The 135880-nt window shown below is 40.4% G+C and overlaps 6 protein-coding genes, 2 long non-coding RNA genes and 1 pseudogene across 31 annotated transcripts; 7 read left to right on the top strand and 2 right to left on the bottom strand.

Moving 5' to 3' along the window:
* Positions 1–9219: 9219 nt before the first annotated feature.
* On the top strand, positions 9220–10011 carry LOC146758662 (uncharacterized). The gene is made up of 2 exons (XR_014933739.1): positions 9220–9311; positions 9432–10011. It is a non-coding gene; the product is annotated as an uncharacterized LOC146758662 (long non-coding RNA).
* A 4265-nt stretch (positions 10012–14276) lies between these two features.
* On the top strand, positions 14277–37508 carry GSPT1 (G1 to S phase transition 1). 3 transcript variants are annotated; one of them, XM_015876435.2, is made up of 15 exons: positions 14277–14677; positions 24289–24336; positions 24706–24747; positions 25496–25723; positions 26423–26456; positions 27902–27979; positions 30040–30220; positions 30571–30725; positions 31310–31450; positions 32129–32222; positions 32541–32621; positions 34100–34273; positions 34678–34767; positions 34977–35145; positions 35766–37508. In XM_015876435.2, the coding sequence occupies exons 1-15, from the start codon at positions 14389–14391 to the stop codon at positions 35816–35818; spliced, it is 1857 nt and encodes a 618-aa protein (XP_015731921.2). In that variant the 5' UTR covers positions 14277–14388; the 3' UTR covers positions 35819–37508. The 3 variants fall into 3 exon arrangements, with proteins under 3 accessions (XP_015731921.2, XP_085369863.1, XP_085369864.1); XM_085513737.1 differs by lacking the exon at positions 27902–27979; XM_085513738.1 differs by lacking the exon at positions 34678–34767.
* Positions 27568–48168, bottom strand: LOC107320512 (uncharacterized). The gene is made up of 2 exons (XR_014933740.1): positions 48050–48168; positions 27568–27810 (listed from the first exon to the last, which is right to left on the bottom strand). It is a non-coding gene; the product is annotated as an uncharacterized LOC107320512 (long non-coding RNA).
* On the top strand, positions 40708–42835 carry LOC146758661 (uncharacterized; annotated as a pseudogene). The gene has a single exon (XR_014933738.1). The product of XR_014933738.1 is annotated as an uncharacterized LOC146758661 (transcript).
* An 84-nt stretch (positions 48169–48252) lies between the features above and the next one.
* Positions 48253–54168, top strand: RSL1D1 (ribosomal L1 domain containing 1). The gene is made up of 9 exons (XM_015876431.3): positions 48253–48317; positions 48398–48537; positions 48747–48885; positions 49427–49575; positions 49730–49831; positions 50764–50857; positions 50947–51075; positions 51824–52021; positions 53610–54168. The coding sequence occupies exons 1-9, from the start codon at positions 48282–48284 to the stop codon at positions 53946–53948; spliced, it is 1326 nt and encodes a 441-aa protein (XP_015731917.1). The 5' UTR covers positions 48253–48281; the 3' UTR covers positions 53949–54168.
* Positions 54169–56200: 2032 nt separating this feature from the next.
* LOC107320511 (transmembrane protein 238) lies at positions 56201–60502 on the top strand. Of its 2 annotated transcripts, none has more exons than XM_085513743.1 (2): positions 56201–56996; positions 59623–60502. In XM_085513743.1, the coding sequence occupies exon 1, from the start codon at positions 56474–56476 to the stop codon at positions 56990–56992; it is 519 nt and encodes a 172-aa protein (XP_085369869.1). In that variant the 5' UTR covers positions 56201–56473; the 3' UTR covers positions 56993–56996; positions 59623–60502. The 2 variants fall into 2 exon arrangements, with proteins under 2 accessions (XP_085369869.1, XP_015731920.1); XM_015876434.3 differs by having other exon boundaries at positions 56335–56868.
* A 2612-nt stretch (positions 60503–63114) lies between these two features.
* Positions 63115–77835, top strand: RRN3 (RNA polymerase I transcription factor RRN3). 2 transcript variants are annotated; one of them, XM_015876429.3, is made up of 17 exons: positions 63115–63370; positions 63760–63816; positions 64924–65013; positions 65099–65228; positions 65696–65755; positions 67254–67317; positions 67823–67892; positions 69414–69512; positions 69878–69967; positions 70422–70557; positions 71435–71565; positions 72571–72701; positions 73412–73596; positions 74135–74243; positions 74690–74842; positions 75274–75361; positions 76418–77835. In XM_015876429.3, exons 1-17 carry the CDS (start codon positions 63164–63166, stop codon positions 76574–76576), a joined length of 1959 nt encoding a protein of 652 aa, XP_015731915.1. In that variant the 5' UTR covers positions 63115–63163; the 3' UTR covers positions 76577–77835. The 2 variants fall into 2 exon arrangements, with proteins under 2 accessions (XP_015731915.1, XP_015731916.1); XM_015876430.3 differs by lacking the exon at positions 64924–65013.
* An 803-nt stretch (positions 77836–78638) lies between these two features.
* On the top strand, positions 78639–86583 carry NTAN1 (N-terminal asparagine amidase). Of its 6 annotated transcripts, none has more exons than XR_014933737.1 (10): positions 78639–78807; positions 80110–80212; positions 80297–80362; positions 80963–81071; positions 82154–82227; positions 83530–83583; positions 84991–85044; positions 85343–85440; positions 85967–86111; positions 86272–86583. XR_014933737.1 is itself a non-coding variant. In XM_015876432.3 (10 exons), the coding sequence occupies exons 1-10, from the start codon at positions 78727–78729 to the stop codon at positions 86449–86451; spliced, it is 933 nt and encodes a 310-aa protein (XP_015731918.1). In that variant the 5' UTR covers positions 78639–78726; the 3' UTR covers positions 86452–86583. The 6 variants fall into 6 exon arrangements, 5 of the variants coding, with proteins under 5 accessions (XP_015731918.1, XP_085369866.1, XP_085369867.1 ...); XM_015876432.3 differs by having other exon boundaries at positions 85998–86111; XM_015876433.3 differs by lacking the exon at positions 78639–78807 and adding an exon at positions 78824–79139 and having other exon boundaries at positions 85998–86111.
* A 238-nt stretch (positions 86584–86821) lies between these two features.
* On the bottom strand, positions 86822–128809 carry PDXDC1 (pyridoxal dependent decarboxylase domain containing 1). Of its 14 annotated transcripts, none has more exons than XR_014933734.1 (24): positions 128693–128809; positions 108524–108600; positions 107800–107865; positions 107052–107135; positions 106008–106154; positions 104749–104938; positions 102243–102311; positions 101698–101776; positions 100832–100916; positions 99773–99821; positions 99564–99665; positions 99318–99443; positions 97603–97653; positions 96413–96476; positions 95142–95227; positions 94337–94442; positions 93978–94173; positions 93098–93269; positions 92387–92505; positions 91423–91544; positions 90622–90714; positions 90443–90539; positions 89577–89681; positions 86822–88710 (listed from the first exon to the last, which is right to left on the bottom strand). XR_014933734.1 is itself a non-coding variant. In XM_085513732.1 (24 exons), the coding sequence occupies exons 3-24, from the start codon at positions 108595–108597 to the stop codon at positions 88448–88450; spliced, it is 2349 nt and encodes a 782-aa protein (XP_085369858.1). In that variant the 5' UTR covers positions 109941–110077; positions 128693–128809; the 3' UTR covers positions 86822–88447. The 14 variants fall into 14 exon arrangements, 7 of the variants coding, with proteins under 7 accessions (XP_085369858.1, XP_085369860.1, XP_085369859.1 ...); XR_014933735.1 differs by having other exon boundaries at positions 108524–108597; XM_085513732.1 differs by lacking the exon at positions 93978–94173 and adding an exon at positions 109941–110077 and having other exon boundaries at positions 108524–108597.
* Between the last annotated feature and the right edge of the window lie 7071 nt (positions 128810–135880).

Genomic DNA, 135880 nt, shown 5'->3' with positions numbered 1-135880 from the left:
CACTGCTTGTGCAGTGCATTTACCACATTGCAGCAGATGATAATCTTTTTGTCGAGAGCTCCTAGGTACAATAATAATGAGCACTGTAATAGTGCTGTAGGCCTATTTCAGAGGTGTTGGCTGTGTAGCCAGGCCTACACAGCTACAGCTTTTTTTTCATAGAACACAGTCTGAAAAATGGCCAGCAGTTAAATGAAGTTCTCCACCGTCAGGAAATACATGGTGATTACATGCATGGTACTCCACAGCACCAGAGCCTGCTTTAGTGTGACCCAGAGATACTATCTGAACTGGGAGTAAAGGCGTACGCCATCAGAGCATTCTTATTTCAAGCATCACAGATTTGAAACTACACTTTACAAGAGTGGGGATACTGTGTAGACTTCATGTCTGTCTCAATTTTCAGCATAAGATCTGATTTTTGTCATGAAACATAATTTCAAATTTATTTCTATATCTCGCATAAATAGGTGGAATCTCAATACACTGGAAGAGCCATTGTACACAGAGACTTCCAGAAATCAAAAATTCCAATAGATTGGTATTTTTAAATAACATAGAAATACTTGACCAAAGATACATTAGAATTAGAAATAATATAACAACAAATGTTCAAGGCAGAGTATAACAGAATGATGTGCTAGCCATCCCCACTGACTGTAAGTATTAATAGCTACACTGGAATAATTGATTTAATATTATGCAGTAAAAATATACTACTGTCATGTGGGAATACAAGAAGGACTGTAAGGAACAGCAGCTGTGGAGGAAGATAAACGGCATGAGGACCAAGGACACCTCTAGAAGAAGAAAGAATGGCTCGTGGCTGTGATTGGATAAGTGCCAGCATGAACGGTTGAAGATGCGTTTGTGGAATGTTCTGTTGACATGTAGGGGCAAATGGGAAAGCTATGAAAAGAAAACTTGTGAAGGTGTATAAGTGATGGGAAAACTTCTAGTGAACAATTTGGATCATTCACATCTGAGTCTGTGCCATCAGACACAGCACTATCATAGGCACCCAGCACCCAGAATATAGTTGCAGTAATCAAAAGATTTTGCAGTAACTAGAGCAGTAGCTCCTTCTTCTGTAACCGGTAAGGGAAATGAAGTTTCACAGCCGGACTGAGGTTTTAGTAAGCTACAGTCACAACAAGTACATTCTTTCACTGAGCACATTAATTTTTCACTTTGAAGTGAGTGTGTAGTTCCATCTGTATGCACACTGCTTACAGCATTAGCTGTGAGAATATCATTCCAATCCATGGAAAGAGTTTGTAATTATAAAAAAGTTAATCTAGTACCTATGTCACATTGTATCAGACATACAGTTTCTATGGATCCAAGTTTCATTATGTTCCAACTATATTCCTAGCCTTAGTGAAAGTTTTAAGATGCAGACAATCTTGTAAGACAGAATTATATACAATAATATTTTGTTATGATAAGACCTAGAGTTACATGTCTCTTTGGCAGAATGTAGGCATACCAAGCAATGAACATCCAGCTAGAGCACTTCCTGCCATGAACTCAAATTTGCCAGCTGGTTTGTTTTGACATCTGGAGAAGCCTAATACTCCCAGAAATCCCCATCAGTGCCAATTTTACTTCATTACATGTGCTCAAATAGTAATACTTAGGTGAGAGGAATTAGATGCCGGGGGGGGGGGGGGGGGGGGGGGGAAGTGAGGAGGATTTTGTCTTTCACAATTAAGTTTGGAATAAATGCATAAATAAATAAAATAAAAGCACTAAATTTTAGATTTCAACATTGAAATAACAAATGAAATCTCTGGACAGAATACTCGTATTATTATGTCAATATTTAAGTATATAAGGACTGAAATTCATCCCTCAGACCATTACCTAAAGTCTATGTAATCACAAATAACTTCAACAAAGCTTTGTTTAGAGACTGCTTTGGGATTTTGCTGCTAATGCTTCTGCCAGTTTTTTTGCCTGACTGTACTTCAGAAATTCTGTTGGAGCAATTACATAGTACTTAACAAGAGTTTTCTGCAAAGGCTGTTGCATTCCCTTCACAAACAACATTAGCTAAGACACACAAAGGAATTCTTCCAGCTGTAGAGTTGCTCCTACATTGGTCATGTTGTGCTGACAGATCTTCTGGGTAGTATATGTAATTTCCCCCCCCCCACCCACCCACGCTCCTAAGGCAGCTAGCTGAATGACTTAAGAGTTTTCGGTCTTTTAGTAGAGGCAGTGTAGGATTTGTCTCAGTCCTCCTTAATTCTCTAAAGCTATTTACTGAAAAAGCCCAAAGAAAAAAGTCCTTTGTAAGTGGCCTCAGTACAACAGTCCTGAAGATATTTGAGATGAATTTACCTACAATAAAAAACACTAGTTTTTCTTAAAACAACAACAACAAAACAAAACTGAACTTCAAGGAACAGCAGTCTTATAGACAATTAACTTCTAAAAAAAATCATTAAAATTATCTGAAACATGTATTTCAGAAATTACATTATGTTAACTGCATGCTTTAACTCTATGGCTGGAAGCAGGTAAGCTGTTCTAGGAGTTGGGTGTGGGAATACAAGAAAAGCTGTTCAGAGCAGCAGCTGTGGAGCAAGATAAACAGCATGAGAACCAAGGACACCTCTGCAAGGAGAAGAAGAGTCTCACAGCTCTGACTGGATACGTCCCTGCATGGACAGTTGAAAAGTGTTTTGTAGAATGCTTTGTTGACATGTAAAGGTGGTTGGGAAAGTTGTAAGGGCGGACGGGAAAGTTAGAAAATAACTTGTGAAGGTATATAAAGGGATGTGAGAACTTGTAATAAACGATTTGGATCGTTCACATCTGAGTCCGTGCCTCAAACGCTGCAAATGGCGCCCACTGCGTGGAGCAAATCGAGCCGCGGCTGAGCGAGCCCGGTCCGGCAGCGCCGCCCGACTGAACTTCGGAGACTGTTTGGCGCGCGCCCGCCCCGTTCTGCAGGACAGGAGGTGAGCAGTAGGAACTATGGGGAGCTCACTAACGAGGGAGCAACGAGTACATCTCGAAGTGTTACGGTCAGTGTTACTGTATCAGGATGAGACTGTGTCTACTTCAGCATTAGCTACTCTTCTTAAATGGATAAGCAAAAATGTCCCTGAATTCCCGAAAACTGAGTTCTCTCTCGATGGAGAACTTTGGGACAAAATCGGCTCAAAACTCTACGAGGCTTCTCTCGCTAAAGACAGAACGGCTGCTAAGCTGTTGCCCGTTTGGAGCCGGATAATGGAAGGGCTTAAGCAATTACGACGGGAAAGAATTTCTTCCGACCATTTCCTGCCGCCCTCCAGTCCACCCCCGCCGCTGCCTCTCGCTGCGGGAAGCGGCCCGTGCCCGGATCCGACTGGCGGCTCCGAACCCCCCCCCCCCCGATTTCGGGGAGTCGAAAATCAGCAGCCCCCCCACCCTCGCGCTCCCGCCATTCGTTCCTGCTCCGACGTTCGCCGCGTTGCCGCCCTTCGCCCCGCCTACGACGTTCGTCGCACCGCTTCCGCCCTCTGCTCCGCCCACGACGTTCTCCGCGCCTCCGCCTTCGCCCCCCGCACGTCGTGCGCTGCTGCGTCTGTGCAGCCCGGGTGTAACGTGGCTAATAAAACGGACGGATCGAAACCAGGGGATCGTTGTGACCCTGGTCCAGTATATCCGGAATGCGAATCGGGCGCATTTCCTCCTGATGATAATTTGAAGGGAGCAGGAACGACAAATTTCTCTACAGCGAACTGTGATGTCTTAGAGCAGTGCAGAAAAGAAGCAATATTAAGGGGTGATGCTGACACGTTGCAAGCCTTTCCTGTGTTGTATCAGCCGAATCAGGTCCCCCGTTGGGAATCCCTGCCTTATGAGGCAGTGAAAGAGCTAAGGAAGTCAGTGAGAACATACGGAGTTCAGTCAGCCTTTACATACAATCTTTTGGTTGCAATCAGTGATAGTTATGTTATGACCCCTCATGACTGGAAAAGTGTGTTACGAATGATCCGCTCTCCCATGCAATATACAGTGTTCATGACTGAATACTGGGAACAGGCTGCTGTCCAGGCCTTGAATTTGAACAATCTAAATCACATTGGCCTAGAGGAACTCATGGGGGAGGGGGTCCGGGCAACACCTCAGGCACAGGCACAGCTGGACAGGCAATGCCTGGAACAAGTTAAGACTTTGGTGTTGCATGCTGTCCGTCGGGTTCCTGATTCACCTGATTCACCCAATGCTTCATTTACTTCAATTAGGCAAGGGGCTACTGAGCCTTACATTAAATTTCTTGACTGTTTACAAAATTCACTAGAGAGACAAGTAGAAAATGAAGCTGCCCAAAATGTCTCGCTTAAGCAATTAGCAGTAGAAAACGCAAATGCAGACTGTCGAAAGGTTTTACAGTCCATAAAGAATGCAGACCCATCAATTACTGACTTGATTAAAGCCTGTTGATGTAGATTAAAGTTGATGCAAGATTAAACCCATCTTGATGTAGGCACAGAAAGTCATAAAATGGCCCTGCTAGCAGATTCACTGGCAACCCGACTTGATGCAGGGACAGCTCAAAAAGTGAAGTGTTACAATTGTGGGGAACCAGGTCATGTACAAAGGGACTGTAAAAAGCCCAAGCGAGCAAGTAAAAATGCTTCTGCTGTTTCAACTCGACCCTGTCCACGGTGCAGGAAGGGACTACACTGGGCAAGAGACTGCCGATCCAAACTCCCTGTTGCTGCGCAGCCCTGCGATCTGCCGGGAAACGGCAAGAAGAGTGCGAGACCGCGCGCTATGACAGCAAATACGGTTCCGACTCAGCCAGATGCTGCTTGGCCAGCTCACTCAGACCAGCCACCGTTGGCAGCACAGGAGTGGATTTGTCCACTGCCCAGTCAGTGACGCTGACTGATAGCACTGTGACTCTCATTCCAACAGGGGTAATGGGTCCCCTTGGGGACGGGCGTAGTGCCCTCTTGTTAGGATGTTCTTCTGTTACAAGGATGGGACTTTTTGTTTTACCTGGAGTTATAGATGCTGACCATACCAGGGAAATTAAGATAATGGCATGGACACCCTCCCCCCCCCTGTTTTATTCCAAAAGGCCAAAAAATAGCACAATTAGTCCCTTTTCATTCTATGACCGAACCTGGTATTAGAGATCGAACCGGTGGATTTGGGAGCACAGATAAACCTGTTGTGCTATGGACCACACAACTGTCAAAAGACAAACCTAAATACTAAGCATTTACCATGCTTAGTAAATGGCAGACAGTTATTAGGACTAGTGGATATTGGAGCTGATGTTACCATCATCAAGTCCAGTGATTGGCCCTCTGAATGGCCACTAAGAGATCCTAATTCTGCTACTGTGGGGGTTGGGGGCCTACAGAGCCAAAACAAAGTGCCTGAATTTTATCTTTTGAAGGGCCTGATGGTCGCATTGCTTGTGCTGCTCCTTACATTTTGCCAATTCCCTGAACTTTGATCTCTTAAAAGGGTTGATCTCTGAAGTCAGTGGGGTATGATTTTGCAGACAAATTTTCAGTAAGGGCCATTGATCGGCAGCAACCTATACCCTTAGCTTGGAAAACAGAACAACCTATTTGGGTAGATCAGTGGCCCTTAAAAAGAGAGAAGTTGCTGCACTTACATGAGTTAGTTCAAGAACAGCTAGGTGCTGGTCACATAGTGCCTACTACCAGCCCTTGGAATACTCTGGTTTTTGTTATCCTCAAGAAGAGTGGAGAGTGGAAAATGGAGACTTTTACAGGACTTGTGTGCTGTCAATGCAGTAATTGAGCCTATGAGAGCGTTGCAGCCTGGCCTTCCTTCACCCTCAGTGTTACCTTTGGATTGGCCTATAGCAGTCATTGATTTGAAAGACTGTTTTTTTACCATTCGGCTTCATCCAAAAGATGTGCCACGATTCGCTTTCTCAGTGCCCTCCATCAACCTACAAAGCCCTGCTCAGCGGTATCTGGACAGTGTTACCACAAGGAATGCTTAATAGTCCAACGATATGTCAATTGACTGTAGCAAATGCATTACAACCAGTACGAAAGGCTAGACCTCATGTCCTTATTTATCATTACATGGATGATATTTTAATAGCAGCAGAGCAAGAAGAGGGTCTAAAGGACGCTTTACTGCTCGTCCAGGAGGCAGTCCAATCTATTGGCTTACAAACACCAGAAGAAAAAGTTCAACTTATTTCTCCATGGAAATATTTAGGATGGAAAATTGCATCTCACACTATCCAGCCACAAATCCTCAAAATAGTACCTCACGTATGGACATTAAACGATCTGCAAAAGTTATTAGGAACCATCAATTGGTTGCGGCCACTTTTGGGAATCACTACTCAAGAGCTGCATCCTTTATTCAAACTACTGAAAGGAGACCCAGATCTAACTTCTAAAAGACAGTTAACACCAGAAGCACAACAATGCTTAGACTCTGTAATAACATCAGTGCAAAATCGATATAGCCATCGTGTTTGTTTATCACTTCCAATACATCTCATAATAATATCCAACTTCTATCAACCATATGGCTTGTTATGTCAATGGGATACCTCAAGAAAGGATCCTCTCATTATCCTTGAATGGGTATTTTTACCTCATACATTTTCAAAAACTATTACATCATGAGTGGAAATGTTTGCTATGCTAATACAGCAAAGTTGACATCGTCTACAGATTCTACGAGCTCTTGACCCTGATTGCATATACGTACCCGCTACTAAAAAAGATTTAGATTGGATGCTTGCGCAGTCACTTGCTTTTCAGACTGCTATGGCAGACTATACCGGACAATTGTCCACCCATCCTCCCAAACATCAGTTACTACATAATTTGGCTGATATCCCCCTTGCTACTAATACTTTACTTTCACATGTTCCAATACCTAATGCTGTTACTGCATTTACAGATGGCTCCGGCAAGACACACCAAGCAGTGGTTCTCTGGCATGTGATTGCTACACGATGGCAGTCAGACGTACATGTTGTTGATGGATCACCTCAAGTTGTAGAACTTGCTGCAGTAGCTCGAGCTTTCCAAATTTTTTCAGACCAAAAGCTTAATATAATAACTGACTCTTTGTATGTTACAGGTAACATTCAGCGGATAGAAGCTCAAGCGAGTCTTGCATTATGTTTTTCACTGTACTCTTCCTTATTTTATTATGCACATTCGATCGCATACTACATTGCCTGGTCCTTTAACTGAGGGCAACCGTAAGGCTGATCAAGCCACAGTCGCTTTTGCTACTCCTCAATTATTTGAGCAAGCATGACTCTCCCATCAATTTTTCCATCAGAACAGGAGAGCCTTACAAAAACAATTCCAACTGACAGTGGATCAAGCCCGTAACATTATTCTAACATGCCCAGACTGCCAGGCAATTGCCCCTTTGCCTCAAACTGGGACAAATCCAGATGGAACAGCCCCTCTTCAACTTTGGCAGACAGATGTCACTCACGTTCCTGAATTCAGCCGTCTAAAATACGTACATGTAACGATAGATACTCATTCTTCTTACATATTTGCCACAGCACATACAGGTGAATGCAGTCGCGATGCCCGTAAACACTGGTTATCTGCTTATGCTGCTATGGGAATCCCACATACTATAAAAACAGATAATGGGCCCGCCTATACCTCTAAGGCCACTCGAACTTTCCTTCAAGAATGGGGGGTTTGACATATTACAGGCATCCCTCATTCTCCCACTGGACAAGCTATCATTGAGCGTAATCATCAAACATTGAAATCTGTTCTTAATAAACAAAAAAGGGGGAATACGGGAGACACACCACAAGAAAGATTATGTAAGGCTTTGTTTGTGCTGAATTTTTTGAATCGTGATCATACAAATACAACTCGTGTGGATCGTCATTTTAGGGCCTCCCCAGTGCTCAAGGAACGGCCAATGGTTAACATTCTAAATATGTCCACAGGGCACTGGGAAGGTCCCTTACCACTGATAACCTGGGGTCGTGGATGTGCCTGTGTTTCTACAAGGACTGGCCCTACATGGGTTCCGGCAAGATATGTTCAGCCTCATCTCAAGGCAGAAAATAACATCCAGCCTTAATAATGATTGTGATTATACACTTTTTACTTCATTGGTATTGCTTTGTAATTTGTTGTATTGCAAATAATAATTTTAGGAATAGTAGGACATAGTGGGTAACTCTTCCACATTACTGGTACAAATTTAAGAATTAGAATTATTAAGCATTATTTAGATTATTGTGTGCCTTTTCTATTTTGGCAGTAGATCGAATATAAGTTAAATAGGATTTGATGTTACTAATGCTGGAAACTATGGGAAAAGCTCTTTTAATGTATTAGTAATGTTCAGTTATGATTTTATTAGCCTATCAACTAGCCTCTTCTTAGTTTGTAAATACAAAACCCTGGAAAAGAATCCTGGACAAAGGGATGATTCTTAAATATAAAATGATTAACTCTTTTTCATCTCACTAATTGTGATTTTCAAAATACGACCATGCATCAATTGAACCAAAGGTGCTTGCTAAAAGAGCTGACCTCGGCAATTTATTCTGTTTTGCAAGCAGGTGTTCCACTTGGGCTCTGTACCACGCACTGGCCATGCGGATGCAGTGTACAAATGGAAAATACCATTCAGACCCTGAGTAGGATAAGAGCAAGAGAGAATCCGTGGTGGGTGAGAAAGGGAAAGTGCACCTTGAAGCAGGGGATGCCCTGCTGGTGCTGCCTATCGCATCCACAGCCAACCTGATCCTTCTCTCTCCTTTTCTGCAGTTTTCTGCCTCTCCAGGGACAATAAGTAATAATGTGCTAGCTTAGGGAGTATTCGCTTCATGCTAACGGGATGGTCTAAAATGGATAACACGAAATTGAAGTCTTTTTCTAACCCATTTCAGATTTACACAGAATTGGATTCTCAGGGATTCTTTTCCAGGTTGTAGGAACTTAGGCCGCAGGCAAAATGCATCTGATATTTTAGTGGATTTAACCATATATTTTGCAATTTGCCTTATCTCCTTTTTCATTTTTAAAGTATTGTCAATTGAGGCCTTGATTGAGTTATAATGATTATGTTATTAATATAATTATGTTATGGTTTTGTAATTTGGTTGGTGTTGGTATTCCACATCAGAACACCATGCCTAATAATGGGAGTAAAGGGGACAAGTTTTTTTTCTGTGGACTGCCTTAAATGGGCATGTGGGGAGGGGCACCGGAGGGGAAGTGGGGAAGGGGACGGGGTTGCTGGCCCGGCTCCCTGCGAGATGACAACGCAGTTGGAGCTTCCGGCCTCCCACAGCTCCATCGGTGAGATTGGGGACTTGGTATTCTCTTTGTTGAAACTCTCTTGTTGTTGTTTAGCGTTATTAGGTTATTAAACTGCCGTTCATTCTCAGATCACCTTTTTCCTCCTTCATTTTTTTTTAGACCCAATCGCAATGTCCCTTCCCTTCCTCTCTCCCGAAACGCATGTGGCGGGGCCGCGCCGCGCCGTGCCGTGCCGTACAGTGCCGCTAGAGAAAGGGGGGCACTTTTGTTCCTGCTCCCCCAGGTTTGTTCCCACTGTCCCGGAGTGAGCTCTAGAGAGAACTCCGTGACAAATTAGTGTTATTATTTTATAGTATGGTAGTAGCTTGTCAATAAACAAAAAAGGGGGAATTGTGGGAATACAAGAAAAGCTGTTCAGCAGCTGTGGAGCAAGATAAACAGCGTGAGAACCAAGGACACCTCTGCAAGGAGAAGAAGGGTTTCACAGCTCTGATTGGATACGTCCCTGCATGGACAGTTGAAAAGTGTTTTGTAGAATGCTTTGTTGACATGTAAAGGTGGTTGGGAAAGTTGTGAGGGCGGACAGGAAAGTTAGAAAATAACAACTTGTGAGGGTATATAAGAGTTGTGAGAACTTGTAATAAACGATTTGGATCGTTCACATCTGAGTCCGTGCCTCAAACGCTGCAGTTGGGTACACACAGTTAATAAAAAATAAATAAAGAGGTTATTAAAACTATTTTTGTGTTCATTAACTTTTACATTCAGCAAAGAACAGTGCTATTTTTAGGCACAGTATTTTTTTAACTTTCTTCAAGCACAGTGAAAATCAAGAACACTGTAGATATTTCCTGTTTGGTACAGCACACTTTAATTAGGCCACTGCTTTGAAGGGTGATGATGCTGTTGCTACATCTGATATCTCTAAAGAAGATTAAAAAAACAAAACAACTAAAGGTAGAAATATTCTCTAAAAAACAGTATCTAAAATAGCTTGGAGTAATTCTATGACTGGACTGTGGAAGTGAATTTCTAGTGCTACAGTGCCACATTAGGAAAATCAAAGAATTTTATTTATAGCTCTTCCAGTCTAACAGCTTAAAATAACAACTTCATCTAACAGCTTAAAATAACAACTTCATCTAAGACAAAACAAATACCGCCATCACATGAGTGTCCAGCAGGGGGAGAGTAATAGGTCTGGAACCGCATTTGTTAAATAGCAGAGTTACAACAAACTAATCAATGAAAATACATTTCCAGGTCAAGATATCTCAGTCTGGATTATACATGCTCTTGTACAAACATAAAAGCTCTTTGTAACTCATTTAACCCTTTCAAGACCACTAGCAAAACTTAGGACAGACTCAGATCTTGAAAAAGTCATAATGTCAGAACATAACATGGCTATATTTTCTCCAGTTCCCAGCTACATCTCTTGGGACTACCTGGAAAGATAATTTGGTAGAGTTTTAAAGTATTGTTTTCTGGTACCTAAGCAAACCGCAAATAGTTCAGTAGTTTCAGTTCTGTGCCAGAACTGGGGAATATATTAAAGTTACTTAAAGGGGGAAAAAAAAAAAAAAGAAAAAAAGAAAAAAAAAATCTTATGCCATTTTCCCTCAAGAGGGGTGTATCGCTTGAATCTAAATTCAAGATACATCCTTAATCCACATCTTCCACAAAAACTTTGACGTGTCTGACTCCTCTTGCTTCTTTTAAATATTGCTCAATTTAATTTACAGAATACCTTTTGAGGTCATCTCTTCACATATGCTTCATATAAACAGCTATGTTTCTATAATGGCAATTCCAAAGCCAAACACTGCGCCTTATGTTCTTCCTCTTAATATCAGTAATTTAGCTTGCAAATTTTGTCTTTTCTTCCTCTTAGGTAAATAACTTGTTCTTTTGGCATTATTTTTAAAGATTCGAGATGACTTCAAAGCAATTCTAAATAGCAGGCTGCACATTTAGGTGCATAACTAATGTACATATTTAAATACCTTTTAAGTTTCAGGACATGACATCACAGTGCGTCAGTCGCATTTCAGCTCGCTGCCACACCAGAGAGGGACGTCTTATTCCTTTCATACTCCTCCCAATCTCAGCCAAATGAGATTCCCCATTTTACAACAGCTCAGGAGTTGATCTGATCTTAAGGTAAACTGAATCAATTTAGCCAGTACCCTAAAACCACTCCCCTTCCCTCTCTGACTGCTGCTGTGTTATGGCCTTACATAGTGGTGAGCAATTAACTCTTGGAAGCTGTTATCTTATGTGACGTTTTCTAGCAAAAAGAATATTTTTTCTTTTCTCCTTCAGTGTATCTGCTGGGGTGTAAAGTGTTTGTAAAAGCCTTGGGTGAGCAGCACTTTCATAATGTTAGTAAGTTACATTGTGATGATGAATGCACATATATATAGCTGATTCTGATAAAAGTTTTTAGTGTTTATTAAACAAAGAGCTAGGATATTTACTCAAAACATTTTAACACAGAGAGATTTAATCAAGGAAAGATTTTATAGTGCTTTACATGCTTTACAACCTTAAGAGAATATCACTATTCCAGTATATATTTTTCCACTAGAATTTTCATGATTCCATTAGGTTCTCTTTTGCTTATCAGCTGTTCCTTAGTGGAAAAACAAACTACTAGCTCTGTTAAAAATGTAATGTTTGAGTTTACATAATTCCTACGAGTGACACAGCCTGCAAAACAGGTTTGTACACTCTGAAGGATGTCTGATGTCTTTGTAGACAAATTGCTCATATCCTACCTAGCAAGTACCTAGGGAGTTAGTATCAGGCAAGGAAGGAAGGAATGTTGGACATCATTAGTAATTCTTTTCCTCTGAAGGAATAGCACAACTTGGTACTTTGGGAGCTGTCATTCAGAGTCTTCTTATTAAAAGCCAAAGCATTCATAAAAATTGCTGCCTACATGTTCTGTGTGCTACTAATTAATTCCTCCGGAAATGTTGTACCTGCCTCCAGTTAAGCTTTGCCTGACTTGCAGGTTTTATCAAGGCTCAAACAGAAAACACAAGCTTGCAGTGCAGCACTGTAGTCACTATAAACTTGACTTATTAAACACTCGCAACAATGGGAAAAGCATACACTGGATCAGCTGAATTCACGTAGCTTGGTTTCTGCTATTTTTTTTCTCTTATTCAGCTCTAGTAACCAATAAGCTCCTGTTTTTTGCTACAAATGTTGTTACCACTAGGGCAGATGATTTTATTTCCATCTCAGCTTCAGTGAAATTACAAATGTAAATCTTGTTCCTTTATCCATCTGTTTCTTTCCACAAAAACCGAAGGAACTTACTTAACTTTCACCTCTTGTGAAATTTGCTAAAGCTGGACAATGCTTTCAAAAGTTAATGAAAGCCTTGCAAGCTGGAAAGAAATAAAATCAAATTGTACAATGTATTTCTTACTTTTCTGGCTTTCCTTTTAACTGCTTCTTCTAATTTCCTGAGAAAATCATACAATTCCTGCTTCTTGGTCCACCCTTGGTAGAACTGCATGTTGTTCATCCTTTACGAGATACTGTCATGGCTCTTCCCCAGTTTGAACTCTTCCAAAACAAGAGCTCAGAAACTTGTTTGTAGGTTTATTAAACTCTCACCTATGTTACTGCAGTACCATTTAGAATCTTCCTTATTCCTAATAAACAATGAATAACAGAAACCATGGCAATGTATGCCTGAAAACTACAATTGAGCTCTGCACCACGGAGTAATTAGACCACCTTTCACATGGTCTTTAGTCCTGGTGATGGCATGCTAGTGGTGCTTGAAGACTTCCACTGGGCAGAAGTGTAGTCTCTAATTGTGAATGATGTTATTTATTTATTTTATAGTGAACTATCTGCAGCATTCGTGGGGAATTTTTAGCTTTTCTAAGTGCTGTCCTGCACAGCAGCATTGTTCCTATATATGACCTGCCAGAAGCACGGCCATGAATCAACGTCTACGTTACCAGTGGGTAAAAGTTTTTATTCCCAGACACTCATGCTGCTGCCAGAAATCACCTCACTCTGCAGTCAGGACTAAGTTACATAATTGCCACTCAGGAGAATTTGTGCCATTCTGCAACCAAACCTTCAGTGGATTTTGCACTGAAATTATCACACTTCAAACCTCAGTACTTTATCAGTCTGCTGTTTGCCCTTGTACCTTTCCTTCACTTTCAAAAATACTTCCTTCTAGGTGACTTTTTTTCTTGTTGGTTGTGTTTTCTTTTTGTTTTGTGTAAGAGCAATTCTTATCAGACCCTTATCAGTCCCAGTCCCAGTACCTGGCACATCCCAGCTAACCCAGATTAACTGGAGTTTTCTTATGACAGGTAACCGAGTCAGTCTGCTGTAGGAATGTCAGAGTCACAACTTTTAGTGCAGCCTGTCGTTGAAGTGTGCCATGTGCCCCAACAACGCAGCGTCACGCGTGACTGCTGCCCGTGCCTTTCCTCACCGCCCCCACGCGGCATAAGCGAAAGCAGAGCAGCCCGCTACCTGCTACCTATCTGCTACCTGCTACCTACCTGCTACCTGCTCCCTGCCACCCTTCGCCCCTCACACTATTTCCGAACCCCCTTTCCCAGAGTTCCGCAGCGCTCCACCAGCACCTCCTGGCAGAGCCCTGCCGCAAGGGCTGCCGGGACACGCACAGCTCTCCCCGCTGAGGCCTTGGCGCCAACTGCCCCCTCCATCTCTCCAGAAACTGCGGGCGGAATCCGCGTGAGCGACAGGCGAGCGCAAAGGCTGATGGGAAGTGTGGTTTCTAAGAGCACGGGAGACGCAGATAACTATCTCTTCCGGGGAGGTGGTGCTGGCGCAATGCAAGACGGGCATTGTAGTTCCCGCTCTCCTACTGGTCCGTACTGTGGGACGAGGCCCCGAGCAGCTAAAAACTACTAAAATGGCGGCAGGGAAGGGCGGAAGAAGGAGGTACGGCAACTCCGGGAGGCCATACTAAGCTGCGCGTCGGGGCGGTCGAGTACACGCGGAATCGGCGGAGCGAGTGCTGAGTCGGTGCCGCTGCCGGCTTTCCTCTTACCCCGGACGCTGGGAGACGCTTTAGGGCCGCAGAGGCTTGTGGGGCAGCCACGAAATGGAGGCGAACGGCAGCGGCAGCAGCAGTGACTCTGCTCCTGACTGCTGGGATCAGGCGGACGTCGAGACGGGCAGCGGCGCCAGCCCAGGTTCCGCCCTGCCAGCTGCGGAGGCCGAGGCCCAGCAGGAGCTGCTCGGGGCGGCGTTCAGCCGGCAACTGAACGTCAACGCCAAACCCTTCGTGCCCAACGTCCACGCCGCCGAATTCGTGCCGTCCTTCCTGAGAGGGGCTCCGGCGCCCGGCCTGCCGCCACCATCGCCCCCGCCCGGCTTGCCGCCGCCCCACGGTAAGAGGGACGGGGTGGGCGCCGGGGAGAGCCACGTTGAAAGGGTGCGGGGCAACGGCTGAGGGCCCGGCGCGGGGGAAGAGGAGAAGGGTTACGTGGGGCCTCCGGAATGTGAGGGAGCCGGGCTGGGCTGGTCTGCGTTGGCCTGGAAGGTAGCTCGCAGCCCGACGGGGGTCAGCAGGGAGTGCTAGGCCCGGAGAACACGGGGGTTTGAAGCCTCGCCCGTGAGAGAGCCTTCGCACAGCAGAGGGGCTTCGCATGGGGCGTCACGTGGTTCTGTCTGGCCGAAGGGGCAGGTGCTGCCACTCGCCTTTTCCCCGAAGTCTGGGGCCCTGGGGAGGATTTTCCCAGGGCGCGGTGGTTCAGCGGAGGGGACCTCGCGGGAGGCCGAGCCGCGGTGCGGGTGCTGTGCTCTGTATGTGGGGGCCTGTGCCTTGTCCTGCCTGCCCTCACTTGGAAAGGGTCGCTCACGGTGAGAATGAACCACAGTGGTCATTTTTCTCAACCTCTAGAGACACTGGCTGATGATTTTGGTGGTGATATGTGTAGTGTTACTGGGAAAATAGCACTGCTTCTGCCACCAGTTTTTCAAGCATGTTTTAAATGTCTTTCTGAAGATCACATCAAGTAGCTAACTATTCTAACATGAAGCTGGTAAGCAACTTGGAAGGAATGGAGTTTTGTCCATCTGGCTTCTGACAGTGGAAGGAATTGTAGTTTGCCCAGTTCTTAATTTTGAAGAGATATGCAGATAATGTTAATACTAAGTTTACTTTGCATGTGGGAAATTTAAGGAGAGCTTCTTCTCAATTTCCAGCTTTAAACTGAAGGTTCTCCCAGACATCAGATGTGCTGATTAGTTTTGTGACAATATTTCAGTGTCATACTTGCAGCTAAGGAGTTTGTGACCTGGTCAAGTATGGCAGTTTAACACTTTCCTGTGTTTTCTTTTCCTGGAATACAGGAATTGCCCTTCCTGATGCAGTTTGAAATAAACTTGCTGTGATTTTGTGTCTATGATTTTTATGATTTTGTGTTCATCAAGGCCTGTCATTTATTGCATACTAATTTAATACATGAGTTAGTCTGGCACTCCCCAAGATGTGTACTTGGCTGATGTTGGTAGCTGAAATTTGTAAGTTTCACATATGATCCTGTGAAATTTTCATTAGCCACCATTGAGTGTTGTGGTGTTGTTGTTTTTTTTTTTGTTTGTTTTGTTTGTTTTGTTTTTTAACAGCTATTAAGTATTCCTTAGCTTTATTGAGAAATGTAGCTTTTGTTCCATGTGAGCAGGCAATGTGTCAGTGCATTAAAATGTACTTTGAAGAAGCCTTGGACAGACTATTGGATTTTTTTCAGAATAAATGTGTGTGTTAAGTTTTACTGGTGTGTAAGGTTCACTGTAAGGTAGAGCAGGAAGTTTGAGGCTGTTCTAAACGTGTGATTCAGCTTTAAGAAATATTTAAGTCTTGTGTGTTTTTTAGCCAACCTTGCATCTACATCTTTTTAGCTTTGTAATCTGTGCTTTGACTGAAAAGTTTTTTGTAGTTTTGAATGTTAGAACTTTTTTTTTCCTTCACCCACACTGTAAAAGTTTTTTTTTTCCCCTAAGACTTCCAGCATTTTCATAGAATTTGAACTACTTTTCCTCACCTGATCATTGTATTTATTTGTTTATGCTTTTCTCCCCTCTTTTGCTACTAAAAAGGCTTATGGTAAGTTTCTGTTTTTCCAGAGGCTGAGGATGACTTTACCAAAAGCTTGTTGGTCATCTGGGGTGATTAGGATAGCTTTTCTTTTGATCTTAGTTCAGAGTGCCTTTCCTGTATAGTGCAGTGATCCACCTGATTTGAATTTAACTTGTTTCTGTATCTTTGAGATTTAGAATTTAATTTTCCGTACTTAGACTGGAGTGTCTCTGAAGTTAAATAGGTCTGCTGTTCTTCTCTACTCACTACTCTCATTAATAAGATAAATCAGTTTTTCTTAACCCATGTACTCTATTTGCTATGTATTTTTTCAGGTTTGATGTTCTCAGTTAAAGTAATTAAAAGTCTTGTCCTGACAGGTGTTTTTATAAAGTGACAGCTGCTTCCTGGCTGGGAAGACTAGGTGGAGCTGGCGCTGGAAAGAAGTCAGAACAACATATTCAGCACCATTGTATAATCATAGGTCACTTTTCAGCAATCCAGTTTGCTTTTGTTTCTGTAGGCAGTTACATTCTCTATTACTTTGTGGGGAAAAAAGTGTTTATTACCTGTACTGAGGACTGTAGAAATACTTCTTTGAATTAAGAACTCATATCTGAACTCTTAAGAAGAATCTACATAACTATTGGCCAGTTTAAGTGGCCTGAACTTAAAGTGGCCTAAACTAAAAGTTTTAGTAATGCTTTTCTCCTTAGAACTTTCTGTTGCTGTGATTTTGAGTTGTGTTGTGTTTCTTTTGTAATTCAGAGTGTATTGTGGATCAAGATCAACGTGCAGTAATAGCATTGGATGTAGAAAAATTCCACAGAACTGATTTCATTTATCTGGCTGTCATATGTCATAATGTCTCCTTTTACACACAGTAACTTCATATTTTTGGTAATTTATCTAAAAATCCTGATACTTCTGTTTAGAGCATGGAAATAACATTCAGAGAAAAAACATTCAGGGAATGAGATAATGCTTTAGAAAAGTTAGGAAGCTTCTGATACCTACATTCCAAATTAGATGTTTTTCACTGTGCTTTCTTTTGATAGCAAATTGTGTGCTAGGGAGAAAATCTGAGCAGCACTTACTGCTAATGTGGCTTTTGCTTGCAGACATTTTCAGAATCAGTTTAGAAGCAAGTTACTGTTGGATTATAAGCAAAAAGAGTATAGGGCTTAAATTTCTGAACGTAAGGAATGTATCTTTAAAAATGTGTTCAGATGTGTTTGTGAGGACTTGCTTTTATCAAATTATGTTAAAACTCATATGCTTAAAATCTTTTTGGGGGTTCCATCAGAAATGTGAAATAGAGGCTTCCAAATTTTGTTTGTAACAGATAGAGATAGCACAGAGTGCCTTCCAATGAATCACACCGAGAACATCTTGGACAAATTATACTCATAGGGAAGGTTCTTTTAGAAAGCTTTTGCTGGACTAGCAAGCTCAACTAAATTAAGCCAAGGTATGATAGTTAATAACATGATTCTGTTAATGCCTCTAAACATTCTTCATCATTGCTGCACCTTGCAGCTTTGCTATTCTGTGACTTATTCTTACTATGTTAATGTTGCAGATCAATGTAAGATGCTGTTGTTTTTGTTTGTTTCTGTATTAAGGCACAAAGGAACAGTTGCAATTTTTTTTTTCTCACTTGAATTATTAATGCTTTCATTTTCTCATACCTGAAATCCAAACAGAATTTATCCAAAATGAAACATCTCTGACAGTGCAGCATCAACTTATATTACTGTGCTTATGTTTTTGTCGTAGTACTTGAATGTGTGTGGGATTTCTGGTTTAAAAAAAAAAAAAAAAAGTTGCAGCTCCCTTGCATGGGCTTTATTTACTCTGTTAGTTTTTACATGTCATTTTTCTGCTCTTTGCTGCTGGTTTTGCTTGAACCAGAAAACTGAACTAGAAGATGTGTCCCATAGTTGCTTCCAGCCTAAATTGATCAGTGTTGTATGCAATGCTTGTGCAAAGGAAAAAGTGTCAGTAATAAAACAGTAAGGGGAGAAAAAAGGGAATATAATCTAACAGCTGGTGTAGGGAAGGATAACACTTAGCCTTTTGGTAGCATTAGTGCTACTGCTTCTTCTAATGTTTATGTTATATTGACCGCTTCAAGCAGATTTCTGAATGCATTCAGCAATGACTAGTTTAGATCACTTGCACCTTGTTTTGAGCAAAGCAGACACCTTGTTAAAGATTCAATGCCCCTTAGAATGTTTCATGCCCTAAATCTTCTCAGGCCTGTAAATATTGATTTGTAAAGGTTACTCTTGAAATAGTTATATTCAAGCAGCCGAGTATCCTTAGTCTGTGCATATGTAGTGGCATCTGTCTTTGGTTTTCCCTGCTCTCATTTTTCTTTACTTTGTAGCTAGCTGGAACATTCAATAGAAAATAGAAAATTCAAAATAGAAGTTCAGTTTTACTAAATCATGTCGTTTTCCTCCAGTTTTGTGATGTAACATATAAGAAAGAGATGCAGGTAGTCGTCTGAAGCTAAGACAGAAATGTTGTTTTGTTGTGAAGGAATAGAAGTGACAGTGTTTGATCAGAGACGTGTATGGCAAAGAGACTTGTATGAAAGTGAAGCTGATACAATTTCAGTACAAAAGTTAGCTAGGACAGGTGACTCAATACTGAAACATGCAACTTGTACGCATATATCTTAAGACCTGAGTTTAATTTGCTAAAAATGCATGGATTCTACAGGGTTTTGGCTCTATTCCTCAAGGTTTTGAGATGCATTCATGAAAGGGTAGGAACATTAAATACTTTAATTGAGAGCTATGTTTTTTTTCTGACTATCTGTCTGAGAAATCAGTATGTCTGTTCAGCACAGATACTTTTCTGTAAAGAAATTTTCTTATTTTTCACTGTATTTCTTGAAAATCACCACGAGCTTTCTTAGACTCAGTTGTAAACAAGCATGTTGGTTTTGTGTAAGATAAACTTAAGGTGTTTGTCCTCACTGAGGAAGGCAGAAGGTGGGTCTCTTACTAAGTTAGCGTGTCAGAAAATCCTGTGAATACAAAGCAAGTGGTATTTTTAAATGACTATTACTAAATCATGTTAAAACTATTAAAACTTCTCTTATATTTATTCATTTTAAAAGCTAGATGCAGCTGTCTTCTGTTTGTGCTGGGTCTTACCGTGTGAAGCAAGTCAGAGAAGAGAGAAAGTAACTTTGGATGTAAATGAACTTAAGAGAACAACTTCCTGAATTACAGTGAACTCCTGAAAGTGTTTTCTTTCTGTGTATTTTAGAATATTGAATGTGAAATATTTAATTTAGCTCTAGAACTTGTGCTTAGAATTTTTTATTTTTTTTTAGAACTAACAGTCTCTTTCATTCTGATTCTTTTGCTCTGTAGGTTTGATTTGAAACTTTAAGTTTTACTGTGGTGAAGTTTCCTTTTTTTTTTTTTTTAAGTGGGGAACAAACATCTGTACTGTAATTCATGACAGTTTCTGTGAATATATTACTATTTAGTAAATATGTACTGAGCTCAGGTATTCAAATCACAAGTAGAAAAGGTGGTGGGATTCATAATGTGGGTGCATTTCTTATCTCTTGCCTTCCAGGAATTCCTGGGAAGGAACTTGTTGCCTGTATTGGAACAACAAAATTGCTGTATAGTCTCAGATAAGACTTCTTTCTAACTGAATTTGTCTCTTTCTAGTTTTTCCTCCCCCCTGTATTTTCTTTGTTATTCCACTCTCTTTGTTCTGTTGTACAAACCATTTAATTAAACCTATATTGAAGGTACCAGCCTGGATTCTTAGCTCTCCTGCAACAGAGAAGTCTGAGAGCTGAGTTCTGCTATGCACAGAAGCAAATTACAGCTTCTCTTCAAGCCATAACAGCAGATTCTATGAAAGTGTTTGCATTGTGGTTCAGGCAACTGCTTCTGAGGAGTTATCAGTTATCACAGAACAGTATCTGCTTATGAGGAGATAGCTATCTGCTTATTCTGTGCTTCTGGTGAATGTTTCAGTTCAGATAAAGATGGAGATGTCTTTACAAGACTGAACTGTTATGAACTTGATGTTATAATTGTGGAAGCATTTGTGTTGGAAAAGATCTTCCAAGTAAATCCTGTCATCAACTGGACCTGCCACATCTCATCTTTAAACCTTGCCTTTTAGTGCCAGATATCCTTCCAGACCAATTAATTAATCTTTGAGCCCTGGCAAATAGGAAGCATAAATTCTCAATGTTGTTAACTCCCTGGTTTAGATAGAGCTTTGAAAAATATTTTCATAGGTTGAATGATGATGTTATTGGGTTTTATTGGATCTACTTGGGTAATTTAAACTGTTGTATAACAAAATGCTTGCAAGTAAGCCACCTGATATAGCACCTAACAAATGCTTCAGCTGTAGTAGGATACAGTATAAATTAAATAGACAAAGTGAAATCTTGCAGGTTTTTTTTAGTCATCAACGGTATTTTAAAGAGACATACCCTGTTTTAAAAATAATGCAATTTTTAACTCGCTTCTGGGATCATATGTACTGCTTCAGTGAATATTGTTAAAAGAAAAAAAAGAGTTTTATTCTGACTAGACTCTGCATTACATGAAGTCTAATGGTTTACCTGTAGATAAATGCAACTTTGGTCTACCAGTAGATAATTACAATGCTTTTACTTTCAGCACTGATGTAATCAGAACCCTGAGTTCTGATGAGGAGTTTGTCAAGGCCTAAAGATAAACTGCTCAGTTCCTGTGATGTGCTGAACAAGAAATGCAAAAATGCAGCAGTCATTCTTGAGTTATAGTTTGAGGAAGGATGGAGTACGAGAGGTGCTGCATGAAGTTTAAGTGGTGTTAGCCGCACCTAAACCCCAAACTTGAAACACTACTGAACACAGTTTCATATCATTTTAGTCATGTAATGACTTTGAAGGCACAATTCATGCGAACTGCATTGTAAATCTAATCAATGTGATGACAATACTATCTGAGTTATGCTCCCAGGTGAGAATCCAGAACTGTTAAGCTTTGTTAGGTGTCTGTTTGGTTTGTTTTTTTTTTTTTTTGTTTGCGTTCCATTTACTGTATAGAATATTTTTATAACGTAGTAAGCCTTAAAAGTTCTTACTTCAGTGACTTCCAGAAAATGTAAAAATCTGAAACTTTGAACATCTACTTGAGTGTATTGAGAAGGTTGGGGTAAGTTCAAAGAGCTGTTTGGAACCTTCCTCAATTTCCCTTGTCTTTAAAGGTACTGTTACAATGTCTTTTACTGACCAGGGGAAATGAACAAGGTTACTTAAGTCCTCTGAATTTGTTAAAAAGCATTTTGCTGCAGGGACTGTGTGGGATTTGGTTGTTTTCTCAAGCTGTAAACTGGCATTGGCTGCTAGGAAGTAAGTCTGCTTCCAAATTATTATCTGTGCCTTCCCTCCCCTATGATCCAAATGTTCCTTAGACTGTTTCAGAGCTTAATGGTCAAGTATTTTTCCTTAAATTATTGAGAGAGCTATTCTGTGTTCTCTAGTGGCAACAGCAGTGCTCATTTATAGCAGCTGATAAATGGTTTGAAGAGCTGATAGACCCAAAAGGTCTGGGAGTAGTTCAATTTTTGATCAACCCAGATTCCTGTGCAGTAGGGCTGATGCAGAGATGAAGAATGCAGCGGACCCAGCTGTTTAAGGAGTAGAACTGCATCCCTTTGTTTTTTTGGTTGTGGGGTGTGTGTGTGTGATTTGTCTTAAAGCATACTTCAGGATATTTGGTCGTTTCCACACAGAGAAAATGACAAATCTGGAACTTTGAATTCAGATTTTTTTTTTCCTAAAGTAATTTGCAGTGTCCTAGTGCCTGGAATAATCTGCCTTAGCCTGAAATTCTTTATCAGAAGTAAGAAATTACTGAAGGGCATTTCTTTTCATCATTTAATGCCTGTTCTTTTTGAAATTGATTAGTCCTATTTTACTTCACAATGACCTTTTCAAGAGTAGCTTGTATTCCCTTCCTGCTATGAAGGAGCAGTATGTGTCTTATGTAAGTCCGAGTCCTCTTGTAAAATATGTGTTACTTTGTGATTCAGTGACCAGAATTTAATCACTGGCTTTGGCAATGAAGAGTGGGTCTTGCCCTTGGATTCTGTGTGGTATTAGTACTGTGTGGCATCCATACACAAAAATATATTCATTTTTCTAGTTTGGTTAGATTATGACAATTAACAGATGGTTGTGCTTTCAGGAATGCTACTCTTCAAGAGAAAGAACTGTTCCCATCCTTTTTATGTTAACAATTTCCTGTCTCAGTTTCTTATGAGCAAGTGTTCCCCCTCTACACTGAATGCCTGTTGGATTACCAACCAGAAAGTAAGAACTGAAACTTTTAGGAATGCTGCTGTTGACTGATGCTATAATCCAATGAAACTACTTGTAGAACTTTTCTTTGAGAACAAGTACACAGAATTGTCATGTGACAAGTTTTTCACTGTGGAGAAACATTGGGAGTAAAATCAGGGGCTCGCTGAAGTGACACTGTAATGAAAGTAGTTCTACATGTGTGAAACCAAGTGATGGTTTCAAGTGTTGCAAAACATAGGCCTTATGTTCATACTTAAATTCTGTGCAACCTGCTTACCATGCTCAAGTGGACATTTTCCCAGTTCTCAAATGGGAATAATAATTCTTGCAAAGAATCTCAAGGTAAACCTCTCAAGATCTCTCTTCTGCTTTTACTTATCATGCCAAATCATTCTTTTAAAGCTTTGATCCTGTGGCACTGGAACTGTGGCATGCGGGTCATAAGTGATATGATACGGGAGTATAGGGAACCTTGATCTGAACAGTTTTCTTTTATGTTGTTGTGCCCTCTCTGCTGCTGCTGTTCACTGGTTGTTATGCTCTGACCCACATTCACCCTGCCTGCCAGCTTTGTCATCTGGATCTCTTCCAGCTTTTTAGCATTGCTCCGGTTTATAGAAGTATGCAGCAAATACACAAGCAATGCTAAAGCAAAGAGGCTTAGAATCAGGTCCTTTTCTGCATGTTTTTGTTTTATTAAGGGGTTTTTAATAGATAAGGTTATAGAATGATAGAATACCTCTTGATGGTATGGAATGATGCCCCAGAACATCAGGTGGTAACACTGTTAATGTGAGCATATCTCTCTTAGTAGGTTTAATAGTTAGCTGTACCTCAGCATATGGTTTAGTGGCATGATTGAGTGTGTCAGAAGGTGGAATGCTCTATCCAGTAAATGTACCTATGTCTTTGATACATACAACTAGTGGGAAGTCCTTCCAGGTAATGTGGCTATATTAGAGTATTTAAGAAGACTGCCAAACTTAGTAGGTGTGTGAATGTGTCATCCAATGGCTCTAACGAAGGCCTTAATAATTTATTCTACTTTGTTTCAGTCTTATACTCGGTGCTTATATGAGATTTAGGAGGCAGAACAGTGTTGTAGGTATGCTTATCAGGTGAAGCTCACAGAACTTTTCCCTACGCTGTGACACAGTTAACATGTTTATTTGGGTACAGTCAAGCTGGTTTTCGTGTTTATAAACATCAGTTAGATTTTAACAGTTAAGCAAGTGTGCCCAAAAGTGATGGATGGGGTATGATACTGTGAATAGAGAAATAGCTCCCTTTAAAATGAAGTTTAATTTTAGTGTATCTTTGAGGGATAAGGAACTATTTTCTGATGTATTATTTTTACCACTTAGAAGGAGCACTCTTTGGAAGTATTTGTGCCTGGAAACTATATCTGGTGTGTGGCATGGGGGAAGTGGTCTTTAAATACTCTTCTTGAAGGAATGCTCATCTATATCTATATCTATCTATCTATATATGAGCATATATATATATATATGTGTGTGTGTGTGTGTGGACAGTGATTATAACAGTGTACTTTAACTTTTTTTTTTTCTATGTAGGTTTACCAGTAGAGACTTCTCCAGAGGAGCAGGCAGCCTCTTATGAAGGTGATTTTTATGTTCTGACAATACAGTGCAGCTCCATTAAACACAACTTAACATAAATATTACAAAGAATCTCACTTTTGGAAACATGTATCATCTTTTTCTGAAATTCATTCTTTTTTTCATCATACTGCTGTTATCAGTGACTATTTACAGCATTAATGCAGGCTCTGCATGGTGCATAAGAACCAACTGGTTTGTTGGAGGCCATTAAAGGTTGCATGAAGCAGAAATTTTAAAACTGAATAAGGGTGTGTTAAATAGCATGGGGAAGTGTCTGAGCATCTGAACTATACATTTATTAGTTTAACTCTCCTGATATTGTTGTGATAAATATATATACTTAATGATTCCTTTTTTTTTTTTCCCTAGGTTCAAATGCTGCTGTTAACATGGAAATTTCAGAATCTGTTGGTAAGATGACAGTTGTTCTATTTCACTATATTAGGTTTATAAAGTAGCCACAACTGTGTTATCATATGTGTTATCATTATAAGCAAGGTTTGAAGAGTACTTTACTGAGCCTTTGTGTCTTGGTCCTTACTAATTTTCATCAGGTCATTATGCTTGGATTAGCAAAGAGAACTGACCACAAGTATGCATTGACAGATGCAGTTGGATTACATTGAGAAAGCAGCAGTGTTTTATTCAGAAGTAATTTTTGCATTAGAAAATAGTTTTACTAACTTATGAAATGGCAATTAATGAAAGATGTTAGCACTATGAATAATTAGAATGTGAAAATAATATCTTTCTACTTGTATTTGTATGGCTTCTGGGAAAACTTAAACCATTGTCCGTCCCTTTTTCTTTCTAAACGTATTTATCTATGGATTCAGACCAGCATGAATATCTGTGTTGATTTTCAGATAATTTTTTTCCTCCATAAAATTTTTGCTTTGTTAAAACAGAAGTCTCCTAATGCCTATGAAACAGTTTTCTGTTGTCAGCACACAGGATTGTGTGGAAGCTCCTAGTAATAACTGTTTCAGAAACGAGCATCTGCCTTATGGGCAACATAAAAAAAAAAAAAAAAAAAAAAAAGACGTCAGACTTGATAATAGATACTGTTTGATTGCATCTGGAGGATGGGGTTGTTCTCAGTAGTCATTCCTTTTAGTTTGTTGATCTGGTTGAGTGTATCTATTTGGTTAATTTTTAGTGGAAAATGGAGAGACAGAGATGTCCCCGGAAGAGTCGTGGGAACATAAAGAAGAAACAAGCGAAGCAGAACTAGGAAGTGGTCCAGTAGTGGATGCAGGACCTTCAGAAGAAAGCACTCAGGAAATGATGGAAGAGGAGGAGGAAATACCAAAACTGAAATCTGTGGTAGCACCACCAGGTGCTCCTAAAAAAGAGCATGTAAATGTAGTATTCATTGGTCATGTTGGTAAGTTATAAGGATAGTAAGTAATGTATTGTATTTTGTACTATCTGGAAAGATTAGAAATTAATCCTGCTTTTTCTTTGGATGCTGCTATTCATCCTTCCTTGAGGTTAATTTGAACATTTGTCCTAATAAACGTGTTTTGGGGAAAAAAATACACGTCTTTCAGGGTTAGAGTGGCAAGGATGAACTTGTTTGTGTTCCCTTGGGCACAGTAGTGTCTGTGTTAATGATTTTTTTTCGACTACCTGCTCTTCTGAGTGCTGAAGTTACGAACCTGTGATAGTGATTCAAAGGACAGAATCAAAAAACAATGCTTAACATATCTAATGTACAAAAGAACTATTGAATCATGGGATCTCTTACCAGTTTGAGTGCTTAGTGTTCTAACTTAGTCTTCAGGTAAATTCAGAGCAGAGTTGCACAAAAGTGAGGCAATAGTCAGAGGTACATCTTTATTTTATAAGGAGCAGCCTGTAGAAGCTAGTACAAGGGTGAGAGGTAGTGGTTTCGTGAGAGTTTTATGCATGTATTGACCCCATGCTTTTGCTGGATCCCAACTTGTTGAGTTTTCTTTGGTTACAAGAGCTGCTATGTTGATATGTACTAAAGCATTATTATTATTATTATTAGTTTCCCTGGAATTTTATTTTAAATTGTGAATGACTTAACACTTTTGTTTATTTTGTTTGGTTTTTTTAGATGCTGGCAAGTCAACTATTGGAGGACAAATAATGTAAGGAAACTCAAATGAAATGTTTAGATTTGCTGTTTTGTTTTGCGAATTAAAATGCATTAAGTAAAATAAGTTATTTTCTTTCTGAATTGACTCATCATACTAATATTTTTGTGATAAAGTATCACTGTGTTTGTTGTCTTTGAAGGTTTTTTTAATTTCAGCAGATCTAACCTTAGGAGTTTCTATTCATGGAAACAACTGCAAAAGCACGTGTTATTAAATGGGGGAAAAGACCTTCAATTGTTTTTTTTTCTATTTGTGACTATTTTTCATTATGCTTTTATATTATTTGTGCTTGCACTTTGTCCTTTTCTTGAGAATTAAAAGTGCATATCCTGTATTAACATTGGCATGCTTAATTTGGTTTTAATCAGATTTAATTGGAATTAAAATGAACAATTAAAATGATAATTTTAAGTGTATTTTAGAAATAGTACCTAGAAAATGCAGTATTCTGTGTGGCATAAGTAAATAAATGCAGCTCTTATGGTTCTTCAAAAGAAGGAGTGGAATGTGGTACATGAAGAAATAGATGTTGTCCTGCTGATGCAAAGTATTCCTAGGATTTTAAAATAATATTGTCAGCAAAAGAGGGAGGTCTTTGTCTTGGCACTTTCATCTTGGTTTGTTTTGACAAAACTGGAATGTTGGAACTGTCATGCTGCATTTAACCTTGTAGTTCATACAAGAGCAAATTAATATTTTATTATCTGTCTGTTCTCCATGTACAAGGATTTTTCTGTTCTTCACCCTCCTACCAACGTATTAGGTTACTGAACGGTTGGGTTTTGCTTTGTTTGGGTTTTTTTGTAGGAATTTTTCTGTGGTCTTTTGTTTTTGCCGAACATCACTTCATTGTAGGGGGCTGTGAAGGAAGAGGGTGCATTGTTGTTAATGTTCTATTTACTGTTGCTGACTTTTCAATTGTAAACTAAGCAGATTACTGTTATCAGAAGATAAATTGAAAATATGTGAGTGAAAAACCTGAATGTTGTGATGTGCGCTCCTCATCTGTATGCTCCTCATCAACCTGTTTGGTTAACTGAAAGATCTCTGTTAAAAATAATAGATTACTTGCTATAAGTAGAAAGAAGGAGACAAAAAATACTTTTCTCTAGATTTAGAGATGTTTCATTTAATTCTTTTTCTTAGTTTTTCATATCTCCAGTATGTAGATATGAGATGTTCCTTTTGAAACTTGTTACTGCAGGATGTTTTACAAGTAGGCTTACAGGAGATATTTATCTGCCATTAAGCAGTGATGGTGTACTTACAAATAATTGTGTGGCCTCTTGTGGAGAGAGAAATCCACTGCTATTCACATTGGATTGATCCAATTCTTCAAAATTATCTGTAGGAGTAGTATCACTATTTAACTATTTGGAAATACATTCCTACTTATGTAAAATTACTTTCCCCCCCCCCCCCCCCCCCTTTCTTAGGTATTTGACGGGGATGGTGGATAAAAGAACGCTTGAAAAATATGAAAGAGAAGCTAAAGAAAAAAACAGAGAAACCTGGTATGAAACTTTTTGAAGATAATAGCATACTTTGCATTGTGATGAAAATGAGAGTTTTTTTAATCTCTGTTCCTGTAGGACATGCTTCTTGCTGGAATGGGTTTGGATTGGGAGAGGAGGAACCACTAGTTTTCCTCCAGTGCTGCTTTGTCTGGGACTATATTGAGCAGTGTGATTCATATTGAAACAGGTTTTACTGTTTTTTTTTGGTTGGTTTTTTCCCCTTTTTCTTTTCTTTTTAATCTTACAATAGCACCCAGTTGTCTGGAAAAAAATGTATAAGGCAGATGCTTTTCTTAAACATTTCTTGGATTTATTCAGTCTGTGTCTTTCACCTGTAAACAGCAGAGAGATAAAAAAGATGAAGGTTTGTCAGTGTAGGAGGCACAAGAAGAGCTAGTGGATAGTTTTGGCACTAACATTTATTTGCATGAAAAATGAGAGAGCACATGGGGGTCTCGTGTTCTTTAGTTTCATGCTAGGCAATATGATGCTGTCAAGTATAAATGTTGGGTCTTGTTTGTGGTGTTTTTTTTCTTCATTTCTTTGTTGTACATGCGCACACACATGGAGCACATACAGCAGCCTGCGTTCTCTGTCAAACAGGTCCTGGAAAACTGATTTTGCTTCAGGAAGCTTTTCATTTTTGGCTGTCATAGGGAACATAGGGAGTTGGAACAGCAGCAGTCAAAAACTTCCTTAGCAAGAGAGCAGCAATGGAACTCTCCAGGAGTGAATTAACTGTATTATATGTAAGAGGTAGAGGGGTAGAAAAGTTGACGTGTTATTTTTTTATAAGGCAAGCATGATTTCCCCTGTTGAAAGTTGGCCATAATAATGAATGTTTAGGAACATTCCTAAATAATGATGGGCAATTTAGAAACAGATTTTCTCGTTTTTTAGAGAGTAGCAAGGAGTGCCTCCCTGGATGCTATTTTTATTCTTTAAAGTACATCCTGATATACAACAGAAAATATTACACATCTGTCATTATCAAAGATCTTGTTTTGTATGTTGAGAGTCTTGAAATTTGAACAATTTTACTTTATGATTTAAAAATATACCTTAGTTCAGTTAAAATTTCAAAGACGTATTTCCTTTCTTAAAAGTGCAAAAGAAGCTTTGTTATCCAGCTACCATGCATTCTGTAAGCTGAGAAACATTTGACTTGTAGCTTGGCTGAAATCTCCCAGAAACATAGGCTATGGTTTACAACAACATGTGTATTGTTACAAGCAAAATGCTATCTAGCTCACTATCTAGACTACAGTGAATAACAAAAAACTAGCTTGTACCTAGGGAAGAGTTTGATTGTATGACTGTAATTCTCAATATTTAGCGCAGCCTCTGACTCCGGAATCTCTTGAACTGGCCATGATGTCTATCAGTTACATAGTCCCTGATGTTCCATCTCTCGATGACTGCTCAGCTGAGTTAGCATTGTCTCTTCAGAAATCATCCAGACAATAGAAAAGTCAAAAAGTCAAAAGATCTTTATAAGCTGCAGTTAATGCTTGAAAATAATGGTGTTTCAAATCCAGTTCAATTATTACTACTTATTGAGTATTACTTTGATTCTCTCTTTTCTGTTCATCAGTTTTCACAAAGCCTGAAATAAAAATCTTTTTCAGAAAGTTTATTCTTCAGTTCATTTGTCTGACCTTAACCCCAGCATCTATTTCAGCCAACTTCCGCTTAATTTTGCGGCAGAAAAATTCTTGCAAATCAGAACAGTTAATTATGTTAAAAAGAGGAATTGTTTTGTGTTTGTCCCAGAAGTGTTCTTCAAACTTTCCTCAAGTTCAGTGCTGTAGTATTTGAGGTTAGGTCATACCTAGAGAATGTGTTCAGAATTGCACGGGTTTATGTGCAGGACAGCTGGCGCTGGCCAGTAAAACTCGAATAACGTTCAATAAATGTCACTGCTGGTGTTGAAAATTTAGTTTGGTAGTGTTTATATGACTAAGAATTGTTAAGGAAAAATTAAATTTTATGGCAACCAAATGTTCATAATTAAGTTTAGTAAAAATGAATATAAAAGCAATGTTTGTTCTTTGTAGGTACCTTTCATGGGCTCTGGACACAAACCAAGAAGAACGTGACAAGGGTAAAACAGTAGAAGTAGGTCGTGCCTATTTTGAAACTGAGAAAAAACACTTCACTATTCTAGATGCTCCTGGGCATAAGAGCTTTGTTCCAAATATGATTGGTGGAGCTTCTCAAGCTGATCTTGCAGTGCTGGTAAGGGCGAATTAGATTCTTCTGTTTTGGATGTATTGTGGCATTAAGCTTTTGACTTATTTTGTTTACTAATTTAATTGGCTAAAGTAGCCAAAATTTTAGAATCTTAAATCTTAGTCTTTTGGAGTAACTGAAGAACTTCTTTAAAACAGTTTAAAGTTGTTGTGTGGTTTTTATATACATCAGTGCAGAAACTGATGTATAATATTAAGGTTATACTAGTATATTTTCCAAGCTTTTATCAATTTTTTTTTTTGACTACCCAAAGTTATTTTGGATTAAGGTAATTGTCAGTTGTTGTACTGAGAAAACTATTGAGCCTCATTATTAAAATATGTACTCTTAATTAGGTTATTTCTGCAAGAAAAGGAGAGTTTGAAACTGGATTTGAAAAAGGTGGACAAACAAGAGAACATGCCATGTTAGCAAAAACAGCGGGTGTAAAACATTTAATAGTTCTTATTAATAAAATGGATGATCCAACTGTAAACTGGAGTAATGAAAGGTGAGTTTAACATAAAAATAAAAAATTCATTAAAAGATATCAAAGTAAGCTAATTTCTACTTATTTTGTCTTTTTTTTCTTTCTGGTAACTTTGAAACTTTATACTGAGCCTGAGAGGAGATTATTTTGCTTTCTGTAGTTTAATTTGTTAGTTCTTGATTGCTTGGCCATGTGTCTCTTAAGCTCTTCGTAAGAATAGAATTATTCTGTTCACATTCTATTCATGTACCCTCAGGACTCTGGATATTTTGTTTTATAAGCTAATCTGACTGAGCAAATAATATATTAAGTTATTTATGGTCTTGGCCTGTACCCCTTGCTTAAAAGTATACCTAGCATATGTTGCTGTTTATCCATCCATTAATTGGTCAATGGTAGAAATCTAATTATGTTTTATGAAGCAGAAGAATAAGGGAAATAGGCACTACTAAGTTGTACTGAAAGATTAAGGAGAAAATGCAATTTGGCCACTGAGCTTTATTAGTTTTGCTTCTTAAAAAATAAGGCTATTTTGTTGTTAAGCACAGTATTATGTCATGTTTGAAAAATTGAAGTTTATCTTGGTCTGCTGCTCATTTCAATAGATACGAGGAATGTAAAGAGAAATTGGTGCCATTTTTGAAGAAAGTTGGCTTTAATCCCAAAAAAGATATTCATTTCATGCCCTGCTCAGGACTCACTGGAGCAAACCTTAAAGAACAGTCCGAATTTTGTCCTTGGTACATGTATGTATCTTAAATTCAATAGCTTGCACATTAGTTATGTTTCAATGGAAGTAAATGCTACAATGGAAGTTGGAAGTATGGCTTGGTATATTTCAGCTGTGTTCTAGAATTACTGGTTGAAATAATTGAGGAATTATGATTGTAGTAGGAAGAACACAGAGCATGTGTAATTAATTGAATTTAAAATCCATAGAAGTTTGAAGATGACAGATTCTGTGTGTTAATTAATTTTTGGTTTTGTGGAATTAAGTGCCTTTCTACCATTTCAATTTCACTGATGCTGTATTGATCACATTGCTAGGATTGGTAATTGTTTTGATGTGAAGTTCGCTTGTAACTGTTATAATTAGTGATGAGCCACATCTCCTACTGGATGTCATATTTTCCACTATTCTTCACAGCAGTTAAAACATCAACAAAAATAATATTTGGAACTAGCTGATGTATTTAGTGTATCTAGCAAGACTGTCAAGGAATGATGTGTAAAATATGCTTAAGATATAACTACTTGCACTTCCTAGGTGTTAATGTGTTAGCTTGGGTAATGTTAACACTAGTGGGATGTTATGATGGATACAGCAATCTGTTAGAGGGTACAGTGATTAACAATAACGTATGAAAACATTTCCCTTTGTGAGACTGCATTTATTCACTCTAGTATTTTTTAAATGCTTTTAGTGGATTACCATTTATTCCATATCTGGATAACTTGCCAAACTTCAACCGTTCAGCTGATGGACCAATCAGGCTGCCAATTGTGGATAAATATAAGGTACAAATTAAAATGATAGTATTGATAAGTGGTTTATTTTCAGAAAGCAGTAAACTGCCTGCTGTTTTTCTAAAGGGCATTGTTTTGTCTTTGATATGCTTCAGTTTCCAACTGTGGAATACTGAAAGAGGGGAATTAAATCACTAGCATTAAGGCTCTTAATCTGTAATGTTTCATGAGAACGGTTTCCAAAGCATCAAGTATTGCTGTGCTTTATAACTGCATAGGGTTAAGTAATTGTCCTTTTCTAGGTATGATAAAGCAGGCTCTTCAGAAAAAATGTTTTTAGTTATTATGTAATAATTTGTTTTCATGAAGGACATGGGCACTGTGGTCCTTGGAAAGCTGGAATCGGGCTCAATTTGCAAAGGACAACAGCTTGTGATGATGCCAAATAAGGTATGGTAAAGTTTAGATATTTGGAAAATGTTTCTATTCTGAAAACATCTTGATTCTTAAATATATTTATTTACTACAAAACATTTTTAATTTAATTAAGAACTAAGCACTCAAGTAAAAACTGACATTCCTAGGTGTATATATGCATGCATGTATGCATGTCATTTATTTCCTTAGCATTCGTAACTCACATTATATCTTCTTTGTAGACTAAATCACTGCGCTATAAACCAACACAGTTTATTTGAACTGTTTCATGTTGCATTTATTAGAGGGCTCACAAAAAGACATGGGGATGGCTTTAGTTAAGAGTAGGTTGTTCAGTAGGTTGTTACTGTTACTTAATGTAAAATAGCTATTTGGAATGATTGTTTTGCTTTGAAAAAAATGTAAAAATGAAGAATTTGAAGATACAGCTTGAGAGATAGAGAAGGCAAGTATAGCGTACTAAACTAATGATTGTGTTTGTTTCCCTTGGTTTCTTACAAAAAAAAGGAAATTTTGCTCTTAACTATTTGTCATGAATTATCCTGATGCTTCTTCCAGTTTCATACACTGAGGTAGTTTGCTAGAAAATGTACTGTATATTTGAGAATCAAGACATTTATAGCTAATTGAAAGCTGGTATTTCTTAAGCAAAATGTCAGTTTCCATAAGATTACTTGAGATCACTTCAGCTTTCTTAAGGTCACTTAACAGGCAACAGCTTTTTATAAAACTACTGCTTGTTATTTTGGGGTTGAGTAGGAGAAAATAAGAAATTATAAATGCATTTAACCAAACTATTACAGAATTCTTATTCAGCAAATATCCAGTGTTCTTAATGACATTCTTCTTTTACTAATTGCTTTGGCAGTTAATGATTATTTAACCTAAGTTTCAGGAACATTTTTCTGAAAAAGCTCCTATATTTTATGTTGGCTAGTAACATATAAAGATGCACTGTAATGTTTCTTCTGATTTTGATCTGAAAGATCAAGAAAATATATTTTAATCACTTCTTAGAGTGTGTTCACGCATCTGTTTTTTGGAGAAGATGGTAAAAGTAAAATGTTGTAGAATTCTGAGATTTGAAGGATTTCATGGATCACATTATTCTTCAAACTATTTCATTTGGAATGTAATGACTGTACAGCAGTGTAGATGCATTCTCCTTAGTTGACAGTATGCATCTATTGTCCCTCTTATCTTACTAAAATTTAAGCTAATTTTACTTTGAGACATAGTGGATATTTTTTGAAATCTGCTTTCTATTTATTGAAGATGCGATATAGAACTACATGAAATAAAACTTTTTTCAATAAATACACTGCTTTGAATTCTAGTAACTCACCACTCAGATATTGTTTTCTGAAGCTTACAGAACTGATAACAAATTTAAATTATAATGATTTCATTTATTGGAATTCCATTATGTTGAAGTGATTTTGTACCAGTCTAAAACATTGATAATAGAAAACTGCATTTTTTGCCTAAAGCACAACGTGGAAGTTCTTGGAATCCTTTCTGATGATGTAGAAACTGATTCAGTAGCCCCAGGTGAAAATCTAAAGATCAGACTGAAGGGAATTGAAGAGGAAGAGATTCTGCCAGGATTTATTCTCTGTGATTCCAACAACCTGTGTCATTCTGGACGCACGTTTGATGCCCAGGTAGAATAATTAACATTTGATTGCCATGTAAGTGGGTAAACAGCATCAAAATATTTTTCCTGTTCCACCAAACGTAATTTTTATCAGTTTTAAGTATCTTCTGAGACTTCTCATTTGTTATCGTATCTCTAAACTGACAATAATGTGCATGCTTATTCTGTTATCATCAGTCTGAGTTTAAAAAATGTTGTTTTGAATGTAAATTCTCAGTTAAGTTCTATAACTTAAAAAACAAGATCTTGTCAAAATGATTCTTCAGTTTCATACCTTCCTTTTTAGAAACAACTTAGTCATCTCAAAATCTTTATCTTACAAAGATGTTATGCTTGTTTGTTGAATTACATTTAATATCGTTCTCTGCTCTCTTGAGTTGAAGAAAAGGAGAAATTAATTTTTTCTTACAGATAGTGATAATAGAGCACAAATCCATTATCTGCCCGGGTTACAACGCTGTGCTGCACATCCACACCTGTATTGAAGAAGTTGAGATAACAGTAAGTTATGATATGAATCTAGTCAGTGTACTTGCTGGGGTGAAGAGTAATCTGAAATAACTAATAAAGTTATAAAAATGGCTGTAGCTGTTAGCATAGATCTTCTGAAAAGTGTGGTCAGTAATGATTATTTTATGCAGTAAGTCTTAAAAGAAATAACCACGGTGTTAGCATTCACAGCTATTTTATTATTATTTCCTCTTTTACAGGCCTTAATCTGCTTGGTGGACAAAAAAACAGGAGAAAAAAGTAAGACACGGCCCCGTTTTGTGAAACAAGATCAAGTATGCATTGCCCGTTTAAGGACGGCAGGAACTATCTGTCTTGAGACATTCAAAGACTTCCCTCAGATGGGTCGCTTTACCTTAAGAGATGAGGGTAAGGGTGCCACAAAAATACAGTCGTTTCAAATAGATTGTGGATGACAATGACGCATTAGAATGCAGACATACAGTTGTAATTACTGTATCTGTGTAATGGCAGAAAGTAAATAAATTTTTGTTGGTTGAAGTTATTGCTAGAATCAAGTAATGTGTTTTATGTTAGAGGAGTAATTTACAAAAAGGTGCACTATTGAGACAAAAGGCAGGATTTGAAAAATTATGAGCAGAGTTTTCCTAACACATCCTGGAATGTCCACCCAGGATACAAATACAGTAACATCTCTACTGAGAAACCAAAAAGATACAGGTGTTACCTTTAAAAGCAATAAACAGATCTAGCTTTGCATTCTGCTTAACTGAATACAGAGCACACTTCCCACAATCTGTAATGTATTCCCTAATATGAAAACAGCAGGTTTTACTATTTCTACTTACTATTTTATTGTGCTTTTAAAATATACTGGTGCTTTCATCATACAGTACAAATTTATTATGTGCATTATTCCTGGTACACTGGACAGCGTTTGTTTCTGGAGAAACTTTTCTCTTCTTAAGAGATTACGCATATTTTTTTCCACAATATATGTAACTGCAGTGTTTGTCTCCTTGCTTTAGGTAAGACCATTGCAATTGGAAAAGTTCTGAAACTGGTTCCAGAGAAGGACTAAGCATTTTTCTCAATGACCCCCACATAATACTGTGAGGAAAATCGACTCTACAAAAGCCTACTTCACACCGCCTTCTTCTTTTCTGCCCATTTATAAACTTCTCCCCATATTTTGCAAAGACAAATTTCACAGCAAAGGTCCACATTATGTCAGCTTTCTCATATTGAGAGCTCTGCTATGCCACTGAATTTCCCCCCAAATTTTTTTTCTCCCAAATTCTGCTTCCTTGGAAAGATTCGGCAATAGCTTTGTAGTCATGTGGACTTAATTGCCTATAATTATGAAATTCAAATGGATTTTTAATGTTTAATTTCCCCTGACATATAGAGACCTTTTTTTTTTTTTTTTCCCAGGCAGATAATTCAGAGTATGCGAGTGTGTGTGCACATGTTACAAAGATGACTACCATGTTAATAAAAACTATTCAATTTGAAATCTTTTTCAGTATTTGAATTGCTTTTGAATAATGTTTTTTATCCAGACAGTTGCATTAGCTTTTTAACCATTGAGTAACGTAGATATTTGGTTACTTGGATTTTTCTAAACTTCTCAGCCTCCCACATGCACAGTTTTAAATGAGGCAATTAGGCACTTGACCAAGTTTGTAATTATAAAGAATTCATTTTTCCCCTTTCCTTTGCTCGGTGCACCCTTAAAATTAAAAACATTTGAGCTAATGTGGCACTTCCTTTAGTTTTACATTTATGTTTTCAGCGAACTTAAGTTGACTTAACATCACTATTAGATACAGTCAGTTTTGCAGACTAGAACTACATATTGTCTTTATAAAAAAAATCAGCATTTTAAGATTCGTATCTGCAGAGAGTTTCAACAGCCAGTAAATCAGTGAAACTGCAGAAATGAAAATTGGTGGCAATAGTGCCTGCTGTTATTTGCAAGAGCTGCATTCTTGTGGGAAAACTGGGCCAATTAAAATGTGCCAGTTATGTAAGTTATTCAGTTTGTCCGGCCTTTAATTTACAGGGTTGGGTAATCCTTGCTGTTTTACAATTCAGTTGGAAGGAGAAAGACTATTTAAGTTGCCAGGAGTTTGCACGTACTGAAATATGGGAGAATCAGAATCAATCTTGGTCTGTAATTTTTTTGCATATAAAAAAGCAGTGTAAGCTCATGAGGACCAGTGACAGTTTTTCTTGGGAAATTAGAAGTGAGACTGGTTCAGTGTAAATCTTACTCAGTGAAACGTGAAGGAACTGCAGAATTAAACCCTATTTAGCTGCACTTTTAAAATGGACTGTCTACAATTGCTATCCTGTTTCTAACGATCAGGATGAAGGCTGATTTCCTTTTTTAATTTCCCAGAATATTAGTAGGAAGTAGTAAAAAGGTATATTCAGAGCTTCTTCAGAAGGCCTTGAACACTTTCAGTTGTGTAATTGTGGCGAGCCCACCCCATTTCCCAAAAGTTCACAGTTAAGGAACTGTATTTGAATTTATAGAACTCAGAACTGAAACAGATTTACCCTTTTTGGGTTTTTTTGGTTTGTGGTTTTTTGTTTTTAATTTTTTTTGTTTGTTTGTTTTTGTTTCTTTGTAACTGAGGAATTCTCACTCATTTCACTTAGAGTTACATTGTATGGACAGAAGTTATTGTCCTTCAGTTTCATATGAGTACCCTTGTAGCTGCCGTAATGCATGGAATTGAAATAAATTTTATTATGTCTGCAAATCTCTGGGCGCTTTTTTTTTTGTTGTTGTTAGATCAGAGTTTAAAAGTACTTTATTTTTCCCCCCTACTAAATGCACAGAAGCTGTAATTCCTTCTCTCTTAAACTAATGAAGAAATTAAAAGCCAATGAAAATGACTCTTGTTCTTATTTTGGATTAACTTAAGAGTTCTACGAGTCTTGTATTCCTTTCTTGAAGGAAACTTGTGAATTTAAAATTTGCTGCTGTTAGTGGAGAACATGTAATTCCTAAATTGCTGGAACTCTGACTTTATTTGTTGTTAAGATGCTGAAATGCATTTCAAGACTATGTGATGCTCCAGTGGAATTTTTCTCTTTACTATAAACTTAATGAGGATTTCTAAAACTTCGTTATATTGGGGCTGGAGTTTGTATTTATTATCAAAATGAAAAATGATCTGGTGGTTGAAATGCCAGCAGGTAGCATCTCTTAGCATTTCCATAGCTCATCTAGTGCATTTGGTTACCACTTCCATAAATGCAGTTAACATCACTGCACCTGGAAAAGGAAATTAAATTATTTCAAGTTCATTAACAGAATCTACACTTTGCAGTTTGATTTACTGTGCTGTGTTAGGTTTATATTTGAGTATAAAATACGCTGTATAACATATTGATATGGAAATGTATAGATCTACAAAAATTGCCTGCATCTTAAATAGAGGATCTAAGAATACATTATATACTGTATATATATACAGTATATGTATGTATATACAGTATATTATATTGAATAATTACGGATTCAGATTTGTTTCATTACACCTCCATTCTACACTTTATAGATTCATCTTTTACAGTGGTTGAGTTGAGCGGGATCCAGATGAAAGGTGCAGCTTTGTTTGAAATATTTGCTGGCTACTGATTCTCTGATGTGATTTTTTTTGTTTTGGTTTGTAATTACCATTCTGGACACTTCCTTGTATCACAATGTGATGCTCTGCTTTTAAGGTGGAAAAGGAGAAAAAAAAAAATAAAAAATGTTGGACTGAAGCTACAGGGAACCCTGGGACTGCTACCATTGCAGCTGTGCTATTATCTGTGATACCAGCAGAGTATTTCTGGGTCCTGGGCTGTGACTTATACCAGCAAAACTGTGAAGAAGTTTCTGCAGGAAGGAATGACTTGAGGTTTTTCCCCCAGTATAATTGCATTTGTATACAATATTTGTGCCTTTGTATGCAGTGTAGTACTCATCAGGATTGCAGCTATTTTCCCTCATCATTGGCCGAAGTGTATAGTATAGATATGGCTTCAGTGTACAGCCATGATGTAAATTACAAAAGCAAACAGTGACAATGTAAATTAAGTCCCTGTATGTCATTTAAATGGAAGTCTTGATATATGTAACAATTACTCAATTTTGAAGTGTGCAGCTGTACTAATCTATAACATGAAAATTACTTGTTTCTACAACTTGCAAGAAGTGAGGGACACTAAATGGAGCGATGAGTGCAGCAATCAGTTGACTAGCACGGCCATTGCCCATCCGCCTGAAATCATTCCAAATACCTGGTCATCTTTGCAAACAATTGGGAACTAACATACAAATGTATAATGGTACTGGTTTCCTGGGACACTTGTTCTGGTAGTAAACTGTATTCTTAAACAGTATGCTATTGATGATGGTATAATAGTGTTGTAAGAAATATGGCTGCTCTAAAGAGGTTTATCCATGGAGATATTTGTTGATTGTGAACTTCATGCCCCTATACAAATGTTTTTCATGGCATAAAGGCCCAGCAGATTGCTCAATGAAGAACCTCTGGTTTAACCTAATTACGGTACTAGTCCATACGAACTTTTAATTATGTGAAATGTGTTTTTATGAGTGTTTATTAATGAATATTATTTAAGAAAAAAAATTGTTTCCATTGTCCCAAGTATTTGATTCTGTATTACTCTGGCCTTTCTGTTCTTAATGCAGAGTGTTCAAATGATGATGTTAAAGCAGATGAAATGTACTCCAGAAAAGACTGTCTTCTTCCTGAACTAAAACTTAAAGGCTCTTAGTTATTCTGCTGTTTTTGTATGCCCTGCAGAGGATTTGCTAAAGAAAAATATACCAACAAAACTGGAGTTACTACTGAAGATTTTATATTGTGGACCTGTTTATTTCCTTGTGTTTATTTTAACACACTGTAGCTGTAACAAAATGTTTCTTTTCCTCTGAAGAAAAGCTAGAAAGTAGTCTAGTCTTAATATAAAATGGAAATTTATGTTAACAGAAGTGAAATCTGTTATGCATATATGTGTCTTCTAATAAATAACACTTAGGCTTTCATCAGCTTTCCTTCCCAGAAAGTCTCAGCTTCCACTCAAAGCTGGATTCTTCTACATCTCACTTCACTTAACTATACATCCACCCAAAAAACAATTAGAAAAGTAATAGATGATTCTTGTCATTTGTTAGGCCTGTAGAACTGATGATGGGCAAAGGATTTTAACAAAACAAAACAAAACAAAAAAAAAAGCTTGTGTTACAAAGGTAGGTGCCTCTGTTCTCCTGAAACAGTAGTTCTTTAATAACTGTTATCCATGGCATCCATCCAGCTGGCGGTTAATTAAACTATAACTAGATGCTTACACTAGGATTGCAAAGAAACACAATCTAAAGAACACTGAACTCCAGAAGGAGCAGGGGGGGATCCTCTTTTTAAGTCTCTATAAAGTGTACTTGTTCTTGGGTTTGTTTGGTGGTTGTTTTTTGTTTTGTTTTATTATTTTTTTAATCTCAGTATTCTTTGTACTGCTTATGATGCAAAAAGTTTATAAAGTGAGATCTGGGATTTTTACATCTGCCATCTGATGAGCTGGAGGAACATAAGCCTGGTATTGGAAACCTTGGAATGCACAGTAGAAGAATAATCTTAGACCTCAGAGATCTTACAGCAGAAATAATTGCTGCTTATACGTCCCCTTTGCCAGGACAAGAGAAAATGGTCCTACTAAGTTGGTGTTTGGGAGATTGGTAATCACAGCCTGAACCACTGATTAATCATCTGAGGCAAGTGTTGGATCAGCTGCGGGAGCACTGGTGAGAGTAATGTAGCTTTGCTCCCGGAAGGGGTGGAGCTCGACTCCACCTCCTCTTAGACCTCATTGAAGGGCTGACCCTCACTGAGGCAGCATCTCTTGGAGATCGCTCTTCAGTGAAGACCGCCCCAGCTTCCTCAGCGAAGGCATCACCACTGGTGAGTTTCCCTCTTGCTTATAACCTCTGTACATTTATTACCATCTTTGCTACCATCTGTATATTTACCACCTATACATTTGGCGAGCCAGCCAGGAGCCTGCAAATATCAGAGAAAAAAATGTCCTTTGTATGGAATATGTTTAGTTGGTTCAAGGGGGAGAAGATCACCCCCTTAGGAAAGACCCTCCCTGGACAAATCCCAGGGTTTGAGGCATCCCCATATTTCCAGCTGGCAACAATTATTGAACAATGGGGTCCTTTATGAGTAACAAACAATATGTCCCCCTTCCATCTGACTGAATATTTTCAGGGACTGCAAAAAGATATTTTGACCACAAAGGAAAGATAAATGGCTGCATCTATGGCAGCCTGGCCACTACTAAATGCTTTAAATCAGGCAGAATTAAAATCAATATTGAACATGAAAATCAATTATTAAAGGTTCGCATTGAAAAACTGGAGGGCGAGATCAGTCTGTTAGCAGGGAAGAATCCATCATTTTTTTTCATCCAACCCCCAAATTAGATACATTTCAATGAATGACTATCAGGATCCTGAAAGAACAAATCAAAACAAGATTACTAAAACTGACCTAGAGGAGCCACCTAAGTTCGTCCGGTAGTAACTCAAAAAACAAAGAAAATTCAAGATTGACCAGCAGGGGTGCCCCCTGAACAATGGCCCCCTGCTGAGTCTTATTTACATGTAACGGCCAGTCCATACACGCCCACCGAACTCATGGACCTAGTACAATGGTTCAGGCAAAGGCCGAGGGAAAGTGTTCCGGCCTGGTTATTACGGTTATGGGATTCGGGGGCAGAAAGTGTACTGGTTAGTGGCCCCGAAGTATCTAAATTGGCAACGATAACAGTCCATCCTGCCCTTAGGAAGAGATTGTATGCCGGGACTCAGTTCCCTGAGGAAAACCATTCAATTGTAGACTGGTTAATGGCTGCCTGCTGCATGGTGTGGCCAAATAAAACTGACATGCCAGTAAATACGGGAATGTGGTCTTCCATGGAATACCTTCAAAACTATATACGAGAATTAGGCATGCGAGAGGCTATCTATGAAGATACATTTGATAGCCCTGATATGGTAAGATTCTCCGCAGGAATGAGGGACCTAATTTTACAACAGGCTCCCTCGCATATGTATGGAATGCTGGTTTCCATATTAAAACCATTAGTGGCCGCAGAAGCAGCAGTCCAACAAGATGCCCAGTTGGTAGCGGACCTTGGGGAAACTGAGATTTAATATTTGGGTGATTGAGGATGCCAAGGCTTTTCCAATAGTTCGAGCCAGAAGATCGGCTCCACAAACCCCTCGGGCGGGACCCGTTAGAGTGTCCCGAAAGCAAATGATTAATGATCTACTCTGGGCAGGTGTTCAATTTTCAAAAATTGACGGTCAACCTAACCACATTCTCCTTCAGCTGTGGAAGCAGCTAAAGGATGAACAAAAATTTCAGAACCACCCCAAAAGACCGCAGATAAGACTTATAGAGCGGCGACCAACAACAACATGGAACTCGGAAGACTTTCTAGTTCCAAGTAGGAAAAAGAAGCTGCCTCAGGTGCCTCATGTCATGATACCAGATGCATCAGAGGTAAAAGACTTGAACCTGACTCAGTTCATGGCGTGACGAGAGACATCAGTCCCCCTAGGGCCTCTAGACGGGACTGGAGGCCCTATGTAGAATTAATGATATACTGGTCCCGGAAAAATGTACAGAAGGTTATGGCCCTAGTTGATACTGGGGCAGAGACATCTATAATATATGGAGACCCAACAAAATTCAAAGGTAATAGAGTGATGATTGGAGGTTTTGGGGGACAGAACATTCCAGTCACTCAAACCTGGGTAAAACTGGGGGTCGGGTGCCTCCCACCACGGGAGTACAAGGTATCCATTGCTCCAATACCAGAGTATATATTAGGAATTGATATCTTGTGGGGTCTGGCTCTCCATACAACAGTGGGAGAGTTCCGGCTGCGGCAGAGATGCATTAGTATCCAGGCAATTCAGACAATATTGAGAGGCCATGCAAAACATGAGCCTATTTGTCTGCTGAAGCCATGACGGATTACTAATGTAAAACAGTACAGACTCCCGGGTGGGCAGGATGAAATAACAAAAACGGTGCAGGAATTAGAGAAAGTGGGTATTGTAAGACCTGCACATAACCTGTACAACTCCCCAGTATGGCCAGTGTGAAAGCTGGACGGAACATGGAGGATGACAGTAGACTACAGGGAATTGAATAAGGTCACACCACCCATTCATGCGGCTGTACCCAATATTGCCTCCCTAATGGACACACTAAGCAGGGAAATTAAAACATATCACTGTGTCCTGGATTTAGCGAATGCATTCTTCAGTATTCCAATCAGTGAAGAATTGCAAGATCAGTTTGCATTCACATGGGAAGGTAGGCAGTGGACTTTTCAGGTCCTACCACAAGGGTACATGCACTCGCCCACCTTTTGTCATAATTTAGTGGCGTGTGATCTGGCTAAGTGGGAAAAGCCAAATAATGTCAATTTATATAATTATATTGATGACCTCCTGTTAACGTCTGCTTCATTAGAGGCGGTGAGACAAGCAGCAGATTTGTTGACAGCTTATCTGCAAAAAAGAGGGTGGGCTATAAACCCACAGAAGGTGCAAGGTCCAGGGTTATCTGTAAAATTCCTGGGAGTAATTTGGTCCGGGAAAACCAAAGTACTACCCAGAGCAGTAGTAGATAAAGTCCAAGCGTTTCCAGTTCCTACAACACCAAAACAGTTGCAAGAATTCTTGGGTGTATTGGGGTATTGGCGCTCCTTTATACCTCATTTAGCTCAGCTATTGAGGCCACTGTATAAACTTATGAAGAAGGGTCAATCATGGAACTGGGGGAAGGTAGAACAGGATGCTCTCCAACAGGCAAAACTGGCAGTTAAACAAGCTCAGGCATTGGGTATATTTGATCCAAATCTCCCAGCTGAACTAGATGTTCACGTTACCCCAGACAGTTTTGGCTGGGACCTGTGGCAACGCCAGAGTTCTGTTCGAACCCCTATTGGATTCTGGTCTCAGGTTTGTTATGGAGCAGAAGAAAGATATAGCATGATTGAGAAACAGTTATTGGCTGCCTATTCAGCGTTACAAGCGGTAGAGCCAATAACACAAACAGCAGAGGTCATAGTTAAAACTACATTACCAATCCAGGGGTGGGTAAGAGATTTGACTCACCTTCCTAAAACAGGGGTGGCCCAAGCACAAATGGTAGCACGATGAGTCGCCTATCTAAGCCAGAAAAGCAGCCTGTCTTCATCTCCACTTAAAGAATTACAGAAGATCCTAGGCCCAGTGACATATCACACTGATACACCAAAAGAACCAATGGTTGCTCCACCAGAGAAGAGTCCTGTTCAGGAAGGAAGATATCCTATTCCTGAAGATGCCTGGTATACGGATGGGTCCAGCAGAGGCAACCCGAGAAAGTGGTGAGCAATAGCATACCATCCCTCTACTGAGACCATCTGGTTTGATGAGGGGGATGGTCAGAGCAGCCAATGGGCAGAATTGCGAGCCGTGTGGATGGTCATAACTAAAGAACCTGGTGACAGCATCCTGAACATCTGTACAGATAGTTGGGCTGTGTACCAGGGGCTTACTCTGTGGATTACGCAGTGGGCTACCCAGGAATGGACTATCCACACCCGACCGATTTGGGGTAAAAACATGAGGGTAGACATTTGGAATACAGTCAAACACAGGACAGTATGTGTCTACCATGTCTCTGGTCATCAACCCCTGCAGTCACCAGGAAACGATGAAGCTGACACACTGGCCCGAATCCGATGGATTGAGAATTCACAATCCGAAAATGTTGCCCATTGGTTACATCAGAAGCTACGGCATGCTGGACAGAAGATAATGTGGGCGGCCGCTAAAGCATGGGGACTCCCTGTACAACTATCTGATATCGTCCAAGCATGTCAGGATTGCGACGCTTGCTCAAAGATGATACCGAGACCATTGCCTGAAACAACATCCCACATTGCTAGAGGATATAGTCCTCTTCAGAGATGGCAGGTTGATTACATTGGGCCCCTCCCTCGGTCTGAGGGGGCGAGATATGCCCTGACCTGTGTTGACACTGTAAGTGGACTGCTGCAAGCCTATCCCGTACCAAAGGCAAATCAAGCGTACACAATTAAGGCGCTTACTAAACTGATGTCTGCATGCGGGACACCTCAAGTTATCGAGAGTGACCGAGGGACTCACTTTACTGGAGCGATGATACAGCGCTGGGCAGAAGAAAACAACATTGAATGGTGATTCCACCTGCCATATAACCCATCAGGGGCAGGCCTTATTGAATGCTACAGTGGTATCCTTAAGGCTGCCCTGAAAACAGACTCTCAGTCCCTGCAGGGGTGGACAAGAAGATTATATGAAACCCTGCAGGACCTGAATGAAAGACCTTGGGATGGCAGACCCAGTGTCCTGAAAATGTTACAAACTATATGGGCCTCCAATTTGGGATCCAATTTGGGATCCAAATTACAGGTACTGATAATGAAGTAAAACCGCAGGTTGGTAATGAAAATAATCTTCTGCTCCCTGCCCCTGAGAATTTAAAACCATTTTTTTATCCATAAGATAAAGTGGCCCTGGAAGGTGCAGGTAGGACCCAAGTGGTGTGGCCTACTTGCACCTTGGGGGAGATTATTGGAGGTGGGAGGTTCAGTCACCCCCTCGGTGATAGGTACATGGCCTACTGACATCGTGGTCAATACTCTGGTCTTTATTGCTAAAGGGTCACCTATCATGTCCCTATGGCAGATCAAGACTCCTCCTCTGGTGCCAGATATAGTTATACAGCCACAGATATCTGGCCAGAGGGTATGGTATTGGGGGCCGGGACATAACCCAGTACAAGCAGAAGTATTGACCCAAGATAAGAATACGGCCTGTATCTTGCCCTGGAGGGCGGATCTTCCTCTCCTGGTACCTTTGAAGCATTTCTATTACTCTCCCTAAGATTCTAAGCCTCTAGGATCATCAGAGAACAATTCCTTTGGACTGATAAAATGCAGATGGACTTGCACCTTAAGATGGCTTGTCTCCAGTAACATCTATCAAGCACTGGCCCATGGAAGATTGTGAATACCCATCCAATCATCATCATCTGAATAACATCAACATTCAGTGCGACAGGAGATTGTATCAGCGTCGTGTTGGGTTTCTGTAATAAGGGAAAACTCACCTAATCATTGGTTCATGCTGTGAAGGGGTGGGGTGTATGGGAGATTGGTAATCACAGCCTGAACCACTGATTAATCAGCTGAGGCAAGTGTGGGGTCAGCTGTGGGAGCACAGGTGAGAGTAATTTAGCTGTGCTCCCAGAAGGGTTGGAGCTTGACTCCACCTCCTCTTAGACCTCATTGAAGGGCTGACCCTCACTGAGGCAGCATCTCTTGGAGATCTATCTTCAGTGAAGACCGCCCCAGCTTCCTCAGTGAAGGCATCACCACTGGTGAGTTTCTCTCTTGCTTATAACCTCTGTACATTTATTACCATCTTTGCTACCATCTGTATATTTACCACCTATACTGTTGGTTAAGCCATGTCTCCTGACGTTTAGTCACACCAGACTTAAAAAGTTGTGGAAAAAAAGTGTTTGGATGAGATATGTGAGAAATGTTCATTTGAGTCATTAATAATAGTAACTCAAAATAACAGTGACTAATAATAGTCCCTTTAATTCATCTTAATAATGCTATGTTGACTCAGTACAGTCAAGCTTCAAACACAATACATTCACCTCTTATGACAGTAGTCCAGCTTATTTTCAGAGATTTCCGAGGCATCTTTTCTGTTTATTTTAACATCACACAAAAAATACGTTGATGTTTTATTAAAACATCAGCTAAAATATTCACAAGGCCTGTGCAGAGATAGGAGAAAGGGTAATATAATCATCAGATTATAAAGCACCACTGCCAGCATCTTAATATGCATCAATCCCAGCAACGCTGAAAAGAATTTCTGCCTGATTACATACTTTTCAATAACTTCCCTAATCGATACTTCATACAACAACTACACAGCAGCAAAGGACAGATTTTATTTTTCCTGACCATTTATGTTACTTGTCCAAAAATCACACAATGGAAAGGTTAAAATTTCCATTTTCCAGGATTTTTTTTCCAGTAGTATCAATCAATATATGACTTATCTACAGCAATTTACACTGAGTCAAATATTGTGCAATCTTCTACTTCCTGTATGCTTGTGACATTACAAACAGTGAAGGTGCAACTGAGCAATGCTGAAGCTGCTACCAAAGGCTGTCACCAAGGCTCGGGGAGCCTTGAAGCCACAGTGAATGCTACCAGCAGAGTGAAAACACTGTTACATAAAGGAGCTTTTCCTGACAAGAGTATTTTAATTCCTTTCACTGTGTACCAGCACGCTGAACATGTAGAAAATTATTCTGGATGATACATGAAGGAATAAAGCCATAACCAAAAAGGCAAAAAACTGGCAAAAATGTAGAGAAGAGTGACTAACGCTTGTTATTTCATATATGTATAACCAGTGGCTACACATTAGCCAGGTGGCAGCTGCCAGAGCACAATGCTGCCAGAGCACACAGCACCTTGAGAACAAGGTGAAAACAGCTCCAGGTTAGACTTGGTGTCAGCGTAGTGTACTTGAAAAGGGTGGAACTAGGTGGTGTGAGCATTCCACAGCTAAGCTGTTTCCACATAGTCAGTCAATACATTTTTAAACTGGAACAGAGATGCAGCAGTTCTGCCTTTACTGTTCACAAATAAGTGGTTTTGTGTGTGATAGTCAATGGTGGCCTCAGCAGTGACCAGAAAATAGTGGAATTTGAGATGCTAAGAGGTGTGAGGAAGATGTGTAACACAGAACAGACCCTGGACTTCATTTTGGCAGCCAGGATGTGGGGTCCCATTGGAAGCAGCTCTGAAAAGCAAAGGAGCTCAGAGAAGCTGACAGTCGAGCTGTGAAAACAATCTCTTCAAACTGTAATGGAGGCACCTACTGACACTGGGAAACAAGCAAATCCATCAAGAGATTGAGTCGGCTAAACAGGGATAGCAGCACTGCAGTGCGGAAGGTCCGTAACACAGGAGGTGAAGCCGAGGACAGGCTGCAGTGAAGGCATCCAGAAACGCTGCTCAGGCATTTAGGCGTTACCACAGGAGGAAAGCTGACCTGGAGTTAAAGGGAACGGCTTCCAATGCTGTGAAAGGAAACTGAGGAAGGATCCAAGGACTAGAGAGCAGCGAGTTTCCCACCCACCTTCAGATATACGCCAAGAGGGCAATCCAGGAGTAACAACAGTAGGTTCTGAAATCAAGATAATGACCGCTGACAAGCAGCATCTCACCGACCCTGCACTTCGGAACAGCAGCGGAACTAACACCCCCACACCCGCCCCGCCACTGCCGGCGGAAGGGGCGGGTGGGACACAGTGGTGACCCGGAAGGCCGCAGTGCGCAGTTGCGGCGGTCGCACGCGTGGTCGCGGAGCCATGGCGAAGGGGCAGCCGAAGTTGGCGCGTGGGCAGGTGCGGGCGCACCGGGCTCTGTTCTGCTCCGTTCCGTTCTGTTTTGTTCTGCTCTATCGCGGCTGTTACTGTCGTTGCAGGTGAGGAAGGCGGTGGAGGCCCTCTTGGCTTTCGCGAGAAGCAAGTCTAAGGGAAACGCGCTGCTTCTTAACGAGAACGAGAGCGTGCACCTTCTGGTGACGGTCTGGAAGATCCCACGCGTGGCTCAAGTAATCAAAATGTAAGAAACGCGCCTTGCCCGGAGGCTGGGGAGCGTTCGTGTCCTGTGGCTCGGGAAGGAGCGCGGTGCGGGCTGTGGGCTTGGAGGAGCTGAGCATCGCGGCCCCGTCCCGACACCCCGGGCCGACTCCGAGCGCTGCCTGACCGCAGAGTGTGTCCTGGTCCTGCAAAACGCTTTTGCCTCCTTCCTGTCTCATGTTTTTATTGCAGACCGCTGCCCCACGGCATACGAGCAGAGACAGCCGAGGTGTGTCTGTTCACAAAGGACGAACCGGACCTGACTGCAGAGCAGACGGAAAGTCTTTACAGGAAACTTCTAACCCAGAACGGGATCACAAGTGTTAGCCAGGTCAGAGATGATGCAGCGCAGTATCGCTGTGCTCTTCTTGTACCAGCCAAAAGGGAATTTTTTCCTGCTATTTAATATTCCAAAATCAATGGTTTCATGTTAATCTCACAGAAGATTTTTCTGAGTATTCAAACTGTTCATTTTTCAAACTACTGAATTTATTCAGAATAACTTATATCCATAGCAGTCAGGTGTAATTGTGATATAAATGCTCAGTATTGGATTAGAACTTTTTCAGTTTTACTTACCATGCCAGATATTCATGTTCTTTGCAGCTGGACTGAATCACTTGCGCAACTCACAGTAAAGTGGGAAAATATTTTCTATCGCTCTATTTGTCTGTTTAGACATTGTGTACTCTAGTTTTGTTTAGTGATACTGTGCAGGGGATCTGTCCCTGTTCTATTGATTGTCCTCAACACTTTAAAACATGTCTTAACTAACAGTTATACAAGTTAATTGTGTGCAGTTACAAGAAGTACCCAATGCTGTGTTTGTGTGTTTTCAGCAGTGGGGACTAAGCTGTTGTTTTTTGTTGTAGGTCATCTCCTACAAAACTCTAAAAAAAGAGTACAAACCCTTTGAAGCAAAGCGCCGCCTCCTGAACAGATTTGATCTCTTTCTGTCTGATGACCGGATCAGAAGGCTCTTGCCCTCGCATCTGGGAAAACACTTCTATGAAAAGAAAAAGTTGGTCCTAAAATATTGTATATACATTTGGAATTATTATTTTGTTAAAGATTGGATTATTCTACTGAAGGTTTGCTAGTTTGCTTGATTTTTTTTTTATTTTAAATTATTGTTAATTTTTTAACTCTTATTCCCTCTGCTTCTTTCTTCTTAGGGCACCTTTAGCTGTAAACTTGAAAGCCAAAAATCTTGCTAAGGAGCTACAAAAGCATGTTCAGGGTACTGTACTACCAGTTACCAACAAGGGCTGCTGTTAGTAAGTATGAACAGCTTAATACTGTGCGTGAAGAGCTGTTTTACCTTAACTGTAGGAATTTGGAGTTGTTTAACCCATTGTACAGTTATACAGCCAATAGGTAAACAGAGGTTAAACAGATGTTTTGTATGAAAGATTATTGTGATAGAAAGATAATCTAAGATAAATGGAAAATGCTCAACAATGTTGAAGGTTCATATTAAACTCTACAAAGGAGAGATCTCCAAAGAAAGAAATCCTGCCTTAGTGGCAGTCAGCCCTTAAGTGAGATCCTGGAGAGGTGGAGCCAAGCTCTACCCCTTCTGGTAGCACTGCTGAATTACCTTCACCTGTGCTCCCACAGCTGACTCAATGCTTGCCTCAGGTGGTCAATCAGAGATTCAGGCTGTGATCAACAGTTTCCCATACACCCATTAACTTGAATAATGGGTGAAGAGTGAGCATTCTAGGTATGGGTCATCTTGAACCTTAATTTGTATAAAAAAAATAGTAATTCTGTTTAATAAGAAGTCATAACTGTAAAGTTTTGTTTGTTTTTTCTGTATAGCTAAGGAATTTCTAGGCAACTATGACTGACAAATAGCATATACAGTCTTAAAAAAATTAATAATCATAATTGCTGTTTAATTAGCTGAAAACTCCTCCCAAAACAGTGTACAACATTTTTTCATTTATCGTGCGTCTAAAATGATCCAAACCTAAATTACCTTGGCAATATAGGGCAGGAGTTGCATTTCATACTGTAAAAAACTTAATACTCGTAGCTGCTGTGACTGTTGCTACAAAAGGATTCTTTAGTTGTCAGCCATCCTGTGTGAAGACTGAGGTAATTGCAGATAAGTGGGCTTTTTTTCTTTCTGGGTGTACTTAAGAACAAATAACTTAGTGTTTTTACTTGCCTATCTATAAATATTACTCTTTTCTACTTCCAGTACAACACGTATAGGCCACACTGGAATGAAAGCTGATGAGATACTAGAAAATATCATTGCAGCAGCTGAGGTGATTGCTAGGAAGTTACCACAGGTACTGTGGATTCATTGCATTGAATTAGGAACAATGTAGCTGGAAGCCATGGCAGTTCTTACATAATAGACATTGTTTTATGTTTGCAGAATTGGAGAAATGTGAAAGTTCTTCACCTCAAGACACTTAAATCAGTTGCACTTCCAATTTTTACTGCACGGATCTCCAGCTTAGATGAGATTGACAAGGAGCCAATTGCCAATAAAAAGCAAGGAGAGGTAACAAGTAAAAAAATTAAAATTTTCTATAAAGCCACTAGTTCTTTGGCAGTATAGACCTAATGTGTTGGGTTTACAAATCTGAACAGCAGCTTAGAGGCAAGTATGGCTACAAATGAGTCAGGCACTCATGACTATGAGCATTTCCAATGTGCAGTATCAAGAAATCATTGAAACTCCCCCACCAGATTATAAACCAAATTGGGAATAAGCTAGGAGTTTCTGGTCTTGAACTGTAAACTCAACTGAGATTGATTCTCAGAGCTTTTGATTGAATTCATATTTGTTTATTCATATTTGCTTACAGAAATGACGTTCATTAACATATACATGAATTTAGATTGTGTGTCCATTGTGGCATGTGAATAATTCCCACTCTTAGATATTTATATGTTATTTTGCAGAGGATGAGTAGGGAGAACTTCACCTACATTAAAAAATAAAAATAGCTATTTGTTTATACTGAGTTCTGCCTATTACATTCCTGTTTCTAAAACAAGTTGGTAGCACAAATATGCATCTTAAAGACTTTAATCTTTATGTTAATATCATTTATTTATGAGCTTCCTCTATGCTGAAAGTGACACATCATTTTTCATATTTTGCTTATGGTTGACCAGCCCAGGTCTATTGAACAGCATTTCAATTTGTTGCTAGACTGTCTTAGTTTTAGATATATTAAAACAATTCTTATATGCTTAGAAATGTTATGCGGATTTGTCTGAGTTGTATTTCAAATTAATTCTAGAAGGAAAAGAAAAAGAAACTAAAGAAGACAGCTAAAAAGGTGAATTCTAGTCAAAATTCCATGACAACTGAAAATAAGGCTGCTGCTGCTACCCAAGAGCTTGTGATAAAGGAAGAAGTAGTCCAAGAACCAGAGAAACGTGCTGATGATGAAGAAATTCCACAACTGGTGCCTATGCAAGTAACCAGCCTAGCCGAGGTAAAGATTATTGTGAGTTTATCAATATTATTGAACATTTCAATTAAAACTAAATATTTTAAAACATGTAAATAGTTTGTCACCAGAGGGACTGTGTTTTAACACACTTCAAATGAACTATATATTCTTAAAAAAAACCACGAAAGTGAAAGCTGGGAAAAATGGGAGGAGAAGGGGGTGCTTTGTTTATTTTTATTTCCTCTTACAAAGAAAGCCAGTGTTTGTCTCTTTGTCTTTTCCTGGATAGCAACCATTTTGCTTAGCTTACCTAACAGGTCTGAAGACAGAAGAAATGTTAAAAATGAGGGAAGAAGAGCTTGATCCTTTAAGAAATTAAAACAATAATTTACTTGATTAATTCAAAATTGCTGGTAGTTTTTTTTTTTTTATTGTATTGTTTATCATCATCATAGTATCATAGTCTCGTGCGGGTTGGAAGGAACCTTAGAGATCATCGAGTCCAACCCCCGGGATTCGAGCCTCTGTGTAGTAGAGCAGCACTTCTACCAGTTGCGCCACAGGGGGGATTCAAACTCCAGGCCCCAGTGTTGCAAGGCGGCGTCCTTAACCACTGCGCCACCAGGGCACACTCATTTTGTCTATGTATTGTCTATCTGTAGTGAAGAACTTGAAAAAGAAATAACAGGTTCTCTAGAATAGTAATGTGCAACATTAATGGTCACATAATATACATTGAGAGCAGCTTGCAGTGAAACAGTGTACATATTTACTGTTGCAAATATTGGAGGTAATGAGGACTGTATCTCTAATGTGCCTGGAAAACAACCAAACGTGCATTTCTTGTGTCTAAGAAATACCCATTGGAAAGAAAATGGATGAATAAAACTGTAAGGCTTCTAAGTTCAACTCAGTTAAATTACGTTTGTGATTCGAGCATAGCTTTAATGGGTGTCTGTTCAGGGATGTCTGAACAGATGTCTGTGCTACTATGATTATATACAGCCCCAACAAAAAAAACCCCAAACTGTTCAGTTTGCTTCAAGCTGCTGTCATGCAGCTGGCCTAGATCAGTTCATGTGATGTGACTGACAGAGCCCTGGGATGGCTGCAGCTGAAGTTGAGTTGAATGAATTGTTCTGATGATAGCAGCTCTTATATGAGGGTCATTTGGGAATGTCTGATGATCTCTAGGGAGTGCTATGCCTGATGCACAAAGTACAGACAGCCTGTGTACATGGCTGGATTTTGAATAAGAGGTGTGCCTATCAAATCTAATAAACCCAGACATGTAGCAAGCTTATTGTGATTTCAGTTCTGCCAGCGAAGTAGTTCAGTGACTTGGTTAGCCAAGAGAGTGAACATCTTTGTATCTGTTCCATCTATTTACTTTGTAACTATTTTTATATTTCATATTTTTATATAAACACAGGTCTGATTCCATGTTTTGCCTTCTACTTCTGGCAAGATACATGAGCAAATCATTTGGGCTAAGGAACTGTGTAATCAATAGAAAGCATTTGTCCCTTATAATGGCTTTTTAAATCTCTCTTCAAAAACAGTAAAAATGTTTTTTATTTGAAAGGGTAATGTTTTGTTTTTTTCTTTTTCCTGAATGTCTTAATTACAGAAAGCGGAACCAAGCCAAAGTCCAGAAAGAGGTGACAATCTGGGCAATAAAACAAAAGCAGTACTTGGTAAGAGAAAGAAACAATTTCTTGCTCCGGAAACTTCAAAACAGAAAATTATAGAAGAGCAGGTGGACTTGCAGATGTCATCAGAACAAAAAAAAACCACACAGCTCAGCATGGCAAAGGAAGAAATAAAAGAACTGGAGAAGACTCCTAAAAAGCCTGAAGCAAAGTCTTTTGCTACACGCAATGCTGGCAAACTAGTACAGTCATCCAAGAAATCTTCCAAAACACCAAAGCGAACAGCCAAGAAAGTACGCAGGCCACAGTCGTCATGAATGTTGTCTACTGTAACGTTGTATGCAGTTATTCAGTGCTGTCTTCTCATGAATGTAACATGCCTTCTTAAGAAAAGCTGACCCTAAGAGCTTTTTTCTAAATTGTCTCCTTCTAATGGAAGAACAAATAAACATTTTAGTTAGCTGTATTTGTTACCTTAAGTCTTTTCCATCTCTTAAAAAAATAATAAAAAAATCCAGCTGTATCTTTCAATAGAAATCTTTTGGTTTCTAGACTTTGTTGTATTTGAGCAGCATTATTTTTAAAGGATGTCTCGCATAAGTTCAGCTGCATAATGGCTTGGTTATATTCTTGTTCTTAGTGCACAACCACAGTTTACATGAGCTTTTTCCTCCTACCTGACTTTCATATTCTCTGTATTTTTTATAGTTAATGCACAGGGATTTCCTTGTTCCCTGAACTCCACATTCGTGTAGCAGATGTCTGTGCTTGTGATTTTCATTGCTGCAGTCTTACCTGTTGAAACTGCAAACATTAATTTCTTAAATTACTATATCTTCTTTAAAACCTCTGGATTGTCTCTCTCCTACCAATATACAGTCTTTCTGTGTAATTACTACATACTGTTAAAGTGTTCTGTGTAACTTGGGTTTCTTCTATGCTGTTCTTCACATTTAAGAAGACAAAACTGCTTATTTTCCCTTAGCCTCGTACAACAAAAACATGACTTTACTTGAAAGAGAATCGGTTTTGTCTTGTATGGGGAAACTGTTTATGGCAGCCTGAACCCCTGATTGACCACCTGAGGCAAGCAATGAGTCAGCTGTGGAAGTGCAGGTAAAGGTAATTGGCTCCACCCCTCCCAGATCTCACTTAAAGAAAAGGCAGGATCTCTTTCTCTGGAGATTGCTCCTTTGTGGAGTTTACTGTGAGCCTCCAACATCGATAAGCGTTTTCCATTTATCATGGATAATCTTTCATACAAAACATCTTGTGTAACCTCTGTTTACCTGTCAACTGTGCATTTGGTGAGCCAGGCAGGCCAAACAGATGTAATGTCTTTCTTGTGAGGTATCTATAAATGGGGAGAGAACATCACTCCCTTAGAAAAAATGATCCCAGGGCAGATCCTAGGGTTTATGGGTTCTCCCTATTATTAACTGGCTACTGTATTTGAATAGTAAGGTCCCCTGTAGGTTATGGAGAGCGCAGGTTCATGCTTTCACCAAAGACAAAGGCTTAGGTGCACTTCTTAGAACTCATTCACTATAAATATATATATTTTTCTAGTACTTCAGTAACTCTATTACATCTTTGTTTTACTTATTTGCTTTGCATTGTATTTCAGTACCGTGTGTTTTGTTTGATGTTGCAAGAAATAACAATCTGTTCCTGAGGCTTAGTAAACAGAATAACTGGTTTAATCTTATTTATTTTTTTTCCTTTTGATTTCAGCTTGTCTTTCTATGGGTACCTTTTATTAAATAGTGTTGCCAACAGACACTTATCACAATGATAAGTGAACCAAGTGCTATCACCGAAATAGAGGGCCTGTGACCTTATTACAGTAAATAGATTGCACTCATGGTCACTGTTATCCTCACTGGCATCATTGGAGCAAAGATCTAGAAGCTGCTCATGTTCCTAAGCATGTGCATCTTTCCTCTGGTTTGGTATTTGTGCTTATACTAGTGGCTGCATACTATTAAGCAAATGTTAGAAAAGCCTCCTGAGAGCACGTGCAGGAAAGCCTATACTTGTATGTAGTTCTTGTACTTGAGTGTTAGAAGGTGGAAAGATGTGTACCAGGTCCTTTGCTCTCACTAGGTGAACTACAACATACATACTGCATCTTTTACAAACCAGTTTCATCTCTGTACTTCCATTTACTACTTGTTGCCTGCATGTTACCCTGAAGTGTTCTCACTGCTCTTTCTAAGCCAGTGTACTCTGTGACTTTGTAGGCGCACATTGTATAACTGTGCTGTGAATGTCCTATCCCCTGTAAGCTGCCTAATCCCGCACACAGGGGTGTCTGGAACAGTTACATCCACCGGTCTCTTCTGGAGTGCCGTTCTGGGCAGAGGTGTCTGCCAGCCAAGGCAAAAAGCCTCACGTCAGGTCACACCGTGCTGCTGCAAAGCCAGGAATGCCCGCAGAAGTGCCCCGTGTTCACCTGCACCAGGAAACGGCAGGAATCAGCAAGGTATGCCTTCGTTTCAAAGCGCCGACAGCTGCTACCGAACGTCACCTCCAACGCCTGCGCCAGCTATTCTGCCATTAAGTGAAGCGATGCCCGGGAGGTCCGTGGTATGTGAGGGGCAGCGGCCTTACGGGGTGGAAGCCCGATCTAAGCAAAGGGCCTCCGCGAACATGGGGTCAGCGCCGCGTTGAACCGCTCAGTACCGGGAAGAAGCGCCCGGCGTCTGAGGGCGGCGGGGCACAGCGCGGGCGGTTCGGAAGGGCGTGGCCCCGCGAGTACAGGTGCGGCCGGAGGGGGCGCGGCCTCGGCCTCCCCTCAGGTGCGGGCGGCCCGAAGCGGCGGCGACGTCGCTCTCCCAGCATGGCAGCCCCCGGCGGTCTGGGCCGCTGCGTGGTCGCTTTCTGGCTGGCGCTGGCGTTCGACGCGGTGGGTTTGGCGGTGCTGCTGGCCGGGGTATTCGCTGACGTGTTCTTCGCCGATTTACTCATCTACGCGGGCGGCATCGGCATCTTCCTCAGCCTCATCTGGTGGGTGTTCTGGTACGCGGGCAACCTGGAGGTGTCGCCAGAGGAGCTGCTCGACGACGTGGGGCTGGCGTCGCCCAAGGGCCGCGGGGACAGCGTGCTGCGGGGTTTGGTGCACGGCTTCAGCCTCCGCCTCTCTTCGGTTCTCGGCACCGCGTCTCGTTCCCGCCGCGCCGCCGACCTGGAACTGCAGCGCGCCCGCTGCCCGCCGCGCCACTACGATGGCAGTAGGCAAGTAGTGCGGGGCGAGGGGTGCGGGTCTGCGGGCGGCGGGAGGAGTGTCCTTCCAGGGGCGGGCACGGCCGGAGAAAGCTCCACGCGGAAGCTGGGCTGGGGGAAAATCGGCTGTGTCTGAGAAGGTAGGAAAGCCTCTCCTGTCTTGCTGAACTTATACAAAGTAACAGTAGCAAAAACATGTTGTGTTAATCCCCGTCGGTACGTTGGGGGGGGGGAGGGGGTTGATTCTAACGATAATGGAAATTGAAAAAGAATCCTGAAATTGATGATACAGAATCAAAGAATTGTAGGGGTTGGAGGGACATCTAGAGATCGTCGAATCCAGCCCCCCTGCAAAGCAGGCTGAGATGCCTCATAATAAAACAGACCAGCGTAAAGAACATCCACAAGTCTATGGGTCCCTATGAGATGCATCATAGAGTCCTGAGGGAATTGGCTGAAGTAGTTGCCACGCCACTCTCAATAATATTTGAAAAGTTATGACAATCAGGTGAAGATCCTGATGACTATCCTGAAGATCGTGTGCCCCGGTGGTGCAGTGGTAGGAATGCCTCCTTGCAACACCAGGGCCCGGGGTTCAAATCCCCCCTGTGGTGCAAGTGGTAGAAGTGCCGCTCTGCAGCACAGAGGCTCAAATCCTGGGAGTTGGACTCGATGATCTCTAAGGTCCCTTCCAACCCGCACGAGACTATTACTATTACTAGAGAAAAAGGCAACGTCAGACTTCTTTTTAAGAAGGGTAAAAAGAATGACCCCAGGAACTACAGACCTGTCAGTCTCACCTCTGTGCTAGGGAAGATCGCGGAGCAGATCCTCCTGGAAGCTGTGCTGTGGTGATAGACCAAGGGGAAATGGCTTGAAGCTTAAAGAGGGTAGGTTTATGTTGGCTGTAAGGAAAAAGTCTTTTTCCTTACAGGAAAGTAGGATGGTGAGGCACTGGAAGAGTTCAGACTTTCAAGATGAGGGTGGATTGCGACCTGGGCAACTTGATCTAGCTGTGCACATCCCTGTTCATTACAGGGGAGCTGGACTAGGTGGTCCCTTTCCAACTCTTAAGTATTCTATAATTCTATGAAATAAGGTATGTGTGAGCATGAAGAATTTGGTATGTCAACCTTGCAAGATCTGTCATGTATCAGGATAACAAGGCTGCAGTCCTGAACTGATCCTGACTGCTGCTGAACTACTGACAGCAACTTGAAATGTAAGGTAACAACTGTTAAGCACTACCTGCTGAAACTCATGTGAGGGAGGAAGCTTCTGCTCTACCAACACAAAATACTCCTTTTGTTGCAAACAGAAAAAAACACTGAAATGCCAGCTGGTGTGTAACTTGAAGGCAGAGTTACAACAGATCAAAAGTCACAAAGAATTCATAGCTGAGCTATTTGTCGCTGTGAACCTCAGTCATTTGAAGAATATGTGCTACTATTGAGTCTGCAAAGGCAATGTCAGAGTCCAGCTTCAAACATCATTTGAAGAACCATTGAAGCCTTCAAAATATTCTTGGTCTGTCTGTATGCGCAACACATTTCTTGAAGAAGAAAAGTATGGGGGAGGAAAAGTCAAACTTGCTATACTTACTCTACTGGCCATTACAAAAGCTTCTTGATCAATTAACTTAAAATTACACATATAAGAAGTCTGGATAGGGGAAGTGCAATGAACTGTTGTTGTAGAAACTGATTTAAGCTTTTTTTTTTTTTTTTTTTTTTTTTTTTTTTTTTTTTTTTTTCCTTTCGTTCCTGTGATTACTAGTTTTGTTGTGGTTTTTTTTCTTTTTTATTTTTTTCCCCTTGTTGTATGGGAAATCACAGCTTGAACCACTGATTAATCAGCTGAGGTAAGTGTGGGGTCAGCTGCAGGAGCACAGGTGAGAGTAATGGAGCTGTGCTCCCGGGAGGGGTGGACCTCAACTCCACCTCCTCTGAGACCTCACTGAAGGGCTGACCCTCACTGAGGCACAGCATCTCTTGGAGTTCGCTCCTCAGTGGAGACTGCCTCAGCTTTCTGGTTAAGGCTTAAACATTGGTGAGGTTTCTTTTGCTAATAACCTTTGACTATTTACTACCATTTGGTTAACATCTTTATATTAACCACCCTTACACCTTGTTCAAGGTAAATGAAATACTACATGCTGTTTAGGTTTTGTTCTTAAGAGATATACAGTAGAAATGAATGAGAAGGGTGAGAATTTTCAAGGTATGAAGTGAATTATATTGAAGGAATAATGAGTAGGGTTCTTGAGTCTGAAAGAAGCAGAGTGTAAAATATTCAAGTCAATCTGTACAGTCATGAATGCTATCAAAATGTGCATAAGGAATAATTATTTGTTACCTCTCCAGTGACAAAGCAGGTATCAAAGTTATGTATGTTTGACATAGTGTAAAGTGACTGATAAAATTTTAGATTCAAAAAGCTAGAAGAAAAAGTAGAAGTGACCCGAAGATATTATGTTCATCTGGACAAGACCTGGGGCAGTAAGTGGAATCTGAGATAATATCTCAAGGAGATAATGCTTGCAAGCCACGACCTTATGCTTTAACGTTCACACTTAGTCACTGTTGGAGATGAGCTGTTGATGTGATTTCCCCCCCCCCCCCCTCTCACACACACACATATGTGGGCCCCAACTGGCTGTTAAACATGTAGAAAAGTACTTTTAAGACTTTTAAGTAATAGTTTAGAGTTTCATATGGCTGTTTTAAGACTACTTTGGAGTAACCTTTCTTAATGTATTATCTTCAGGATCTGCTGAAGACAAACCTGTTGAAGATATTGCCTTTAAAAGACGTGAAACTGCTACACATGATGGAAGGAGAAGTCTGTACTCCACGCAGTAGGATTTCTTCATTATGGAATAATTTCTGCAACCACAGTGGACTGTGTATGAAATGGATGCATAGACCTATATCTCTGCCAAATGCACCTATTTTGGTGTTGGACTGGATCTCATCTGGTTGTTGGTTTTTTTTTTGTTTGTTTGTTTGTTTAGTTGTTGTTATTTGTTTGTTTTGTTTTACCATCTCAAAACTTAAGTTTGATCTTCCAAGAAATGAGAACTAAAAAGGAAACAAACCCAATTCACAGAAAAAAATCACTGCAGCATGTTGTGCGTAGATATCTTTCATAATGACCTAGGAATGTTTGGATAAAAAGCTTTTGCACTGTTTTTCTGGAAGTAAAACTCGCTGTGAATTTTTATGTCAGTGCAATACTTTTATTTGTAAGGGTGCTTTTAAAATACCTGTGTAAAACTGCTAGTGCAAAGTTATGAATACAGAAGTTGTTTATAGTGTAAATACATAATTTACAGTGACTCCTGTGAAGTTTCATTATTATCTGGGAATAACTTGGAATTTGAGGTTTTATAAGTACAGAAATAAAAATAGTGATGCTAGCATTCCAATTCTTTCTTCATAGTTGCACATAATGCAATATGGTGTCTTTAAGAGGAGGCTTTTAAATCCAGTTACGTATGAAGTAAAGCTGAAGTATTAAAAAACAACTGCTTACATGCACTCTGATGCTTTACAAAATATTACCAAATTTACACATAGATGCAATTGAAATTAGAAGAAGCATGTATAAAAGATTAATATTAAAGGTAATGATACCTAAAACTCAAGTATGTGATAAATTTTTGTGTTCTTTTGTTTCTGCACTAACACGAAGAGTCTGAGATCACCACTGACAAATGCAGTAGACTTTGCATTTTTTAATGCATCATTGTTTTTATGCTGCACCTTACTGAATACTAAAGGTATATTTAACAGGTGAGTTTACTCAGAATACTGTGGCTGCACTTCCTTGTGCATCCACTAGATATCTTTCTATGCTCTCTTGAAAATTATTAGATTCACTTCTATATGTATTCTGTTTATTTAAATATTTTCCAAATGCTGTTAGTCTTTAAATAAGTTCATGTAGACACTAGACGTGAAAATCTATAATCTCTTTACTAAACAGAGAATTTAGGAGTTAGAGCTGTATCCTCCTTTTAGAGATCTGCAATGTGACACCACTGTTATTACAGTGGTCTGATTTAAAAAAAACAAAGCCCTCCTCCCTAAAACCTATATACTATGGTTTCAATGTCATTTCCAAGACAATTTTTCATTTCTCTGAAAATGTTATAGAGAAACCAACATGTTTTCATGTTCTGAAAAGTTATTTTTCCTGACTTCCCTGTAGCTTCAATTGTTAAACTGAGGTGAGTAGAGTAGCAGCTATAAATTAACCTAAAACTTGTGTGCAGCCATTCGCATACTAGCTCTGACAGTTTTCTCTAATTTAGTGTTGCAATTATAGTTATCAAAGTAAATTGAGTACAGCTTTAAGTTTACCGCAAATTACAATGAATCTTCTACCCAGTATCAGATACTTAGTGACTGTGATGGATGGTTGTTAGAATGCCATTTGGCTGCTGACATGTCACTCAAATTATATGAGGTTCAAATGTTTACAATTATGAATAGTATGTACAATTTAATTTTAAATATAGGAGCTGGCACATCAAAAAATAAAGACTGTGTTCTTCGTGGAGGAGTACCATGGTGTTACTAATGATGTATCTAAACAAGGAGGTAAAAAGTGCTTGCTGTGGAGCAGAGCTGTTATAAGCTATGGTATGGGCTGGTGGGTTTTGTTTTATTTTGTTTTTTAATATATAAAATAGTTACTTGTCATGCAGCCTATTGTTTGCATTCTGCATAATGAAGCTTAATACTAAATAGGAGCTGGCAACTCAATTGTTAGTAGCTAATCATTAACAGGTGTTTAGTACTATCTTAGTTTCCTGGTGTCCTTGTCAGCTGCTCAATGCAGCACAAAGTCCATGCAAGGAGCATTTACGTTGTTGACTGCAAAGAATTTGAACACACGTAGGAGTGTGTGTGGTTGCATGAACACAGCTTTATGTCTGTAGCTTGATTCCTTTAGACCTAAAGGACAGTCTGCACCCTTCAAATACAACTATAGTATCATAGTCTCGTGCGGGTTGGAAGGGACCTTAGAGATCATCGAGTCCAACCCCCGGGATTCGAGCCTCTGTGTAGCAGAGCGGCACTTCTACCACTTGCGCCACAGGGGTGATTCGAACCCAGGGCCTCCAGTATTGCAAGGCAGCATTCCTACCACTTGCGCCACCGGGGCACACCATGGTCTCCTATAACCGGGTTTCAGCTTTGTGTTGCTTATACATGAGTCTTTTGTAGCTGGCTAAGCTTTAACGCTTGCTCAAAAGGATACTTCCTTGTGTGACTACCAAAGGACCACATATCTCTCTAATTTATAACCATATTGCAGGGTTAAGTACTTGCTGTTAGGCTCTTTACACCTGTGCTGTAAATGTGGCTTATTATGGGAACATCTTATACAGGGAGAAATGAAATGAAAGTTACTAATGAATTTTCTAACAATCTCTGATGGGACTAATGGGTTCTCCAGGGGGGAAATCGTTGTGGAGGAGCTACTTGTTACAGAGGCGGCCAACCCAGAGGATCAGCAGATGCTACAGCTGGAGAAGGGCTGAGATCTTTTTGTTGCTGTAGCTGGTCTGTGTGAGCCAGGGAACTGTGAAGTATATGGCTGAACTGATGAAGGTTGGGAGCACACTGAACATTACTGAAGGATTATATAGGAAAATGTGTTTTCATTTGTACTTTTCTAAGTTGTTGTGTGAAAGTTGTTGAACGTTTTCATGTTTTTAAATTCCTTCTTAATTATGGTTATGTCCTGAAATATATTCACTTGGAGTGCATTGAGGAACTGGACGGCATCTGTTCATGCAGTGCTCAGTGGTGGGGGAGGAGAAGCCATTACTGCACTGGGACAGGAATGTGGATGCGGTGCTTTGTTGGGAGCGTTTGGAGAACGACAGCAAAAATGAAGTTTCCATGAGGTTTAACTGTCTCTCGGTGCTGGCAGGAGCTTGCTTCCCAGGTTCACATGCTTTTCTGTTCAGACGGCACTCAGCCCTCCTTCAGCAGACTCCATCCCAAGGATCGTGAGGATTCAATTGCGTTTTGTTCGTTTTCTCAGTAAAATGGCTACTCCAGCGTGGCGCTGAGGTCAAATCTGGAGTTAAGATTTCCGAGGAAGCTCTACAGCGCAGCGCCCGGCAGGGGAGCGCGGATAGCGGATAGCGCCCGCCTCGGTCCTCCTGCGCTGCCACCGCCGGGGGCAGTTCCTGCCTTTCCAGCCTCGCCTCTCTATGGTGCGAGAGGAGGAGCGGTCCCCGCTTCCGGTGGGGCCTGGCGCTCTTTTCTGCCGGGTGTGGCGCGTGGTGATGGCTGTGCCGCTGCCTGACTGTGCTGCCGCCCGCGGGACGAGGTGTAGCGCAGTGCGGGGGGGTGCAGGGACTGAGGTGGCTCCGCTTTTCTTCATGCGCGGGGCCGTGACCATGCTCGCGGGGGACGAGTTCATCAGCTCCCCGCCCAAGAAGACCGTGCGGTTCGGCGGCACACTGACAGACATTCTGCTCAAGTACGAACGGGTGAGTGTGCGGCGCGGGACCGGGGCCCACGTGGGCGACGTGTCCTGGTGAGAGCTGGAGCTGAGCTGCCCTGCCCTGTCCGAGGCTCTGGGCTGGTGCCGGGTGGTTCTGCTGTGCGAGCGGAAACTCCTCACAAGCCCGGGCTTGTGTGGAGCGGATGGGACGCCAATGTCTGCAGGGGTTGCTCCGCCTCTCGGACGCGTTCTGCCGCCGCTGCCTCACGTGCTTTGCCCTCGCGTTCTGTGCGTTGTGATTAAACGCTTTTCAGTTGTTGAGATATGTCAGTGAAACGTGGTGTTTTTTGTTGTTGTTGTTTATTTCTTGATGTATGTTTTTTAGTTCCTTTCTAGAAGCGTAACAAGCATCATTTATTTTTCTTCCCCGTGAAGGGTGAAACCACTGACTTTGAGCTGCTAAAGCATCAGCTGTCAGATCCTGACATAAAGGTAAGGTGATGGCATGGGGACACTCAGCTGTCCAAATGTCACTGCACAAGTTGTTTTGGTGCTTAAAAGCAAATCCTTTGCTTTAAATGCCGGATAACGTATAACTGCTTTTTACTTCATAGTAACTGTCAGAAGTAATGAAAAGCAGCTACTGTCTGTTTATGAGCAGATCTTATGTGCAGAATCCTGATAAGTGTTGTCTCATGCTTACTGACTTTGCTTTAGAGTGAGAAACTGTTTTTTGGTGAGATGTTTCTTCCAGACACCATTTTACTAGGTCAGTAGTGCCTGTCTCTACAGATTCCTTAATGTAGGTAAAACCACAACTGCTGACTGTCAGAACCTTTATGTTGTGAATTACTGCCTTTTTCAGCTCTCACTAAGAACTTAGTTAATTGAGCATTAAGATTCTTATGTATCTAGTTGTTACAAGTAGTAATTTCAGGGCTGTTCCTTACAGCTATTGATAGCTACTGTGTTTTTCTATTTCTTTTTTCCTTTTTGTAGTGTTTTAGTTAAACCACACAGTTGTTAGAAGGGTGCTGCAGGAAGCATAATGTTATCTAGATTTTCTTTTCCTTCTAAATAGAGTATTCTGTAAAATACACGTTTTTTTAGCAGATCTTGTGGGGAGAGCAAGCAAAATTAGTGTAAAAATTTCTCCGTATAATTGGTTCTGCTTCCAGATATTTCTTACTTGAATACTTGAATTTTCCTCTGCTTAAACTAAGAGCAAAACCAAAAGGAAAGTAAGATTCTAAGTAAAACAGATACATTGTTTGTGAATGAGGTTTGCATACCTTGCTCAGCTTGTTACATAAACTTCCCATGCAGGCTGTTGGTCGGCCTGTGTGTGTGTATTCTTGCGTTAAAGAATTTTCATTGGTGAGGGTGCAAGTTTAGTTCAAGAAATTTCTTCTGTGCTTGTATGAAAATAATTTTAATTTACAGTCTTAATCTTTGACTTGTGATTCTGTGGGTTTTGCTACTCAAAAAAATTCTATTGTTTTTGGTCATATTTTTATTAAAATAGATTTGTGATTTTTTTATTTTATTTTTTTTAAAATACATATATTATTCCTGTATATTATTCCTGCTTATATTAAGGATGCCCAGATCATTAACTGGCTGCATGAATTTCGAACTTCTGTCACATATCTGACCAAGGACTTCGAGCAACTGGTCAGCGTTTTGCTGGTAAATACTGATTTATTATATGGAAAGGTTAAGAGTTTAGTACTCAAAACATCTGTTTGACACCTTGGTCTTTACTTACTTTCAGAAGCTGCCATGGTTGAGAAGAAGCCGAGAGGTAGTGGAAGAATATCTGGGTTTTCTTGGCAATCTGGTGTCAGCACAAACTGTCCATCTTAGGCCATGCTTGAGCATGATTGTATCCCAGTTTGTTCCTTGTAAGTTTTTTTTTTCCCTCTTAATATTCTTAATTATTTCAAAATAATTATTTTGTATATGAGTTGTGTATGCAGAATTATACATCACAATCTAATTGTATATTTTCTATTGATTACTTTAACTTTAATGACTGGATTGCAGTACAAACCATTTTATGTACCTAGACTTCAGAAGATCTATTCTAATGGGTAACTAAAACTCTAAAGGCTGTTTATTTAAGATGTTTGGGAGGGGGAAGAACTGTGTAATGTTACAACTGAAAAAAAGAGTCTCTAATGGTGATCGTATGAGATGTTCTTAAGAACCTCCTGGTTTTCTGATTGAAACAGTTATTTCAGAAAGTCTTGTGGATAATTTTGATGTTTTAGTCACACTGAAGACTGTTGTCAGTGCACTTCCATTTAGCATTGGAATTGTTGCCTCATAAATTTGCACAGTATTCCAATAATGATCTCATTTTTGGTAGCTCGAATAACCATCAGAGAGGATGATGTGGACATTTCAGATTCTGATGATGATGAAGAAAGTGAGTATGGAAGGAAATATGGCTTACGAATGCTTTTGTAATGCTTTTACTATGTTGGTTTATTTTTGCTAAATTACTTTGCAGGAGTTGATATAAAACTTTAGTAGCTGTACATCCTTAAATTACAAAGTCAGGAATTTTTTTATACTTGAATCAATGGTGTTATGAGTTAATCCTCATTACTTGCAAAATACTGGTATTTACTGGTGCAGTATTTTTAAGATTCAAGCTGAATGTTCAGGAGAGCATTCTTAGTCCTAGATAGTGTCAAAGCCAAAGGATAGGGAGGAGTTGTCTGTTTTCATTTTACTTACTTCAATAAAACTGGTCTGTTTGGGAAATTCTTGAGGCTTTTTGTTGTCTGCTTGTGGTAAACTCAAATACAATTGATATAAATAATGAAAACTATGTGTTTATTGATTAGACAGATTGAATTCTTACAGGATAATTAACTATCTGCATCTTTGTATCTTGAATGCTGTATTGAATTTCAGCTTGGGTTGACATACCTATTCCTCTGGTGTTTGCTTGTGGCACTGTTTGGATTCAAGGGGAAAAAAAAATCATAGAATCACAGAATGGTTTGGGTTGGGAGGGACCTTTAAGATCATCTCATTTCAACCTCCCTGCTGTAGGCAGGGACACCTCCCTCTTGACCAGCTTGTTCAAAGCTCCATCCAGCTTGGCCTTGAATGCTTCCAGGTAGGGGGCACCCACAGTCTCTCTGGGCAACCTGTTCCAGTGTCTCTCCACCCTTACAGTAAAGCATTTCTTCCTAATAATAGCTAGTCCAAATCTTGCTCTCTTCCAGTTTAAAAACATTTCCCAGAATTCAGGTGGCTCATCTCATTATTGTTAAAGAAGCCTAATTATTTGTGTTCTTGTTTTAACTCTTGCTAAATAAGGCATAATTTTTTATTTTTATCTAGTTTCTCACTTGATTTTAATGTATAGTGTGCCCCGGTGGTGCAGTGGTAGGAATGCCACCTTGCAACACTGGGGCTCGGAGTTCTAATCCCCCCTGTGGCACAAGAGGTAGAAGTGCTGCTCTGCTACACAGAGGCTCGAATCCCGGGGGTTGGACTCGATGATCTCTAAGGTCCCTTCCAACCCGCATGAGACTATGATACTATGATATTTTCTAAAATTTTTTTTTTTTTGGGGGGTGTAAATTTTCAGTTTCCGAGTTAGGCATTCAGCGTAAGTAGTATGGCAACAATACCTGGCTTTGGTGGTGGTGGCAAATTAAGAATTTGTTAGCATAACATGAATTGTACTTGGAGTTAATTTTCATAGTTACTTTAGTAGTTGGGCAGTCCAACTTAAAAACAAAAAACAATGCAAAAAAAAAAAACCAAAAAAACCCTGACAACAAAACCCAGTGAATGCCGTCTCCTTGGGGATCTTTAAAATGTTTAACTGACTTGAACTGTTTTAATTGATTCCTGAGTTAGTTTTCTGCAACCAAATGGATAATAGCACCTTCTTCGTTCTCTAGGCCTTTCTGAAAATTTTGATACATGCCACAGAGCATTGCAGACTGTCGCAAGATATGTTCCTTCGTAAGTATTTAATTCCTTGGTTTCTTCTGCTCTTTTCTTATGACAATAAAGCTTGGATATAAAGCTCAAGAACATATATATATATATATATAAGGTATATATATAAAAATATATATAAAAATATATATATTTTTTTCTTCTCCATATTGGAAATGCAATACTTAATTTAATTGAATGACTCTTCCTAATGCCCAGTAACTGATAGGATGTTATATCCAATCGTAAAATGCCAATAGACATCAGCAGCTGACAATCCTGTTAATAGCAATAGGAAACACAAGGAAAGTCATGCTTATAGCAGCTGACTTGAGGTAGCTTTTAACAAATCCACAGTAAAAGTTTACTGCCTGTTGTCTCTGCAGTAACAGAACAAATGTTATGTAATCAGTTATCTTAAAATAACATTACTGTGAAGTAAGAATAAACTGATTCCAGTCTGTTTTTGTAGTGCTGGAGCTTGTTCTCATGATAACAAACTGTATTTTTTTTTTCCCCCTTAATGCAGAACACTGCAGTTTCTTATGCCAATACTTGTGGAAAAATTTCCTTTCATTAATAAATCAGAAAGAACTCTGGTAAGAACTGTGAATATTACATCTATTTGTTCACTCACTTCTTAATATAGGAAAACACTCTACAGTATAATGATTGATTTGGTGGTATTTTATGCAGATTTTTGAATGTGTCGTTTAAAACTCTTGTAATTTTTTAACTATGGAAACATATGTCCAGGTGTGCCTGTATCATGAAAGGTTGTCCAAACATGCTTAAGTTCCCTGTACATAAGCATTATGCAGCTGTTTAATGAGATAATTGCATGTCTTTTTCCACGTGATTGTTTTCTTAATCAGTGCACAAGATGGCCTTCTTTGATAATAAGTCTCAGAGTTGTGTAGTAAGGATAATGTGGAATACCTGTCTCAGTGTAAAAATTAGAAAGTATTCTTTGGAAGAACAAGGAATTTGATAGGCAGACAGAAAGCAATGGATGATTTAGATGAAATCCATAGGATAGGTTATTGTGTAGTTTTATTACATGTCTGTTACGATGCTCCTGTGTGGTGGAAAGCAAGCTGGAGACTTTGAAAAGTTACTGTTCCTGTATGGTCTTTATTTTCACTCTTTACAACTTGATATGTTGTCATTTGCTTGCTCTACTCATTAAAGTCAGATGGAGCTGTTTTGAACCTCTCAAGAACTACTTCTTCCCTCCCTGCACTGAATACTTGGCACTTCTTGCTAGATTTTTTTTTTTTTTTTTTTTTAAATCCAAATAGCTTTGGGCATCAAATCTGTATCTGCAAAATGAGGTAGATGTTGCTCAAAGGATGTTAAGGGATTTATTTATCTATTTATTTATTTTAAGTATTTCACTGAGATGCGCATTGTGGAGAAATTTTTTCAGGGTGGGACTCAAGTGGAGCATAATTGACATGTTGACCGTGCATTGTTGCTGAATATTTTCAGCTTATAGATTGTCATTAAACTGGTGCTGTCTGTTATATGCGCTGAGCAATATAGCCTGTTGAAAAATTGTGTGTGTTTGTGTAATTAAGGGTTGCATTATATTACATACTTACAAAGAGACTGTGGTGCACTTAAATGTGTCTTTTTAGCTGCTTGTATGTATTAGCTTGACACTTCTACTCTATAAAGTTGCACTTTTGCCATTTGCGTTTGTATATGTGTGGGAGTGCATGTTCACTTACAGAACTTGTTGGTTCTAATCTGTTTGAATTGTAATCAGAAAAACTCTAAGGATGTTTAGCTGTGGTACTTAGAATTGTCTGTTTATTATAGTAACCAGAAATGAAGATCTCTTGGCCTCGCTTCAAACAGTGCTGCTAGACCTGATTCTAGAATTTTTGAGTAATATGCTTGTTGTTTTCATGTTCTTGGGAAGGTTTATGCAAAAAAAAAATCATATGGAAATTGATGACTTATGCTTATTCTGCTGGAGATACTTGGAAAAAGGTACTTTTCACCTGTATCTGTCTCTTTAAATGACAAGTTAGGAAATATATTTTGTAAAAATCCTTGACATCCTAGACTTTCAGTTAACATTCTTATAGATATCTCTTAATTTTGTGTTATAGGAATGTTATGTTCATAACCTACTACGAGTTACAGTGTACCTTCCAACACTGAGGCTTCAGATTCTGGAACTTATTGTTGAAAAGCTGCTAAAGTTGGATGTGAGTTTGCTCTGTATAGTCTTTCAAAGAAGAATTACGTTAAAATACTCTTCAGTATTAAGCTTAACAAAAATTATGTTCCAGTAGAACTCACGATCATCAGAATAGGGCTGTTGTGGTTTAACGTGGCAGGCTAAGCACCACACAGCAGTTTGCTTGCACCCACTGTCCTCCTTGTGGGATGGGAGAGAAGCTGGAGGGGGCTTTTAGCAAGCTGGTCTAGAGGAGGTGTCCCTGCCTATAGCAAGGGGCTTGGAACTAGTTGATATTAAAGTTCCCTTCCAACCCAAACCACTCTATGATACTGAACAGGAATGTTTCATATTGCTGTTATGGTCTTATAAAACTTAATTTCTTGTTTGTAGGTTAGTACTCCCCAGCAAGATATTGAAGATGCTGAAGAAGCTGCCAATAACAGTGAGGAAAAGTCTACAGAGGAGGGACTTTTTGACATGGTTGTTTATTTTGTTTGCTAAGTTTTTTAGTGGAATTTTCACCTTTGAAATCCTCTGAAACTTAACTGTAATAATACATTATTGCTTTGTTGTAGCTGATCTGTAAACAGGAAAAATGAAACAGATTTTCAAGCCTGAGTAGCTGACAAATGATTAATGTATTCTCCCCATGCCAAAATTAATCATATAAATATCCAGAATATGTATGGTAGATCAGTTTCCTTATGAAAAAAACTCAGGCAGCTGTATATAAAGCTTATTAAAGAATTAGTTGTAATTGACTTAGTTTACAAAAATGTTGCTTAGACTGAGCTGTACTGGTGTTGCTTTAAAAAACAGCAACAAAAACTTCACCATGAACATAGATACTTTGTTTCATTTTTCTCTATATAATTATAATTAAGTTATGGCATAGTGGTTACGCACCCTTCATATGCACTATCTTACCTACCAGGAGGAAGATGATGAAAGAAAAAAAAACGAAGTTGTCTCTCCCAGTAATGAGAGAATGGCCCATCCACTTGCAGAGCGACTGGATATTTTGATGACCATCCTGTTTGCCTATATTAAAGATGTTTGCCACGTGGATGGTAAGAATACAGGAACAATAAATTTGTTTTTCTAACAAATAGGAAAAACATACGAAGAATTCTCTATTGCAGCAGCAGAAAGTGAGTCTTCATCCTTTAGTTGTAGAGTTCTGCTATTAGTGCCTTCTGGGCTTTGACTGAAGCTGAAGGTGTCATTAACAGCCTGATCTTTAGTTGGAGACATTTTGACTGCATAAATATGGCACTGTACCCAAAGTGTAATGTGTTGGGAGTAAGAATAAATAGTTTTCTTTTTTCACTGTGCTATTAAACTTCTTAGGGGGGTCAGAAAAACTTTCTAATTAACCACAGTATTTTATTGTTTGCTTTGCTGTTTTAAGTATTAGAATTGTGGATCCTTTGAATATCGTAAACATAAGAAGTAGATTAGACGAACCAGGCTTTTCACTCAGTTGGAAGTGGTAAAGGACTTGTATTAAAGGAAAAACCTGATTTTATTTATGTATCTATTAGGAACACAAATCTTACACTAGCATTTATTAAGGGGCTGAATATTAGACTTATTTAAAACAGAATGTTTAGAAAATTGTTTTATCACATTAGTGAGGCAATTTTATTTTTTAGTATTTTCTTTTGCCTCTTCTGAAGAAGCACGTTTGCAGCCTGTCAGTATTGCACATGCTTACATTCACAGATATAATCTAATGTAAAAAGAAGTATATGAGGAATAATTGAAGTTCTGGAAGGTCTCACTACAAGCATTTTATTTTAGGCGCTTTGTAAGCTTACAAGTTAGCTTGACAGTAGCTTTGCTTGTTTCTTCCTGATTCAGGAAGATAAAATGCCTTTTTCACAACATGAGGGCAGGAATGAAACTGACGTGACTCATTTTTGTTTTCTGTTTGTTGTTGTGTAGGCAAGCTTGATATCAACAAGACAAAAGATTTGTATCGGGATCTTGTTTCTGTTTTTGACAAGCTCATTTTACCAACCCATGCTTCTTGTCATGTACAATATTTCATATTTTACATCTGTAGCTTAAAATTGGTGAGTACAAAGTGTTGTTAAAATGAAGTGTCTTTAAGTCTATACTTTATATTTTCTTCAAGAGTGAGTTGCTTTTTTTCCCTATAGGTCTACAGTATGTTTTCTCTGAAGTTTGTATATCAGGATTTATTAGTATCCTTTTTCTCCTTGCTTTCTGTTACTCCTTTTTTCAAACTCCTGTTATATTTTATTATTATTATATTTGTTATATTTTCAACCTTCCCCATGCTGTTCATAAATGGCAAGCAGCTCAAAACCAGCCCATTGTGAAGGAATGTAGTAATAGAAGTCTTTTACACGAGTCAGTTGGACTTTTAAACCTGAGGCATAGTAATCTTGCAAATTTGATCAGCATCCAAAAACTGTGTTTAGCTCTTCAATTTGGAATTTGTATTTACTGATTGTTCCCTCCATTTTTCCATCTCTTAGGCAACAGACAATTTTTTCTCTTTACCATTCTGAAAGAAAAACACCTGTACTTTTGGCATAAGATTAGCTGAAGATCCACTTAGCATTATCTTTTACCTCTGACAGTGGATAGCAGATGTATTGTAAAGAATACTTGAATATAGCAAGCATATTATAGTGCTTTGTCAGAATAGCGTCTCGGTCTCTAACAATAGTTCAGTAACTTCCTGAACAAAAGCGACGTTCCTTTGCAGGAGCATTGCAGGATAGACAAATTCAAGGGGAAGGTATCTCATCACTTTTTAAATTTATTTAGTGATATAATTTTTTGGTATTTGTGTACTTTGTATGCCAACAAGTCTTGGAATATGACTATTTATGATAAAGAACCGCTTTATGTATTTCTCAAAGTTCAACTTACTGCTGTTTTCATTGGATCCTATCTCTACTGCTCCAGGGGTGGTTAATAGTTACTTCCTGTTTAAACTTGTTAATGTTTTTATAGACTTCTATGGTTTGACTAAGCAAGTTGTTGGAACTGAATATTAGCAATCTATTGTTATTACTATAACTACTCATGTTTTCTGTGTATTCCAGGGATTGGCTGAGGCATTTTTAGACCATCTCTGGAAAAAACTGCAGGATCCAAATAATCCTTCGGTGATAAGGCAAACTGCTGGGAGTTACATTGGCAGCTTCTTAGCAAGAGCTAAATTTATTCCAGTTGTGTAAGTTCTTTTGATATGAGAGCATGGATAGGTTTTGTTGACTTTAGGCTGAGTTATGGATACTCAGTATATCTGATATTCAGAAATATATGTATTTTTAATGCTCTTTTAAAGTATTTTATATGGATTCTGAGACGGGGAAAGTCAAGTGTTTAACTATTTTTGTGCATACTGAAAATATTTCAGCAAATAGATGAGAATCTTTCTATTTTGTATTCATACATTCTATATTTTTATGCTGTTAAAGGTGTGCACTCAGTGATTTTAATGGTGAACTTTAATTTGATGTTGTAATTACATGTTGGACAGTGCTTATATATATATGGTATATATATAATTTATATTATTTATATATATTTATATTTTTATATATTTATATATATAATATATATAAACAATATATAAACTATATATATATATTAAAAAATATAAATATATATATATATATATTGTTTGTTGCACATGCCCATGCAGTGTGCATTCTTGAATTCATCTCTTCTGGCATCTTGTGCTTTCACTGGAATTTTTGGTACTGTTATGTTGATTTATTTCCTGCTGATATAAAGGAGAAAGCTCATAATGCAATATACTTTTTCTAGTAATATCTCAGTTACAAAACATTAACTAAGAAAATTGTTTGAATACTTGTTTAACATCTTTTCTATGCCACTTTATAATCTATTTTTACACGTTATTTTTCTCTATTAAAGCACAGTAAAAGCATGCCTGGATCTCCTAGTTAATTGGATGCATAAATACATTGATAATCAGGATACAGGGGCTAATGCTTATTGTGATGTAGCTCTCCATGGGCCATTTTATTCTGTGTGTCAAGCAGCATTCTATACACTTATTTTCCGTCATAAGCAACTTTTGGATGGAAATTTAAGGAAAGGTGAGTCTAACAAGTCTGAAAGGTGTTGGGATTCATTTGCATGATTTACTGTGGATTTGTTTTGTAATGGTTAATTCAGTCAAGTATTTGACAGATTTATGTTGTACTCTAAATGAAATAAGATAGCTTACACACCTGGGCTACCAACCTAAATATTTTTTTCTTCATTGTTGAAAGCAGTGCAGGTAACTCCTTAGCTTAGATTTCTGGCCCCGGTTGCTTGCTGAGCACGTTTGAATTCCAGCTGAGTTGCTCTAGTGTGATAATAGTCCATAAAGTCTCTGTCCTTTACAGTTCCCATGTAAATGTAGTGCATTTGGAAGGGTCTCTCAACTGTGGCAGTCTGCCATAAATTGGAATAGCTTTTCTACTCAACAAGCTATAGGCTAGGTCTCTACTGTAATAGAGATATGCTGGATTTGCTTCTGTGATCTTGTGTGTGGTAGTAAGATGGGAAATTCTTAAAAATTCAGTTAAGCTTATGTAATGTATGACCTGTGTATAATAGGCTTAATTGATAATTGTTTTTATTTTGAAGGTCTGTCATATCTGCAGAGTTTAAATTTTGAGCGGATTGTCATGTGTCAGCTAAACCCTCTGAAGATATGTATACCTTCTGTTGTAAACTTGTTTGCTGCCATTACAAGGTACCTTTTTGGTCGACTTCAGTTTCATCTAGATACCATTTTATAGATGTGCGTGCATAACAACAGCACAGTTATTTAGAACTTGAGATATATAACACAGAGTGTTGATTGTTATCCAAGAGAACACAGAATTTTGCCCATGTTCTAGGTGGGACCAGTTTGTTCCTGGTTCAGTTGCAGTTAAATCCTACAGGACCATAAAACTGTTTCACTGCTGAAGTATTGATGCCAGCATGGTTCTAATTGGAGTAAAATTTGCAGGAGTGCAGAGGAATACACTCTAAAGTACATCTCCTGCTGGCTGTCTTGGAAACACCTAATTTCAGTTCCAAAATGGAAGGTAGAAATGATGTTAGTTAAAAAATAACTTTTGTATTGAATACCTTCTGAAACACTTGCAATCTTTGTGCTAGAAATGCTCATCTCTCCCTTATTATCTTCTAAAGGAAATATCAGTTGGTGTTCTGCTATACAATTATTGAGAGAAATAATCGGCAGTTTATACCAGTTGTTCGGAGTGGCACTGGGGGTGACCTCGTGCAGATGTGTACTAACCCGCTTGATAGTTTCTTCCCCTTTGATCCCTACATGCTCAAAAGGTATGGTTGATAAATAAAGAGTTCATTTTTGTCTTGTAGCAAATAATAAGCTAAAGTCTGTAAGAAACACAATTGATTTTCTTCCCTGAGCTTTAGTACTTCTGATGTTGTGTATCTTAACCTGTGGTTATCTTTTAAAAATTTGGAAAAGAATTTGGGAGAATAGTGTAGTTGTTGAAAATGTCTAACTAGGGATTAGAAGACCTAATTGTATCAGAACTTCTTAGGCAAACAATTTTAATTTATGTTTATAAGCGAAGCAGAGTAATCTTTCACAGAATTAATTAGGGATTATATAAGGACAGAGTTGTTTGTGAAATCCTGAAGATGGCTGTCATAATTCCAAGTGTTTTATATTGTATAGTTAAAATAAATCCATACCGTTTTTACTGAATAGAATAACTTGCACTGTCTTTTAATTCTGCTTTCAGATCAAAGAAGTCCATTGAACCATTTTACCAGTTTTGGGAAGAACTGAGTGCTGAAGATCTAGAGAATCTGAAGAAGCCAATTAAAAGGGTAATCTGTTTAAAAATGTAGTTTAGTAGCCACTCTGTCAGCTGCTTTTATTTGCTTAGTTAGTTAGCTGGTGACTAAGCATAGCAAACATGAGAAACAGTGACTAAAATCAGTTAGGAAACTTTAGGAATTGATCCAAACTTACTTCACCCCTCTAAGAAGAAGAGTGTGTATGGCACACAGGACAACTGTTAGGAGCATCTGCATGGATGCAGTCTCGTCACTGGGATCCATTCACTGTGTAGACAGTTGTTTACAATATGTGTACATCTAATTCTCTTTCCATCCTAACTTGTCATGACAGTTGTAGTACATCTCAAGTTCTTCCAGTGCTTTTATGTAGTCTGTTTACCTTCTTGTGGGACGTCTATCCTTTTTCAACTGTTTGGTCAACTGTGTATTTCTTAGAATCGTAGAATGGTTTGGGTTTGGGTTGGAAGGGACCTCAAGGATCGTGAAGCTCCAACCCCCTGCCCCTTGCAGGGCCATCAACTTCTATATATAATACTAGAGCAGGCTGCCCAGGGCCCTATCCAGCATGGTTTTGAACACTGCCAGGGACAGGGCATCCATGTCTTTGTAGTGGAGGTGCTCCAGCCCTTGGATCATTTCTGTGGCCCTCCTTTAATACCTCTCTAACAGCTCCCTGTCTTTCATGTATTGGGGACCCCAGACCCGGATGCAGTACTGCAGATGGGGCCTCGTGAGGGCAGATTAAAGAAGGGCAATTACCTCCCTGTCTCTGCTGGACACCCCACTTCTGGTGGAGCCCAGGATACCATTTGCTTTCTGAGCTGCAAAGAGCACACTGCTGGCTCATGTTTTCTTGCCTTTCTGTGATAACATGGAAAAATGCAGTGCAGCGGATTTGTAGGTGCCTTTTGTTAACTGGTGAGTTTATTGATTTTACTGTAGAGTTTTGATAGGAGATTTGGTGAATTTCAGAATTTATTTTAAAAATGCCCTTTTTGGTTTTAGCAGTTGTTATTTCTGTCATATCTTAATAGAAACCTGGAATGTATTTTTGCTCTCACTGATCCTTTTCAATTCATGCAGGGTACTTCTGAAGATGAAGACGATGACTTTTTGAAAGGAGAAACCCCTCAAAATGAGGGCGTGGTTGAAATTACTCCAAATTCTTATGAGTCAAATACCCGGAGCCCATTGAGCAGTGCTGGCTCTCCTTTGGACTGTCATGTGCAATATCCACACTGACCTGGAGAACTAGAAGTGGAAGGTTGAAAATTGCGTGCCATTTTTTGCTCACAACGAGACCTTAGCTCACTCTCTGAAGTGGCAAATGCTTCATGATCAGATTTCTATGGATAGTTTATGATAAATTCATGTGCTGCTAGAAAAGTCTAGAGAATAAATAGGGTGATATTTTACAAATTTCACATTGAAATGATTTTTATGACTTACGAGGGTTTTTTTAATAGTTTTTCTTGACCTTTTAAAAACTTTTGTTTTTTGTTTTGTTTCTGTATGAAGTTTTATATATTGGGTGAATTTCTGGTCTTTCTTCTTATTGATTTTCGTGTGACCAGAAATCCATTGTCAGTATTTAAACTGTTCTCTGCTGACCTTTTTTCAGTTGGTTTCAAATCATGCTGTGATTTATACGCGAAGTGGTGATTGTTGGAAGTGTTGAAAATGAGTAGCTGAAAGTATGATTTGTAGATAGTTTTATTTTAGGTGCTTGAGAAGCACTCTGAAAAGGTATTTATTTTCAGGATTTGTAGTTTATATCTGAATGTTGAAAATATAAACAAACAAACTCTACATCCCTTGTAGAAAGGAATCTGCTATTATTGTGTTGTTTCATAGTTTCATAGTTTTGTGTGGGTTGGAAGGGACCTTAGAGATCATCGAGTCCAACCCCCGGGATTCGAGCCTCTGTGTAGCAGAGCGGCACTTCTACCAGTTGCACCACAGGGGATTCGAACCCAGGGCCTCTGTTGTTGCAAAGTGGTGTCTTTAACCACTGCGCCACCAGAGGCACACCATTCTTCACTGACATACGAGTTTCTCTGTCAATATTTGTTTTTCTCATGATGGTATTCTCTTTTTGATTCTAAGCAGTGGAAAAAAAGATTTTGTTTGTAACATATATTTGAAAATTTAATGTGTGTGTTCATCTGCCCTTTTTAGTCTTAGCTTGTGGGTTTTCAAGATAAATGTATTTATTCAGAGCCAATAAAGGCTGATGCAAAGAGTGCCAGTTCTACACTTTGTACTTAACTGAAGATCTCTCTGTAATCTAACTACTCCAAAGCTGGGATGATTGTTCTGACAGACTAAAAAGTAGTTTCAGGATGATGCTGCAAAATCTGTTAGTATAAATTGGAACTTAGCATTTGTTTATAATTTTAATTGTCTTTACTGTTGTTCCTGTACACGGTAATTTCCATATGAAATAGTTGTCTCTTTCTCTCGGCACATAAATACTCTTCTCACAACCATGGCAAGGAAAACGCTGTCTGGATGCTGTCTTTTTCTGCTCTTTCACTTTTATGTCTTCAGCAACAGTCAGTCACTTAAAGTGAGGCTCTGTAAAACCTGGCAAGGTTAGCTTAGCAAGCTTCCATGTCTTGTTAAAACTGGGAGGGGGAAGAGGGGAAGGCAAAGTGACACAGTGTAACATGAAAAATGTGCGGGCATTGAACTCTGCCCCTCAGTACTGACAGTTCAACTTCAATTTGCTAAAGGGACTTGTTTAAAAAAATAAAGAGGCAGGAGCTCCTTAATGTTTCCATGGCTCTTCTATGATCCCTCTGTTGTTAGGCTTAGTAGAGCTGCAGCCAGCAGTGCTAGAAGATGCTGGCGTTTTGCTGCACAGACTGTTTTGTAAGTGCTACTTAAAGAGGTGGAGATTTTGCTTCACTTGGGAAGGCCCCCTGTGAAGCATCTTCTGTAGAAAGTATCTGCTGTAGCTTTACCTTTCCAGTCTAATTTTCACAAAATAGAGCGTGTGGTTTATTTTCTTCAGTCTACGTTGAGCATTATCCCCGTTTGCTCAGGCTGCCCTCTCCTGCTTGGGACTATTTTGGGCGAAGGCTTCACAGAGTTGGGATGGTTTATGTGTAAATCAGCTGATGGCGGTCATTTCCAAAGCGGTTTCTTAGAGTTCCTGAATAATGACGCAATGGAGGAGCAGCGCTGCTGAGCGGTACGAGCTGTGTGGGCTCGGGGAGCGGCGCTGCTTTCCTGAAGGAGTGCTCCGCGCCGCGTTCTCCCGCCGCTCCGCCCATAGCGGCACCCGCCGCCGTTTCCCAGCGCTCAGTGCGGCGGCGCCCGACTGTGCCCAACGCAGCCCCAGGCAGGAAGCGCGGAGCAGCCGCCTCCAGCCCTGGGCGTTCGCCGCGATGCCGCTGCTGATTAACGGGGAGCGAATTGATCTGACTCGGCTCATGGGAGGCGTGATCCACGCCCACCCGCATCTCGAGGTGAGCGGGCGGCCGTACTGTCGCCGCGGGGTCTGACCGCGCGTGCCTCGAGGCCGCCTCGCGTCTCGTCTCGCTGCGGGCTGCCTTGAGGCGGGGGAGGCCCGACGGCGCCGAATGTGAGCGCTGTGCAGTCTCGGGGCGGTACCGGCTCAGGGGCGCGGAGGAGCGCAGCTCCGAGCGGCTCCGTGCCCGAGAAAGGCGCGAGCTGGCTGTAAGGAGCGTGTCCGCGTCACGAAGGCGGAATCTCGGCGTAGGGCGGCGGTGGCGGTCGCTGCCCCCGGGTCGAGGAACCAGCAGCTGGGGGTGGACGTCGGGATTGCGGTACCGGAGAGGTATTAACTTCATTTTAAGGCTGATAAAGTTTTAATCGGAACGGCAGCCCGTAGGTTTGGAACTGCTGAACAGAGCTGGTTGGGGAATTGTTTTTAATAAGAAAATGCTGATTTGCAGAAACTGAATTCTTGTTGAGAAGGGAAAAAAGAATTGAAAAGAAGTAGTGCAGGTTTGATTCCGCTGAGTGGAACGGTTTGTGTTCTTTTCAGCCTTCGTGTAGAAATTCACGCAGTACCCAGCAATCAGTGCAGTCAGAGCCCAGGAGGTCAGTTCTCCGTCAATTAAGCATGATGATTAATAGCTGCATTTTGATAGTACTTAATAAATATGTTGGATCGTGGCCACAAGTGGCTGAATCTTTGACATTTCAGAAGTTTCAAAGAAGGAAATCTTCTGTCTGGGAATAGTGATAGGCTGAGAGGGAACAGCCTCAAGTTGCACCAGGAAGGTTCATTTTGAATGTTAGGGCAGAGTTCTCTGGAAAGGCGGCTGGCACTGGAGCAGGTTCCTCAGGGAGACTGGGGGGTCACCATCTCTGGTGATGTTCCAGAAGCGTGTAGATGTGGGAATTAGGGACATGGTTTATGGGCAGTGGTGGTAGTAGGTTGTTGGATGATTTTTTTTTTTCCAGCCTTAATGAATGTATGATTTTGTGCTATGTAAAATTCCAAGATCTGCTCTGGCATTGTTTGATGTCAGCCTGGCCCCTTCCTGTTGCTTTGCCTTGTACCTCCATTTACCTTTCATAAAGCAGGGGAGGACTATTCTCTGTGTGTGGAATGACGGGATTTAACAGAATCTGAACTGATAAGTGGCATGAAAGTGGAAAAACTAGAAATTCAGAATCCTCCAAAATACAAAATATGCCGTGTTTGCTTCTGATCTGGGTCCCTTTGCTTTTTGGAGGTGATGTTTCTATCAAGACCTGAGAATTCAGCCTCCGTAGTCTTTATTATCATTTATCTTTAGGAAAAGGCAAAACTTCTAAGAAGTCAGCCTACCCAGATTGTGGAACCCAAAGGGCTTCTGTATGTCCAGCAGAGAGAATTTGCAGTGACCACCCCTAATGATGGTACGTAAGAATGTAAGCTCTTCTTCTGCTAAAGTAATTATTATGACAGGAAAGTTCATACATAGTCTCTCTCCTTTAAAATAGGTTCTGTGTCTATTCTGGGATCGGATGACGCAACTACTTGCCACCTAATTGTGCTGCGACACACAGGTATCTTAGTGGGTGATCTGCACAAAGCCTGTACCTCCTAAGTGGTATAGCTGGGATCGTCACTGGTTTATGCTGCATTAATGAAATAAACTGCAGTTTTATTGATATAAACTGGCATCTCAAAAAGTCACAAAGTGCATTAACTGAGTGATGAATTCAGAGAGCTCATCTGTTCAGTACCAGGTCTGTGTTCCCTTTGCTAAATGAGCAGATCCTAAACTTGATCTGCTCTTGTGGCCACTTTTGCAGTGTCTCAGGCTGGGCGTGAATGCCAGAGAGTTCATCCAGCTGAGTTAGTGGGGTTTGGTGATAACACATGTAAAATTTATGGAAAAGGCTTCCTGTATTTCTGACAGCAAGGATATTGTTTGGTCCTTAGTAGGAAGGTCATTCATTTAGCTGGTTAATATAATGGGGTGCACATAGAGGTTATTGTCTTGTGCAGTCAGCCCATCTCTTTTGCTGGAGGCTGCTGAAAAACAGAAATGAGTAGGTGGTGTGTAGTTCTTGCACTGCTGTAGTAGCGCAGACTGGTGTTGATCTGAGTTATGGTAGTGAACAGTGTTCACCAGTGTCACTGTCATCTCATATCTTCCTCAGGCAGCGGAGCCACCTGCTTGACACACTGCGATGGATCAGACACAGAAGCTGAGGTGTCGCTCATCATGAGTTCAGTAAAATCTTTCTCTAACACCACAGGTTATGGAAGGTCAGCTTTGCTTTGTTAATTGTGATGTGCTGTTTTTCACAAAGGTAACTGCTGTTTGTAAGTTGTGGAGCTTTTATACAATTTTAAGGGGTTCAGACAAGGTAACCGTGCAAGAAATATCCCTATCAGGGGCTGTATGGAAAATGATAACTGTTTTCTATCTGTGATTTAAAGCATGCTTCTGTTCTGAATAGTGGCTCTGTAGAAATGCCATTGAGTGGTTTGGTGTGTGCTGTTTCCCAGTAACTTTTGTTTCAGATGTGCTACACTTTCCAAATAACTGTTTTTAGTTGTTCTGTTTTTCCAAAAGAAACGTTGGTCTTATGAATTCCTTTTGGATCTGAGAATCTGTCTGGGATTTTTCAAGGCCCCATACTGGAAAAAAATATTATATATTCTGAAACAGATTTTGGCTAGCAAGGTCTTTCCTTAATGTGGAGATTTTTTCCTCTTTATTTTGATAAGAACAAAACCTCCACGATCTTGGAAGACATGATTTCTAAAACTCATGATCTGCCTCGCCCAGTTTTGAAAGATGAATTCTGGCCATACGAGGTGATTGATGATATTGATGATGCTTCCTCTCACTTTTTTGTTTCTGAGACCTTGCTCCCAAAACTAGTATTGTCATTAGTTTTGTTGTTGTTTTTTGTTTGGTCAAAAGACTCACAAAAACAATGCCTGTCTTTATATACTTTATATAGTATGGCCTAGAATAGTTCTGGAGATTGTGGGAGTAAAGTCCTTCAAATTTAGCTTGCTGTTTTGTGGGAACTGAGAGGTGGTTACTGAGTTATGTCCAAAACTGAGGCACTGACCATCACAGATACCTTGGGATTAGATAGAATTGCATGTGTGTAGTGCTTGCTGAGCTTTTTCTTTTTTAATATTGTGCTGTTTCCTGAATGATCCCTAAGTGTTCAAAATAAAATTACCAACCACAATTTGCTACAATTTCTGACCATGAGTCAGAGTGAGTCTCTAATGATTGCATTGTAGTTTGGGCTGGAGATTATTTTTTAAAGGTATTCACTTTGGGATGTCATCTTAACTGCTGTTTCCTGTTATTCCATCTCTGTTAGGCTGGAAGTGCACCTAGTTGGAGGTTTCAATGATGATAGGCAGTTATCACAAAAACTTACTTATCAGCTTCTTAGTAAGTTCACATTTTTTCCACTCTTGTGTAGAAGAAAATAGTTCTGACTGGATTTGGGTGAAATCTGTTTGTTATCTGAGCACTGTCATTTAATAGGATAAGTGGGGATTCACTTTGGAGGGTGTTGTCTCTACTTGCAAACATGCTGAAGAGAAAGGGTTGGACTTTTGAGGCTTGCCTGTGGCCAGGCTTGGGGCAGGAACTTGTCATTTGTTCCTGACACACATTGCAGTGGGTAGAATGGGAGTGCGGTTCAGTTGGACCTAATTCCTTGCTTTACTGCTGTCAAACTGATGTGTGGTCCTGCCCAGGTGCTGTCACCTGTCCAAATCTGTAAATGCGGGGTGTCTTGATCAGTTACTTTTCCTTTTTCACCTGAATGTGATGAGGTGAATCTTAATTTGTTTGCAATTGTCTGATGAAAGATGTTATTTCTGTTCATGAAATCTGTATAGAGAAGTGGTTATGGTGCTTTGTGAACAAGCTGGGAACATAAAGTACCAGCTTAGACATTTCAGGTGTCCTGGCTTGTGCTAAGCACTTTCCAAATGTAGAGAGGCCTTGATCTCACTGGAGCTGGGAAGAGACAGGGGCATGTTTTGAGGGAGGTGACTGTGGGATGTGGAATTTGGACGGGCAAACATCCAGTGGGATGTGCCCCTCTTGCCCTCTCATATTACGGTGCAGTTCCTGTTATGTATGTTACATATTGCATGAGAGCTCAGCACAGAATATTTTGGTTAATGCATTTTTTCAGCATGATAGTTTTGGTTTTCATGCATCAAGTTACAATTTAAAGCATTATATTTCTATTAGAATTTCAGGAAAAAAAAAAGTGAACTTTTTTTTTTTTCTTTTTTTTCCTGGAGTGTGGGATGGGGAAAAGGAGGATTGAAATGCATATAATGAAAGACTGGGTTTACTCATGCTATATATATATATGTGCTATTAAGTGTACGATTAAATAAAGCAGAGGTCATGTGATGCCAGAGCTACTGTAAGCCAGTGTCAGTAAAAGGAGCAAGTGGCACAACTTTTTAACATGCTTTTGACATCTTAAATGGCTACTCTCTGTAAACTACTGATATGCTTAGGAGCTGTGGCTTTAATTTTCTAAAAGTTGGTTTGAAGCAAACCTGAAAAATACTTTTTGCTGCATTGCATTACTTAAGAACAGCGTATTAGGTACTTTCTGCCCATCTATTCTGCAGTGAGCAGCACTGATAATCCCCTCTGTTTATATACCGTATCTGCTCTTCCACCAGTCAGTCTTATATATTGCTGCTATTGTTGTTGCCATAGGAGCATTTGATCTCCAACCAGATGATGTTCATTTAGTGACTTTCTGCGTAACAGGTAAGAAAATGGTCTCCTTGTAGTTTTTTGTTTTATTTTTGAAGAAATTTTAGCTACTGAAATCAAAGTACAGATACATTTCCATCTGTGGTCTTTTAAAATCTGTCCTGTAATAATAAACAGTATATGTCCTCCCACTTGACTTACATGTTTAAATTTCATTATTTGTAGTGTGTGTGTTAATGTCAAACAGCCTGCTCATCAAAGATTGTCTCAGTTGAGAATGGAGGAGGACCTATGATTCTTATAGGCTATTTCCAGCCTCTGTATAGCTCTGAGTATTTAGAGAGGCAATTGAGAAAGGAACTTAAAGACCTTTGATGCTGTTAGACTGTTCATAAACTCCTTCAGTTAATTTCATAGAATCATAGAATCACAAGGTTGGAAAGGACCTCCAAGATCATCTAGTCCAACTCTCATTACCGTAGCTACAGCAAACCGCTAAACCATATCTTGTAGCTCCTCATCCAGGCACCTGTTGGACACTGCCAGGGACAGTGACTCCACCAGCTCCCTGGGCAGCCGTTCCAGTGCCTGACCACACTCTGAGAGAAAAAGTTCCTTCTTATGTCCAATCTAAACCTCTTCTGGTACAACTTGCAGCCATTTCCTCAGGTCCTGTTTGTTGCCTGGGAGATGAGGCCAAGCCCCTCATCATCACAACCTCCCTTCAGGAAGTTGCAGAGTGCATTGAGGTCTCCCCTGAGCCTCCTCTTCTCCAATCCCATCTCCCTGAGCCGCTCCTCATAAGACAAGACTTGTGCTCCAGACCCATCACCAGTTTTGTTGCCCTTCTCTGGACATGTTCCAGGGCCTCAGTGTCTTGTAGTGAGGAGCCCAGAACTGAACACAATACTCACCAGAGCTGAGTACAGAGGGATGATCACCTCTCTGCTCTTGCTGGCCACACTATTTCTTATTCAGTTCAAGATGCTGTTGGCCTTCTTGGCCACCTGGGCACACTGTTGGCTCATGTTTGTTACATGTGCTGTCACATAAAAGAATTATTTCCTCTTCTTTGTATTGTATTGAGGTCATATATATTCTTTGTATTTAAATGTTACTGGTGACATGCATTTTTTGAAACTTGACATCCAGCAGGTTTTTTTTTTTTTTTTTTTTTTTTTTTTTTCCTGTAAATGGCTTGTGCAGAAAACAGAGTGACTGGAGCTGGACCTACTGATATGAAAACTCTAATCCATGCTCCAACATGTTCATCTTGACCGTGTTACCTTTTCCATTTTTGTTTTAAGCTTCTTCATGTGTTAATATTGTTCATTTGTTTTTCCTCCAGTGTTTTTATGCACCATTAGCTCAACCAGCTCTTCTCTGGTAACACACAACTGAATGGATTCTGTTCAGAAAAAAATATGGTGCTCTACGTGTTTGACCTTTTTTTTCTTACAGAGCTAAATGACAGAGAAGAGAAGGATATTCATTTTCCAATTATTTATGGAATAGGTGAGTTAAAATAGAATTTTTTTTAATTTTTTTTTTTGGTAACTGGATATTTTGGATTTTAATAGTAAATGCACTGCCTTTATTGTCTGCATAATGCCTGCTGTAGAGTGCTGCTGTTGGAGGTGTAGCAGAAAACAGAAGTACTAAGAAAATGGGGTCTGGGGCAATAAGAAATAAGAATAGTGTGTGGCAGCTTCTACAATTCCTGTTAGAATAGTAGTGTTATGGAGATGGTTGTTTTAAGCAATGTTTGGTAAGAATTAAAGTTGTTCTACATTTAAACTCTGTTTCTCACCAGCTGTGAATGTAAAAACAGCAGAGATTTTCCCTGCAACTTTCCCAGAAAAAGGGCCAGATGAGGATCTGCGTTCAGCCCATGTTTTAACAGGAGCAAGAGTGAGTATAAATAAGTGGGCAATAAAATTCCAAAGTTTGGTATTTTTGCTAGAAGGGAAGACCACTTAGGGGCAGTGAGTTATCAGTAATACAGGGGAAAAAAATACAAATTGTTGGCTGTATTGGCAATGTTAAGTCAGGGCTCTGAAGCAGTGATGGAGCATCTGGTGGGGAGGCAGGGCCAGCTCAGGGGAGCTCAGGTGCATGCAGTGAATGCACTGAGTGACCAGAAGGGTGGAGCCAGGATGCACCCCTTCCCAGCCCTCATTTAAGGGCTGGCAGTGGAGGTGAAGGGATGTCACTGCATGCCTGAGGCCTTCCGAAGGGAAGCAGTTTTATTCTTTTGCTTCTGTATCTGCTGTTGCTTTACTTGGGTTTGTTCTTTGCTGCAGCCTAAGACTGTGCCACTTCACTATTACTACTGTACTTTCCATAACATTATAGCACTACAGCATTACAAATGCTTTCCAACTTAAATCATTTTTCTGACTCTTTCATCTAAGTGCTGTCTACCTTAACTTTTAAGGCTCCCTGTAAACAGTTCTGTATTACTGCAGCTGACAAACATTTATGATGCAAAGACTGAACGACTACACATTGGACCTTATTTCTGGAGGCCTTTCCCACATGTGGATTTCTGGTTGGAACAAGATGATCAACAGATTTTACAGGTATTCTTTAGCTGAGAACAGAGAAGGAGTATGGCCTGTCAAAGCTCTCCTCTGCCCACAGCAGGGGAGGGTGGAAAAATAACTGTGTTAGAAGGGAGAGTAACTGAGAGCTTTTGTATTCTGAGCTTCAAGCAGCTCTTGCTCTCATCTTGTTTTTCAGAATCTTTCCACATCACCTTTGGCTGAGCCACCCCACTTTGTTTCCCACATTCGCTCTACATTAACGTTTTTAAAAGCACATCCATTCCCATCTCATTCCCTGTTTCCTGATAGAAAACCCCGCGTATACAAAAAAAATGAAGAAGGGTTGTGGGAACTGGTTTGTTCTGACAAGATCTAACTTGGAATCCACACCAGCTGCGTTAGGGAAGCATAGCAGTGCTGGAAGAACAGCAAGTTGTTGCAAAAAGCATGCGTCTGGTCACGGAGAGTAGTGTGCCTATGCTTTTCAAAATAAAGTATTTCAACAGAAGTAGTGTTTCTTCTGTATTACCTTGAATTGTTTTCTTGTTTCAACGCTTCTGTGCTGGTCAGATTGCTATAGTACAGATGGATGACAGTGCTGCAACCCAGAGGCTAAAAGTCACTATATGAACACACATTTGAGAAAATTATTTTCTATGCAAAGTAAAAGGAAGTTGCTTATACATAAAGTCTACTGCAGCTTCATTCTAGGAACTTCTTCATTCAAAAATATACCTTAGGCCTAATAATTTGAAGACTATTTATTGAAACAGTCAGGTAGGAGCTGAAGAATAAAGCTCATTCCGCCAAAACTACTGATTTAACAATTCCAAATATAAAAACATTAAAAAATTATCATTGTGGTGATAACTTTATTTCTCACAAATTACTCTTATTAACCTATTCATTGCACCAAAGAAATCACTGAGGAAGACTAGTCAACTCAGCTGTTTTTGCACATTAGAAAAATTGCACTCCGATTCATGTAAGTTACCCCAGCAGCAAAATTTGCCCACAGGATTTCGATGCTGAAAGTCAAATGGGGCGATATTAGTATTCAAAAAAAACCCTTCATTTTTCAGATCAAAGTTAATCCTGCCACCATTATAGCCATTAAATTGATAACCTTTGGAAAAAAAGGAACAAACCAATCAATAGTACTTGTGTGTCTAGCTCTGTTAGGGATTGAAAAATTTTCTCCAAAATCAGATGCATCGTTACAGAGCAAGCTTTCCAAAAGATCTTGTTTCCACAAGAAGCTTTGAAAGCTTGCAGCAAAGCAACTATGCTAAATCAGCTGAGGGCAGGGGGGAAGATGTGCACACTAGCTTCTGATGCATCCAAAACTTAACTTGTGCCTTAAGTAGTCCTGGACACTATGATCTTATGCTGTAGTGTAAATTAACTACATATTTTCATTGAGTCTGTACAATTCCTAGCCTAGGAAAGTTATTCAAAAGCAAGTGTTGAAATCAGCACAAATATAGTGTGGATTTATTTTTTTTTTTTCAAGCTCTACTGTAACTATCTTTAGATATATGTAACAAGAAGAGTCTGGTTAACACTACATGTGTTATCAGTGTCATGCAAAGGAAAAAAAGAAAGCGTTGGTGATTCTTTTCAGTGGTAGAAGCAAGAAGCCATTTAGGCATGCAGAGGCACTATTTCTTTTTGAGCTGTTCACAACTTAGTAACTTACTTAATCCTCCTGTACTCAGGGCCTCAGCTGAATAAGTCAAGTCATATTGCTGCAGGAAAAAAAAGGGTGACAACAAAGTACAGTTGCGTGACTCCTATATACATAGTCAGGCATCCATCCCTAAATGTTCACTGCACCACAGCTGCTTGGCAATGTTGTTTGTAAGTGTTAAAAAAATGAAAATAAAAGCAAAAATTGAACTACTGTGACTAGGCTGTTTTAATGGAGAGGATAAACTGAACTTTTAACATATTTATATTAAAAAAAAAATAAATTGGCAGTTTCTTAAAAATATATGCGTAAGAGCAACTTACAACTATTGGATGAAACTGTATTCTTAATCTTATATGTGGCTGCTGAGTTAGCATCTACTGTCAAGACTGAAGTAACTGTAACTGCCTCTTTTTTTTGCCAGGCAGTTAATAAATCTCACTACAACTTTGTTGACATCAACGTGTACAGGATCAAAGTAACTGTACTAAGTGTGCAGTAAGACAAATCTTTCCTGTGTGAGGAAAATTTATATTTGTGCAATTAGTGCAGTTAATAAGTTACAGTAGTCATTACTGTACTAGCATGTGGCACTGTTCACATTTTAAACACATCATTAAAATACCCTTCCCTCTGAGGCATATATCTTCATCCACACAGTCTTAAATCCAGAGTCTAGTTTTTATCTTTGACTTCCTCGTTCTTCTGTGTTTGTACAGTCATTTGGTGTTTCACTGCTTTGAACATCCTCAGTATCTTTATCTGTTCCCTGTGGCACCTCCTTGGGCAGCTCTGTTTTTTCTGTCTCCAGTGGTCTTTGGTCTTGGCCAGGTGACAGAGTTGGGGGTCTCTGATCCATCTTTTCCAGATCATCACAGTGGCTGACTGAACTGGTCTCACTGAACGCATCAGAATTTCTGAGAGACCTTTTAAAAATTTTCTGACCTGTGAAGTGTTTGAAGAGTACAGAACCAGTGATGGCATCAAATGAAAAATGTAGCATACAGAATGTGAGCTTCAAAGAAAGCATCTGAATTTTAAAACTACAGAGAAATAGATTTTATTCAGTTGCTAACCTGCACCCCAACTGTATAAAATATAAATACTTGCTTCCACTTACACAGATAAGTACACAAGGCAAGAAGCATCAGTTATTTTATTCCGTGTACACAGAAATTGTTAAAATTCAGCTGAGAAACCCATTCCAAAGGTAGAGAGTTTTACTGAAAATCACAGCACAGATTAAAAAGAGGTGCAGAACTATGGCTTCCCTGACAGGCAAATCTACATTAATTACTAATATATCTAAACAGAAAATACCATGGATTCAGTAACTCTTCACTCTAGAATGACTTTGTCACCACAGTATTAGGTAGTAACAGACAGGTGCTCAAATACACAACTATTGGCTTGTTTGCCTACTTTTTTTTTTTTTTTTTTTTTTTAATTTTAAACTCACTCTCAGTCATCTTAGAATGGGTTGGGTTGAAAGGGACCTTAAAGATCATCTAGTTCCAACCTCCTGAGTTAGGCAGAGCTGCCACCAACTATTCCAGAGAAAGATCCTGGATTTACATGCACTTGAGGGGATAAGACAAATCTTAGATGTAGATGTCTTAGAAAACTGATTGTGGTAGTATTCTTTGCCGTGTTTGAACTACGTTATTTAGGGAGGACTTCAGATCTCATTCTGGATATTATGACAGAAGGAAAAGTCAAGCAGGTCTTCCAGTGTCACACAAACCAGATGTGTGCTAAGGCCAGGATATTTCAGCGAGTTTTAGAAATAAAATCATGAAGTAGAAACTTACCAGGATGTCTTTGCTTTGTGAGGCTGGAAGTAGGAGTTGCTGGTGGAGTAGTACCCGTACCTTGGGCTTTGGATGCATACGTAGATTCTGTGGATTCTAGTGAACCTGCAAGTTAAAATGAAGTAGCAAGTTGAATGTAGACAAGTTTTCTCCTTATCAGGATATGTATGCATATAAAATGTAACAATTTTGTTGTTAATGCCGGTTTCTGAAACTGCATGTCCTCAGTTAATCTGAAACTGCCACTTAACTGTAGCTGGTTTTTGAGTAACTAGGGACAAAGGTGCTGAGTCTTACAAAGATGAATAAAGTTCCTCTCACACTCACTTCACAACAAAGGTAGACACCCAGTATTCAGTTCTTCCTTTTCTTCAGGGCTTTACACATCCCCAGCTGCAAGTCATCAATCACTTCACTTTGCAAAGATATCTAGTTATAAAGCATTCCCAAGGAAGCCTTACTGTTCTCTTCACTATGGACCTTCAAGGTCCATTGAGACAGTACTTTGAGAATAAGATCCCAAATGTAGCAGAAAGTCTTCCCCACTAGCTTATATAGATATATGTGTAGCGTATGTTTCAAGGATACACACTTTCACAGCATGTCTGGCCAGCAATTGTTCCTCTATTGCCAATATCTAATAAAGCTTTTTTAGCGTGATACAATATGCAAGAACAAGATGTAAACTACGCAAGGGATGAGGGTTTCTCACCAGCGTGTTAGAGAAACAGTGAAGAGCATGTTGCTTTACATCCCAAAGGTGCATTATGTCACTCAGTCAACACAAGAAAGTGTTGCAATTTCAGTATAAAACTAGAAACATTCAGAACACAGAATAACATGGTTGCAGATGCACTAAGTCCTACCTGCTGTTAAATTAAATGTTCTTCCTTTTGATGAGGCTTGGAATGGAGAAAACCAGTTCAGCACAGAACCTACTACAGGTATTTGTCGCAGCAGCCCCTGCAAAGCCCACAGTTAAACACTGGTTGGTGAGCAAGGTAACCACACCATGACAAGCTGTCACATAACTTCATAGCCTTACCTCTTCAAGAAGTCGTTCTTCATTTGCTTTCTGAAGCTGAAGTTGTGCTTCCTGTATCCCTTTTCTAACAACTTCAGTCATGTTCTCCAACAACTAATGAAAACAAATATTACAAAATTGTTATGTATATTATGTCTATTTGAAACTGTATTATTAATTCAGGCTTTGAGCATGTAAACTGAAGAGTCAGTTTTTCTTTTTTTTCTAATTTAAATCTGCATTTTATGAAAACTCTTTCATTACTATTGTAAATGAAAAGAAATACAGACTGAACATAAGATTATATATATATGTATATACACACACTTATGTATGTATGTATACACACACATACCCAGAAAACAGTCACATTTTATACTGCAAAGGCCTAACAGCTTACTGTGGAACCAAAAGATGGAAAAACAAGGCCACAGATTTGTTAAGTTCAAAACAAGCGCCAATTTGCATAACTTAATATCAGAGTCCCTGGTGACAAGTGCTTCCTCCAACAATGCCAACAGTTTATGACTGCATGTTAATAACAAAATGAAAAGCTGAAAAGGTGGATTGGTCATCACAGCAAGCTAAAAAACCCAGTGTGCCAAAGGGATACACTGCTTGCAGAACAGGGCTGAACAGGTTTGAAAAACGAAAACAAAAAAACACACACACACACAAAAAAAAAACACAAAAGAAAACAACAAATACACACACCACAAATAAACACACACACAAAAAAAGCCCCCAAAACTACCCCAAGGGTAGTACAGAAAAACAAGAGATGCTGAAATGCTCTTTGATGTTCTTTGATTTAACACGTACTCTTGAATTTTCTTCAATTTCTCTGCCTGTTGCTGCAATAGTTTCAACTAACTCTGACACATCCAGATCCTCAGTTACCATGCCAATATAAATACAGTTCTTCTGTCCTCCAAATTCTGGCCCTGTGAGCATTGGGAGAATCAAGTGTTGGTTATATACTGAGAAGTGTTATCACAATACATTCTACGCCCATGCTTATGAATCTAGAAAGCCTAATATATGCACACAAACAAATGCCCACTTCAGTAATTAAGTGCAATATCTGCACAGGTATAAACTATACAGACAACGAAAGCTCAAATTTGTGGGTCCTCAAAAACAAAAGAAAGCAACATCAAAGTAAGAACAGCAGGTATTTCATACAGCCAGGGAATTGTATATCAGTGCTGAATGCGTTTGAAACTTGTTACTTTTTGCTACCTATTAATTGCTTAGTTCCAAAATCCTGAGGTACTTAATTTTTAAAAGCTGACTCCAACCAAATTAGTATTATTACAGCTATAATGCAGCACTTTTACACATACGTAGTGGTACTAATTATTGCAAAAGTTGCCTGAAGCTTTAATCTAGCCAAACAAAACAGTGAACTGTTTTGAACAAGATCTATATTACACTAGATACAAAACTCCTTGACAAGCTTCAGTTTACAGAGACGAGCACCTGCAGTTTTCATTCTTACACTGGCAAGAAATCCTCTGAGGTCTAGTTGCTCATAGATTAGCTTTCTCATATATTGGTGAAAACCGTGCAACTTGCTCACGCTCTGCTGAACATTTATCAACTGAAATAGGGAATGAAGTGAACAGTAACAGATGTTGATTGCAAATTAACTACATGTACAGCAGTGTAATTCTGCATTATAATGAACTATGTACATATGACCTGCTGAAAGGCCATAATACAGCCAGGAAGATGGCTTGCTTCAACACAATTTACATTATTATTATTTTTTAAGTGCATTTACCCAAAGAAAAGGTGAGATCCGACTCCAGTTCATTTAATTTTTTCAGAAGTTCTGTGTTAATTTTTTCCAATTCTTTTTCTTTGTTGTCATCATTCTTCCCATCATTCTGATAGTTGTATCTTCAAGTCAAGCCAGGAGATAGTAATTTCACTTTAGAGTACATAAATAAACCCCACAGATCTAGCTTATTTTTACAAATTCTGTATTTTACAAACCAAAAGCTGAAAACAACTTTACAGATTACGAGATTTGGGGATGGGAGCAAGGGGGAGGCTGGCCAATGCAAACAATTGAATACAACAGATTTCTAGGTAATATATTGATTACTTCCAGTGTTTCAATTTGACAGAACCCTTCCCAGTAGACTGTACCAGACAATCAGAATAAGCACTTAAAGGGCTTTATTCACTATGTTAGTCAAGAATGTGAATATATATTATGGTTAGTATGATTAAGGAGCATTGCATTCGTGCTTAACAGATCAATATGCTGCCTTCCATATTAAAAATACTGCTGTGATTTACTTTAAAACAAACAAATAATATAAAAAACTTGTTTAATTTAAAGCAAAACACTCAAACACATCAGTGGGGGCAAAGCCAGGTAATTGCAAGCAATACAAATCCGAATCACTACCAAGGAGATCCTTTATTCCCTTCCAATAATGCACTGTCTATCCACACACAAGGAGGAAAATGCTGAAAGACATACCTTACAACACCTAATCCTGGCCAGCTGAGATCTTCAGTATACAACAGGCCTACTGTTCTTTTCACTTCTTGTGCAAACTCCTCCCTCAGTTGCAGTGTACTTGTCAATACTGGTAGCTTCATTTTTAAGCAGTCTACTAACTGATCAACATCTTGTATTTCAGTCCCTAAAACTAAAGAGCCTATGTATTAGCAAGCAGTGAAAGTGAATGGACATGCATAGATGCCTGAATTATTTAATATGTAAATAAACCACTCTGTAAGTTAATTATAATTTACTGAAATACCTTGATCTGTATGTATCAAAGTCTTATCTTCGTTTATCTATGCACTGATAAATCAAAACAATCAGAGCTAAGGATTACACAAAAATAAGATAATAAAATTTAAAAATAAAATTAGTTGCAAACTAATAAGGACAGTATCTATTTTTTTCATTACATCAGTAGCCTCCATCAGAAAAAATCCTTTTAACATAGCTAACAAGATAACAAATTAGTTCCCGTGTTCTCCTTTTAAAATGGTAAAAATCACAGCATCATCAAACAGTTTTATTCTACGATCTAGTTTCCCCATGTACACTATGGATCCTCTCACACTGATGTCATGCATTCTGATAGCCTAAACCACCCCACAAAAGTTAGAAGGTGCAACCGCTCATCAGCTCATCCTGATGTTCTCTCTAAGTTGCTCCATCCAGCTGCTAAGTCTAAACCAACTATGCATTTGGTGCTACCTTGAGCAAATTCTCAGGAGTTTCCAAAATGCAGATTTGTTTCCCTTTGACATCAGTAATTACATAAATAACCTAGAGGTTTGGAAAACATTTGTTCTAAGTTAGTTGCAGTTTGAACACAAGCACTGCTTCAGTGCAGAATCACCTGTGTAGAAACATCAGACATCTTTTTCTTGTGATAAGCAGCAGGGAGAAGGAAAGGCTGAGATGATTTATCCTTTGTATTTCTTGTATGACTCTTAGAAACAGAGCAAATCTTCCTTGCTTTTCCTAACAAGTTCACAAATATAATTGATAAAAATTCATCTTTGCAGACGTAGTGCACTTACTACCAAGGCAACCTGAAATGATTAAGCCAGTATAATTTATTAAAAATAAATAATCTTCATAATAGGATAATACAGTAAAGTTTCTTGAGCGTGCCTGCTTTCATACCAGGAGACTGATGTACAATTTTATAGCAAATTCCAATTTTTACAAGTGGCTGAGTAATGTGAATATTACCTGCAGAAGTCATTAATGGGCTGAAACGCACACATGTGCCTTCGTCTTCCAATTCTACCACATCAATCCCACTGGCAGGAACCAGCTGTGCCAGCTGCTCTCCTAGCTGGAAAGATAAGTCTCAGGTAAAGGAGTGTATAGATGTGCAACAGAACTACTTGCTAAACAGTTTTCTGTGCTTGTTAAAATCACCTCTGGAGAAAAAAAAGGCAAAAAAAAAACCAACAACAAAAACCCTTCAGCTTGCCTGTAGCAAGAAATAAACTGAACATACGCTTAAAATCATGAAAATTCAAAATAAGCTGTAAATCTGAAACTTTGCAGAATTGTTGAGTATGCCATAGTTACTATGTAATCGTTGTAGAATAACTCTATGCTCAGCTCTGTGCACAACATTTCCCAAAATAATTCTACTACAAGCTAGGAGAAAAAAAAAGCTTGTCTACATACAACTAAACAAACACTGTCAGTGAATCACCTGACAACTGAAAAGAATTCTGAAGTTTTCACATTTTACACAAGTCCAAGGAAAACAAAACACGACCAAACGTTTAAGACGCAGCAATAGCGTCATTAAGAATTACATGTTAAAGGAAAAAACAACATAAGCATGAAAACAACAGTTTCAGACCAAATCTTTCTTCATAATCCAAGATGCCCAGCAGATTTTGCTAAGGATATCAGATCAGGAATAATTACTAAGCTCATCTACCAAAAGTTTTATTATTACTGATGAACCCCTGGAAGAATTAAACTCTCATTTATTTTTTTTTCCTAAAGTGAAAAAAAAAAAAAAAATTCTTACCCACTGATTGAAAGTGTCATAAATGTGTCCATTATTTATTACAGGGTGCTGAACAGCTGAGGTCTGTGCAGCATGTGGTCTTTGATCTGAATCCAAAAATACAAGAATCACAGGAGGGAATTAATATTAAATATTAACTAAACAAAAAGACAACCTGAAGTTTAGACGAAAGATGATTACATTTCCTAGGTAACGCAACACATTTAAAGCGTGTACTGAACATGAAATAAACTAATGAGGAATTATTAAAAAAATACCAGAAGTCAGTTATCATAACATGCAGTGATGTTTAGTTTTAAAAATAAACTGTTAAAAATGAATTTTAACATGTTGTTTTAAACTACACAAACATAATAAGAATTAAGAAAACCCAACATTATAGACACAAAACATGGAGAAGGCAGCCAAACATTTTACATCCTTATATTTCAGATGATCGACTTCTGCCTATGTAAAGCTGTTCAAATAAACGCATCAGTGTAAAAAGTCATTTTAGTGTTTCAAAATGAATATATTTCCTTTTGTAATTAATGCCACTAATTAGACAAAAAACAAAACCTTTCCCCGATGTCAAACACAAAAAAATCCACAGTATCAGAATCAACACTCATAGCAAACCAGTAAAGTTCTCTAGTAGTCAGTTGTCTCACCCAAACGGGTATCTTCCCACCTTCCATGTGTGCATATATAAACAGCATAACGCTCTCTGCTGGAGCAGAGAGGACAAAAATTCTCTTTTGGGATGGCACATCAAAAGAGAGTTCTCTGCCCTGAGCCATGTGGCTCCTATACCCATGGCAGTATTTAGAGACCTGTTCTAATGGTGTTCCGCTATTTTCAAAACGACTACAACAGAAAACAGCAGTAGAAGAAAGTAATGCAGTGCTTGCAACTGGCCACTAAACATTTAAAAGAAACAGGGAAGTGCCAACAAAAACCACTGGAACATCTTCCCTCATCAGTACCTTCAAATACAGCTTGCAGTTTATGGAAGATGATTAATAATCAGCTCATGATCAAAATCATATTCAAATTTCAGTCAAGACTGAAGGAAAATACAGAACACTGCAGTCTATCTAAAAAAAACCTGTGTGGTTTTATCACTAGGTAAAAGTATGCCTTTTTAATGACAAATTAGACAAGAGAAGCGTGCTATATATAATCTACCAAGTAATAACATACCTAATAATCTCTTTTAAAAGAACCCCAAATAAATAAATAAAAATACATCATCACCACCAACAAAAAAAATCCAACAACAAATCACGTACCTCTATTTAAATACTTATGGAAGAACTTGAATACCACCACTGGTGAACTCAGTTCATCTTCAACCTTAAGAAAAATAAAATACTAAATATATTTTCAAAGAGTTGTTTAAAAAATAAAATATTACCTTTGAAGAATTTTTTAGACTCTTGAAAGCAAAGCAAATCATTTTGTTCTGACTATAGTAACAATGTTCATACTACCTCAGACATAGAAGTGAACTCCTCAGGAATGTGAGTAAGCACTTCAGTAAAGAATGTAAAATAAATCATGTTTTACAGCATGCATAACTAAACTTTAATCACCATAAAGCAAGAGAACCACGCACATTCACTAACAAATGTATTTTACTGAAGAGAGTTGATTTAACTCTATGTATTCTCGGATATTAAAGTTTAAAGAAAATTTTCTTCAAAATCACTCCAGAATCTTGGGACACTGAGACAGTTCCAGCAGGAGTAACAGTAAGATATCTGACTCTCATTTCTGGGTAGGAGAAACACACTGGGCAACCTCTGTAAGCAACTCAAGACATAAGAATCCTACAAATGCAAGGTTCACTCAAGCAGAAGGGGCAAAGGCCACGGTAACTTCAGCTCTCAAGGCCACTAGTACTGGAAAAAACAACTATGCAATACAAGGATTACTGTCACTCAGAAGGATCCTAAAAATAAAGTGTTAAACAGAACATATCACAAAAACTGAACTTGGAATTAATACATTAGATGTAATTTCCAAAACAAATCCTTTTGCAAAACTGCCAGTTAGGATAACATTAGCATGTATTTTCCCAGGTTTCATAGCATTATCTTGTGGGCAAGATGCAGTCAGAACCTATGAGATTTAAGGAAAATAGTTTCATAAAACTATTACTGGTTTCATAAGTGTATTACTAAGAAAATAAAACAGGTTTTTTAAGCAGAAATTAAATCAAGGTCTGGAGACAATTCCTGTATGTCAGCTCCCCTGAGTGCAAGAGCTCACAGTGAAGGAACAAGTACAATCCAGATGTCACACACAACCAAGCTACTAATTTCATTGAATACTCAAACTTAATAAAAAGAGACTCCAAGCATCTTCAAAGTACAAACTACATCCTAAAAAGTATTTTTAGATAATGTCTTTTGAGTCAAAAAATATCTGTATATTTTAATAGGTGAGGACAAAACTATGCATCAAATGCAGATTGTACCGAAGTTCTAATGAAATCCATGTTTTTCAAGTTTTCCAGCAACCTTTGACTCTACAAGAGAACAGCAAAAGGGAAACAAAATAAGGACAAGAATACATACTCCTGGAACACAAAAATTATTCTGACAAACTTTAAGTAGTCACCAACATAATTTCTATTTGCAAACGAAAGTCAGCGAAGTGTGGGAGATCCATTCAGTTCTTTATAAATTTAAGTTTTAACAGGAAAGCGTTTCCTATTTCTAGTAAAACAATCAATCAATACAAAATGCTTCAAAATGCTTTTCATTGTCTTAATGTATTTGTTGACAAAATTCTAGGGATACTACAAACTGCTGACTAGCAAAAGCACTGTGTGTAGATGTGAGAAAATTAACTCTTCTGCTACAACAGTAACTGTTTATAATAGCTCCCTAAATTATTCCATTACCAAAAAAAAGGACATTCTTACAGTGTGGTTTTGGGCTATGAATAAACCATTACAAAGCTAAGATCGCTCTTTGGTGCCACAAACAAACAAAAAACAAACAGCCATAAAACACAACTTGATGACTAATGGTATTTTGTGACTCTGGTCTCTCATGCCAATAGTTTCTTCACTTTTATAGGAACTTTCACCTTTATAGGAACTTCCCACAGATTTCTGGCCCCACTCTCAATTTTAAAGGAATGCTATACTTTTAAGGTACAAACGTTTTTTATATAAACAAGGCATTTTCTGCCACATAATGTATTGGACTATCTATACATACATATATATATTTAAGTAATGAACTTTGAAAACAGCGCAGTTGCAATTGTATTTGAAGAAATGTGTTGAGATTTTTTTTTGTTAAGCTTTGTAAATTTACTGTTACTTCAATTAATAGAATGGCCTGGGTTCGAAAGTATCACAATGCTCATCCAATTCCAACCCCCTGCTGTGTGCAGGGTTGCTGACCACCAGACCAGGCTGCCCAGAGCCACATCCAGCTTGGCCTCGAATGCATCCAGGGATGGAGTGTCCACAGCCTCTTTGGGCAACCTGTTCCAGTGCATCACCACCCTCAGGGTGAAAAACTTAATCCTAATATCTAACCTGAACCTCCCCTGTCTCACTTTAAAACCATTCCCCCTTGTCCTGTCACTGTCAACCCATGTAAACAGCTGTTCCCTGTCCTTTTTAAATGCTCCCTTCAAGTACTGGAAAGAATCAGTATCATGATAAATAGAGAAAGAAAATTAAGTCTTTCTCTGAGCAGTTTTCAAGCAGAATGTTTAATACAGAAGAGTGACAGATGATTATGTAGTTTTACAATTTAGGAAGAACAAAAATTAAGAATTTTACACATAAAAAATAATAAAATATATAAACTAACAGCACATCCCTCCCTTGAACATAGCCATTTTGCTTTCATTACTTATTCATAATGTGATATATAGTAACATATGCTATGCTGCCAACAACTACAGTACTTCTAGCTGATTCCTCTACAACACAACATAATGATAAAAAAAAGATGTATTAAGATCTATAATTAAAACACTCCTGAGTGTAACAGTGTTCTGTGATAGCTATCTGGGCATAACTTGTACTGTTGCTGCTTATTGAGCTTTGTTTCTACTTGGAGGCTCAGACTGTTAAATCAGATCACGATGATACTCAAGAACATTCTCCAGGCCATAAACAGAGAAGCCAAGTAGCCATAATCAATGTATTAACAAGCTGCTGCTTACTAGTTGCGAAGCATGCTTTATCCTCTCCACAATCCCATCATGGCCTAAGTACTGCAAGGATAGCCACAGTGGCAGGGCACGAAGTTTTTCTACAGGCTGACTTGATGTCAGCCCAGCTGCTAAGGACTAGGAAGGAAAACAAAAACTGATTAACATTTTTTCAGTTACTCAATTATTGCCAGATTAGTGGCAATTGCAACTACAGCCTCAACGTCTTGTGAGCGGTGACTGAAAAGCTGAACATACCAAAGAAGGATCCTCATGTTTGTAGAGTGTCACTGCAGGTACAGCTGGCAGACCCAGCCAGGAACCGAGAGTAAGAGTCATGCTGTCACATTTTGTGGCCGCCTGAATTTTATTACAATAAGCAGAATATAAACCATATGCATTTTGATTTGATCATGACCTTAAACTCTACAATGCATTATAAGGTTTCCAGATATGGTAGAACATACCAGTACAGAAGAGGAGACATAACCCAAAGCCAAAGTTGCCAAATTCACACTGGAAAAATAAAGCAGTATTAGCACATACTAAGTGTGTATTAAGAGAGTGCTTTAATCTTCAGTTCAAATACGTCACGTTAGTGTGACAAGTGAGGTCATTTTTGTTTGAACACATAAATAAAATTTTAATGAATTGTGCAGCAGATGTTGCTATTTGGAATTCCAAGGTTCTAAACCCAAATCCAGAAGTCTTTCATCCTAAAAATCTGACCGAACTTCAGGGAAATCACCCCCCCCAAAACAAAATTCTATCTGTAATTCAGCAGCAATTTGGAATCAGAGGCATACAAAAATGACACTACATAATGAAATACTGAGAGAAACTGAATCTCTACTCCATGCTCAAACAATATAAGAACATAGTCCAAGTTATTCCAATGTCTTTTCTTTCTGGTTTAAACTTCCTCCCAGTTATACTGCATATTGCACTTGTGGCACCCTTCTTGACAACATTCATTGAAGTAATCACAGTAGCACAGTCTCGTGCAAGTTGGAAGGGACCTTAGAGATCAGCGAGTCCAACCCCCGGGATCTGAGCCTCCTGTGTAGCAGAGCGGCACTTCTACCACTTGCACCACAGAGGGGATTTGAACCCGGGCCTACCGGTGCTGCAAAGTGGCATTCCTACCACTGCGCCACCGGAGACGCACAATGACACTTCCACCTCCTTTCCCATTCTTGATAACCACTGTATAAATGTCTCCCCTGAATTGTTATGAAATTCTCTTTTGTTTGTACTCCAAGCTATTCAAAGCAAGGGCAGAAAAGATTACCTTCTGAGTAAAAGTAACACATAACCTATGCTGGAGTGATCAATTAATTATTCTTCCATTTGTGAAACAATCTCATACAATGACAAAATTACAACCATGTTAAATTCTTAATATGGCAAAAATAAAGACAGTATTTTGGTCTTCTGCTAGCTGGTTAGCTATAAAACTATATGGTGTTCATCAGTTGAGCATTTACATGAACATAGTTTATAAACATATATCTCACGTTTCATACCCTTCTACATGGAGCCACATATTATACTGCTCACAAAGTTCCTTCAGTCGCCCAAGTTTATCTGTGTGCCCAGCACCTGGCGTTCCTTCGTTGAAAAGTAAAAAGTGAAACAACAAAGGGTAAGCATGCAAATTAGGACTCTACGTAAAAGGACCTCTTGTACTGTTGCCAGAAAAGTCACAAACAGGAGTAGGAAGGAAGACATTTAAGAACAGTCAGTTTCACAATATTCATATCACTGTAGCATATGTACAATTAGTATTATTAGTATTCTGGATAAAATTGAAGACGCTAGCTTTGTTTGCCAGTGCATGCTAGAAATACTCCAAAGACTAAATTATGCAGGCACCCATAGGGTTTTTTTTTTTTTTTTTTAAATGAATATTAATATTTAATATTTTCAAGGTATTTCTTTTTCAAGGTATGACTGAAACTGGAAGAACGGAAGCCAAGATTGTCTTATATGTATATTTAAGTCCAAACCAAGTAAGCCACTTACTTATGATCAATTTTGCTTAATTAACCAGAGAAAAGTGCATATTTTTAAAGTAAAGTTGATGGCACATCTATAAAAAATTATGATATATTAACATGAAATTGACTTTCAACAAGATCTGCACACATTAAGATGTGCACACATTAAGATGAGTTTTAGTTATATTAGTGCACCATCTGAGGTAAACAGCACTGTAGCAGTACAATCCAATTTTGAATTCGGTAAATAAAACTCCCTCTAGACAGACAAATGGTGTGGTCAAGATACCTCCCAATATTTCTTAACATACAGCCACTAAGCCTGTTTTGGATTTTATATATGCTCATGAAATAGCATGCCTTTTTTGTTATTGTCTGTCCACAGCACTTACCAGCATTAGCCACAAGCAACAAAGGCAGTTTTCCACACTCAACATCATCTTTAATTAATCTGTCCAACAAAGCAACATCCTGTCACCAATAGGAAAAAGACATAAGTATGTGGATCAAACAATAGAGATTTGTTTTTACTGAACTGGAAAAGCACGTTACAAGTGAAAAGGGACGGCATACTAAAGTTATGAAAGGTGTTCTCAGTGTCTTCATTTGTGGCTTGCAGTTTCTTCTCAAAAGGTTAAAAAAACAAAGGTCAAAAAAGTTTTTGTGAAAAATACAACCTAAACACACAGTGGACTTTGTAAGCATACCTTCTACAATGCACATTCTAGAAATCTTGGACTAAAATGTTTATCACTATGTATATTAAAAAAAAAAAAAACACAACAAAAAAACCCACAACAAATTACCAGGCCAACACAAACATTTTAGAAAATTTTGCTTATGGCAGGCCAAGAGGCTGAAAAATCAAGTGAATGTTAATAAAGTTGTTAGGAAAAAGCTTATTAATGAAAACAATTCTTAGGGAAGACAAACTCACCATCTGATGCTGAGATCCAAACATAGTGTTACAAGGCACACGGCACATGCAAGAGAGGGGTAACCCCAGCTGCAATAAAAATGATGGAAATTGAGCAACTCAGATATGCTTCAGGAGAATCATTTCAAATGTTTGCAGAAATACACATATTAAGTGACAAAAAAAATGAATAAACCTGATAATACAAAGCTGGGTATTACATCCTGGAAAAGGATCTTACTGAAATTTATGATTAAATTATTAGCAGAGGAAAGAAAGCATATGGGGAATTGAAAACAAACTGCTCCATACAGTCAATGTCTGTTTAGTACTTGAAATGCATAGAGCATTTCTAATTAGATACCTGTGTCCTGTCTCAAGCCTCTCTTTCTTGGACAGCCTTGCAATTAATGCATTCTATAAGCATGTCTGCTTTCTGAATGGACCAAATTCCACTGGAACTTCACAGATACTTCACCCCAAAGCAGAGAGCAAGCTGCCTACTCTGAGCACACTGATTAATTCACATTACTAAGTTTGAAGTTACTCTTCTGCTATGGAGGCAAATTTCAGATAACTTTTTATGCTTAACATGGCAGAGGAAGAAAGAAAGTCTCTTACATATTTTAATCTTTAACCTGGAAGATGACAACTGAAATCTAGTTAATCATACTCATCACTTTGTATGGAAGATTTGGCAAACTAAGGTAACCACAGTTACAGACAAATTTGTGCTTCCACTTCACAGAAACGGAATTAGTGTCTGATTACTCAGTTGTAATCAAAGTGTTGTATACTCTACAACTGTAGCAGAAATGCTAAGTCACAGACTGAAGTGGTCACTAAGCACCTGGTAGGAAGGCAGAGCCAACCCAGGGGAGTTCAGGTACTTGGAAGACTAGCCCTCATTGAAGGGTTAGCAGTGGAGGCGAGGGTATCTTGCTGGAGATCCCTGCATAAATGAGGCCTTCTGAAGGTAAGCAGCTTCTTTCCTTTATTTCTCTGCCCACAGCCACTGCATCTGAGCAAATCCCCCTTGCTGCTTGCCTAGGACCTTGCTGCTCTGCTGTCACTGCTGTACTTCCTATTTCATTACAACATATACCACTAAGCTGAAACATCATCACTTAAGTTCAGTGATCACCTGACAAGGACACGTTACCATACCAACAAGAGATGAGGCACTAGTATTTTTAACTATCTCTGCTCTGTACTCAGAAGCAAAATGCTCCCAAAATAAAAGTTCCTAGCAGCATTTTTTGCATCAATTTCAATCAATAACTACATGCAACATTTTGCCTGGAAAGACGATAACTTTTACCACTTAATTAACCACTAAAAAACCACAAGTTATTTTTGTCTACTTCCTTCTTGGTACCAGCTTTATTTCTCTGAAGTCAACATTTAATAACTGAAGTTGACTTTTGCTTATGTTTTATAATTTTGAAAAGCAGAATTAGTAAAGTAATGCTAACACACTGTATGTTCTCACATTCCTAGCTTACTGGCATCGAATTACAGTCTTATCTGAAAATCCTATCTCATCCACCTTGCTACTGTTTTTACTGTGGGAGAACATTAAATCCATAAAACCACTCAAGTTATGCTTTTCCTAGAGTCAAAATTGAAATCTGACACCCAGACTTCACTGTTCAAAATGTCTTTTTTCATATCCTTTTTTAACAGGCATGGAAATCATTGTTAAGTGTCATGATATGGAATACTGTTAAAACCAGGACGTCACATGGCAGGCCATCTGATGCGTATGCACAGTGCTGGGTGCACTTCCTGTGCGTTGTGCTTTTTAGCAGCCTCAGCTATTTCACAGAAATTTTGGCTCTAGGAGACGTGATCTTCTGATTCCAGTCTAGGGGGAAGTCCTCTCATCTTCTCTGGGAGGCTAGCTGTGGAGGGCCTGATAAAGACTCAACCTGCCTCTCTCTCTCTCTATCCCCCTTTCAGTTAATTTTTTGGTTCATTTGATTTATTATTCTGACTTATTCCGTATTATTTTACATTCCTTTTAATCAATCAGTTTCTCCTATCTCAATTGGGTTCCTTCCTCTTCCTTCCTTCTCTTTCTCCCAAACTGCAACAGTTCAAACTGCAACAATAACTCTCAGAAATGTATAATAATTTAATAAAGGTAGAAAAATCTATTACATTCAAAAGACAATGCAGAAATGAGACAGAGTAATCTTCTCACGAGGAATATGACAATGGCTATCAAATGCATGGAAGAAACAGCAGAACTGCAGAGACCGCATAGCTTGTCTGGGGAAATATGTATTCACTCAGCAAAGTAGAATATCACTGGGAAAAATCTGGAAGAAGCTCCGGCATACATCCCAGGCAGACACATAGATTTACAGGAAAATTTCACCAGTCCCAACAAATTTATAAGACTACTGAGTAAAAAGCACCAGTTTCTTGCAGGAAATGTGGATATATTTGTTAAAATTTAGATTTCAAATAAGCAATGTGAAGACAACTAAGTTTTACTGGAGCCCCGCCTGATTTACTTTACCTGATTGCAGAGAGCTTGGCCCAAGCCTGTTCTAGCTGCAGAACTAATGTATATAACAGGCTGCTTAGTACATAGCACATTAAATCCTTCTACTGTATAGTCTTCATAGCAAGTGTGAATAACAAGTCGACAGATTTTTAGCAGACCTTCACGATCATCTTCATGATAATAAGCTGACCCATTTTCATACCTGTAAGGAAAGCTGAGTATGATCAAAAAAACCCCACAGACCAATAGCCAGTTCAGTAACTGAAGTAACACTGACCAGTATAACAGTTCACAAAGAAAAAATGATATGGCTACCATCCAAGCAGGATAAAGCACAGTAGAAGGAAATTGAAATTTTGTTGGGACAGGCTGAGATTAGTAAGAAACAAGCAAAATAAATATATGGTACAAGCAGTTGAGGACAATCCCTCAACGGTCATCAACTACAGCAAGCAGCAACAGTGGAAACAGTAGATACATAAATTTAATGAACAACTTAAATATGATAATTTTCTTTTAGTATTTTTTGGTGCAATAAGTAAATTTTACAGGACTACACATTTAAGAGTGGTATTTGTCCACAAATGCTTTTTTTATTTTTTTTAAAAAAAAAACATTACACCTTGCACGCACAACACACAACAGTAGCATACTTGTCAGCAGTACTGGCACAACTTTTTGAAAGCTACAGTATCATGAGTGATAAAATGGGATATTTATTTATTTTTGCTTGAGGAAAAAAAAAGGAACTTCTAATCAGCAAGTCCCTTCCTACTCTAACAGCCCCATACAGATGATTCCCGTTATTCTTCTCTTGTGGAACATTACACTTATGCCAAATGATGAAACAAGAATTTATCAAAGATCTCACTGTATCGTCAGTTTTTGTAGTATTACCTACCACACCAAGAAAAATGAACTAGATCCAGGAAGAGTAAAGGAGAAGTTTACTGAATATATTTTTCAAAGGTATAAAGTACCTCAGACCTCGCAAACATATGCCTCAAGAAACAAGAATTCAACTAAATTGTCAACCACTTGTGTCTGCAACTGTACTTTAGTCCTTAACTCTGACATGCAGCCATTGTAACAGGATTTTTATGGCAACCATATTACTAACTTGTTCCTGTCATTCAGCATCTTAAAGAAAAGAGATGCATTCTAAGACCTTTCGAAGATTAGTTGCAAGAGGCTTCTTTTGCTGAAAATGCACATATTTTTTAACGAATTACTACTGCCTAGTCATACACAAGTTTCTCAAAGAAACTCACCTGAAAAGCCTGCAGAGCCAGAGAGTAGTATCAGAAAGGATCCTTGTTGTGAGCTTCCTCAGTCTTTCCTTGTCCAGTACTGATATATAGGCAGCCAAACTATGTCCCAGTAGAGCTATGTGACCCTGTTCACCAACATTTTGAAGTCTGCAGCCACAACAGAGAAACTGCCAACTAAATACTAGTTATGAATATTACAGTAACTCTATGTTTGTATTTTTTTCCATAGTGGTAGAACTTGTTGACATGTAATTTTAAATATTTATCAGAAAGAAATACAGTATACCATCCACCCTCCCGCTGCTGTACATTAACAGAGTGAAATACAAGTATAGACAACACTTGTGCTTCACTTGGCTTAGCTGCTTTTAACACCTCAGCTTCTTTTTTAGCTATTCAAATAAAATTCTTAGGCAAATGGAAGGTTTACTGTAATCAGCTGGAACTAAGCACCTTATCTGCACTGTGACCTGAATGTTCATTAAACAAATATCCTTCTCTCCTTGTGCTGAGAAAACTCAGGAAACTTATTAGAAATACAGTTACAGGCATAGTTTTCATTAGTTCTGTTTTTTGTGTTTGTTTGCTTTTTTCTTCTCCAAACTGTTTTTAAATTGTTAACTTCCGATAACGTTCTACAGATAAATTAGCATAATTTCCATTACCCAGGAAAACGGACATCTTAAAAAGATTTACTACATCTCCCTGTAGAGCTTGCTGGTATTCAGAGATAAGTAAGACTTTCAGACTTGATACAATGTTCAGAAGGGAAAAAGCAAAGTGAGCTGTCTAATCAGAAACCATTTCCTTTTACAATTCAGTTTAACAATAGCCCTAACTCGTTTAAGGCTTTATAATTTTAAGAAAGCCATGAACAGCACATTATTCTACTTCACTATAGAATGTAGGTAAGTAGCCACTAAAAAGTCACGTTTACATGCCATTTTTACACATTAGAGCATTTTAAATCGTAAGTTCTGTTATAATTACAGGGTATAACAAAATCAGTTATTTTTCTCATACAAATATTCATATTGACATTACCGGTAGGTCTGCGAAGACTCCTCTTCCTCCTCACCATGCATTAGGTTCTGAACTAACTGAAGTATGCTCACCATATCCTGGCCACTGGTTTACCAGTGAGGGAAAACAAAAAAACAAAACAAACACTAAAAACAACAACAAAGCAAGCAACATTGTCTAGCAAGGAGGCCATTTAAGACACACGTATTTCAAACTGTTTTTCATTTTTAGAATAAAAAAAATTAAAAAAAAACAGTAACTCCACCTCAAAAGAAATTTGGTTTATGTACATAAAAGACTTCAATAAATTTTGCAGTGTTTTCTTAAGTAAATCTTTTATAGAGTGAAGAGCACAGAAAATTTAGGTCTTAGTTTTCAGATGCAGTTATCTTTTCTGCCACACGCACAAGAGCTCCACGAGAATTTTTCAATGGATGTGCCAAATGGAATTTTTTTGTTTTTAAAGTTTTCAACACTATTAGTCTCAGCTATTAATTTACCAGCTGTATGTCCTAGTGAATCTTTATCCTACATTATATGTATACCTACCTTTAGTCTTAATCACAGCTACGTGCACCAACAATTTTTTAAATTTTTTTTTAAATATGTTAATTCAAAACTTCAGTCACCTAGACGTAATCTTAGTGACCATAGGAACTGTCATAAAAGTTGTTGTAGTACCTGACCTGGTAAAACTTAAGAGGTACTACGTGTATTATACCTATTATAACAGTTATAAAGCATTATAAAACAAGTACTTGTTGCCTACCTGCCTTGCAATGGTCCAGGAATATCCTTCCGTGCATACTTCTTTTCATTTTCCTCCTCCACTTTTCTACAAGACACAAAAACAAACTGCATATTTACTTTGTGTTTTGTAGCTGACCTTGACATACAAAAATACATACTCACATGTTTGCAACCTATTTCACCAAAAATAGGTGAAATAGATCTGGTGAGACCAAAAAAGAAACACAGAGTCAAAGAATTGCAGGGAGCAACGGAACCTCTGTGGATCATCAATCTAACCAGGCCCCTGCTAAAGCAGGTTACCTACTGCAGGGTGGCACAAGAGTGTAGAGGTGGGTCTTAAATATCTCCAGAGGAGAAGACTCCACACTACTCCAGTGTTCTGAAAAGTTTAGTCAAGACTGAGTTAAAGATCTACTACATTTTGCTTCTTGAGTTCTTTAACAGAAAATGTTAGTCTCATATATGAACATATGAAAGTTACTTGCACAGTAACAGGAAAGTATCTACTATATGTGAAAAACAGACTCTGGATTTGCTCTAAATATTACAGAGCATAAAATACATATAGATTTAAAAATTCTGTTATTTGTGAAACAATTTTTTGTAGGCATAAGCTTCAGAATACAGTATGACCTTAAAATATTAGGAGTGAATTCCATCTTGCTTAATAACAACAATATTTACAATTAGAACATGCACACAAACACTATTGCTTTGTGGTTGTTATTCTCTGCATATACCTTTGACTGTCTTCTAGCATCTTCATGGCTTCATTCAGATTCTTTCCCATTTCTGCTAGAGTAGGGTCAACCATCTGCTAGGTAAAAGACCAAAACATTATTTACCTTACTTATGTCCCCACAACATCCTCAGTACAAACTCATGTAACAGAAATGAGACATTGTATCAACATAGAAAATTCAACAACTCAAAACACAAAATTAAAGCATACTACTAACCTAAAATAACTAACTCAAAACAGAGATTGGTTGTGATATAGATTTTATTTATTTTGCCTCCACTAATACAAATTGCAGCATGTTAAATCCCTTAATGGACAACCTCATTGTTTTAGATAATGGGAAGGGTCGGTTTCTTCACATCAAACAGATAAGGGACTTTCTCCCAGACTTTGTATTGAATAGGTATGTGAGGTTCCAGGACTTTGTATAGAATACAAATGTAACTCGGGGAAGACCTCTGAATGTGTATAAACCAACGACCTTTTAGTGCAAGGCATGTGTGATATGAGTAAAATACCGCCAGGCATCCAGGGCTGTTATGAAAGAATGCCTGCTTTCTAACAATTCAGCTTGTTAGAGAGACAATTCTAATAATTCAGCTTGAGTCTTAGAGTTTCTTGATCAACCACCTTACAGTAACACCACAACGAGCCGGAACTTTTACAAAAATCCTCTGGAACCTCTACTTATCTCTTCTGGATTCTGATGAAGAATGAAAGAGCAAACACTGGAGGAGAAAAATAAATACAAAGTGTCTAAGCAAGCCTTTGCTATAATGTTTTAACAACAACAAAAACTAAATACATGCCATTTTAGCCCAACTGAATTATTTTTTCCTTAGCCACTCTTCCCTATAAATAAAACTTCAATTATTCTCTTAAATACAAGAAGATACATGCCATCCTATTAGAAAAGAAAATATGCTAAGGAACACCATAACCCTTCTACAGAGCATAGAAAGGCAGATTTTAAATCACAAAACATTCAGATGTAAATTCAGGGGAAACCCTGAATAGACTGGAAGTTTGCTGCCCTTGTTATTGTTAAGACTACCAGTTCAACAAAGAAGTACTTAAACACACTTGAGTAGTAATTACTTACAGTTTTGTTTTTTTTTCCTGAAGTCAACATTTCTCACATCTATGAAAAACGACTATATAATTAAGACCTCACTGCCAAACTCAGAAGTAAAAAGGCAGCGTTCCAGCATTCCCTGACATTTCCTCATCAGGTTTCCCTCCTCGATGAACTTTCACAATAGTTTCCAAAGTAGATGGGAAAGCAGCTAAACCAAATGCTCTTGCAAATCTCTCCACCCCTCTCCCCCTCCCCCCCCAACCACTTACTAACTTTAAATAAATTATTAATCTTACCGGAGAGAGGCCTTTTAACTAGACTACACATTAAAACTGACCTGCTGTTATCTAAGGAATTACCAAGCTGCAGAAAAGGCATCTTTCAGCAGCTGCAGTCCTCTAGCTGCACAAAACAGGTTAAAACATCATGAATTCCATGCTGAAAGCAGGTAAGAACAGATTCTTGTTAAAGCACCTGTCAGAGATAGAATAACATTTAACAGTCATTGAACCTGTTTCTTAAGAACCAGATATCAAGTTCAAGAACAAGTTTTATTTTCTGAAGAACTGCTTTTACTCTGAAAAACTCTCCTTTAAGAATGTTAACTCAAGACACCTGGCTACACTGACTCCAGAGACCAAGTCAGGAGCATCCATTTAAGGATCACAGGACACCTAGAAGCATCCCAGATGGAATTGCGAATCTTACAAATACTTGCATCCCAGATGGAATGGGCAATTTTACAAACACCACCATGTTTAATCCATTGTACAGGCTAACAAAACCTGCTTTTTTTAGGTTGTACTCTCAGATTTCCACACGCCTTTCAATAACTGAGATAGCGCTCATACTTGTATCCATGTTATCACTATCAATGAATGCATATATATTCCTATGCTTTCGTTCTATGCGGAAGTCTCCTCCAGAACCAGAGAAACCAGAGAATGATGACTGGCAGGGAATATGGAAAGGTTTAGGAAAAGTCTTAGAAGCATGGGGACCCGCAGTGTCATGGGATTTCACTCTTGAACACCTAAGGGACCCTGAGAAATTGAGTATTTGGGTCAGAGATCTAAGGAGGTAAAACTTATGTGGGGTTTGGCTTATGCATACCGTGCTTTGTATCATACTATTCTGGAGAGAGAGAGTTTCCGATCTGAGATTCAAGCCCAAGTTAACTCTGATCAGTCACAGGAGGCATCAGTAGCAATATCAGTTGCCCCTGTGGAAGGCAAGAAATGGAAACGGGTGTCCATGCGTCTAGAACGAAAAGAAGGAGAAGCAGAGGGGGGCGCAGCAGAAGACCCAGGTGCCGGGCATGGAGCAGTACCAAAAAAAGCAAAGGGAAAAACCAAGAGGCATGAAGAAGAGACTGATGGTGAGGAGGAAATCACCTATCGTCGACCTCTGAAGCTGACTGAAATCCAAGGCTCAAGAAAGGAGTTTACACGGCGTCAAGATGAAGGTATCCTTGCTTGGTTGCTTCGCTGCTGGGACAACGGGGCCAACAGCTTGTCTCTAGATGGTAATGAAGCTCGCCAACTAGGAAGCATTGCCCAAGATGCAGGTATCGACAGAGGGATTAGCAGATGTTCGGATGGAGCTGCCACTCTCTGGTTGCGGCTGTTAGAAGCCATGAGAGAAAGGTACCCCTATAAGGATGCTTTGAAGCCTAAATTTAATAGTTGGAATACCGTCCAAAAAGGTATTCAGTGCCTGAGGGAATTGGCCATGGCAAAAATGTTGTACAACCCTGATCCAAGCGAACTTGACCCTGAGAGAGTGAGGGCCAATCCTGACATGTGGCAGAAAATCACAAGTACAGCACCAGAGAGAATTGCACAGACATTGGTAACAGGATCTAAAGGATTCGAGGACAGATGGCCCCGAGTTGTTGAGCTGATTATAATGCTTCAAACCGTCAATCAGCAGCTCCCCCAACTGCATGCCGCAGTTTCTGCCATATCACAGCTAGAAGACCGACTAGATGAAATGTGCAAGAAATTGTTTCCATCAACTAATCGTAATGATCCCGTAATAGTATCAGAAACAACTGATGAAGGTCAATCCTCGTATGGGCCACCAGGTCTAATGAAGGATCTGATCAAACTAGTCCAGTCCTATTCCTCACCTGCATCATCAAAAGTCTCAGCTGTTAAATGCACACGCTTCCCAGCTCGAGCAAAGAACAACAGTATGATTGCACCGCGTGTTTCCATGTGGCGCTACCTACATGACCATGGAGAAGACATGAGGAAGTGGCATGATCAGCCTACTTCTGCACTACGAGCACGGGTGAAAGAACTACTAGACATAACAACCACCAGTGGAGTTGCTCCAGTCATCACAGGTAACCAATAGAGGGGCCCTGCCCTCAGTCAGGGGAGGGAAAGGGATAATAGAGTTTATTGGACTGTGTGGATTCGATGGCCTGGCACATCAGAACCACAGGAATATAAGGCGCTGGTGGATACTGGTGCACAGTGCACCCTAATGCCCTCCAGTCATGAAGGGACAGAATCAATCCATATTACTGGAGTGACTGGGGGCTCTCAAGAATTGACTGTGCTGGAGGCTGAAATAAGTCTCACTGGCAAAGACTGGCAAAAACATCCTATTGTGACTGGCCCAGGGGCTCCATGTATACTGGGTATTGATTACCTCAGACGGGGGCATTTCAAGGATCCTAAGGGGTATCGATGGGCCTTTGGGATAGCTGCTGTAGATATGGACAACATTAAGCAGCTGTCTGTTTTGCCTGGCCTGTCAGAGGACCCGTGTGTTGTGGGGCTGCTACGAGTAAAAGAGCAGCAGGTACCGATTGCTACAAAGACAGTGCACAGACGGCAGTATCGCACCAACAGGGATTCCTTGCTCCCCATTCATGATTTGATTCGCCAGTTGGGAGAATCAGGGAGTGATCAGTAAAACTCACTCACCTTTTAACAGTCCCATATGGCCAGTGCGTAAAGCCAGTGGAGAATGGAGGCTGACAGTAGACTACCGTGGCCTGAATGAGGTCACACCCCCATTGAGCGCTGCTGTGCCGGACACGTTGGAACTCCAGTACGAGCTGGAGTCAAAAGCAGCCAAATGGTATGCCACCATTGACATTGCCAATGCCTTCTTCTCTATTCCTTTGGCTGCAGAATGTAAGCCACAGTTTGCCTTCACCTGGAGGGGCATACAGTATACTTGGAACCGTTTGCCCCAGGGGTGGAAACACAGCCCAACCATTTGCGATGGGTTGGTCCAAACTGTACTGGAACAGGGTGGTGCTCCTGAACATCTGCAGTACATTGATGACATTGTTGTGTGGGGTGATACAGCAGAAGAGGTTTTCACAAAAGGAGAGCAGATAATCCAAATTCTTCTACAAGCCGGCTTCGCTATTAAGCGAAGCAAAGTAAAAGGACCTGCCCAGGAAATTCTTAGGTATAAAGTGGCAGGATGGACGTCATCACATCCCAACAGATGTGATCGACAAAATCACTTCCATGTCTCCACCAACTAGCAAGAAAGAGACACAATCTTTCCTGGGTGCAGTGGGCTTTTGGAGGATGCACATTCCAAACTACAGCCTCATTGTAAGCCCCCTTTATCAGGTGACGCGGAAGAAGAACGATTTTGCATGGGGCCCTGAGCAGCAGCAGGCTTTTGAACAGATTAAACAAGAGTGTCACGGAGTTCTCTCTAGAGCTCACTCCGGGACAGTGGGCACAAACCCGGGGCAGGAGGAACAAAAAGCCCCCCCCCCCCTTTTTCTCTAGTGGCAGTGCGGCGTGACCCGGCCCGGCCCGGCCACGTGCGTTTAGGGAGACGGGGAAGGGAAGGGAGATTGCGATTAGGTCTAACAAAAAATGAGGGAGAAAAAAAGGTGATCTGAGAACGAATGGCAGTTTAATAACCTAATAACACTAAACAACAACAAGAGAGTTTCAACAAAGAGAATACCAAGTCCCCAATCTCACTGATGGAGCTGTGGAAGGCAGGAAGCTCTGACCACGTTGTCTCCTCGCAGGGAGCCGGCCAGCAACCCCGTCCCCTTCCTCACTTCCCTTCCGGTGCCCCTCCCCACATGCCCATTAAGGCAGTTCACAGAAAAAAAAACTTGTCCCCTTTACTCCCATTATTAGCATGGTGTTCTGATGTGGAATACCAACACCAACCAAATTGCAAAACCATAACATTCCACCCCTTATTATACATCATCACATCATGCCTAACTTTTATCAACATATAAACAGAACAGTAGTTAACATGCATTACATATGTACATACAGATATATATATATATACACACATGGAATCACAGGCTGCACTCCCCCAGCATCAAATTTCCCTGTGGCACACACTGAACATCCCCATCCTTCTGCATCACCCACCAGGTGCACCCAGGTCCCTGTGCAAAGACAGTTCCACGGAGGGGCCTCCCCTTTCCAGAGGCTGGAAGGACCCAAACCGCTTTTCCCAGCATATTCTTTACATGCACCACAGGAACCTTGTCTCCCTCCACGGTACGCAGGGAGTTGGACTGTGTAGGGCCGTCTCGGTTGGCTGATCCTCGGGTGTTTACCAGCCAGGTGGCTTCTGCTAGATGTTTCTCCCAGTTCTTAAATGTTCCACCACCCATCGTTTTCAGCATGGTTTTCAGCAAACCGTTGTGGCGCTCAATCTTACCAGCAGCTGGTGCGTGATAGGGGATGTGATAGATCCACTCGATGCCGTGTTCTTTGGCCCAAGTGCTCACGAGTGAATTTTTGAAATGAGTCCCATTGTCTGATTCGATCCTCTCTGGGGTGCCATGTCGCCACAGGATTTGTGTCTCTAGGCCTAATATAGTGTTTCCGGCAGTGGCATGGGGTACCGCATATGTCTCAAGCCACCCGGTGGTTACCTCCACCATGGTGAGTACATAATGCTTACCATTACGAGTCTTTGGCAGGGTGATATAATCAATCTGCCATGCCTCCCCATATTTATACTTTTCCCATCGCCCTTCGCCCCAGAGAGGTCTCATCCTCTTGGCCTGTTTGATCATGGCACAGGTGTCACAATCATGGATGATCTGCGCAATAGCGTCCATAGTTATGTCCACCCCTCGGTCTCTCGCCCACTTATGTGTTCCATCTCTGCCTTGATGGCCTGAGGTCTCATGGGCCCACCGAGCTAGGAATAACTCTCCCTTATTCTGCCAATCCAGGTCTATCTCAGCCACCTCAATTCTGGCAGCTCGATCTACCTGGTGGTTATTTTGTTGCTCCTCTGTTGCTCGACTCTTGGGCACGTGGGCATCTACGTGACGCACCTTTAGGACCATGTTCTTTATTCGGGCAGCAATGTTCTTCCATAGTTCAGCGGCCCAAATAAGTTTACCTTTCCGCTGCCAGTTGTTTTGCTCCCATTGCTGCAACCACCCCCATAAGGCATTGGCCACCATCCACGAGTCAGTATAGAGGTAAAGCACTGGCCATTTCTCCCGCTCAGCAATGTCTAGGGCCAGCTGGACAGCCTTTACCTCCGCAAATTGACTCGATTCTCCTCTTCCTTCCGTGGCCTCTGCAACTTGTCGTGTGGGGTTCCACACTGCAGCCTTCCATCTGCGATGTTTCCCAACAATGCGGCACGATCCATCAGTGAACAGGGCGAACTTCTTTTCATTATCCGGAAGTTCATTGTATGGGGGAGCCTCTTTGGCGCGTGACACCTCTTCTGCTGGTGGTGCTTCAAACTTTTTACCTTCGGGCCAGTCCATGATCACTTCTAGGATCCCTGGACGGCTGAGGTTCCCCATCCGGGCCCGCTGTGTGATTAGTGCAACCCACTTACTCCATGTGGCGTCTGTGGCGTGGTGAGTGGAGGGAACCTGCCCTTTAAACATCCAATTCAGCACTGGAAGTCGAGGTGCCAGGAGAAGCTGTGTTTCGGTGCCAATTACCTCAGAGGCAGCCCGGACCCCTTCATATGCGGCTAAGATCTCCTTCTCAGTTGGAGTGTAGCCCCCTTCCAACCCCCTGTATGCTCTACTCCAGAATCCTAGGGGTCGGCCTCGTGTCTCATCTGAGGTTCTCTGCCACAAGCTCCAAGTGGGACCTTTCTCCCCAGCAGCCGTGTAAAGGATGTTCTTCACATCCTGTCCCATCCGTACTGGCCCCAGGGCCACAGCACGGGCTATCTCTTGCTTGATTTGCTCAAAGGCCTGCTGCTGTTCAGGGCCCCACGCGAAGCTATTCTTCTTTCGGGTCACCTGATAGAGGGGGCTCACAATGAGGCTATAATTTGGGATGTGCATCCTCCAGAAGCCTACCACACCCAGGAAGGACTGTGTCTCTTTTTTGTCAGTGGGCGCAGACATTGCAGTAATTTTGTTGATCACATCAGTTGGGATGTGGCGACGCCCATCTTGCCATTTCACCCCTAGAAACTGGATTTCTTGGGCAGGGCCCTTCACTTTGTCTCGCTTAATAGCGAAACCAGCAGACAGGAGGATTTGGATTATCCGTTCTCCTTTTTTAAAAACCTCTGTCGCTGTATCACCCCACACAACAATATCATCTATATACTGCAGGTGCTCTGGAGCACCGCCCTGTTCCAACGTGGCTTGGATCAGCCCATGGCAGATGGTCGGGCTGTGTTTCCACCCCTGGGGCAAACGATTCCAAGTGTACTGAACACCCCTCCAAGTAAAGGCAAACTGTGGCCTACACTCTGTGGCCAAAGGGACAGAGAAAAATGCATTGGCAATATCAATGGTGGCATACCATTTTGCCTCTTTCGATTCCAGTTCATACTGGAGTTCCAACATGTCTGGCACTGCAGCACTCAATGGGGGTGTGACCTCATTAAGGCCACGATAGTCCACTGTCAGCCTCCATTCTCCACTGGCTTTGCGCACTGGCCATATGGGGCTATTGAAGGGTGAATGGGTCTTACTAATTACTCCCTGACTTTCTAGCTGTTGAATGAGCTTATGGATAGGGAGCAAGGAATCCCTATTAGTACGGTACTGTCGTCTGTGTACTGTTCTCGTGGCAATTGGCACCCGTTATTCTTCCACCCGCAGTAACCCCACAGCAGACGGGTCCTCTGATAGGCCAGGCAAATCAGACAGCTGCTTAATATTGTCTGTTTCTATAGCAGCTATTCCAAAAGCCCATCTGTATCCTTTGGGGTCCTTGAAATGTCCCCTTCTTAGGTAATCTATTCCAAGTATGCAAGGAGCCCCCTGGCCAGTCACTATACGATGTTTCTGCCAGTCTCTACCAGTGAGGCTTATCTCGGCCTCCAATACAGACAGTTCCTGCGAACCCCCAGTCACCCCATGTATATGTATCCGTTCTGTCCCTTCGAAACCTGAGGGTATCAGAGTGCACTGTGCACCGGTATCCACCAGTGCTTTATATTTTTGTGGTTCTGATATGCCAGGCCACCGAATCCACACAGTCCAATACACTCTATTATCCCTCTCCCCCCCCTGGCTGAGGGCAGGGCCCCTCTATTGGTTGTCTGAGGCGGTAGAGGCAACCTCAGTAGTGGCTGACCTCTTTTGTAATTTCCTTACCCGTGCTCGCAGTACAAAATTGGGTTCGTCATGCCACTTCTTCATATCCTCTCCATGGTCACGCAGGTAGTTCCACATGGCACCACGTGACATAGGCTCACTGCGGTCCTTCACTCGGACAGGTGTGCGTTTGCGTCTGACAGCTGAGACTGCCACAGGTTCACTGTGGTTCCTTGCCGCAGACCAGCTCTTCTGCATGTTGTCCTGTCTTCTCTCCATTTGGTCCATTCTATCCACCATTTGACAGATGGCTGCGATGGTGGTACGGTGTGGCAGTAGTGAGTATTCGATATTTTGCAGTGAAAGGATGAGCTCAAAAATTTCAGGTCTCCTATCCAGCTCCTCATACCTGTTAGAGTTCGTTAATAGTACACTGGAATACTTCCCTGGTGCTGACCGTATGAGTTTCTTGCATATTTCCGGAGTACCGCTCACCTTTTCTGGGTCATGGTAATCCTCTGGGTCCCCAGGGACAAACGTGGGATCGAACAGCATTTCTGCCACAGCCATTTCTCCCAGGTACTGGATACCTTCCTCAGCTGTACTCCATTTTTCCAGTACAGGCTCCAAATCACTTTTGAGAAGACAGGTTGCCTTTACAGCTGATAGAATCCTCTCCCAGAGATTGGCGACTCCATCGAGACATCTGCTGATCCCTCTATCAATAGATGAGTCTCGAGCAATGTTTCCTAATTGACGAGCCTCATCGCAGGTTAGGGACATGCAGGAGGCCCCATTGTCCCAACACCGGAGCAGCCAAGTGACAAGGCGTTCACCTGGGAGTCGGGCAAACTCCTTTCTCGCACTTTGGATTTCAGTAATTTTCAGAGGTTTACGAGTAGAGGAAGCAGTGACTTTTCCCTCATCATCACTATCTTCTCCGCGTCTGTTAGTCTTCTGGGTTGCCTTTCTCAGTGGTTTTGGGGAGGGCCCCTCACCAGGATCTTCCTCTACTTCCTCCATCCGTTCCAGACGTGAGGGCACACGCTCCCATCTCTGGCCTTCATCGTCACTATCTTCTCCATGTCTGTTAGTCTTCTGAGTTGCCTTCCTTGGTGGTTTTGGGGAGGGTCCCTCGCCCGGATCTTCCTCTACTTCCTCCATCCGTTCCAGATGTGAGGACACACGTTCCCATCTCTGGCCTTCCACTGGGGCGACTGACACTGATGCTGGTGCTTCCTGTGGTCGGCTGGGATTAACTTGTTGCCTTCCCCTTAGGATTTGGATCTCATTCTCGAGACTCTCTATCTTTTTCATAAGCCATTCGTTCTGAGATCCCCCTGATCTCCCACACTCACTCAGGGGTTCTATTAATTTCCCAAGGTCCCTCTGGTGTTCAGGGGTGAGATTACCTGATACTGGGGGTCCTGATGCTTCTGGCCCTTTTCCTGAGTCTCTCTGCACTATTCTTTGCAAGTCTCTCTGCAATTTATAGTAAACTACTACAATTAGAGAGACTAACAACACAGTATTCCAATTGACACCCCAGTCATACTTAAGGAATTCAGAGCATTCGTGAGCCAGTTCAAGCACGGTGCCTGTGATGTTCGTTAGTCTGGAAGGGAGCCAGGCAGATATCTCTATCCCTGCCAGCCATCGGCTTAATAAATCTACCCCTACCCCCAACATCAGGAAGTCCTTAAGCCAGGACCACAGGAACCTACGGACTATCAGTCCTACATACAGGGCTGCTGAAAAAAACCACCTAATTACTGTCCAAAACATTGCCCAGAGCTCTGCCCGCATTCTCCACCAAAAATGTCACGGAGTTCTCTCTAGAGCTCACTCCGGGACAGTGGGCACAAACCCGGGGCAGCAGGAACAAAAAGCCCCCCCCCCCTTTTTCTCTAGTGGCAGTGCGGCGTGACCCGGCCCGGCCCGGCCACGTGCGTTTAGGGAGACGGGGAAGGGAAGGGAGATTGCGATTAGGTCTAACAAAAAATGAGGGAGAAAAAAAGGTGATCTGAGAACGAATGGCAGTTTAATAACCTAATAACACTAAACAACAACAAGAGAGTTTCAACAAAGAGAATACCAAGTCCCCAATCTCACCGATGTAGCTGTGGAAGGCAGGAAGCTCTGACCACGTTGTCTCCTCGCAGGGAGCCGGCCAGCAACCCCGTCCCCTTCCTCACTTCCCTTCCGGTGCCCCTCCCCACATGCCCATTAAGGCAGTTCACAGAAAAAAAAACTTGTCCCCTTTACTCCCATTATTAGCATGGTGTTCTGATGTGGAATACCAACACCAACCAAATTGCAAAACCATAACAAAGAGATAGCCCGTGCTGTAGCCCTGGGGCCAGTACGGACTGGACAGGATGTAAAGAACATCCTCTATACTGCTGCTGGAGAGAAAGGCCCCACTTGGAGTTTGTGGCAAAGAGCCTCAGGAGAGACCCGAGGCTGACCCCTGGGATTCTGGAGTCAATCATATAAGGGGTCTCAAGAGTGCTACACTCCAACTGAGAAGGAGATCTTAGCCGCGTATGAGGGGGTTCGGGCTGCTTCCGAAGTAGTTGGGACTGAAACACAGCTCCTTTTGGCACCTCGACTGCCAGTGCTGAACTGGATGTTCAAAGGACAGGTTCCCTCCACTCATCATGCTACCGATGTCACCTGGAGCAAGTGGATTACGCTGATTACACAGCGAGCGCGAATGGGAAACCTCAATCGTCCAGAAATCTTAGAGGTAATCATGGACTGGCCTGAAGAAAAAAGGTTTGGAACATCACCAGCAGAAGAGGTATCACGTGCTAAAGAGACCCCACCATACAACGAATTACCAGAAAATGAAAAGAAATATGCCCTATTCACTGACGGATCATGTCGCATTGTAGGGAAGCATCACAAATGGAAAGCTGCTGTGTGGAGCCCCACACGACAGGTTGCAGAGGCCACTGAAGGTAAGGGAGAATCAAGTCAGTTTGCAGAGGTAAAAGCTGTCCAGCTGGCCTTAGATGTTGCTGAACGGGAGAGGTGGCCAATGCTGTATCTTTATACTGACTCATGGATGGTGGCAAATGCCTTATGGGGGTGGTTACAGAGGTGGGAACAAAATAACTGGCGACGGAAGGGTAAATCTGTTTGGGCCGCTGAATTATGGAAGGACATTGCTGCCCGAACAAAGAATATGGTTGTAAAGGTGTGTCATGTGGATGCACATGTGCCCAAAAGTCGGGCTACTGAAGAACAACAAAACAACCATCAGGTAGATAAAGCTGCCAGAGTTGAGGTGGCTCAAATCGACTTGGACTGGCAGAATAAGGGCAAATTATTTCTAGCTCGATGGGCTCATGAGACCTCAGGTCATCAAGGAAGAGACGCGACATATAAGTGGGCCAGAGACCGAGGGGTGGACTTAACCATGGACGCTATTGCGCAGATTATTCATGATTGTGAAACATGTGCCATAATTAAACAAGCCAAAAGGATGAAACCTCTCTGGGAGGAAGGGCGGTGGCAAACGTATAAATATGGGGAGGCATGGCAGGTTGATTATATCACCTTGCCACGATCTCGCAGTGGTAAGTGTTATGTACTCACCATGGTAGAGGCAACCACTGGGTGGCTTGAAACATACGCAGTACCCCATGCTACTGCTCGAAACACCATATTAGGTCTTGAGAAACAAGTCCTGTGGCGACATGGCACCCCAGAAAGAATTGAATCTGATAATGGGACACATTTCAAAAATTCCCTTATAAATACTTGGGCCAAAGATCATGGCATTGAGTGGATTTATTATGCACCAGCTTCTGGTAAAATTGAACGATATAATGGATTGTTGAAAACTATGTTGAAAGCAATGGGTGGTGGAACATTTAAGCACTGGGAGAAGAATCTGGCAGAAGCCACTTGGTTGGTCAATACTAGAGGATCTGTCAATCGTGATGGTCCTAGTCAATCTAGCCCCCTACACACTGTAGAAGGAGATAAGGTCCCTGTTGTACATGTAAAGAACATGTTGGGAAAAGCTGTTTGGGTCCTTCCAGCTTCTGGAAAGGGCAAACCTATCCGTGGAACTGTCTTTGCCCAGGGACCTGGGTGCACTTGGTGGGTAATGCAGAAGGATGGGGATGTTCAATGTGTACCACAAGGGAATTTGATGCTGGGGGAGTGCAGTCAATAATTTTATGTATCTATATATATATGTTTGCATGTGTAGTGTATTTTAGTTATTATAGTTGTACATTTAGTTATGTTACATACAATTCTACTATTTAGCTATCATAGTTTTACATACGTGTATATATATGTATATTAACCATGATGCAATAATGTAGAATAAGGGGTGGAATGTCATGGTTTTGTAATTTTGTAATTTTGCTATCAGTATTCCACATCATAACATCATGTAAAGTATGGATACTTCTATTGAATGTGAAGTCCACAGAAGAAGACTACAAATCCCAGAGAACAACAGGGTTAATGATAAGTCACGGGACCAGGACGCTATATAATCTCGTTCCCAGGCTGGAGTGCCCTCCTTCTTCTCTCGAACTTCTCAGAGAGTGGGAAGCGTTCCAGTCGTGTCGCCTAGAGTTCACAGTAGGCCTCTCGGTTTTCGGGGACTCTCTCTCTCTCTCTGTTTGTTCGATTTGTTAGCCTCAATTATATTATATTGTGTTATCTTGTATTTCGATATCATATTTAGTAAAATAAAAGTTTTTCCTCCTTAGATTGCTGCTGTTTTTATCCCATTCCCCTTTTCCCCCTCCTTTCTGGGCCCCGGGGGGGGGGGCCATGGGGTGGCTTCCCCTGTCACAGGCATAGGTAAATCTAAGTAACCCGTGACAGGCCTCTAGGACCGAATGGAAGAAGCTTTGAAGGGAATCAACATATCAATACGATAAGAGTACCGAGACATCTTGGAAACAGAAACAGCAGGACGGCGACTGACAAGATAGCAAGTGAACTAACAAATTTCAGAATGTAATTAACAAATGCAAACCTCGGGTAAAACTGTAACCTGTAATACCCAACCAAAGGGGAGAGGGGAGGGGGAAACATATGGGAGAAAAGGTATAAAAACTGTAACATCATGTCCATAGGCGTGCTTCTGCCATCAGGGCGCCCGCCATTGCAATCGCGAATAAAAACTGCTTTTTATCAGAGATACCGTCCTGACCAAAAATTATTGAGGGTATTTCCAACACTAAGCTACTGCTTACTTTAAACAGTAAGAAAAACAGGTGTGGCAAAGTTGCAACAGCAAACCATACCATTAAAGAATCCTGGATATGCTTAAATAGCATACCATAGAGAAGTTGCACACTTGTTCAGCTTAGTCTGTAAATAAAGTGACATGTATATGAGCTCCAAGCAGCAAGAAACAGTATTTCTGCTGCACAAATCATTCATTTCTTCACAATAAACTGTGCAATCCCAATTACAAGAGTGCACCAAAGCAACCCCAAAAGAACCTGAAAACTGAGAAAACTTGGAAACACTTTGTACGTAATGATCTGAATTCAAGGACCTGCCTATGCAACATGAAATTCTACCCTGGCTTGCATGTAACTGCTGCCAGGCTGTCAAACTAATCCACCTGAGGCAGCTCAAAGGTATTTTTATCTTCCTAAATAAGAGTTTTAACATAGCATAACTGCATGTATTTTCAAGTCTCATAAACATTCTGCAATGGTTTTTGCACTCTTCACTTTCATTTAAATATATTTTCAGATGTCTAAATGACTTATATTACACTGCAGGTCACCCTTCTATTCATTGTGCTAGGAAACTCAGATTTCTTTAACATGCTTCAGTTTATGCAGGACTTCTAGCTATTTATCTTTTTTGTCCCTGACAAAAAATATGAATTGTAAGGGCTTTCTTTTTTTTTGCTTGTTTATGATGGGGTATGTTATTTCAGCAAATTTTTCTAGCTTCTTGATTTCGATGGCTAAAAGCATGCCTACACAATAAGCTGCTTCTTCTGTTACTCAATGCTTTTTTTCTTCATGTGAGTACTTATACAACCCCTCGTGGAAGAAGCAAAAGTTCCATGGGACAATGAAGTTGTTATGGTTTTGTAATTTGGTTGGTGTTGGTATTCCACATCAGAACACCATGCCTAATAATGGGAGTAAAGGGGACAAGTTTTTTCGGTGGACTGCCTTAAATGGGCATGTGGGGAGAGGCACCGGAGGGGAAGTCGGGAAATGGACGAGGTTTCTGGCCCGGCGCCCTGCGAGGAGACAGCGTGGTCAGAGCTTCCCGCCTTTCCTACAGCTTATTGGTGAGATTGGGGACTTGGTTTTCTCTTTGTTGAAACTCTCTTGTTGTTGTTTATCGTTATTAGGTTATTAAACTGCCATTCGTTCTCAGATCACCTTTTTTTCTCCTTCATTTTTTTTTAGACCCAATCGCAATCTCCCTTCCCCTCCCCTCTCCCAAAACGCACGTGGCCGGGCCGCGCGTGCTGCCAGAAAAAAGGGGGCACTTTTGTTCCTGCTCCTCTGGGTTTGTTCCCACTGTCCCGGAGTGAGCTCTAGAGAGAACTCCGTGACAGAAGTAAATACAATTTTTTAGCAGGGTGCACTAAAGCCCTACATAAGGTCACTTCCTTTCACCAACATGCTTCAACCAGATCAATTTCTTCTACCTCCTGCAGGGTTTGCATTCTTCACATGCATAATCCCAACAAACTTGTTTTCATCTCCATGGTTCTTTCTGCCAAGTACTAAGATAATCCTCCACCCAGCACAGCAAAATTTTCACAGCCCTATATTCTTCTTTATCACACAGTTTATTTATTTATTTTCCTGTTCAAGTCTGAGATTATTCACGTGATTGTGTGCTCCGGTGGCGCAGTGGTAGGAATGCCTCATTGCAACACCGGAGGCCCTGGGTTCGAATCCCCCCTGTGGCGCAAGTGGTAGAAGTGCTGCTTTGCTACACAGGAGGCTCGAATCCCGGGGGGTTGGACTCTATGATCTCTAAGGTCCCTTCCAACCCGCAGGAGACTATGATACTATGATGATGATGATGATTGCTTAGACCTACAATTCTTGCAGAACTGAAGGATGGGGGAGTGGTGTGGCTGCTTTCAATTTATGTCCTTAGGCATCCAGAAGTACGTAATGCACTGGGTGACTCAGCAGAAACAACAGCTCTCTCAGCTTCAATACTTTTTAGATTCCCAGCACTAGTGTTAGTTCCAATCTCCAGCATTAATAAGCTCATCCAGACACACTGTCAAAATCCACTGCCACCACCATTTCAGAAACCACTGTAAACACCTACTGGCTTACGAAAAAGAAGCAAAAGATAAAGTGTGGAAGAAAGACAAGGATTTTATTCTATCAGATTGCGAGCATTCTATAATGAAGTGAAAAAGAACGGTAAAAGACAGCAGTGATTGATAAACACAAATATTTGAAGAAGCAACAAATTTGCTGAAAGTCTGTCTTTGCACATTAATAGGAAAACTTTTTTAGTATGTTTTTCCATTGCCGACAAGGCATTAGAAATGCAAACAAGGAAATAACTATGAAAAACTGGGACACTACTTGCAGAAACACCTCAGAAACCGAAACTGTTTACATAGGTCTTAGATTCTTTACTTCCCTTCCCTGGAATCAACAGGACCTGACTAATCACAGTAAGGTGATCCTTCAGCCATTTGCATTACAACATACAACATGCAACAGTACTTCAAGCCCTAAGAAGGCATTGCTAGCACTTCTTCCAAAATCCTGACGCTAATCAACCTACTCTAGTTTTTGCTATTTGCTGCCTTTAAGATGTACTAATCTAATTCACTGAGGTTAATTGAGAGGTCTGATTTGTGTTTATGCTTTTGCATTCTTCAGCTCAAAATTTATTATTTTCAAGCACCGTGAACAGTAAAATATTTCAGGTATTGTGTCAGTATTCCACATCTCAGGGTCACTTGGCAACAGGGTGTATAGTTGCATAGAGTAAATAGCCAGAGAGTATCTTAGAAAAAGACTCACCAGTGCTGAGGCTTTCAGTTGAGATGGATGCTTGCCAATGTTGAGGCTCACCACAAAAACTCCATGAAGGAGCAATCTCCAGAAAGAGATACTACCTTAGGTCAGCCCTTAAACAGAATCTAGGAGAGGTGAAGCCAAGCTCCACCCCTTCTGGGAGCACAGCTGAATTGCCTTCACCTGTTCTCCTGCAGCTGACCCATCGCTTGCCTCAGATGGTTAATCAGAGGTTCAGGCTGTGATCAACAGTTTCCCTTACAAGGGGAAGTGCTTATCTCCAGATGCGATAAGACTAATTGTTAATAACAAATTCAAAAGTGAGAATACTAGTGTTTCACAATTTTTATTTTGGACTTCTGCTGGCTGTACACAGAAATGGATCATCTGAAAGAGAAGCTAGAAAGGAATGCTTTTAAATAGTCTACATAAACAAGTGCATACAAAGAGACTCACAGATGCAGCTTAGCACTCCACCAGAAGTGTATCTACTTTACCTCCTTGCATATTTGCCCATTGAAAAGTTTTACTTCTGAAAAATACTGTTCTCAACTATATCTACTATAACTATATCTACTGTACCTAACTATATCAGTCTCAAAGAATATTTAATATTCTTTACCCAGAGGAGTACTGCATTTATTCCACAGGCAAAGAAATTCCTGGGGTAACAAAAAAGTAGCAGAATCATGACTTGAATGTAAAAAGCACCATATTAGCACAAGGCTTCTGTTTACAGGCCATCTGTTCTTTCAAACTTTATCGCTTCCTTAATGTGCAGCACAATTGCACACATATCTGTTGCTGCAGGTTTTCCATAAAGTTACCAGGATGCCATAGTAATTAATGCTGTAACGGGAGACAAAAATTACACACTGAGCGGCAAACCATAATTGTTTTTTTCATGTTTAAGAAAAGCAGCATTGTAGAGCAGAAGACGATGGAAAGTGCAACAAGAGAGCAGAGCAACAAAATCCCAGGGCACACTGAGCAAGGATCCACTCAGACAAAACAGCTGAGAATACACAAATAAGAGCAAGAAACTACTTGCCTTTAGAAGGCCTGTGAGGTCTTCAGGTACGCAGGGATCTCCAGTAAGATCCCTTCACCTCCACTGCCAGCTCTTAAATGAGGACTGGATAGGGTGTATCCTGACTCCACCTTTCTGGTCACTCAGTACATTCACCGCATGCACCTGAGCTCCCCTGGCTGGCCCTGCCTCCCCACCAGGTGCTCCATCACTGCTTTAGGCCATGACTTAGCACTGCCACTATGTGGAGACAGTAAAAAGATGTAAAGAATGTGTTTTTTTTTTGTTTTGTTTTGTTTTTTGTTTTTTAAAAACCAAAGTCACCTAACTTGATATTTAAAATGTTTAAAACCTTCAGGAGACTGCTCACAAATCACAGCACAAATGGAGACAACAACAACAAAAAGAGTTCTGCTGCTACCCACATTTCTTAAGACAGACTTACGGTTCCAGAAGTTCTATCTGAAGTTCGCCCAAAGAGGATTTCTGAATTTCATTATGAAAATAATCCTTATGACACACAACACTCATAAAACTAGGAAAAAAATAAGCCATGTCTGCTGATAAGAGTTCACTGCCAAAATCAAACTAAAAGACCATTGGTGTGCACACCTGTGTGTTGGAGTCTACCAGTTTTCCTCACAACCCTATCAGAAGATGTTTTCAATTCTCAAGAAATTTATATTCTACTTACATCACTTAATTTGCATGAAACTGATACATGCAGTCATTGGATGTCACTCTACGTTCCCAGTAGTTATGTGATCCTACCAAAATGCCTCCTTTATTGATGGATTTTAATGCAAGGCATGAAGTACTTATCAGTGATATTCCAGTAAGCTGTATGTTTAAGTATATACAAAGAAAAGAACCTGTGGTTCAAGTAAAAGGCACTTGGATGCATTTTGATACTGCTTAGACAGGTGCAAAGTAAGTGGTTGCAAGTTCTCTGAGGATAAACATATCTCAACTTGGATGTATTTCAAACTGATTTAGGAAGCACACTTCTTACATACCATGCATAAGACCAAATAAAATGCAGATTTTAGTGATTTACAGCAACCAACAACTATCAAAAGAGGGTACAAACTGCTAAGTGGCTAAAAGACAATTGAAGTATCATGATATTTACTATACAGAGGGCCACAGTTTTTATTATCCAAAAACAAAAAAAAGCCATGATAAAAAAACAAAACAAGATAAATCAGATGGCAACTCTTTATAGATATCTATTTATTTGTGTATACTGACTACCAAGCACATCAGTTCTCAGAGTTGGCACTATTTACAAACTACAGCTTACATCAGCAATACAAGCAACCAAAACATGGACTTCATTGAGAAATTTAAGCATTTGATTCTTGCATCACAGTTTCTTTACTTACAGGGACTCAGTTCAACAAAACTGATAAGAAGTTTGTCAGTAGAGCATCAACACACTTTCTTTAAAGTCAACTGGACTTAAGAAGAAGAAAGACCATACTCAAAACTGCTATGCTCAGTTAGAAGTTACTTCATTAAGCTTTCTTGAATAAGCAGCAGTCAGTGTCATTTTTGCTAGGGCCAGTAAAGATCTGAAGTTTTTAAAGCCTGCCAAAGCCAGGTCTCAAGCAATACATTTTTTCATTTGCATTTAAAATAGCGAAACATTTTGCTACAACTCAGTAACTACATGAGGCTTTCTGAATTCCCTTTTTACTCACACAGCACGTCGTGTTCACGCTTGTCTGGCTGATTCCAAAGATTACACAGAACTGAGCACACCGAGTACAGTAAATGATGTAAAGGAGAAGGGATACAGTAACATCTCAGCTGCATAAAAAATAAATTATTTCAAATAAACACTGTCTCAAAGACAGTAATAATGGGGCTGAGCCGCATACAAGCAGTCACAACACTAGCTGCCTGTTCCCCTCCAGGAAGCACAGCAGGTGCAGTGCGAGCCAGCACAAGTGTGACAGGCCCTGGCTAACTGCTGGATTCTCACTGATCCACAGTGACTACAGCATAATAAACTTAGTTGGTGACTTACGCTATGACAGAATCAATATTAGCCTTGTACATTACACCGGACACAAGAGAGCAAACCTGGGGCTGCAAACACCTCCAGGATACAATGCAAAAAAGCAAACAAACAAAAACAACAAGAAAAGGGAGATAAAGTCAAATATTCTCCTGCTGAAGCCTATCATTCCCCAAAAATACCGTTCCTCTTATTTTAAGCACTCCCAAAGCATTTCGCTGGGCACGGCCGGGCAGCGGCAGGGCCACGCCGGTGTCTGAAGTTCCTCAGGCTCGCTCGACACAAACCAGGTGCTAAGCGCCAACGAAGCGCTAACGCGGCCGCAGCCCGGGCGCCAGCGATACGCAAACCCAAGTCCTCTCCAACCGCCGGCCCCGGTTCTCTCCGCTCGGCCCCCGCCCCATCGAGCGACGCGACCGCCGCGTCCCGCTCTCCCATTCCGGGCCGCTCGCCTCGCAGGCCCCACCGCCACAAGTGTGCGCGCGGGTGTCCCGGCCCCACCTCGACAGCCGCCCACACAAACCTTCTCCAGAGTCGCGTCCATTGCCGGTGGGGCCTCCGCCGTCCTCCGCCTCCCCACCGCAAACTTCCGCCTCAGCTCGGACCGGCTCCACGCTGGCAGCACTGACGAGGCCACGGCGGGAGGGGCGATGAACGCGCTCACCTATAGGGGAACGGCGGCAGCCGGCCGCCCGTGCGCGGCACAGACCATCGCTACAGCTCGGCGGGGAGGAGCTGAGGCAGCAGCACCGCCATCGCAGTGCGACAGGCTGCAGACAGCACGGCAGCCCGCGCAGCTTCTCCCCCCTCCAGCGGGTGGAACGCTCCGGGAGAGGGGCCAGGCTGGTGCCGAGCTCGGGCGCACGCGCGGTGAGCGCAGTCGGAGCTGCGGGTTGAAGTTCCTGCGTCCGCTGGGTTGATGTTAGCGCCGCTCCCCACACAGCGCTGAGCCTGACGGCCGCCAGGACGGCACGGGCTCTCTGGGGTACTCCGAGCGCTCCACACCCGGTTCTTGAATATTGGAAAACGATGTAAAGAGACGCTAGCCAAAAAAAACAACAAAACAAGCAAACAAAAAAACATGACAACATCAACTAGATCATTTTTTATGGATATTCATAAGCAATTAGCACGAGCTTTCTGGCTCTGGAGAAGTTTTCCTTGGTTTTCATCGTCCTATTTCCCCCCCACCCCACACCCCCCTCCCTTCTAACTTCGTTTAATTCCCGTTATCTTGACAGAACCACGATCTGCGCTGCGGCTCCGTGTCATGGTCGCGGTTATTTCCGCGGTCTCTGCTGCCACCGCGCGGCCAGTCCGCGGAACTGCGGCACGCGCGCAGCCGTGCGGAAGTGGTACATGTACGTGTCGTCGTCGCCCTGCGCAGCTAGGCCGCCAATCGGTACTGGTTACTCCTGCAGACAGCAGTGCGCATGCAAACTGCTACGTGAAAAAAGGCGCACGCATTCTACCACGGCAATGAAAGCATATGCGTAGACATGTACCTGAAATGGCACATGCATAGTTGTGTATAATGAGCAGCGCATCCGTACTAGTGTACTTGGAGGGGAGCTTGTGTAAACGTAAGAACTAGTGCACGCATACTACTATGACAAAAGAGATGCACGCGTAGTCCTCTAAGGGCGCAGGAGCAGGCGATCCCCTGAGCTGTAAAATGAGCCGGTGGGGAAGAAGACCGAAGTGGATGAATAGGAGCTATTCTTGAGGCTCCGGGAGAAAAAGAGAATCTACCACTTGTGGAAGGAGGGATGGGCAACTGAGAATGAATACAGAGAAGTTGTTAGGATTTGTAGAGGTGAAATCAAAAAGGCAAAAGCCCAGCTTGAATTTAACCTGGCCACTGGGGTGAAAAGGAATAAGAAACTTTTCTAAATACATTAACAGTAAGAGGAGGACAAAGGCAAATATCCACTCTTTGCTGGATGATGCTGGGAATGTGACCACTAAGGATAAGGAAAAGGCAGAGGTTCTGAATGCCTTCTTTATGTCTGTCTTTAAAAAGTCTGTACATATAAGTCAGACCAGTTATTCTCAGGGTTTCCAAAGACTGAGAAGCCTACTTTGAAATTGAAGGTGCCACGGCTTTGAAGCACACCCACACTCACTGCCAGGCAGTGAGAGAGAGAGAGAGCCAGCATCACTTCTGTGATGTGTTTTCCTCTCCGACTGTGAGGTCCTCTGGGACGTGTGGGTATAGTTACCATCTGGATGTAGCAGTGACCCATCACATATTGTTCTGTTGGTCCAAGGCAAAAGCGCAGGGGAGAGCAGCAGCAGCATCTGGCCACAAGCAGCAAACTGGTCAAGCACAGAGCAGGTGCTGGAGGAAGCAGCAGTCTCACACAGCAGGGTCTCATGCAGCAGGCCCAGGAGAGCAGCAGAACAGCAGCAAGGGATCTGAAGCCAGACACCTATCTTGTTCTTCAGCATGCAGACATCTTCTTCAGCATGCAGGTGTCAGGTTGTGAGGAATCTGATGTCAGAAAACCTTGTTCACATTGTGAGGATTCTGATGTCAGAAAACCTTCTTGTTCTTGTTGTGAGGAATCTGATGTCAGAAAACTTAACTTCATGATTGCTGATCCCTCTTTTATCCTCCTTTCTCCTGCCTACGTGACATTCCTGGGTGTTTGGGTAAGAGTCGTGCAGCACCCCCTGAGATGGCCATCTTCCTCGAGATAAGCCCACACACAAGACCACTTCACTGCCATTCATCTGCAGCTTACCTCTTGTTGCCCCTTATCAGTGCCACTCAGACAAAGGATTTCTCAACCCTTGCCCAGGACTTGCTTGGACTTGTCAATCCTCAGCTTTGAGTCAGTAGTGCAAAAGCACAGCCTCTTACACATGCCTAAAGTTTGGGATGGAAATAGGTGTTTTGGGGAGAAAATATTTAACCTTTGAGAAAAAAAAGCAGCATTTTGAGGAGTAAATGTCTTTTTGATGGTATAAAAAGTCATGCTTAAAAGAGAAAATTTTATTTCTGGGATAAACAGTAATATTTGGGGTAAAAATGTCTAATTTTGGACATAAACTGATATTAAGAGGAGAAATTATTGGATTTTGGAGACAAACAAGGGTATTTTGAGTACAAAAGCATCATATTGAGCTAAAAAACAGTGATGTGTAGAATCAAACTATAACCAGAACTAGGTTATAAATCAGCTATGTGTTTATTCAGTGCTGGGCACATGGGGGATCACTCCTCCTGTCATGTGCACCGATAGACAGGAATGTTAGAAAGTTATAGAGCAAGTGCATACATATTCAACAGATTTCCAAGAAATCATTAACATATTCATTGTTTTCCCAGGAACTCATTTACTACTGACACGTGCGCAGTCCATAGCGGGGGTCTCGCTCCGGTGGACGTTGGGATGAAGTCAGAAGTCTTCCTCAGGTTGACCTTCCTTCTTTGACCCAGCTCCTTCACTCAACCCAGTCAAAACCATTTTCTTTGGCTACTTTTCTCTTATGTTTGCCCAGCTGCATTGTCTTGATTACAGAAATGTTGACATGTTCCACTGGTCCTTTTCTTCTGACTTTTCCCAAAGCCTAGGATACTTATCTTCATGTGAATGGTCCCTACTTACCCCATTTCTGATTTCAGAAGAGGGGAAAAAGATGAATTTTTTTGTGTTTGTTTTGAAAAATAATGAGCAGAGCAAAGCAATGGCAATTTGAACTTGGAGTCAGTATTGCCATTTTAAGCATGTTACTCTTTTTGTTGACAAAGCATTCAAATCTGCATAAGGATTTTATTTTTCTAGCCTTGAATGTTAGCTTCCTGGTGTAAAGCTCCCTAAAGGAAACCAAAACCCTTTTAGAAGCTGAGCTCTTTTCCCAGGGGAGACTGTATAAGGTTTTGATAAACAGAATTTGGCAGTGAGCAGGGAGGAAATGTGCTTTAGAGGTGGCAGCATGAGAATACCCATCAGGCTTCCAGTGTTCTGCCCCTTCCCTCCTCTAACTTATGTTTCTTTGAAAAAAGGAGCATTTGTGTGTCTGTTGTACTAGTCTTTCTGTTCTGGGTTTCAGCGGATGTAAGTGAACTCAGATAGTAGTCCCAAGATCTTTGTTTTACCTGTTTAAGTGGCTGTGAGATGTAAGACTGTAGTATGGTCAAAGACATGGCATTTCTTGGAGCTAGTGGAGCAAGACTTGTAGCTTCTTGTCCTTCTGGTCTGTCAGGTCCAGCTACTTAGATGTAGCACTGATAAATGAACACCTAGAAGAGTGTGAAAGTCTCAAGAAAAACATACATACAGTTCAGCCTCTCCTGTTCCGCAGATCTGCTAAAAGTTCTACATAAAATCTAGGAGTTAATCTTCCAAATCATAAATGGTCTTAGAGCTTTAATGTGTAACCAGGAATGTTCCTAATGCTCATCAAAAGGTCTCCACTGCCAGCACAGAACTGGGGCATAGGACTGCCTGCTGGATTAAATTCTGTAGATAGACTACGTGCTATTTGAGTTGCAATGTTCCCTCCCCTCCCCTCGCTTCCCCTCCCCCTGACCTTCTGGATGCTTCTCCTAACCAGGATTTCACGCCTGTTTGTTATGGTTTTGCAATTTGGTTGGTGTTGGTATTCCACATCAGAACATCATGCCGAATAATGGGAGTTAAGGGGACAAGTTTTTTCTGTGGACTGCCTTAAATGGGCATGTGGGGAGTGGCACCGGAGGGGAAGTCGGGAGGGGGACGGGGTTTCTGGCCTGGCTCCCTACGAGGAGACAGCGTGGTTGGAGCTTCCCGCCTTCCACAGCTTATTGGTGAGATTGGGGACTTGGTTTTCTCTTTGTTGAAATTCTCTTGTTGTTGTTTAGTGTTATTGGGTTATTAAACTGCCGTTCGTTCTCAGATCACTCTTTTCTTTCTCCTTCATTTTTTTTTAGACCCAATCGCAATCTCCCTTCCCCTCCCCTCTCCCGAATCGCACATGGTCGGGCCGAACCGCGCCAGGCCAGGCCGCACATGCTGCACCGCGCTGTTAGAGAAGGGAGGCACTTTTGTTCCTGCTCCCCTGGGTTTGTTCCCACTGACCCGGAGTGAGCTCTAGAGAGAACTCTGTGACCTTTTTCAGTGGAGAATGCGGGCAATGCTCTGGGCAATGTTTTGGGCAGTAATGAAGTGGCTTATTTCAGCAGCCCTGTACATGGGACTGAGGGTCCTTATGTTCCTGTGGTCCCAGCTTCAGAGCATCGTGTTGGGGGTGTTAGTTGTACAATCATTATGCCAATGGCAGCCAGTGATAGGGATACCTGCCTGGCTCCCTTTCAGCCTAACAAACATCACAGACACTGTGCTCAGACTGGCTCACGAATGCTCTGAGTTCCTTAAGTATCACTGGGGTGTCAAATTGGACACTGTGTTGTTAGTCTCTCTAATTATAGTAATTGTAGTAACTTACTATAAAGTGCAGAGAGACTTGCAAAGAATAGTGAGAGACTTAGGAAAAAGGCCAGAAGCATCGGGACCCCCCGGTGTCAGGTAATCTCACTCCTGAACACCAGAGGGACCTTGAGAAATTAAATGAACCTTTGAGTGAGGGATGGTGTAACTAAGGGGGATCTCAGAACGAGCGGCTTATGAAAGAGATAGAGAGTCTCAAGAATGAGATCAAAACCCTAAGGGAAAGGCTCCAAGTTAATCCCAGCCAACCACAGGAAGCACCAGCATCAGTGTCAGTCGCCCCAGTGGCAGGCCAGAGATGGGAACGTGTGTCCTCATGTCTGGAATGGAAGGAGGAAGTAGAGGAAGATCCTGGTGAGGGGCCCTCCCCAAAACCACCAAGGAAGGCAACTCAGAAGACTAACAGACATGGAGAGGATAGTGATGATGAGGGGGAAGTCACCGTTTCCTCTATTCGTAAACCTATGAAAATTACTGAAATCCAAGGCACGAGAAAGGAGTTTGCCCGACTCCCAGGTGAATGCCTTGTCATTTGGCTGCTTCGGTGTTGGGACAATGGGGCCACCAGCGTGTCCCTAAGTTGCAATGAGGCTCATCAATTAGGAAACATTGCTCAAAACCCATATATTGATAGAGGGATCAGCAGATGTCTCGATGGAGTTGCCACTCTCTGGGAGAGGATGCTGTCAGCTGTAAAGGCAACTTGTCTTCTCAGAAGTGATTTGGAGCCTGTACTGGAAAAATGGAGTACAGCTGAGGAAGGTATCCAGTACCTGAGAAAAATGGCTGTGGCAGAAATGCTGTTTGATCCCATGTTTGTCCCTAAGGACCCAGAGGATGGCCATGACCCAGAGAAGGTGAGCTGTACTCCGGAAATATGGAAGAAACTCATACGGTCAGCACCAGAGTGGTATTCCAGTGTACTATTAACGACCGCTAACAGGTATGAAGAGCTGGATAGAAGACCTCCAATTTTTGAGCTTATCCTTTCACTGCAAAATACCGAAAGCACACTAGCGCCATACCGTGCCACCATCGCAGCCATCTGCCTAATAATGGATAGAATGGATGTCATGGTTTAATAATTTTGTAATTTTGCTATCAGTATTCCACATAATAACATCATATAAAGCATGAATAATTTTACTGAATCTGCAACTTACAGAAGAAGACTACATCTCCCAGAGAACAACACGATAGGTCATGGGACCTGGACTCTATATTAACTTGGTCGCAGACTAGACTGATGTCTTTCGAGTTCTGGAGTTCAGTGGAGTGTGTGGGAGCCTTTGCCATTTCACCTAGATTTCACAGTAGGCCTCTCAGTTACGGGACTCATTCTCACTCTTATTTTGCTTGATTCGTTAGCTCAATTTTCAATTATATTGTATTATATTGTGTTATCCTGTATTTCAATATAGTATTTAGTAAATAAGTGTGCCTCCTTAGATCTTTGCCACTGTTTTCTTTTCTTAATTAACTTTTTCCTTTCGGCCTAGGGCCCCTGCGGGGCCCATGGCCCCCTGTCACGGACCCAGGTGGATTTTTCGTTATACCCGTGATAATGGACCAAATAGAAAACAAGACAACATGCTGAAGAACTGGTCCGTGGCAAGGAATCACAGTGAACCTGTGTCAGTCTCAGCCGTCAGATTCAAACACCCACTAGCCTGAGTGAATGACTGCAGTGAGCCTATGTCAAGTGGTGAGATTGGGGACTTGGTATTCTCTTTGTTGAAACTCTCTTGTTGTTTAGCATTATTAGGTTATTAAACTGCCATTCGTTCTCAGATCACCTTTTTTCTCTCTTATTTTTTGTTAGAACTAATCGCAATCTCCCTTCCCTTCCCCTCTTCTGAAACGCACGTGGCCGGGCCGCGGCGCACATAGGACGACTTTGAAACTTATAGATACCCAAAGGAAGACATTTGGGCCCAGAGATAACCATAAGAGACCCCATAGAGACCCCATAGGGGCACATAGCAACCCATAGGGGGGACATTGGGACACATAGCGACACATAGTGAACCATAGTGGGACATTGGGACACATAGGGACCCCATGGATTACAGTGGGGGACAGTGAGACCCACAGAAACACATAGGGACCCCGCTGAGACCCATAAGAGACCCCATAGAGGCACATAGGGACCACACTGAAACAATTAGATACCCTTAGGGAGACATTTGGTCCCAGGGATACCCATAAGAGACACCATAGAGGCACATAGCAAGCCAAAGGGTGGACATTGGGACACATAGGGACACATAGTGACC

The sequence above is a fragment of the Coturnix japonica genome, chromosome 13 (genome assembly GCF_054131305.1).
Source record: "Coturnix japonica strain WE chromosome 13, WE-NBRP24, whole genome shotgun sequence".
Lineage (NCBI taxonomy): Eukaryota > Metazoa > Chordata > Aves > Galliformes > Phasianidae > Coturnix > Coturnix japonica.
This window is presented reverse-complemented; position numbering and strand designations above follow the sequence as displayed.

Coding starts and splice junctions, on each gene's coding strand:
- GSPT1 (XM_015876435.2), top strand. CDS start 14,389: ATGGAGGCGAACGGCAGCGGCAGCAGCAGTGACTCTGCTCCTGACTGC. Junction 26,457..27,901: donor ACTATTGGAGGACAAATAAT/GTAAGGAAACTC, acceptor CCCCTTTCTTAG/GTATTTGACGGGGATGGTGG. Junction 31,451..32,128: donor GAATTTTGTCCTTGGTACAT/GTATGTATCTTA, acceptor AAATGCTTTTAG/TGGATTACCATTTATTCCAT.
- RSL1D1 (XM_015876431.3), top strand. CDS start 48,282: ATGGCGAAGGGGCAGCCGAAGTTGGCGCGTGGGCAG. Junction 49,576..49,729: donor CACTTCTATGAAAAGAAAAA/GTTGGTCCTAAA, acceptor CTTTCTTCTTAG/GGCACCTTTAGCTGTAAACT. Junction 50,858..50,946: donor TTGCTAGGAAGTTACCACAG/GTACTGTGGATT, acceptor TTATGTTTGCAG/AATTGGAGAAATGTGAAAGT.
- LOC107320511 (XM_085513743.1), top strand. CDS start 56,474: ATGGCAGCCCCCGGCGGTCTGGGCCGCTGCGTGGTCGCTTTCTGGCTG.
- RRN3 (XM_015876429.3), top strand. CDS start 63,164: ATGGCTGTGCCGCTGCCTGACTGTGCTGCCGCCCGCGGGACGAGGTGT. Junction 73,597..74,134: donor GGATGGAAATTTAAGGAAAG/GTGAGTCTAACA, acceptor TTTATTTTGAAG/GTCTGTCATATCTGCAGAGT. Junction 74,244..74,689: donor TTGTTTGCTGCCATTACAAG/GTACCTTTTTGG, acceptor TATCTTCTAAAG/GAAATATCAGTTGGTGTTCT.
- NTAN1 (XM_015876432.3), top strand. CDS start 78,727: ATGCCGCTGCTGATTAACGGGGAGCGAATTGATCTGACTCGGCTCATG. Junction 82,228..83,529: donor ACTTACTTATCAGCTTCTTA/GTAAGTTCACAT, acceptor TTGTTGCCATAG/GAGCATTTGATCTCCAACCA. Junction 85,441..85,997: donor ATGTTTTAACAGGAGCAAGA/GTGAGTATAAAT, acceptor GTATTACTGCAG/CTGACAAACATTTATGATGC.
- PDXDC1 (XM_085513730.1), bottom strand. CDS start 128,713: ATGGACGCGACTCTGGAGAAG. Junction 100,917..101,697: donor GTTGCTTGTGGCTAATGCTG/GTAAGTGCTGTG, acceptor TTTTCAACGAAG/GAACGCCAGGTGCTGGGCAC. Junction 92,506..93,097: donor CCAGGATTAGGTGTTGTAAG/GTATGTCTTTCA, acceptor CTTGACTTGAAG/ATACAACTATCAGAATGATG.